Below are 144179 nucleotides of genomic sequence, written 5' to 3'. Positions count from 1 at the left end.
TAACAGTGCAACATATCATATTTAAGCAATAGAAGAAGGAGAAGTTTGTGTTATCGTGAAATAACATCACAGCTGTGATTTGGTCGTGAAAACACACAATCTCACGGTTTCTATTACTTTTATACTACAGTTAAATGAATAAAGTAATAAATTAAAAAATTGGCCTGTGACTGTGTCATTTAATATGGTTTAATGTTTGCAGTTCCTTCCGCCAAATTATAGTTCCTTAACAAGCAGCTTGTTGCTACGTCAGAGTAATGAACTCGCTCACAGCCGGCAGTTCGTTCTCCAGCTCCACACAGAACAACTAATAGTTTGGGAATTTAGTGTAGTCTCATCTTCAGAGTCTGACCAAATTGGCTGTCAGTCAGATGTGATCTTAAAAGTATACATTTTCTGTTTGTGCGCAAAGTGAGACGTAAAAATGGCTTGAGCGTCTCCTACAGCTGTCAAAGTCGTTGCTTAGCAACGGTGTCTCAGTGGAGTGATACAGTGCTTGTGAAAAACCTGTGATGTAATGGTGAAATATCAGGACAGTTAGAACACTTCTCAACCAGTCAGCTTGTGTGGCCGGAACTAACGGTTTTATAAAACATTATATCATTGTATCAGGGCTAACATATTAGCTTATTGACTAGTGCCTTATAAAGCAAATGCTGCTAAGAAACCAGCCTAAATGGGTCAAGCAAAATTCAATAGTGTCATTCGAAAGTCTCTATTATGTACTTTTGGGAGAATGAATGTTCTAATATTGAGTATGTTCTAGTAAGGTTGTAACTGAAAATGAGAACATTGACATTCACTCAGTGCATATTGTCAGGCACTCCTTATTTTTGCTGTATCAAAGAAAGTACTGAGTCGAGCCCTATCACATCAAATTATGAATTTTGTGAATTCTTCTATCTGTAATTTACAGTAGTGGAATATAGATAATAAAATCAATGATGTTTTGTAAAAACAAGATTTTTATATTTAAAAATACCTTGAAAAAGAAAAATATGGTCTAAAAGAATGTATAGTTTATTTATGTTTTTATAACTGATAAGAATTGATTCTAGTATTAGTAAATTAATGTAGTTTAATCAGAACATCTAGGTCCATTTTTACAACCAAACACAACACAATGTTTTCTGACAACGTGTTAAGAGTATCTGATGAAATGCAGGCCAGAAGAAAATTCTTACCTACAACAGGTGAGGTGATTTGAATGGAGTGTGTTGTTTGCTCTTTAGCCTGCTTGCTGGAGCTGAATCTTACTTTGTAAGGCGCTCTGCCCTCCCTCAGTTATTGTTAAATATGGTCTGTTGGTGGTCTTGTGGCTTGTGAGACATTTATGTAGCCCATATGCTGCCTCTGCTTCACATGGCCTACTTCCTTCTGTAGAAACTACACTTTGCCCTATTTCTTTAAAGAAAAAAACTTTACTGTGTCATTAGATGTCTCGAGACAATAAGTACCATAACTGTTCAAACAAAGTTTACCAGGCTAATTCGACCCCGTATAAACAGTATAAAACATCACTGCTGTCGGAAGAAAACCTCGCATCTCCGTTTTTGTTATTTTTCAGTTTTTGACATAATATGAAATCGCCTGTTGCTCTTTACATTGGGGGTAAATTTCATGAAAAATGGATCAAAAGAAATGGCCCAAAATGACTTGGAACAAATTCTGGTTCCTTTGACTTACATTAAAAGTAAAGCAGGTTTTTTTCTTCTCCTGTGAAGTTACCATTTTGGAGACACAAGGTTTTGTTCTGACAACAGCGGTATGCTAAACGTAGCACATTGTGGTGCCTTCTGCAGCTCATACAGTGACTATTGATTTATTTTGATTAAGGAATCAACATAGTTCAGCAAAAAAACCCAATTTCCATCCTTTGCCTCAGATCTAGCTGATCAGCCAAGACATGTTTGGTTTCTGAAGTTTACTTCTTTAGTTTGACGTTGGAGCTACAAGGCTAGCTAATGATGGAAGCTTGTTGCTAATTAGCATGATGCTAAACCATCACACTTGCCTCAAACCAAGTGGAGTCGTTCAGTAATCTTCTCTAATAGTTTTGATTATGTGGTTTCTGAAACTGTACGATTATTTATAAACATGGACTAAATCTAGGCTTCAAGGTTCTGTTTTTAGCAATGCTAATGTCAAATTAGGAACCACATAAACAAGACTGTCAGAGATAAATAACACCTTTCTCAGGCAAATTTGTATGATTTAGCACAATGCTAACTAGTGCTCGTCGATATGTTAGCTACATTCCAGTATACCAGGTAGCTGGCCACTGTTAGCCAGGCAAAGCAGCCGGCCCACTGGCTTTTTATTCAGTGTTTTACGGACAGCCAAAAGTGGTTAAGCAAAGTTTTACTTCTACTTTTACTTCCTACTTTACTGCCACTTTTAATCACACTTGATTTTCCTGATCACGTCAGCAGACCAATATATGCATGCTATCTGGGACTAGCCTCATAGTTGCGGTGCTGAAACTAAAAAAGCATTCTTTAGACCAGAGGTTACCAATAGGTGGACCGTGGTCTGAGTCTGGACCCAGATGCTGTCCTACGTGGACCTGGACCTATAATCGATAAACTATGGAGAACTATTTATTTTCGACGGGGTGGTCCTATTTTAATCGGTCTAACTTTTCTAGTCATTACAGTACAGCTATAGCGGCCTGGGAGACTCACAGACCAATCACATGCATTGTAAATATCACACATGATGCTACTCAGCCAATCAGACCTGTGCATTAGGATCAGCACTGAGACTGGAGTGGGTGACGCTCACACAGGGGAGGGACGGGGTGAGAAACAGCAGTCAGATAAGAAAATGAGTCAGAATGTTTTACATGTCGTGCTCTAACAAGAGAAAACTGACAATAAGTGTTATTGAAATATCTTTATTTGATTTGACATTCAGTTGTTGACTGTATATGATGTTGATATTCCTACTATGCTACTTCAGTAAACACTGAATCGTGATGCAAGTTAGACATTATGATGTTCTGGACGTTTGCTTGAGGAAGATTTCTCTAACTAGACCTTACTGAATTTTAATTAAAGACCCCTGCACATTCGATTTGTATCACTTTTTAATATTTTTGTAGTAAAGGGACTTAATAGACTATTCTAAATAGATTAAATAAACTAGAGACTTATGTGTCCTTAGGAGTACAGACGTGAAGCAGTTCAGAGCAGATTTGCCTTGGAATTAAAATAATACTGTATTGGCCTTGAGTAAATGGCTCTTTCTCTCCTGTTGACTTCAAAGCCTCATTTCTGCACAGGCCTTGAATTCATAATCACCTGGCTAGCGGCAGCTAGAGCTAGCCCGAGCCATTTGAGTTTCTTTCTGACTTGTGAAGATGGCACAAAGAAGTGATCACAGCCCTTTATTGCTGTTCTGGAGGCATTACGCTTTGAGGCTAATTCAACAGCCTCAGCTTTCGACATTAATGGTAAATGAAGTAGGACGTTTCTTTGAATTGTGCTGCTATTCTTGCACAATGAGAGCAATACTGTGAATATACAGTGTGCTGTCAGTGTCGGCACACTGACTAATGAGCTTGTTTTGACTTAATATATTTACATCTTTCATGGACTTTTAAGGTTGTCCTGAATTCAGTCTTTTTAAAAATAACTGTAAGGTACAGTTGGTGTTGTTTACACATGCCAACTTAACTTTTTAGAGCTAACACTAAAGTTTCTGCAAGTAAACCTGAACAGGTCAGGTTACAGAGGCATATTCACATAAAGACTTGCCTCAGAGATGATGTGGTAGGCATGTGGGACGTGTGGGCGTTGAGGGAGGCTGCAGCACCCCACACGTTTTAATTGTTTAAGTGCAACCACATAGTAAAGACTTATGTGCTTCTTTTAGGGTGGAATGTATTTATTATTTTTCTGTTATATTTATATGCAGTAACACTGTTAAGTTGTTAACGCTGTATTTTCATTACAACAAGCCAAACTGCTTTCCTCACCAAAAAGGAAAAAAGTATGAATTTAATTCCATAATGCCACACATGTCCATTCAATCAAATTGAGTAGAGTCAGTATACACATACTTTGTTACCTCAATTTATTTAAAAACCATGTATGTCTAATGTTAACACCAACTTTAATAATACTAATATGTGTATATCACTATTAATTATGTAATATTAATACCAATTTTATTAATTTTGATATCAATATTATGCAATGTGCTATACAGTTACAGTCAAAATGACCATAAGGTTTAACATATTTAACAAATAATTAAACAGAAGCCTCAACAACTAACTCTAATATCAGATGTTTGAGTGTTCAGTGTGTCACTCTTTACCTTTATTCCAGCTTCCATTCTTTTCAGGAGACTCACTTTCAGTTTCTCGAGTAAAGTCTGCAGACACGCCTCCAAAGTTCAGTCTTAGAAGTTGGTTGATCATTTTCTGAAGTAATCAAACACATTCAGTGATGTTGAGGTCTGGACTGGTGGTCAGTCCAATGTTCAGTTTCTTTATTTGATGTGTCCGTCTCCTTTTCTCAGTGAGGTTCTTCTTGAACAGCTGCACATCCTTTCAGACCCATAGTGCTGAGCCATCTTCTCACAGTGGAAGGATGGACAGAAACTCCTGTGGATGTTTTCAGATCTGAAGCAGCTTGACTTTCTCATCTCTCAAAGATGGAAGCATTAAGTGCTGTTCATCTGATGGGGACAGTTTTGGTGTTTTGTCACGTCTTCCAGGTGGTTGTTAGGAGCCCCAGTTTCTCTGTAGCTTTTGATCATTTCTTGTACTCCCATTTTGGAAACTCCTGTTTTTTCACTTATTTTCATTTGATTTCACTTTCCTTATGCAAGTGGATTATTTTATGTCTAATCTCTGCTGAAAAGTCTCCTGAAAAAGTAGCATTAGCATCACGACCTACATAATAACACAGGTGTGTATATGTTAATGCCCAATTCATTAATAGCAACACATGCAAAGTCAAAAAGCAATTATTTCCTGGATAGTAAGTCCATTTAGTTGCTGGTCAGTCTATTCACTGAGCCTCCACTATGACCTGCTATTTAACAGCTGCATGTTAAAATTTGTCCTTGTGTGCAGGATCATTGATGAATCACCTGTCTCTCTACATTAGATCATCCATTAAAGGGGAATTCTATCATTCTTTAAAAAAAAGATGTAAAAAAGATGTAAACCCAGTCATTCAGAGTGGTTTGGTGTGAAATGCTCCGTTCAATCGTGGTGATAGGAACCAGACGTCCACCTCTAAAAGCTCCCTCACAGGACATTATTACATGAAATGGTTATGAATTCACGGCCTGATGTCTGAGACACTGTTTTATGATAGTTTTGAGAAGATTTGTCCTTTCTAAGCGTTGAGAGACACCACTGTAAAGAAATCTGAACCATTTCACACAAATCAAATTCGAATCACTCTGTTTACATCTCAATGATTTAATTATGCAGAAATTTTGGTGTAATTGCCCTTTAATTGTGAAGTGAGGAGGTTTTCTGCAGAAGTAGTTGGAGACTGCACTGCTGCTAGTCTTCAGGCCAGGGGATTCATTTCCCTGTAATTGAATAAAGAAGCTCTTAGTGACTGTGATAGCAACTCGGTGACCTCAGAGAGGAAGTTTATTTAAAAAAAACACAGTGTGCGTCTAAAGGCCTGCTGCTGTTTTAATATGATGGACAAGCTGCTGTTCAGACTGAAAAGACTGCATTCTTACAGTTTTAACACATTTACAGCATTTATCCAGAGCGACTTACACAGGTAGGCGAAGGTGGTGTTAGGAGTCTTGCCCAAGGACTCTTATTGTTACAGTGTAGGGTGCTTGCAGGGATTGAACCACAGTCTACAGCATAGAAGGCAAAGGTGTTACCCACTACACTACACCAACCACCTTTAGGAACACCCCGTCCTCCCAAATTACATCTGTGTTGAGTGTAAATAAGTAAACACATCCTCTACAGAGAACACACTTCTGTACATTTTAATGCACAATTACTGTTTATTTACTGAATTTAACATACTGGACAGTGCATAACCTGTGCAAAAGTTTTGGCACGTTTTATTTTTCCCAGTGTGTTAAATTTAGGAAATAAACAGTAATTGTGCATGACTGTGCAGAAGTGTGTTCGCTGTAGAAGTGTTTACTTATTTTCATTTTAAAAAGTCAACAAAGCATCATTTGACCAAGGGTGTACAGACTTTTGCACAAAACTGTGTATGTAGTTCTTCAGCAATGTTTGGTCCAGTATCTCATTTTCTTTATAATGCACATCATCACTGATGCATATATCATCTCTAAATGTGTACCTCACAAGAGAAGGAAAAACACATTTTTAATGTAAATGTAATACAACCCCAATTCCAGTGAAGTTGGGACGTTGTGTAAAACATAAATAAAAACAGAAGACGATGATTTGCAAATCCTTTTCAATCTATATTCAGTTGAATACACTACAAAGACAAGATATTTAATGTTCAAACGGATAAACTTTATTGTTTTTTGCAAATATTCACTCATATTGAATTTGATACCTGCAACACGTTCCAAAGAAGTTTACCACTTTGTTACACCACCTTTCCTTTTAACAACACTCAATAAGTGTTTGGGAACTGAGGACACTAATTGTTGGAGCTTTGTAGGTGGAATTCTTTCCCATTCTTGCTTGATGTACAACTTCAGTTGCTCAACAGTCCGGGGTCTCCGTTGTCATATTTTGCGCTTCATAATGCGCCACACATTTTCAATGGGAGACAGGTCTGGACTGCAGGCAGGCCAGTCTAGTACCCGCACTCTTTTACTATGAAGCCACAATGTTGCAACACAATTGTCTTGCTGAAATAAACAGGACATCCCTGAAAAAGACGTTGCTTGGATGGCAGCAGATGTTGCTCCAAAACCTGTATGTACCTTTCAGCATTAATGGTGCCTTCACAGATGTGCAAGTTACCCATGCCATGGGCACTAACACCCCCCCACACCATCAGAGATGCTGGCTTTTGAACTTTGCGCTAATAACAATCCGGACAGTCCTTTTCCTCTTTGGCCCGGAGGACACGACGTCCATGATTTGCAAAATCAATTTGAAATGTGGACTCGTCAGACCACAGGACACTTTTCCACTTTGCGTCAGTCCATCTCAGATGAGCTCAGGCCCAGAGAAGCCGGCAGCGTTTCTGGGTGTTGTTGATATCTGGCTTTCGCTTTGCATGGCAGAGTTTTAACTTGCACTTGTAGATGGAGCGACGAACTGTGTTCACTGACAGTGGTTTTCTGAAGTGTCCCTGAGCCCATGTGGTAATATCCGTTACAGAATGATGTGGGTTTTTAATGCAGTGCCGCCTGAGGGATCAAAGGTCACGGGCATTCAATGTTGGTTTTCTGCCTTGCCGCTTACTTGCAGAGATTTCTCCATCCTTGCTTGTGAACGACTGAGCCTTTCAGGGATGCTCCCTTTATACCCAATCTCACTCACCTGTTTCCAAGTAACCTGTTCACCTATGGAATGTTCCAAACAGGTGTTTTTTGAGCATTCCTCAACTTTCCCAGTCTTTTGTTGCCCCTGTCCCAATTTCTTTGGAATGTGTTGCAGGCATCAAATTCAAAATGAAGTGAATTTTTTGCAAAAAAACAATAAAGTTTATCCAGTTGAACATTAAATATCTTGTCTTTTTAGTGCATTCAATTGAATATAGGTTGAAAAGGATTTGCAAATCATTGCATTCTGTTTTTATTTATGTTTCACACAACTTCCCAAATTCAGTCACTTCATTGGAATTGGGGTTGTACAAAGGGGAAGTCTTTCATAATATCTGCATAATAACTTTAAATTTGCCAGCATTCATACTTCATCACTTCTCAAAACATGTAAGATCTGAAAGTTTGACGGACGTCACAACAGAAACTAAGAGAGGCAGGAATTTCTCAGAATTTTACAGTCAATTAACAGGCTGCTCATTATTACTTTCTTAGCAACTCCTAGAGTGAATTAAGCAATTTCTAGAACACTTTTATTTGTGTGTTGTACAGCATCTTGTGCCCAACCCTTTGGGTTTATAATGTGTGTATTTTCTTTTGCTATTAATAACTCAATAACAATTCTATTTAAAAGGGGAATTCCGCTGATTTTCAAATTTCTGTATAATTACATGGTTAAAATGTGGAGAAAAGTCATTGAGTGGTTTGATGTGAAACATACAGAGTCAGAACTGTTAGAACGTTGTTTTTATGTTAGTTTTAAGAAGATTTTGGCCTAAAACACATTTTTTAAGCTAGTCAGGGTGGAGAGGTTCTTTACAGTGGTGGTGATAGGAACCAGGAGTTGCCATGACTACAACACAAATATGGACATTTGCTTTACTGTCCAAAATCACCAGTGAACCTACACAAATCTTCTGAAATGTTGATGGTGATAAAACTGTTGAAAATCTAAAAAAAAAAAAAAAAAAAACTAGACATAGACTATTTTGCCTATTAATTGTTTCTTATAATATTTGAGTATGTGGCCATAAAACCCACTAGACTTTAAAAATACATTTAAAACCTTTTCAAAACTTTAAAACATGCAAGAACTTTCTGTGAGGGAGCTTTTAGTGGTGGACGTATGGTTCCCATCAACACTACTGTGAACAATTCCGACTTGGTAAGCAAAATGATGATATATCTTAATCATTTAATTACACAGAAATGAGTGAAATTCACCTTTAAAATGATAAGTTTGTTTGTATTAAACAAGCTTGTTTTGTATTAAAAGCATGAGGAGCATAGGCATACTAAAACTTGCTCCACTGTGGAATAAATGCTTGAGTTTTTTCCTGGTCTTGTGGTTTCTCCTGATCAGACTGCGCAGTCTGCTCTTTCGTGCTGATCCGCAGGCTCTGGAAGAAAGGTCACTGTTTTCCTGCAGTCGCTGTATCGATCTCCAGACGGGCCGGGCCTTCCTGGAGCAGTGTAACTGGCTGTGTGCTGATGTCTCTGCTGAGCTGTGGACTCCACTGTAGTTACCGGGGGGTCAGGCTTTTGTTGGATGAGGTCGTCAGAAACAGCTGGCGCTAAAGACTTGAGTATTTTTGCGCCGTGCCGTGTGATAGCTAATACTTCTCTATTGTTACAGTGATTTGCAAGGCTAGTCGGATGATCTTGGAAGCTTAGAAAAGATACAAGCCCCTTCTACAAAGGCAGCGATGTTCTTCCAACAAAAGATGGCTTTAATTCCCGTCCTCTAACCCCCGAAACCCCAGCCATAAAAAACACAGCACAGCCGCTATGCTATCTTTAACCTGACCCGAAGTGGCTAAATATAAAAAAGCATCTCTTGCCTTCGGCAACTTCTGCTCCACTGAGTTTGTTCTCGCCGATTTGTCATGATTACCAAGAATCCATGACTCGCTGAACTTTAGTGCAGCTTTATGCTGATTTCTCCTGCTTCTCTCTGCTCCTCTTTTATAGAGCGCCTCGCAAGGCCTGAGTGATGATCATAATTATTAGGGATGCTCTGGGTCGATATTTTGCTGTACTTTAATCCGTTGATGGTGATACACACATATTCGTAAGCTGTAGAAATTGAGACTCTCCTAGATTACCATAATGGAGACATATGACATTTATTTCTGAGCTAAAAGTAATGAATAAAATGAAAACAAACATCAAACATCAAGTATCAGTCAAATCCAAACATGTTTAATGCCGATGCATTTCTTTAAAAAAACGGCTATCTGCTGGTACAGATTGTCTCTGTGTTATTGTCTCTGTTTATCTAGCCAACTTTGTTCAGTCTAACCCTGGATTTTCTTTTCCACATCAGTGGGCTATATCATCATGGCAGCTTCGCAAAGCTCAATGCCTTACCTTCTCTGGAGCCAGTTAGGTTTATGATTTCGTATCTTAAACAGCTGTTGAATCTGTCATGGTTGATCTTCAGACCAATTAGAGCTGAGAATCTGATGAGTCAGAGCTGATCTTCTGATGAGTCTGGGTTGACCTTCTGACCAGTCAGGGTTGACCTTCTGACCAGTCAGGGTTGAGCTTCTGATCAGTCAGGGCTGATCTTTAGACCAGTCAGAGTTGAACTTATGATCAGTCAGGATTGAGCACCTGATAAGTCAGGCTGAGCTTTTGACCATTCAGGGCTCGTCCTCTGACCAATCAGAGCTGAGCTTACCAAATCAGATCTTCTAAGCAGTCAAGGCTGATATTCTTAACAATCAGATTTGATCTTCTGACCAGTGGGTTGACCAGACTGGGTTGACTTCTGACCAATCAGTACGAACCTCTGACCAATCAGGGTTGATCATCTGCACATGCATTAGGATTAATGACAGTCTGAGTATCTAAACCTGATTAATTACAGCCTCAGTATTAAATCTAAAAAATAAGTTTTCTTTGGTCTGTTTTGCCTCATGATGACCTGCATTTAGACCAAAACCTTCTCAAAACTACCATAAAACAATGTCTCGGTCATCAGGCAGTGTTTTCATAACCATTTCACGTAAGAACTTTCTGTGAAGTATTTTTTATTTTTATTTTTAAGAGGCCCTTTTTCTAGAGAGCTTTCTTATTCCTGTCCCCACCATGATGAACTGACTGGGTAAATTACTTTAGAATTTTCCATCAAACCACTCTGAATAACTTTGTCTACATCTAAACCACTGAATTATACAGAAATTTTGAATTGATGGAATTCCCCTTTAAACAAGCTGACATAGTATTAGTGTAATCGTATATTGTGAAAAATATTTTGTCATAACGTTTTCAGTGTATCGTCCAGCCACACTCATTGTTTCTGTCCTGTAGGTCCAGCTGGGAGCTTCCTGACCTGCGAGATGGGAAGATTCAGGCCATCAGTGACTCAGATGGAGTTAATTACCCCTGGTACGGCAACACCACAGAAACGTGCACCATTGTGGGTCCAACAAAGAAGGACACCAAATTCACCGTCAGCATGAACGACAACTTCTACCCGAGCGTGACTTGGGGCGTCCCAGTTAGCGACAGCAATGCTCCGATGCTCAGCAGCATCTGGAGGGACCAGAGCTTCACCACGTGGCTGGTGGCCATCAACCAGGCGTCTGGAGAGACTCTGGTGCTGCAGACGGTGCGCTGGAGAATGCAGCTGCACATTGAGGTGGACCCGGAGAAGCCGCTGGGGAAAAGAGCCAGGCTGTGCGAGCCAGTCGCTCAGGAACAGCCACAAGTGCTGGTCAAAAATGAGCCCATCCCACCAAACGCCATGGTCAAGCCCAATGCCAACGACGCTCAAGTCCTAATGTGGAGGCCCAGGACTGGGGAGCCAGTGGTGGTCATCCCACCCAAGTACTGAGAGAGATTTTGAGATATTTTTTTTTGTTGTTGTTGCATTTTCTTAAGAAGTTAAAACCACAAGTAATAGTCTGGATTGTCTTGCTCCCCTGGAAATGTGAAAAAGGAGCTTAAGAAAAAAGTGCAACCTTTCTACCTTCAAAAATGACTCGGGAACCACTGTGCTAAATCATTGCAAAAAGAAAAAAAAATACACTGGCTATTTTCTTTCTTTTTTTTCCCCCCAATTTTTGATGATGACCGGGACTGGGTGTGCAAGTGTTTTTTGATAGCATTGCAGCCATATATGAGAATGTGGCATAATTAGTATGTGTGCGCTGGAAACAGCAGTTGTATTTATTTATTTGGGTGGGTTATGTATTGCTAAAGGCACCTTTTTGTGCTTATGAGTGAGGAAAAAAAATATGAGTGCAGAATGACACTTGTTTTTGTTTGTGGAATTTTTTAAAACATCCAAGACATTTGATCCATGCTGCCTTAAGTTTACATTGCTTTTCACAAACTTTGCAAACTGTTTAGCCTTAAAATGATGTGCAATGCAGTAAACTACAGAAGCCTGTTCCAGCCAGATACAGGAGAAAAATATCCTTTTCTGTTTCTGGCAGCAGTTTGTCAAAAATTTTAATCACTTACATTCTCAGAGTATTCGTGTAGTATCTCCAAACAATTGAACTTATTAACTTAATTAACTTATTCATTCAAAATTTGTACTTTTTATCTCAAATATTGACTGAAATACTTATAGTATCCTAAAATATGGAATGACTATGCTGAAACAATGAGTTATTATATTTTTTAAAAGTAATTATTTCGAGATACTGTAAATATTTCAAGAGAATAAATATTTATTTTGAGATATTGAGCCAATATTTCAAGAATTTTTTTTCCCAGATACAAAGTCATATTTAAAGACACAAACTCGATATTTCAAGATGTCACACATTTGGAATATTAAGTCAAAATTTTGAGACATGTCATTTGAAGAAAAGTAATTATTCTGAAACACAATTCAAGAGGAGTCAATATTATGAGATAATAAGTCCATATTTTGAGAAAGTAACATAGTTTGAAGAAAAGTCACTATTGTCATATCTTAAGTTGTTATTTTATGTCAAGTTGTTATTTTACGTAGTAAGTCAAAAATATTTGAGAAAATAAGTGATTATTTTGAGATATGTCAGTTTTAAAATTAAATCACTATTTCGAGACTAAATTTTGACAAACTACTACCAACAAACAGAAATGGAGAAAAAAAAAGGTGTTTTTTTTCTCATCTACCTGGATAGGAATGGGCTTCTATAGAAAACCCTCATCTACCCACTCATGATGTGTGGTAGTCTACTTGTGTGATGGGGCGAGTGTCCCTTTTTTTCCTTTTAATAGCTCCTTCCCCCATTCCCCTCTTCTTAAAGCAGAGATGATCTGTGGTTTTATAACTAGATAAATGAGTAAGAAGAGACATTGTTGGGGATAGGATTGGGATCCCATTTGGTACAAATGCCAAATTGTAGGCTTCAAAGATGAGGCAGCGTGAAGGAAACTTCATCAGCTTCATTAGTGCTTTCAAAATAAACACAATGTTCTCTTGAAATCAACAGAACAAGGCACATCGTCAGCGATTAACTATCAACTAGGAAGATAAAGAGAGATTTCAGCTGCGCTCTCATTCGGCTCAAACCAATTTAGACTACTGCTGTCAGCCAGACGTCGCACACTTCAGGAGGGACCCACGTGAATCACTCTGAGGACGTTGAAGAGAGTCTTCTGAAGCCACTCATCCAGAAACCTCAACCATCTTCCTCTTTCTCAGTCTTCAGAAGCAGCTGATCTGGTTGCACCTCACCAATATGGAGTAGAGCTTATATTTGACATAATGTGAAGATATTCAAGGTACAAAAGCAGTATTTAAAATGACATTAACAACAACAACAGCACAGCAACGGAACGCAGGCCACAAGTACATTTCTTTCAAGCTATTAGCAATGCAACGTCTGAACTGATGTATTTCTCAAACTTGGAAATGTGCAAAAATGATGAAAAATGTTGGAAAAAAAGAGTCTATTTTCAAATACACCCCGTCTGTCTTCTGTCTCGTTTTCCTTCCCCTCCATCACGCATTCGCTCCCCTCTGACACAAGTGTCCCACACTGAATCCTGAAGAGATAGTCAATCAATACGTTCATTAAAAATTGAGGCACAGTGGCAGACTAGGAGAGTCGAGATGTATTTAACAGCTGAGCGCTAAAACAGCACTCCCTTTAGAGGCTAGCTGTCGTTAGTCATTTTAGCCTAGGTGCTAAGAGAGGTTTCTGCTGAGAGACTTGTGATCTTGAGAAATATTTCACCCAAAAAATGTTAAAGTAATGCTTTTTGGCTATAAAATTAGTGAACACTTGCACAATTTTCCCCTATTATTCTAAATGTAGTCAAGGTTGTTTGGTTTGCTTTAGTTTTGCCCTGGGGCTGCAGGGCTAATGCTAGCTAATGCAACTAGTGCTGTTAGCAATTAGCATGCTGTGTGCAGGCCTGAGTGATGATACACTGCCCTCAAACCACACTAAATTGTTAAGTAATCTCTAAAAGACTTGTTTATGTGGTTTCTAACACTGAATGACATACTGTTATCTTTAGAAAAGAGCAAAAGTACATTAGCAGAGCTAAAGACAGGAACAGCAGCTCATAGGGAAATTAAAGCTGTACTTTTGTGTTACTGAGTGCTATTAACTTCAGCATGTTAGCATTTTTAAGTTCTCTTTGGTGGGCTCCCTGAGCCTTTCATTTTCTAATTGAAATTTTCAGTTTCAGGAAACATCCGTATTTTCGCTGGGCACTTTGTCCCCCAGGCCCTGGGCTCCCTTTCTTTGTAATTTTGGAAACAGCTATATGTTCCTAGGGTCCTATATTCCCAGAGGCATACATTCTCAAAGAACTATATTCTCAGAAGTCTATATTCCTAGGATCCAATATTACTGCGGTCCTATATTCTCAAAAGGTCTGTATTCCCATGGTCCTATATTCACAAAGGTATATATTCCCATGATCCTGTATTCTCAAATGCCTATATTCCTATGGTCCTATATTCTCAAAGACCTATACTCCCAGGGTCCTATTTTTCCCAAGGCCTATCCTATATTCCCATGGTTTTATATTCCCAAAGGTCTATATTCCTATGGTCTTAATTTCCCAAAGGCCTATATTCCCAAGGTCCTATTTTCCCTAAGAACTATATTCTCAGAGGTCTATATTCCTAGGGTCCTATATTCCTAGGATCCTATATTACTAGTTTTAACTTCCCAAATGCCTGTATTCTTAAGTTCATATTTTCCCTAAGGCCTATATTCCCAGTCCTACATTTCCAGGGTTCTATTTTCCCAAAGACCTATATTCCCAGAGTCCTATATTTCCAAAATCCTATTTTCACATGGTCCTACATTCCTTCATTGAAATTTCATGATAAACAGCTCTACGTTCCCATGCTGCTATGAATTGCTCAGGTTTGTGGGCTAAACATCACTTTCACCAAAATAAACATTCTTATCAGCACTAAAGCTCATCTTGAAAGACTTTGCCAAAGGTCCATTATGGTTTAATGAAGCAAATGAGCTTGTGTTTAGACACGGATTTAGTCGTAAACTAAAATGGATTTTTAATGGAGAATCCATTCTGCACTGCTTTGCATTTACACTCACTAGACTTAACCCATGCCTGGCTTTAAAGATGTCCATGCAAATCTTTTAACGGGATGGGGTGAATCTATTCAAAAGTATTTGAACAATGAAGCAATGAAATAGTGTGCAAATACAAAGACCAGCCTTCATTTAATTTCCAGTCAAAATGCCCATTAAGTACAAGTTTGCATAAAAGAAGTCAAAGGAAAATAAGTGGAGTTTTCTGTCAAAAAGTCCAGACCTCAACATCACTGAATGTGTTTGATTACTTCAGAAAATGATCAACCAGCTTCTAAGACTGAACTGTGGAGGTGTGTCTGCAGATTTACTTGAGAAGCTGAAAGTGAGTCTCCTGAAAAGAATGGAAGCTGTGATAAAGGTAGAGTGACACATTAAATACTGAAAAACTTGTTGAGGCTTTTGTGTAATTTTCTCTTAATTATGTGTTTTTTTCCCCTGAGGTTTGAAAAATTAGTAACTTTTTTAACTGGAAGGTCAATAAATAAAGGATGGTCTCTGACTTTTGCACACTATTGTAAGTAGCCCGAATATGGGGCGGAGGTAATGTTTCTGAATACACAGTAATGGTGTTGATAGAAAAATATACTGTAACTAAGAAACAAACAAAACAACAACAAAAAATGGCCCATCATGTGGTAATCTGATGAAATCACACATAGAGTTGGGGGGGACGGGTGGCTTGGATTTAGTATCAGGCTTTTTATCTCATGATTAAAGAACAGTAGCGTCATCAGGGCTGAAAAGGAATAAAGGAGGCACATTGTTTTTCTCTTCTCTCTCATCCTCATTTGGAGTGGCTCTCTGGAGAACCTTTGAATTCAGTTTAATTCACACAAGCTTTATTGCCATGACTGTATAAAGTTAAAGTGTTGCCACTGTCATACATCAGTGTATTAATCAGTCAACACCCACCGCTAACTGCACACAATGACAATTTTTATTATTTTGTATTAACCAGACAAAACAGAAACTGAAACCTCAGTGGTGAAGTGAGAGTGGTGTTAAGAAAAGAAGTATTATGGAGAGAAATTCCAATACCAAAACTTTAAACAATACCAAAACTTTATTAAATGTTTCAGTAGTGACTGTTTCAGTAGAGATACAGGTAGCTAATTTTGAGCAGAACTCAAAATATTAATCAGTAAATCAAATCATCAAAAATGAAAAAGTTACTTAAGTGCAGAAAATATGTTTCGATAATGACAACTCAAAGTTTCACATAGATTTTCAGACTTTGGAACACATTTACATTAAAACAAAGGGATCTAACTGCTCACCATGTGGCCATGAGGGACAGGGATGCAGTCTCCTGGTCTAAAATACAGGGGTGTGGCTAGAAGAAGGCTCCGCCTACAGACTAAAATTGTGTTTCAGTAGTGACGAAAACGTTGGGCAGCATTTTCTAAATAATGTTTTTTAATTAAAAAATTAAACGAATCTAAATCTTTCAGCTTCACTTCACCGTCAAAATATTTATATTATTTAAAAAGAAACCTTTAAATGTAAATATTATTTTCACAAGTGGGGGACAGATACAGTGCATCCGGAAAGTATTCACAGCGCTTCACTTTTTCCACATTTTGTTTTGTTACAGCCTTATTCCAAATTGAATTAAATTAATCTTTTTCCTCTAAATTCTACACAAAATACCCCATTGTGACCATGTGAAAAACGTTTTCTCGAGAGTTTTGAAAATTTATTAAAATTAAAAAACAAAGAAATCATATTTACATAAGTATTCACAGCCTTTGCTTAATACTTTGTAGAACCACCTTTGGCAGCAACTACAGCCTCAAGTCTTTTTGAATATGATGCCACAAGCTTGGCACACCTATCTTTAGGCAGTTTTGCCCATTCTTCTTTGCAGTACCTCTGAAGCTCCATCAGGTTGGATGGGAGACGTCTGTGCACAGCCATTTTCAGATCTCTCCAGAGATGTTCAATCGGATTCAAGTCTGGGCTCTGGCTGGGCCACTCCAGGACATTCACAGAGTGGTCCTGAAGCCACTGCTTTGAGATCTTGGCTGTGTGCTTCGGATCGTTGTCCTGCTGAAAAATGAACCGTCGCCCCAGTCTGAGGTCAAGAGCGCTCTGGAGCAGGTTTTTATCCAGGATGTCTCTGTACATTGCGGCATTCATCTTTCCCTCTATCCTGACTAGTCTGCCAGTTCCTGCTGCTGAGAAACATCCCCATAGCATGATACTGCCACCACCATGCTTGACTGTAGGGATGGTATTGGCCTCGTGATGAGCAGTGCCTGGTTTCCTCCAAACATGACGCCTGGCATTCACACCAAAGAGTTCAATCTTTGTCTCATCAGACCAGAGAATTTTGTTTCTCATGGTCTGAGAGTCCTTCAGGTGCCTTTTTGCAAATTCCAGACGGGCTGCCTTGTGCCTTTTACTAAGGAGTGGCTTTCGCCTGGCCACTCTGCCATACAGGCCTGATTGGTGGATTGCTGCAGAGATGGTTGTCCTTCTGCAAGGTTCTCCTCTCTCCACGGAGGAACGCTGGAGCTCTGACAGAGTGATCATTGGGTTCTTGGTCACCTCCCTGACCAAGGCCCTTCTCCCCCGATCGCTCAATTTAGACGGCCGGCCAGCTCTAGGAAGAGTCCTGGTGGTTCCGAACTTCTTCCATTTACGAATGATGGAGGCCACTGTGCTCATTGGGACCTTCAACGCAGCAGTAATTTTTCTGTATCCTTCCCCAGATTTGTGCCTCGAGACAATTTTGTCTCGGAGGTCTACAGACAATTCCTTTGACTTCATGCTTGGTGTTTGCGCTCTGACATGCAGTCAACTGTGGGACCTTATATAGACAGGTGTGTGCCTTTCCAAATCATGTCCAATCAACCACAGGTGGACTCCATTTAAGCTGTAGAAACATCTCAAGGATGATCAGTGGAAACAGGATGCACCTGAGCTCAATTTTGAGCTTCATGGCAAAGGCTGTGAATACTTATGTAAATATGATTTCTTTGTTTTTTAATTTTAATACATTTTCAAAACTCTCGAGAAAACTTTTTTCACATGGTCACAATGGGGTATTTTGTGTAGAATTTTGAGGAAAAAGATTAATATAATTAAATTTGGAATAAGGCTGTAACAAAACAAAATGTGGAAAAAGTGAAGCGCTGTGAATACTTTCCGGATGCACTGTACCTCCCAATAGAGAGTACCGTCATATACACCAATCAGGCATAACATTCTGACCACCTCCTTGTTTCTACACTCATTGCCCAGTTTATCAGCTCCACATACTGTATAGCTGCACTTTTTAGTTTCCATCTGTTTCTCTGATACTTTGTTATCCCCTTTTACCCTGTTCTTCAGTGGTCAGGACCCCCATGGACCCTCACAGAGCAAGTACTATTTGGGTGGTGGATCATTCTCAGCACTGCAGTAATACTGATGTGGTGGTGGTGGTGTTTTAGTGTGTGTTGCGCTGGTCTGAGTGGATCAGACACAGCAGTGCTCTGTGAGCATCAGTGTATATCTCCATATGCAACTGGCCTCAAGAGTTTACAGTGTTATTCTGATTGTTAACATACTTTAAACACGTGTTTGAGGCTCGATCTCCAACTAGCCGCTGTGTCTACTGCTATTATTAAGGAAAATCAACTACACGTGTTAACTGGCCGCTGTACGCTGCTCAAACTTCAGTAAATCAAGTGCAATATGTAATCAGCTGGATATATAACATCTCCACCCACATTTTTGCCTGATCCTCCCAAGTTTTCTGCAGCCCTCCCTCAAATACATATCGCTGCTGTCGGAACAAATGTCCATTTTTGATTTTTTGTAGTTTTTTTTTTTTTTAAGAATTTGAAAACGCCAACTACTCTTTACAACATGCTCAAATTTAACTGATGAACAGACCAACAGAATCACTACAAAATGACTGATTTCTAAAAATATCATTCAAAGTTCACATTTTTTCCCCCTTCTACTATAAAGTTACTTTTTAGAGATACAAGGTTTGCTCTGCCAGCAATGACTGTAATGGCTACTTTAAGACATCATTTACTCCCTTAAAACCTTAAAATCCCAGGCTTTCTCTCCTCAATTTGCTCCCTGACATATGCAATTTCACTCACTAGTTAGGACCCCCCCAATCACACTATACCACTAGAGCTTGGAGGGCAAAGGCTAGCACAGGCTTCCTCTGAGACCTGTGAAGCTCCACCGCATCTCTTCCAACTGCTGGACACTGGACAGTTGGATGCACTTGCAGGAGAACACTACCCATCAGATCTGTTGCATCAGCTAACTTATGCCTGCACTGGCTAGCATCGCGCCGAGTGACGGGGGGAGACGGGGGCCATCCTACCCACCCAGAGAGAGCGAGGCCAATTGTGCTTTCTTGGACTCCCAGCCACAGATGGCTGTAGCATCACCAGGGATTGAACTAATGATCTCCTGATGATAAAGCTAATCCCAGGCTTATTACATACTCAGCCTTATTAACCCTCCTGTCCTCTTCACCTCCCGCCCCTTACTTTAGTGTTCCTGGTCAAAATTGACTGGTCTGTTTTAACTGCTCTTAAATTAGCACAAAAAATATTTTCACCACCATATTTTTATTCAACATTCTTTAGTCTCAAAGTAGTGTTTAACCTGAATTTATAGAATTAGACATAAAATAACTGCAGTGCAAATACAAATAGAGTGAGTGAGTTGGGGGGAGGTGTGTATGAGGATGTTCTCTGTCTGATGGATGAATATAGTCTGGAATACCCATTCATTTCCTATGGCAGTCACTTTTGACCGGGAACCCCACAGGTGTAACAACTGATTGATTAAACACTCAAAATTCAATGATCAGGTGATCATCACTTTTATATGTTCAAGTGCATAGTGTGGAGGATATCATAAGGCATTGAGGTGATCAGATGTAAAACACAATATTTATGAGAGATTTGACCCGAACCCTACAGGAAGGTTAATAAGTAACTACAAGGGCTTCAATGCAGGACTTGTAAGGAGTTAATGTTCACATGATGCTGGATGTACAGGCGTCACTGAAGGCTTATAGATCTATTATAATAAGTGCCTCGTTATCGACAGGATCTAATGGGATGTTTGCACTAGATGGATCACTTTGCCAGTCTGGTGAGTCAGAGGAGAAATAATAATAATAATAATAAAAAAAAGAAGTCTAATGGATTGAGTGTTTGGAAGCACCGCAGCTGTGGCTGTGGGTAGCCAGCAATGCAATGCAGCCTGATATAAAAATTTGTGATTTGTCTTTGCTTTCAAAGGCTGTGGGGGTGTTATATATTCCTGAAGCCATACGGTGAAGTTATAGTGAACATAGAGCCGATGCTGATGTGGGAAATTCACTCTTGCTGATAAGAGTGAAGCAGGAGAGCCTGAGCAGTCCAGTGAAAGACCTAGAGCTGCCAGGCTGCAGAGGAACGGACTGTCAGACTGGTTTTAGATCCAGAGATGTTCCCCGAGCTGCCGCGTTAGCCAGCAGCTGCCACGACACATCAGATTTACAAGACAACTTTGGTCAGCCTTAACCAGAGCCTGCAGTGTTTGTGTCTGAGATATGACACGAGCTGCTGTGATGGCTTTGATTGCGCTGCTGGAGAGTGCTGGTCTCTTTCTGATGTGAGCTGTGCGAGTCAGTAAAGCACAGACAGTGCAGTACACAGCCAGACCCAGAGCCCAGGAGGGCAGATCCATACATTTTGCAAAATGTCTAATTCAATGTATAATTCAATGGTTAGGATGTACAAGTCAGAAATGTCTAATTGTAGAGACATTTATTTACTATCCAAGTGAACCTACATGTCTCTGAGTTTTCATATGGAATATTGATTATGGAAAAATAATGAATAATCTGAAAATAACACATTTTCTTCGGGGACTATTTTGCCTCACAACACCCTGCATGTATCCCTCCATCATGAATGGATTTTAAAAATATGTTTTAGGCCAATAGCCTCTCAAAACTATTGTAAAACAATATGTCAGGCATCCAGCAACGTAGGAAATAACCAGCTCATGTAATAACTTTCCATGAGGGAGATTTCAGAGGTGGACGTCTGGCTCCTATCACCACCACTGTGAGATTTAATTGAGTGTTCTATATAGAGCCATTTTCTTTACTAAAGAACCCTTGAAGAACCAAGTGTGTAGGCTATCTTGTCACTGTTTTATAAAAGCAATCATCCTCTTGAGGCCATGCATTACCGTGATTTTACTCCACTTCACATCATGCCTAACAACACCCCCTGACGTCCATAAAATCACTGTAATGTGTTGCCTCATTCACAGTTTACCAGGACAGTTTGGCGACCAGCTCAGACTGATGGTGTTTCAACAAAGCCTGAGATTCAGAATTCAGCTTATTAGCTATTCAATGACATGTAATTACGCCAAACATCACATGCTTCGTTCATCATCTTCGACTTTTGATCGATAATGCTTGCCAAGGTTAATAGTGCCCGTGACAGAAGAATACAGCAGGCCATGGGTGTCATCGCTTTGACTTTCTGGAACGCAGAGGACAAGAGGAAGCGAAAGAAGTGACAGAAAGAACGAAAAAAAAAGCCAGTCAAGCAAATGCACAAGAAGAAAGGAGGAAATGAAAGAGAGCAAAAAGGATGTGAGCATATCTGCGGTTGGGTGAGATCACGCAAGCGAGAAAGAGTGAAAGAGGCGGAAAAAGAAACTGCTGAGAAGGAAGAGAGAGCAAGAAACAGAGAGAAGGCAGAGAAAGCTGGCAGAAGTAAGCTTTGGTGGATTATTAATGATGGCGACTAGGGATTCAGTCTTGTATGCTTGCACTTTTCAGCCACTGGGGACTCATAAATCAATAGTCTGATGCACATTGCTCTCTAGAACACTGTTTTCTTCACAGATAATGATCAGCCCCTGCAGCCATGCATATAGAAAAATCCACACTGTCCACACTGATCTTGGCTGCTCTGATTTGATCCAGCTACAGCACTTATGTTATCAAAGATCACAGAGAAATTTGGCCAGAAATCCAATTTATACAGTTCCTCCCCCTTTAACCTCAAAGGTTATCAACGATCTAAGACGTCTTTTGTGCCTGAAAGTTTCTTCTTTGGTTTTCCATTGGAGCTCCGAGGCTAATGTAGCTAACAACCCTGCTGAAAAATGACCATTAGAAACCATAAGGATTAAAACCTAAAGGTTCTGCTTTCTAATGTGAATTGCTTTCTAGACCAGACCACTAGTTAGTTTCCTGTAAAACACCTTTAAACCCCATCAGGAAATAAACTCATTTCGAATCAGCCATTGGCCACCTGTTAAACCATTAGGATCCTTTACACTGTAATGTCATCCCATTAAAAAAGCCAACACACATTACAAAATCACCAGGAACCAACAGAAAGGAAGCAATGGAATTCCAGCAAAGAAGCAACGGAATTAGCAAGTAGCCTAACAGCTGGCCTAAATCATGTTCACCTCAAACTGTGTCAAGATTTGGGGATTTGGAGACCCTTCTGGTGGAAAAGTACAATTGCACACACCGTCATAAAGTGAACAGACGAATCGGTCAACTTGTTTACGTAGCAAAGTTCAGTCTTAGAAGATGAGGTCTGGACTCTGGGGTGGTCAGTCCATTGTTCAGGTTCGTTGTTTGATGTGTCCGACTCCTTTTCTCAGTGAGGAGCTGAGCGCTGAGTCGTCTTCTCACAGCGGAAGGATGGACAGAAGCACCTGTGGATGTTTTCAGATCTGAAGCAGCTTGATTTTCTCCTCTCTCTCAAAGACAAAAGCTTTATGTGCTGTTTATCTAATGGAGGCAGTTCTGGTGTCTCCTAGGTCTTCCAGGTGGTCTTTAGGGGTCCCTAACTTTAGGGGTTTTTACTTGTTTTCCTCTGAATTTCTCCTTCTCTTACAATTGCACAGTACTATATGTTGCATGGTTAAACAGTAGCGTGCCAACAGTTCATTATCCCTTTCAGGAAATCTTCAAACAGGCATGGATGTAACAAGCAGCGGCTAAGCTAAGCCAATCAAGAGGAAGTTCTGTAACAGAACTCTGCTGCTTCTGAAGGTCCAGAGATGAAAGAGATTTATTCATGCTTGCACTGCAAGTCCAAGGCAGAAGATGCTAGGAGTAAAAAAAAACAAAAAAACCCCATGATGCTGGGTTAACGGTTTGCTCCCTGAGTCGAGCTGGAACTTTCTCCTGTAATACTCTGCAAATACTGTCGGACCTTGATTGTTGAGCAATTTATATTTCACTCACATTGCTCAGAGATAAATAAAGTCTGCGACTTTGAACCTCGGGATACAGCGGTGCAGCATCATCGGCTGTGAGCAGCATATTAAATCCGCCAGAGCACTGTAAACAAGCTGAAGAGAGACTATTTGGGACGTGAAATGAGCCAAAGGCTTTGACAGTGATGGAGGGAAATGGCTCTTTTTTCCCTTCCCCCACACATAGGCTCCCTTTGAAGGTCCCTCTATTCTACTCTCTCTTACAGGCAGGGACAGTGCTGCTGTCATTTTGCTGCCAGCTAGGCTCAGTTTGAGCAGTGAATCGGAATGTGGTACCTAATGTGTGTCAAATAAACAACCCACGGCCCCTGTAGACCGTAACAGGTTCGCACTTAGTGAACTGTGACCATTAGAGTTAGATCTTCAGTTTCATGTTAAAGCGAGGGGGAAAAATCACCTCTACAACAATCCTAATTTCTGCTAGCACCCCTATGGGACTCTAGTAGCTTGTTAGTGCTAACAACTTCCTGAAGGACTACAACAAAATTAGTTGATTCCTCTATCTTTTGTTAATTATACTGGTAGTTAATCTGATGTGTAAGGCCTTCTGTCCAGCTCCTTAAGTCCTAACCAATGGGAGTGCTCACTTGGCTGGATGTACCTGGATACACGCGCCACAATATTACTGCCATTTCCCAACCACTTCTCTTCCCTTAGTATTAAAGAGATTCTTTTTGAATGTTTCTCCCAGACAAGTGTACAACCCCATTTCAAAAAAAGTTGGGATGCTGTGCAAAATGTAAATAAAAACAAAATGCAATGATGTGCAAATCATTAAAACCCTATATTTAACTGAAAATAGTACAAAGACAACAGCTTTGTGTCCCTGTGTCCCAATTCAGGGGCTGCCTCCTCTGAAGTACTTTTAAAGGTCTCTAAAGACGGAGCCAGAAACTTTGATTTTTATTTTTTCATTTATTAGACCTGGAGATGCTTCTCTCTGTCAGCTCCCTAAAGCAAAACGAAATGTTAACCTAAATTTTGCTTCAGGCCACGTTGGCTTTTTTAACATCGTTAGCTATTCGACTCAGTTTAAACCCAATATTTTCATTTAAACCGTCTCCCCCAGCCGCCATTTGCTCCTCTGCTGATGCCACGATATTCTTAAATTCTCGCCAGCAGTCAATGAACCTCGGGATATGTTTGTTGGCGAAGGATCCACCCATTGAATCCTTCGTTGCCATGGAAAAGAAGGACACATTTCTCAGCCGCATATGAAGGAGCCTTCGGAATGGGAAAGGCCTTAAAAATGCAGCCTCCAAAGGATGCAGTCCCTAAATTGGGACAAAGCCCGAGTATCAAAAGTTTAAAATTTGATGCCACACATCCCAAAAATGTTGAATTCTGTTTTTATTTTCATTTTGCACAGCATCCAAACTTTTTTGGAAACAATTGTATGTAATGAGCTCTGTTCTTGTTGGCAGCTCTGTATTGTGTCTCAAAGCAAAAGCAGTCCAGCTGAAACAGTCAGTATAAGTGGGCAGAGCTAAACTGCTGGGTGGACACATGAAAATGTACATCTCCAAAATACAATGGCTTTACATTGGACTGTTTTAGCACCTTAGTGTCCACATAGAAACTTGAGCGAGTTTTCCCTAATCCCAAATGCACTTGATTAGCCATGTTTAGTGTCCAAAATTTGCTGCTGCAGCTGTGAAGCTAATGTAGCAAACAAGTAACTGAATAACCAATTAGCACGGTGCAAGCAACATGCCTGAATTATCACACACCTGCCTTAAAGAGCCCCTTTCATGGAACACTGAATTTATGATGTAGCATGTAAGCACTATATCAACTGTACCAACTGTACCATTCACTCCCCAGTTCAAACACCCTGATTAGAAATTGTTCTGGTAATATCACATATACATTAAAACCACCTCCTTGTTTCTACACTCATTGTCCATTTTATCAGCTCCACTGACCATGCAGGAGAACTTGACTACAGTCTGTGACTGTAGAACTACAGTTTCTTCACATACTTTGTTACCCTGTTTTTTTAAAGGTCAGGACCACCACAGTGCAGGTGGTTCATTCTCTTCACTGCAGTGACACAGACGTAGTGGTGGCGTGTTAGTGTGTTGCGCTGGTCTGAGTGGATCAGACACAGCAGTTCTGCTTTTAAACACCTCAGTGTCACTGCTGGACTGAGAACCAGAAACATCCAGCCAAAAGCGTCCTGTGGGTAGCATCCTGTGACCACTGATGAAGGACTAGAGGATGACCAACGCAAACTGTGCAGCAGCAGATGAGCGATCGTCTCTGAATTTACATCTGCAAGGTGGACCGACAAGGTAGGACTGTCTAATAGAGTGGACAGTGAGTGGTCAAAAACTCCAGCAGCACTGCTGTGTCTGATCCACTTGTACCAGCTCAACACACACTACCACACCACCACCACGTCAGTGTTACTGAAGTGCTGAGAACGATCCACCACCCAACTGTGGTGGTCCTGAACAGCGTAACAAAGTATGCAGAGAAACAGATGGACTACAGCCTGTAATTATAGAACTACAAAGTCGACCTATATGGTAAGTGGAGCTTATAAAGTGGACAATTAGTGTAGAAACAAGCATTTGATTTTAATCTTACCGCTGATTGGTGTATATCCATCTGTTCAGCAGTTTAGCCCCGCCTATTCATGCTGAAGTTATAAGTAGTGTTTCAGCTCAGACTGATCAGAATAACGTGGCCAACTGGAACGGAGCTCATTTACATATATGAGTCTTAAAAGCACAGTCACTGAAACAGCTGGTTAAATTCTGAAGGATAAAAAATAAAATGCAAGAAAAATACAGGATATGGGTCCTTTCAACCAAGTTTACCACTGTTGTTGATGAAAGTGAACATAATTACAGACACATTACTTGTTTGCTCGCGAATACAAGTGGCTGAAATGAGTTTCCTCCGCAGGGTGTCTGGACTCTCCCTTAGAGATAGGGTGAGAAGTTTGGTCATCCCGGAGGGACTCGGAGTAGAGCCGCTGCCTCTCCACGTCGAGAGGAGTCAGCTGAGGTGGTTCGGGCATCTGGTTAGGATGCCTCAAATGGCACAAACAGAAAACAGCCCAAGCCTACAGTTTTGTATCTCTCTAGTACACTAATGGCCGTCCCAGCAGCTTGTTTCCATATTAAAGCAAATATTAAACTATGAAAACCTTCACTTTCCAAAGCACTCGCTCTCTGATGCAATTTAGCCCCAGTGGTTTCACCAACAGACCTCACTCCTACTAAATGCAGCTGATAATAGAGCATATTATCTCATTATTCATGGATGAAGAAGCTCAGTGAGCTTTCCATCATCCCGGCTGTGTTCTCCAATCCTCGCATGACTTCAGATCTCACTCTGGAGTTCCGCGGCTTCCTGCTCTCCACCAAAACCTTCATCTAACCAGCCTCAGTCCTGCAGAGTAAACTCACTTCTGCTCCACCAGTGTGAACTGAGCTGAACACAAGCGCAGCCTACAGTTCTCTCACAGCTAACACGGCACATTCTAATCTTCAGGAGAAGTTGGATGAATAATGCAGCAGCTTGTAGGTTCTGATAAATTCCTGAGACGCTGTGGTTCAGATGCAACACCTACAGATGTCTGAAACCATGTCGGCATCGTGCCCACATAAAAACTATTCAGAGCAGGAATTTCTACTCTATGGGCTTTCCGAAAATGGCGAGACTGTACACAAAAACATTTTGCCTTACTTACATTTTTTGTCCGAATGTTACCAGATTCTCTAAATCATGAGGTCATTAATAAATGCATTTACATGCACTTAATAATCTGATAACTGCAGAAAATCTGTGTCAGTAACTGGTTCAGTGTGTTTACATACTCTTAATAATCTGATAACTGCAGAAAATCAGACGGTGTCAGTAACCGGTTCAGTGTGTTTACACTTAATAACCTGATAACTACACAAAATCAGATTTGGTCAGTGTGAGAAATGTGGGTGGGAATGTGGACTTAGTGGGAGGAGGGAAGAAACTGAGTGGGAATGTAGGAACCAGGGGTCACTCCAAATTAAGACATTTATTTACCATCCAAAATCACCAGTGAACCCACACGTGTCTTCTGGGCTTTTAAATGGAATATTAATGATGATAAAATGTTGAAATCTGGAAAAAGTTTTCTTGAGGGACTATTTTGCTTCAACTACCTGCTTGAATAGCAGGAATTTTAAGATAAAGAAGTTAGACCAAACCTTTTAAAAACTAACATAAAGCTGTCTCAGTCATCAGGCAGTGTGTTCATAACCATTTCATGAAGTGAATCTCTGTGAGGGAGCTTTTAGAGGTGGATGTCTGGTTCCTATCACCACCACTTTGAACAGCTCTGACTTGGACCAGAGCATTTTACACCAAACCACTCAGAATGACTTTCTTTACACTCAAATTATGCAGAAAATGAGAAAATGTGACAAATGCAAATAACAACAGCTGGTCAGCAAGACTAGCCAATTTAGCAAGTTTATTCAACCTCTAGCTAACAAGACTATTTTGAAAAGCATGTCCTAAGAGCAAACTACGCTGATATGACGCCAGATTACTGCTACAGAAAGGGATCATAAACATATATATTCTGCACTTTGGTCACTATCGTTCTCCAGCGTTATTTGAAGCCTCTCTTTCTTGCTCTCCTCCAGTTATGCTGGATCCTGCTTGGCATTTAAAACAGATAGCTGGAACCTTGCTGTGTCACTATAAAACCACACTCTTTCGTTTCAGTGCATTTCAGGTCAAACAGTCTTTATTACCGCCATCATGACTGACAAAACCCTGTGGCATCAGAATACACGTCTCATCCGGGAGCCATTTCTTTCCAGGGTCATTTGGAAGTTTACGGCGGCTGCAGATGGCCATGACCTGCCTGAATAACCGCGCGTCCCTGGCATTCCCAGGCTGCTCGTTCAGGGCTAAATTTACAAGCTAAACTTATAGCCTTGCAGCCGCAGTCCACACCTGTCTCACTCTGTAACTTAATGCCAAGTAATCACAATGTGACCACACTGTACCCAAGACAGTGCATCTCCAACGCTAATATTAGCGCACACTAATATTACTTTCGGGGTCTCTGATCTTTAGACCACATTCAGTGGGTGTCTGGAGCTCTCAGAGGCCGAGGCATGCTAAGGCTGCAGTGATTTGGAGGAAGCATTAGCATGAGCATCCATTAGTGTTAGCATCTTCTGTCTGTAGTTGCTCATTAGCCTCCACTACACCACTATATGATGAGACTGATACAGGATTACAGAAGGTCTGTGATCTTATATCAGGCCTGGAACTATGTAACTGCTCAGTGCTCGTTGTAGGTAGTGATGTGTTTCTGTATAACACTGCTTTCCACTTTCCTCTCAGGCGGAGAAATACAAAAAACCGTTAGCATGGCCAAAACACTAGACATCATGCCAATAAAAATTTTGTGCTAAGCTCTTAAAAGGCAGAGAAGACAAGAAAAGAAAAGGAGATACAACGAGAGAGGAGGAAAGAAGAGAAAAGAGGAAAGGAGTAGAGAAGAGATGAGTAAAGGAGAGAAGATAAGAGGAAAGGAAAGGAGAAGAAAAGACAAGTAGAGAAAGAAGGAGAAGAGATGGGATGAGACGAGATAAGACAAGGTGGCTAGAGAAGGAATGGGACAGGTTGAGACGAGACAAGAATAAAGTGGATAAGAAAAGATGGGGCGGAAAGAGAGGAGACGATAGGAGAGGATGATGAGACAGGAGGAAAAATGAGAATAGAGGAGAATAGAAGAAATGGGAGAAAGAGAAGGTGAGGAGAAGGGAAGGGATGGGAAGAGAAGAGAAGAGAAAAACGACGAGACATGAATGGAGGTAAGTGAAAAGACGGCTGAGTGAGATGAGATTAGAGGAGAAGAAGAAAAAAGACGAGATGAGAACAGAGGAGAAGAGAAGTAATGGGGGAAAGTAGAGGAGGCAAGAGGAGAAGAGAGGGGACAGGTTGGAAAAGGACAGGACACATCGAGACGAGAAGAGAAGGGACAGGACCGGACAAGATTAGACGAGAAGAGTAGAACAGTACCCTGACGGAGAAGCGGCTTAGAAAATGGATGGATGGATGGATGGATGGAGTAGAACAGTAGAAAAGTAAGGAGAAGAGAAGACAGGACAAGACAAGAGAAGAGATGAAAAAATGAAAGGAGACAATTTGAGAAAAGAACAGAAGTGGAGAACAGAATCAGAAAAGAGGAGAAAAGAGGAATAGAGAGAAGAGTACGGAGGAAAAAAGAAGAGAAGAGCATGGAGGAGAAGACTGTAGAGGAGAAAAGAAGAGCAAGGAAAAGAAAATAGAAGAGTACGGAGAAGTTGGGAAGAGTACGGAGGAGAAAAGAAGAGTATGGAGGAGGAAAAAAGTCTGGAGGACAAAAGAAGAGTCTGGAGGAGAAAAGAAAAAGTATGGAGGAGAGAATAATGGAAGTGAAGAGAAGAAACAGGGGAGTGAGAGAGAAGAAGAGTATGGAGTAGAAATGAAGAAACCAGAAGAGAAGAGAAGAGAAGTCATGTGAAGGTCAGCTGAAGATCGTGGGGACGGCCATGTTCATGTTCACATGCAGCAGAAACGACCTTCTGCCCGGCGCTGGAGAAGATGGATGAGCGTGCGCTTCATTACGGCAGGAACGAGGCTACGGCCCAAATTTTTTGAGCTAAGGCTAAATCGAGACTTTGCACCACAGGGATCAAGGTTTTCAAAGGAGAATCACTTCCTTAAAGAGGTTTAAAGCTAGATTTTCATAAATAGGAGTGGAGATTTGAGGCAAACAGGGACAAGGACTCGAGAAGTGATCTGAAAGTGCTCCTCAGTGATTGCCTTCAAGTCTCCTCGAGATACAAAACCTACAGTATCTGAATTTCAATGTAATCAGGTACCGATGACTGTAATCAGTTTAAAAGTGCAGAGCTTGATGATACGACCCCTTCTGACCCCACAATGTCTTGTGATCGACATCTTTGGTGCCTGTAGTTCTTTAGTTTTGCGCTGAAGCTACATGGAAGCTTATACCCCACCGATTAGCTCAATTAGCATTGTGCTGTATTGCCTAAATCATCACACACTTGCCCTTCAGTAAAGTGTCCTGGCACAGAGCTGCTGCTGCCGTTTTCCATTCCTAACAACTAAAGGAAACCTGCCTAGACTATGACTTGTGTTCACAGTGACGTATCTATTCTTTTCTTGTTTTATTCTATATTTGGATCCCCATTAGGTTCCACAGAGTGGTTGCCACTATTCCTGGGTTCTACACAAGAGCAATTAAAATAAATAAATAAATAAATAAAACATCTTTAAAATCATCTTGTATAAACAAGACAAAAACAAACAAAACTCAAGAATAAATCTAATACTCAACAATAAAAGAATCAATAATTTAAGGCCAAAAAATTAACAATAGCCCAATAACATCTATATGAGGCTCACCAAATTTTGCTTTAATAACTTTTTAAAAGAAAATTTATTTATAATCTACTTATGTGTATAAAGTGGATTTGTCTTACCAGGATGCACCAGGAGTTAATGTTGGAGGTGTTGAAATCTGATCAGGCTGCTAAGTCCAAGGCCTATCCAGTCAGGCCTTTATGACTTAGTAGGCACAAAAATCCACCAGCCTGGACAAAAGCCACAAACTCAAAACGTCCATGCAAAGATGGACAATAATAAAGAGAACATACAGACCAAAGTCAGCTAGAAATGGGAAAAGCTGTATTTGAAACGACCAGACAGGATTGAAAAGGATTAAAGAGGATTCAAGAAGCAACCTACTGTATCTAGAACTTCCCAGAAGACCTAGAGCGAAAAATTTTCTTGCCAAATTGTAAATCAAAGTGAGATCCCCTGATTCCCCTGTCGCTTCTTGATAATGTTGGTATTTAATCTATCATGTAAGGCCTTCAGTGCAGCTCCTGAAGTCCTAACCAATAGGAGAGCTTGCAGACGCCGACAGACTCAACAAACTGATTCGCAAGGCCGGTGATTTTGTTGGTGTGGAGCTGGACTCGCTGACGGCAGTGTTAGAGAGGAGGACATTAAGCTGCAGGACATTATGCACAATGCCCCCCCCCCCTCTACAACACAGTGATGAGACACAGGAGCTCATTCAGTGCAAGACTCATTCTGCTGAAATGACCACAGAGAGCCACAGGAGGTCATTCTTACCTGTAGCCTTCAAACTCTATAATGTGTCATCCATCAATGTGTGATACTACGGTTCATCTGTGCAAAACTCAATACTAAACTGTGCTGTTCATATGTGTAATAATAATAATAATAATTTGTGCAAAAACTTAACTGCTTTATACAGTATGTTTCACATTTATTATCACACTCCCTGCCACTTTACTATATTTAAATCTCGTGTACATATTGCAAATTTCTCTTTGTTTTAAATGAGTGTTTAATTCTTTTATATATTCCCAACAAATTCAAAATGAGTTAATATTTGCAAAAAACAATAAAGTTTATCCGTTTGAACATTAAATATCTTGTCTTTGTAGTGTATTCAATTGAATATAGGTTGGAAAGGATTTGCAAATCATCGTATTCTGTTTTTATTTATGTTTTACACAACGTCCCAATAATTGCAGTAATAACTGCAATTTCCCTCTGGGATCAATACAGTATTCTGATTCTGATTGGCTGTATCTACCTAGATATCACACAGAAAACAATCCGGATTGGACAGTTTCCCCACTGTGTTCAAGAACTGAACCCTTTAGTTTCCAAACAAAACCTAACACTGAAATAAGAGAATTACTAAAGTAACAGTGAAAATACAAGCCTGATGATTATAAAGAATGAAAATGGCCATATGTGTAGTATCAAGAAGGATGCTACTACTGCTACGCTAATGCACTTAAATCCATGTCTATAGATAACAATGAATCGTACAGCATCAGAAAGCACATAATCGAGTCTGTTAGAGATACTGAACAACTCCAGACAGTTTGAGGCGAGTGTGTGTTGTTTTAGCTGTGATGCTAATTGGTGACATAAGCTTTTATTACTTGTTCGCTACATTAGCCTTGTGGCTCCAGTGCTAAAACTAAGGAAAGTAAACTTCAGACACCGAACACGTCTGGCCAGATCATCCACCACTGGCCCTCACAGCTTCACAGCCAGACTGTGAATCAGTTTCTTTCCATAAGACTGTCTGTGACACAGTACTTAAATATAATCATTGCACTTCAAATGCTTAATATAACTCATATCTGACATTTCTTTAGCAATATCAGCTGCTGGAATACTGTATCAACCAAATACTGCTCTCCATTGCTTTTGTTCTGCTACCTCAGTGACTGCTATGTTCATACATTCACTGGCCACTTTATTAGGTACCTTGCTAGTAAAAGGTTGGACCCCCATTTGCCTCCAGAACTGCTTTAATTCTTCGGGGCACACTTTCAACAGGGTGTTGGAAACGTTCCTCAGAGGTTCTGGTTGGTTATTTGAGTTCCTGTTGCCTTTCTATCATCTGGAACCAGTCTGCCCATTCTCCTCTGACCTCTCACATCAACAAGGCATTTTCGTCCACACAACTGACCGCTCACTGGATGTTTCCTCTTTTTCGGACCGTTCTCTGTAAACCCTAGAGATGGTTGCACGTGAAAATCCCAGCAGATCAGCAGTTTCTGAAATACTCAGACCAGCCAGTCTGGCACCAACAACCACGCCACGTTCAAAGTCACTTAAATCCCCTTTCTTCCCCGTTCTGATGCTCGGTCTGCACTTCAGCAGGTTGTCTTGACCACCTCTACATGCTTAAATGCACTGAGTTGTGGCCGTGTGATTTGCTGATTAGCTATTTGTGTTAACAAGCAATTGAACAGGTGTACCTAATAAAGTGGTGGGTGAGTGTATATGCTAGGCTAGCTGCTAGTCTGCTAATCTGTCACAGTATGTTACATCTTGCTTTACACAATCTACATCTTCTCTGTACCATGTACTGCCTGTGTGTTTGTATTTATTGTAAGTCTTTTCTATTTATTGTACTGTATTGTCTGCACTGCGTTTATTGTATTGTTTTACACTTGTGTCTCAGAAAGAGGAAGTTGTGTTAAGAGACACATAAGATGGACATTCATCCTACCACCATCTTTTAAAGTGAAAACACAAACTTCGTCTCCTCTGCAGAAGAGTTTCTGCTCCCACCATGTTGAACGTTGTAAACTTTCACTATGAAGCGACGCACATGCAGAATGTACTTACACATTCTGATTGGGAATGTAATCAGATACAGGCGTTTACATGGTTATTATTCTGCTATTTAATGGATCATTTAAGGATTACCCACCTCATTCAATCAGACAGAAATTGTATTCTAAATGGTCTCAACCAGACTAGTCCATTCTAATTAAGGTGTACACATGGACGTATTCTATTCTGATTATAGTTATCTAGTCGGATTATTAACAGATTATTAGGCTTCATGTAAACGCGGCTACTCTGTACTTGTATATAGCTGAAATGACAAAGTCTCGAACACATTTGGAGGGGAATTTTTTTTGTTAAACTAACACCAACACAAACACACACACGCCTTCTAAACCGCTTATCCTTCTGGGTCACGAGGGGAGCTGGAGCCTGTCACAGCAGTCACTGGATGGAAGGCAGGATACACCCTGGACAGGTCACCAGTCCATCGTAGGGCAGAGAGACAGGCATATACATTCACACACACACCCACACACCAAGGGCAATTTAGCACGTCCAATTAGTCTGACTGCATGTCTTTGGACTGTGGGAGGAAACCGGAGGAAACCCACGCAGACATGTGGAGAACATGCAAACTATAGAAAGGACCCTGGTCGCCCGGCCGGTATATCGAACCCAGGCCCTTCTTGCTGTGAGGTGACAGCGTTTTGATTTATAAAGCCATCCTTGCTCACTTCAGAGTCATTTCTGTTCGGCATTTCCAAAAGTTGAACCCTGTTGTAAACAACAACGTCAATATATTTACTATATGAACATTTTTCTGCTCAACGTCACTGAACTCTCTTAATTAGAAGGTCAAAATATGAATATTGCTACATGCAAGCTAAAACTGTGTTTTTCAAAAATTTCAGACTTCCCTTCACACTGACTTCAATGTTAGAAGTTCAGATGCTATAAATTTGCGTGTCAAAGCTAAACATGCGCATCACTCCTGTCTACTGATCTTACACAGTTAGAATGTCTAACAATTTTACACGTAATTATAATGTATAAATAAAACTCGAGACCGAGACCAGGAGAGACTCGCTGTGGCAACATCTGGCACGTGTTGCAAATCCCTTCCAGCTTGATAAAAAATTCAGTAAAAGGCATAGCCACGTCTGCTCAAGGCCGCTGGAACATCCTGGCCGACAGAAGCGGCCCTGACCTCCATTAATAAAACATCACTGACGCTTTATCTCATTTTACTGAAACCTTCCAGCTTCGGACAGATTATCATCCGGGAGGGATTTGCGGAGATGTGGAGGGAGGTGAAGGATGGAGGGATTAAGGGAGGTGGGTCAGCAGTAGCGAGCTCCTGTCACAGACTGTGTGTGTCAAACACAGGAAAGGTTTCCTGCCCAAAGGCTCTGCAGTCCACATTTACAGCAGATTACCATCCATGCAAACCAGTGTCCAGGCATATCGGTCTGGTGTTAAAGGGAAACTTCAGTGGTTTTTAACCTGACTTAGATACCTCGAAATTTGCCCATTTTAACACACTTACTGTTTTCTTCCTGAATTTAACACATTGAGAAAAAACGAAACACAAAAACGTGGCCTGTCCAAAAATTATGGAGCCCCTGAAGGGACGTGGTGTATTTTCAGGTAAAAATCTGGTGCGCACAAGGTTCTACACACAATACTATGTGATGTGCACCAGATGCTATCAGATACTATGTGGTGAGCCCCAGGTACTATGTGGTGACACAATACTATGTGGTGAGCACCAGATACTACCATATACTATTACCAGATACTATGTGGTGAGCATCCATTAATATCTGATACTATGTGGTGAGCACCCACTACTATTAATTGAGCACCCAATACTATCAGTTGAGCACTAGATAACATCAGGTGAGCACCCGATACTCTGTAGTGAGCACCCGATACTATGAGGTGAGCAGTGAGCACCAGATACTATAATAATAATAATAATAATTAATAATTCTTTATTTTTATATAGCGCTTTATCAAGCACCCAAAGAGGCTTACAATTCAAAGTACATAGATAACACACTTAACACAGACAACAAGAGCACAATAATACAAACAAAAACACAAGGCAGTATATGGGAGGTCATATAAAAGAGCATAGCAGACTGAGGGCAGGTTATAAGTTTGGTGAGGCAGACCAGATACCATGTGGTGAGCACCCGATCCTATAAAGTGAGCATCAGATACTATCAGGTTAGCACCAGATACTATGTGGTGAGCATCCATTAATATCTGATACTATGTAGTGAGCACCCACTACTATTAATTGAGCACCCAATACTATGTGGTGAGCACTAGATACCATCAGGTGAGCACTAGATACCATCAGGTGAGCACCAGATACTATGTAGAGAGCACCAGATACTATGTAGAGAGCACCAGATACTCTGTGGTGAGCAGTGAGCACCAGATACTCTGTAGTGAGCATCAGATACTATGTGGTGTGCACCAGATACTATGTGGTGAGAAAAAAAATATATATATACACATTGTGGTTTTGATAGTATCTGGGGTGCACCAGATTTTTACCAAAAAAAAAAAAACCCCACCACATCAGGGGCTCCATAGTAAATTAATAAATATTATGCACTATAATTGGCAGAAATAATCTCATATTTTAGTCTGTTCTCTGTAGAGGGTCTGCAACAACACGTCACTTAACCAGGGGTGTGCAAACTATTGCACACAACTGTATGTGTTTCACAGTAATGTTTAATAAAAGAATTCAGCATCTGGCCACACTAAAAGCAGAACCGTGCAAACAGTTCACTGCAAAGCTGTCACTACAACTTGTGCTCAGTAGAAAATACAGATGCTGTGAAAAACTATTTCTAGAAAGTTTCTCAACCAAGCAGATCATCCTATTGAAATTAACTGTTCCATAACTGCCAATGTTTACCATTACAGTGTACTACTGTTCATACCACTAACTAAAACTAAGCTGGAAACCAAAATAAAAACAAAACACAAAACAAACCTGTCAAAACTGTAACAACCCCATTGTACAGTATGCTAACAAAAACAATGAACTCTAAAGTCACTTAGAAGCTAATTGGGCAGCTGATAAAGCAGCTGTCCACTGACATCTAATATAAGCCAGTGGCTTTTCTGTTCTTATACTAAGTTCAGGGAACCGTGCTGACTTTATTTTTCCATGGTAATCAATCACACGGTATGGATGCATCAGATAGAGATTAGTTTGAAGACAGTGAAGTTCACCTTTAACTCCCTTTCATCCAATGTGTGGCAGTTCAAAGCCATAAAAACTATCACGTTGCATCCAATTACATACAGACTGCACCGTATAGCACACTGCAGCGTACTTTTTCACTGGGCATGCATCTGAAACAAAAATGGCTTTTAACTGTGTGCTTTGAAGCAGATAAGACTGTGGATGTATGCAGCCGTAGGCTTCAGCAATCTAAATCAGCAAACTGATATACATCAAAGCCTAGATAGGCTTATCTTCACAGCATGCAGCCCAAAAAAGGGACTCAAACTCAGAGATCAGAGAATGAAACTGAAAAGGTCTCCTTTGACACTAATGATAACTCATTCACTTCAGCAGCTTGTGATATATATATCTCACACCTCCTAATTATTGAATTCTGGTGTTTGGCAGTTTGCTGGATGAGCCTGGGTTTGGTAAATGCCAGGAAAACATTCCCAATCTGACTGCATTGTGCCAACTGGAAAGTTTGGTGGAGGAAGGATAATACTATGGAGTTATTTTTTCAGGGGTTGGTCTATAGGCCCCTTAGTTGTAGTGAAGGGAAATCTTAATAGCTCAGCAGACCAAGACTTTTTGGACAATTCTGTGCTTCCAACTTTGTGTGAACAGTTTGGGGAAGACCCTTTTCTCTTCCAGCACGACTGAGCCTCAGTGCATAAAGCAAGGTCCATAAAGGCCTGGCTGGGTGAGTTTGGTGTGGAAAAACTTAACCGGTCCACACAGAACCCTGACCTCAACCCCATCAAACACCTTTGGTATGAACTAGAACAGAGACTGTGAGCCAGGCCCTCTCAAATGCTGTTCTGGATGAATGGGCAAAAATCCCAATACACACTCTCCAAAATCTTGCAGAAAGATTCCCAGAAGAGTGGAAGCTGTTATAGCTGCAAAGCGGGACCAACTCCATATTAATGCCTAAGGGTTTAGGACGGGATTCAAAAAAGCTCCAGTAGGTTTAATGTGTCATTGTCACAATATATCTGCTTTAATATCTCCTGTCCAGTGGCGGCGTGTTTTACACCACTCCATCTAATGCTTGGTAACGTAAGGCTTGTGTGCAGCTGCTCGGCCATGGAAACCCATGCTATGAAGCTCCTGGTGCACTACGCGCCTCAGCACTCAGCAAGCCGCTCTGTAACTTTACGTGGTCGGACACTTTGTGGCTGAGTTGCTGTGGTTCCTAAAACATTCAGTACTCACAGTTGATCACGGAAAATGGAGAAGTGAATAAATTTCGCAAACTGACGTGTTGCAGCGGTGGCATCCTATTACAGCACCACACTCCAATTCAGTGAGCTCTCCTTCACAAATGTTTGTAAAGACAGTCTGCATAGTTAGGTGCTTGTTTTTCATACACTTGGGGCAACGAGACTGAATGAAACACCTGAATTCAGTGATTAAGAGGTGTGTCCCAATGCTTTGGTCCATATAAAGTGTCCACTCTTTACTCTCCAGCCCTTTGGACAGTGTTTTAAGCCTGGAGTATATGTGACCAGGCTAATACATTCATCTGAGCGAGATCTTATATAGAAAGTTTAGATGTAATAACACTAAAACCCTCGCTGATCTGACCTTCTCATCACACTCAACATACAGTGTGTCAAAAGTGAGAGTTAATCAAGGCAATCCTGCAAAAACATCTGTACTGTGATAAAGGAAAGGCCTTAGAATGAGTGAAAACCAGCAGCGAAGAAGAAAAACATCAAAACACAAAAGCACTCACACAAAGCTCTGCTGGAAAGCTGTTGGAGGGTCTGTGCTGGATTTGATGGAGCTCTGTCTGAAAAGGACATCCTGAAGGACACAACCTCAGAAGGTCAAACAACATCCTTCAGATTCATCTGAATAAAACTGAATGATGCGTGGAGTGCTCCACATCACTGCTCCAGTGGGTCTGTTCAGTAGCTAAAGCCAAAGTCAAAACACGTTAGCGCATCTTCTACAGAGAATTCACTTAGTTAGCATTTTCTGCACATTTTTGTGCACAGTTTAAAACATACACTATAAAATGTGCCATAACCTTTACAACAGCCTAATTGTGTGCTTCTATCCCCCTTAATATGTAAAACAGAGGATAAGCAGAATATGTTAACTTATTTACACTTAGATCAACCAACTACAACATGGAATTGGACCAGGAGCGCACACACTTACACATACAACTGTATTAAATCATGTTTGAGTGTTCAGCAACCCAGTTGTTAAGAAGAGCCAAATTTTGTCCTTTCAACAAAATCAAACAACCTTGAGAGCCACATTTCATGTCCATTTTACCATCTTGGCTGTGAATATGTCTCAGTGTGTGCTAATGAGCTAATACAGGCTAAAAATACTATATAAACGAAAACGCCAACTTACTTTGCTCGCCGTAGCCTCTTATCTCGAATCCCCAGTAGGGGACGTTTTTTCGCAAAAGTAGAAGTTTCTTGTAAAATATCTCAATTTTCGACTGAAGTCAGCTTCTTGTTCAATTTTGCCGTTCCACCTTAAACGGTGCCTGAGGAGCCAGAATGTAGTTAACTGCTTCATCATTTAAGGTGGAACGGGAGAATTCAAACGAGAAGCTGACCTCAGCCTCGCGACTTTTTAGTGTTTCACAGTTTCTCGTTGCAGATTAAACGTATCGGGAAACCAAATGGAGCGATTACAAACGCAAATATGTTCATTCGTCTCCAAAATATCGATGTTCGCCTCTCTTTGTCGGTTCGTTAGCTACTAGCTAGGCGAGACTTGACTCTGTTGCTATGGTGACCAGCAGACAGCGCGCCAATCTTCAGGCTCAGCAGTTATGCATTAACTCCAGTGTTAAAGGCCATTTATTGTTAAAACTGTGTTTGAACGATCAGCAGAGCTTTATTTTACTGCAAAGGAGAATCATTTTATTTTTACCTAAAAGTCTGATTCGGCTGTGGAGCCACAACAGGGCAGTAAAAGAGCCGCTGACCGCTAGTTCAGTGTGTCACTCTTTACCTTTATTGCAGCGTCCGTTATTTTCAGGGGACTTACTTTCAGTTTCTCAACGAAATCTGCAGACACACCTGCACAGTTCAGTCTTAGGAGATGGTTGAACATTCAGAAAAAAACTTTACATGTTCTTTCCGTTGCTGTTTTGTTGCATTTCTTAATTGTATGGCTGTATTTTGTGTAGTAAGCGTGCAGAGACACAACACCGAGAAACACAACGACCCGATATCGAAGCCTCTGTGTTCAGCTGTGCACTGCTACCCGCTGCTCCTTCCCTGTTTTCTACGTTAGCTGCCAGAGAACTTGTAGAGAGGAGAACTCCTACTCTGCAATGTCTTCCACTTTTCTCAAACGCTAGAGGGCGCTCCCGAGTGAGCCCAAAACGAATGGGTTGATATTAAACATTTTTAATGTAAATTAATGCAATAATTTCCTGAACACAGAACAGAATGAAACATTTTAACACCACTGTTATATTTTTAAAAGCTTTTAAACTCGAGTTATTGGAGTTTAAAACGGCGCCTCGTGTTGGCCCATGACGTCGGTGAGCATGAACAGCCAATGAGCTGTTCCGCTTGCCAATCAATCATCCCGCTCTAGCAGTAAAGCCCCGCCTCCTGCTGCCCAAAAAACCCGTTTGCTGTAGAAAATAAGGAAATACACTCACCGGCCACTTTATTAGGTACATTGCTAGTAAAAGGTTGGACGCCCTTTTGCCTTCAGAACTGCCTTAATTCTTCGTGTCATACTTTCAACAAGGTGTTGGAAACGTTCCTCAGAGATTTTGGTTGGTTATTTGAGTTCCTGTTGCCTTTCTATCATCTGGAACCAGTCTGCCCATTCTCCTCTGACCTCTCACATCAACAAGGCATTTTCCTCTACACAACTGACCGCTCACTGGATGTTTCCTTTTTTGGACCATTCTCTGTAAACCCTAGAGATGGTTGTGCGTGAAAATCCCAGTAGATCAGCAGTTTCTGAAATACTCAGACCAGCCCGTCTGGCATCAACAACCACGCCACATTCAAAGTCCCTTAAATCCCATTTCTTCCCCGTTCTGATGCTCGGTCTGCACTTCAGCAAGTTGTCTGGACCACCTCTACATGCCTACATGCATTGAGTTGTGTCCGTGTGATTGGCTGATTAGCTATTTGTGTTAACAAGCAACAACAAGTGGCCGGTGAGTGTATATTGGTGATATTTCTTCGTTTTTTAGTGAAATACATCCTTCTACTTTATAAAATTAAAGAAACGTTCTGGGCGAGTGATTAGAAACTATTTTAACTTTTCTTTTTTAGCCTTTGAGCTCCATTCACTCCCATTCATTGAGGCCTCACTCGCAGGCACCCTCTGCTGGTTAGCCATCCTGGTTTTGATATAACGGGAGGAATAGGAAGCGGCCAGGCTCCTCATAAACCGGCTCTGTTACAACTCTGCAATGTCTTCAGAGTTTCTCAAACGCTAGACGGCGTTCCCGAGCAAGTCCAAAATGAATGGGTTAAGATAGAGCATTTGAGCAAAATCATAGTTTATAAATGCTTTAACATGTTTAATGTAAATGAGTACAATAAATTCATGAACATTGAAATACCAGAAAACATTTTAACATCGCTGTTATATTCTTAAGAGCTTTTAAACTCGAGCTATAGGAGTTTAAAATAGAGCCTTATGTATGTCAATGACAACAGTGAATGCGAACAGCCAATGAGCTGCTCCGCTCGCCAATCAATCAGCACTCGGTAGCAATAATGCCAGCGTTCTGGTGCCCAAAGCACCTTTTCTGTAGAAAAAAGGAAATATATAGATGTTTTTTTTAGCTTTTCAGTAAAATACATCTTTCTACTTTCTTAAATTAAAGAAACATTCTGGGCAAGTGATTTGAAACTATTTTAACTTCCTGTTTTTAGCCATTGAGCTCCTTTTACACCCATTCATTGAGGACTCGTATGGGGGTGCCCTCTGCTGATTAGCAGTCCAGTTTTTAACATAATGGGGGAAATAGGAAGTGGCCAAGCTCCTCATAAACAGGATCTGGCAGCTTCAACCATAAAATGGAAATACCTAAAGACTTTTTTTTTTTCGTATTTGTTCTCATGTTAAATGCACTTCCATCGTAATCTTTTTATTGTGTTATCTTTTTACCAGCAAAAAATTTATCCATTACATCTTTCTTGCAGTGTTTGACTATTTTCTTCAAACTTCTTGGTTTCTGTCAAGTCCTTTTTATTCAATATGACAAAATATGTATAAGAATTTGCAGATGTGAACCTAGCTCGTGATAATGAACGACAAAAACAACAAACCAGCCACAGTATTAGCTGTATAAAGTGCAGAAGGTGGTGCAGTCCAGACAGAGAATGAAGTGGAGATATGAAGTCTCTGCGGGTCACATGGAGTGACCGGAACATTCCTGTTAGCGCTGTTTGCCAGCAGCTCCCCATTCCACTGCAGTAAGAAGAGCGAGATAAGGACCTGGGTGACAATGACATACTCCATCACAGCCTGGCTGGCATTTGGAAAATAAATGGCTCAGAGAACGCAAGCGTTCCTCACAGGCACTGATATTAAAGTAGCCCATAATAAGCATTCATAAAATTTAATATCTATACAACAGAGCTTAGAGTCATTTCTGCTTATCTTGTTGCCTACATCTGTTATGTTGACTACAGTTAATATAATATTAGACTTACAGTTCCAAATTCATTTGTTAAAAAACAAAAAAGGAAAAAGAGAAACATGAGAAGTCATTAATAAACAAATAATCAAAACTGCAAAGCGAGACTGATATCAGCCAAGTTTATTTGCTTGTATTTTCATGTTTAAAATATATTTCCCAATGAAAAAAAAAACTGAGCTCATCTATTTTGTTATATTGAAGCAGAAAACTGTAAACATTTGGAACAGAAAGAATCTCCAATTATTTCTTCACGCTGGACATATTTACTGAAAAAGACTTTCACGGAACCCTCATTATTTTTCTGTGAAATGCTTTGGGATTTAATGTATTCAAAAAGACAAAAAGAAAAGATGAATCCCAGAGAGAAAAGAGGAATCTGACTCCTTTACTATGTTATATCTTGAAGCAGAAGCATCGACAGCTTGACCAAAACCAACTACTGACCACCAAAACTGCAGAAGGGAATGTTTATTCTCTGGATAATACAGCAAACATAACATGCTAATCAGTGCCTATTCACTCACTGCAAAATGATACAACGGAGAGAGAAATGATCAAATATCTTTTAAATATATTTCTCATCACAAGTTTAAGAATATTATAGTTTATTTTTAATTTTAAGAATATTCTAAAAAATTATATAAGCTATTTCTTGCCATTTTACTTTTTAAGTATTTTCATCTGGTGAAATTCTTGTTCCATTGGCCTATAATTTTGCTTGCTTCCCCAAAGACTGCTTAAAATAAGCATCTGCCAATGCAATAATTTCACCAGATGAAATTTCTTAAAACATGAAAAATCTCTTTTAATAAAAGTTGAATAATTGTAATATACATAGTATTATCACAATATAATATTCACTTCCAATGAGAAATGTAAGATATATAAAGTGATTTGAGATGACTTCACTTGCCACGATATCATTTTGCAGTGCTTTCATAAAATGTGAGCAGTATTAGCTGTTCCTTTAATCTTTAAGCAGTCCCGCACACCGTCATTCTGATTAAACACGCTGTCAGTTCACGCCAACCTTCCCTTTCCTATAAGCCAAAGAGGTGTGATGATCGAGGGTGAGAACACTGGCAGGTTGTCCAATCGCTAACCTCTCCAGCCACCAAAGGTTTGATTACTAGACCTGGAAGAAAAAATAGGAAAAAATATAAAAGTTTGAATCAAATGCATTTACAAATATAATTTTTTTCTGCTTTCTATTTTAGTAGAGGTAGTAATTCAATGTCCGTGTCATTGTTTTTTTGGCATTACTGACGGACTGTTATCCCACACATGCTCCACCCACAAACGCATTCTTTCACAGCAACTGTTGCTAGGATGGGCAGGCTGTCAAAAATCCTATTCAATCAAATGGACGTAACATGGAGTTTCCAGTTTAAAATGCTACACTAGTGAGCTGGACTGAGAACAGATTGAAACAGATTATAAAAGACTGGGCGTCTCACACTATCAGAACAGCTTTTATGCACTTTTAGGGCAGCTGAAATATTGAGGATCACACACTACTCAACTTTTAAGCAGGTGCTGAACCAAACTCACAAACTCACTGAACTTGAGTGAACCCTTGCAAACAAAGGAGGAACGGCCGCTGCCGTTTTGTCAGCCGTTTGCACTGACACAGTAAAGAAGCTGCAGGTAAACATATTTAAGCGGAGATCATGGAGTTAAAGATGTGATCAGTGTGGTATTTTTTTTAGAGTTTTAAATGTACATAAACTTGACTGAGTTTGTACCTTAAATTAAGCTCATTAAAAAGCTTCGCTCCATATGTGAGTGACTTTTTTCACCATTTTTCTATGTTTACTTGCTGTATTTTCTTCTTTAGCCCTCTCAGCTTTCAGTGGCTCTTGCCGGAGTCTGTTCAGACTGAGTCACTGACCAGTTCACACGAGATTTCGCTCAGTTGGGTTGATAAAATCAAACGTGTTTGATAAACTCAGACTGGTCTGAAACGCGATCAGGAGGCCAAAAATCAGAGTCTGCGTCCCCTCATACTACTCGACTCTGTCAACTCTGACTGACCCAAGAACTGAGTCTGGCTGAGTCTGTAACTAGTTTAAGAATCTGCAGACTAGTTGGCTCTAGTACAGACTCAGTCAGCCAAAATGGGGCTAAAATCAGTGTGAAAGTCAGGTAGTGTAACTCTGCCTCAAGGCAGATCGGAAACAACAAAGAATGAGCCACTACGAAGAAATGAATCATAAAAATATAGCTATTTTGGCTAAAAATGAGCTGAATGGGATTTTATCAGCATTCAGTAAAGCTTCAACACAGTACACTCTTAAGAAAAGATGATTTTTCAAGCATTCTTCAGTATTGTCAATAGTTTTATATAGAACAATCAAATAGCAATCAAATGAAATGGTTCTTCAGACTGTATATGGATATATATAGAACCCTTTTTAAAAAATGGTTCTAGAAAGCACCAATAAGGGTTACAAGTGTGACACTAACAACAGGAGAACCCTTTTTGGTGCTGCATAGAACCATATACAACACATTCTCTGTTGATCTGAAGAATTGTTTCACAATGCAAAAAAACATTTAGGCACACAAATAGTTCTTTGAGTGTTCATGGTTCAATATAGAACCACCGTCTTTCCTAAAGAACCCTTGAAGAACCATCTTTGTGTAGAACATTGATGGTCAATTATGCTGGCATAACAGTGTTCTTTGTAATCTTCTAATTAGTACCGCACGAATTCAGCATAAGTAAACACATTTCCCACGCTGAATGGAAGAGTGCTCAGTAGAGAACAGTGAGATTAAGGTAATACTGATAACAGCAACTGTTCAACAGTCTACATATTTCTAGTCTGCTCAGATAAACAACAATGCGCCAGGCCATGTCAAAGGGTCCTCTGTGTGAGATATAGTAAGCGGGACTTACTGATTGGTGCTTGGGCTCCCGAAGCCTCCGAAACCTTCAAACAAACAAATAAGGAACATGCTTTAAAAAAACGAAAAACAATATATCAAGAATTTTTCCTGCTTTAACTAAAAACATTTTGCCTATGCCTCTTTAACTTAAACCAGAATAGATTTTAAAGATATCTCTGCCATGACCGTCTGAAGTGTTGCAGTAATTAATTACAGCGTGTAGAGCAAAATTACCAGTGTGCAGATTTACCACGACAGCGGCTGACATTCAGCAACATCTACAGCATTGCAGAGGCGCAAAGCCTGCCAGCCCACTGTACCATACCTGTGTTTGGCTGTGGGACATCTATAATTAACTCACTCATTTGGGTTGTGCGCTTCTGTGGAATAAACTAAAGCTGCCAATGTTGGAATACTAGTATGTGCTGGTGTGATGAGGAGCATTCTGATGTTTGCTGGACAATGCTGGCATCTGGAAGACAATGTTGATGTTTGCTGGAGAATACTGGTGTTTGTAGGACAATGCTGGCGTTTGATGGGGAATGCTAGTGTTTGGAGGACACTGATGGTGTTTGCTGGGGAGTACTGGTATTTGGAGGACAATGTTGGGGTTTGTTGGAGAATACTGGTGTTTGGAGGACACTGATGGTGTTTGCTGGGGAGTACTGGTATTTGGAGGACAATGTTAGTGTCTGTTGGAGAATAGTGGCGTTTGAAGGACAATATTAGTGTCTGTTGGAGAATAGTGGCGTTTGAAGGACAATATTACTGTCTGTTGGAGAATAGTGGCGTTTGAAGGACAATATTACTGTCTGTTGGAGAATAGTGGCGTTTGAAGGACAATGTTAGTGTCTGTTGGAGAATAGTGGCGTTTGAAGGACAATATTACTGTCTGTTGGAGAATAGTGGCGTTTGAAGGACAATGTTAGTGTCTGTTGGAGAATAGTGGCGTTTGAAGGACAATATTAGTGTCTGTTGGAGAATAGTGGCGTTTGAAGGACAATATTACTGTCTGTTGGAGAATAGTGGCGTTTGAAGGACAATGTTAGTGTCTGTTGGAGAATAGTGGCGTTTGAAGGACAATGTTAGTGTCTGTTGGAGAATAGTGGCGTTTGAAGGACAATGTTAGTGTCTGTTGGAGAATAGTGGCGTTTGAAGGACAATATTAGTGTCTGTTGGAGAATAGTGGCGTTTGAAGGACAATGTTAGTGTCTGTTGGAGAATAGTGGCGTTTGAAGGACAATATTAGTGTCTGTTGGAGAATAGTGGCGTTTGAAGGACAATATTAGTGTCTGTTGGAGAATAGTGGCGTTTGAAGGACAATATTACTGTCTGTTGGAGAATAGTGGCGTTTGAAGGACAATATTACTGTCTGTTGGAGAATAGTGGAATTTGACGGACAATGTTAGTGTCTGTTGGAGAATAGTGGCGTTTGAAGGACAATGTTAGTGTCTGTTGGAGAATAGTGGCGTTTGAAGGACAATGTTAGTGTCTGTTGGAGAATAGTGGCGTTTGAAGGACAATATTACTGTCTGTTGGAGAATAGTGGCGTTTGAAGGACAATATTACTGTCTGTTGGAGAATAGTGGCGTTTGAAGGACAATGTTAGTGTCTGTTGGAGAATAGTGGCGTTTGAAGGACAATGTTAGTGTCTGTTGGAGAATAGTGGCGTTTGAAGGACCATGTTGGTGGAGAATGCCTGCGTTTGATGGGGAATGCTGGTGCATGGCTGTCACTACTGGTATCTGGTTGTCAAATTTGGTGTTTTCATGACAATGCTAATGTTCGGTGAACAGAGTTGGTCTTTGGTAGACAGGAATGGTGTTTGGTTAGAACATTTTGGCGTGTGGTGGACAATGCTGGGGTTATTACTGATGGTGTTTGGTGGGCAATATTTTTTGTAGTGAACGTCTGTGTCTGGCGGACCAAACACTAAACACAGGCAACAATGACACATTTGGATTAAATGAGGCAAAAGTGGGAGATGTGGATTTTCAGGTTTGTTCTCCACACATCGTTTAAAAATGGGCCATCCAGCTGATTTATTCTGGGCGCTGAGCACAGGGCCAGCGCTGAATGTGGGTTAATAAAGAAACCCAGCACTTAGTGCACTTCAAACGCACGGCCATGCCAGAACACAGCACAGAGAAGAGGCAGACAGAGAGCGTGTGCTGTAATTGATATTTACTTCAGGCTAATGGGAAGAGCACTGAAGCTTGCTAAGCGTTTCCTTGAGGGACTGGGCAATTCCTCTGGCAGCACTTCAGACATGCTTATTTGTTTCCCTTTCATTCGCTCATTATTACATGGCACAATGGGAGGCGTGAAAGTTGAGGCTTAAGCAAAGTAATCCACACAATATTCTGGTTGTTTCCATTAATCTCTCAACTGTGTTTTGGCACATTTTATTAAAAGAAGAGATAATCAAAAACAAATGAAATTTCATCTTCTCTATGAAGCAGCAGTGATTGTTTTGCATGATGTTTATTATCATTTTAAATTCATAGGGCGTTTTCAAACTTTCAATGTCTCAAGTGGTCTCAAAGTTCCAAGTCACAGTTTTCTGCGCATATACAAACACTTGTTTTGTAGTGCAATAAATTCTTGCATTGTGAAAACAAAACTGTTCCAGTGTGCTTCACCTTTGGTTTTATGGTTAAAGTTACTCTTCCAGCACTTGGAGGGTAAAAATAATATTCAGGAGAGCAGCTGACTGTAGGTTTGTGTGACCTGCTGAAGAGGTAGCACCTCTAACATACTAAAGGAATAAGCCATGAGAGCCCATGCGTTAATCTTATGGTTAAAATGTGTTGAATGTTAAAATGTTAATCGGTGCAAAAATCACTGTAATGCACACCCTCAAGTGGCTCACTCGTTTCATAAAACTGAGTAGCAATATAATTAACTATTATAAAATAATAGAATATAACAACACACACTCTTCAATAAAAATGATTTTAATCAAAGATTACATGAGCAATGGCAACCGTTTAAAGGTTTTTAATAGCTAGGCACCATTACAGTATTCCACCACTGCTCTGAACGTGGCTCAGCCAATCAGATCTGTTAATCTGACAAATTTCCTCTATGAGAAATATTAACAGCATTTTTGAAAATCCGCCTTCTCACCCTTTGGTAAACCAGTTCTGAACCAGATGTGTGCTGTCTTGAGTTCATTCTCCACCCAAGTACCTTTGAGTCCTCTCAATTATAGGGTGTTTAGCCGCCAAATGCTACAAGCAAGCTAACGCTCCCGTGCAAAGCAAAAGACAAAGTAAATCTATGAACTTTGACTGCCAAAGCAACTTAACTATCACATCTGACAACTATTTTGGGGAGGTTGCCAGGTGTATGATGTTGATTCAGTGCGCAGCAGTGTTAGCTTGCATGTAGCAACAGTCATATTTTGACTCTTTAATTACCTTGTAATTGAGGATCATGAGTCACTTGAAAAACGTTTACACCAAAAAGTATTGGCTTTTTTCAATATTTTTTTCAAATTTTCAAAATATTTTTGCCAAAGAGGAAAAAAAGCCTAGACCCGGAGTTCCCAATATGGGCATGACTCAGACTACAGAATAATGCATGACTTCATTCTCTATTGTCTGTTGTGAAAACAAAGCACCAAGTTCATCTGAAGCTGGTTGCCTTGTATGACAATCTCACAGTTAATTTAAAGAGAACTATGTGTGAAAACCCCCTTACAGTAATCACTTGGGGCTGTTTGGGGGTTGGGTTTGTTTGTGGGTCTGTTTAGAGGTGTCTAAGTCTGTCTGGTCCCATCACATATGCCCAGAAATCCATGACTGTGTGATCTCAGATTGAAAAGCTGAAACTGCCAAAATGAACCAAAACAAGATCTGAACAGCCATTTATTGACATTTTTGCTGCAAAACATTTTTATTTATTTATTGTAAGTCTTATTAGAGGCTTCCTCGCTATTCGTTTTCCAGTATGCTCTGCAATCTTTGAAAGGCCATTTATTGTTTAGTAGTTTTCAATAATCTTCAATAATTCTAAAAAGATTATTTGATAAAGCGTCAAAATTATGCAAGCCTGATGATTTCATAATTATACTGCCACCAAACATGGTGGATGGATCTGGCCTATATTTCATGTTATTATTACAAGGAATTTATTGAACTCTGAATACATATAATACTGGCTTTGGTATCAGCAGATATGTACCTAAAAAATACACTGGATATCATCAAAATAATAGACAGACAAAGGAACTCTAATATAATCAATAAAGACTGCGGGCTTTATACAATTTATCAAAACAATCACAATCTAGAAGTTACAAAGTTCTAAAAGCACCATTTTTGCCAAATACTGAGACTGAGAAAGGATTTAGTGCATGGAAACAGTCCAGAGGTGTTAAATCTTTTAGACGGTCCATTACTTGCTGCTCAGACAAACCCTATAAACTTTACCATGGCTGTTGAGAGTGAAAACAGAGCAATCACTCAGGCAGACGGCGATGTGGCATTTCAGTGTGAAACTCACCTCCGGAAGAGCCAAAGGCCGAGAAGCCGGTGCTCTGGGCTCCGAACCCTGGGTTCTGTTGAGCCAGGTTGCCGAAAGACGGGGCGTTGCTCTGATTAGCCAGAGCACCGAAGGTGGGGCCACTGGATGGGGAGACAAACCTGCAAGAGAAGACAAAGATATGCTTTTTTTTTTTTAAAGTACAGGGTGGGCCATTTATATGGATACACCCAAATAAAATGGGAATGGTTGGTGATATTAACTTCCTGTTTGTGGCACATTAGTATATGGGAGGGGGAAAACTTTTCAAGATGGGTGGCGACCATGGCGGCCATTTTAAAGTCGGCTATTTTGGATCCAACTTTAGTTTTTTCAGTGGGAAGAGGGTCGTGTGACACATCAGACTTACTGAGAATTTCACAAGAAAAAAAATGGTGTGCTTGGTTTTAACGTAACTTTATGCTTTCATGAGTTATTTACAAGTTTCTGACCACTTATAAAATGTGTTCAAAGTGCTGCCCATTGTGTTGGATTGTCAACGCAGCCCTCTTCTCCCGCTCTTCACACACTGATAGCAAGAAATGCTAGCGCAGGCTTCCAGTATCCGTAGTTTCAAGTGCTGCACATCTCGTATCTTCACAGCATAGACAGTTGCCTTCAGATGACCCTTCAGATGACCTCTGAAGTTCAGTTTCAGAAGTTGCGTTTTCTGTTTTTCACCATTCAAGAAATTCCAACTACATATGTGAAACTGTGCTCAACAACATTTTTCTATTTCCTTTTCTCAGTAAAGCTACATGTCCTTTCAGACTCATAGCGCTGAGTTGTCTTCTCACAGTGGAAGGATGGACAAAAACACCTGTGGATGTTTTCAGATCTGAAGCAGCTTGATTTCTGAAAGATGTAAGTGCTGCTGAGACAGTTTTGGTGCCTACCAGGTCATTATACCCATATTCCTTTGTCTTTCTTCTTCCTTACCCAAGTGGTTTAACTTATATCTCCTCATAAATATTTTCTGAAAACTGATTAACTTGTATTTAATACTTTTGCATAGTACCTTTCATATAAATGTATGTATTAAAATGTATAAGCCAAAGAAATACTCCTGAATAATAGTCTGAACAATGTTTTTAATCATTTAAAAACTTACAACAAAGACATCAAGAGAATAGAAGGAGACAGAAGAGAGCCAGAGAAGCCAGAGAGCCAGAGAGAGAGAGAGAGCGAGCCAGAGAGAGAGAGAGAGAGAGACAGAGAGAGAGAGAGCCAGAGAGAGAGAGAGAGAGAGAGAGAGAGAGAGAGAGAGAGAGAGAGAGCGAGAGAGAGCCAGAGAGAGAGAGAGAGAGAGAGCCAGAGAGAAAGAGAGAGAGCCAGAGAGAAAGAGAGAGAGCCAGAGAGAAAGAGAGAGCGACAGAGAGAAAGAGAGAGCGACAGAGAGAGAGAGAGCCAGAGAGAAAGAGAGAGCGACAGAGAGAAAGAGAGAGCGACAGAGAGAGAGAGAGAGCCAGAGAGAAAGAGAGAGCCAGAGAGAGAGAGAGAGAGACAGAGAGAAAGAGAGAGCGACAGAGAGATAGAGAGAGCGACAGAGAGAAAGAGAGAGCGACAGAGAGAAAGAGAGAGCGACAGAGAGAAAGAGAGAGCGACAGAGAGAGAGAGAGAGAGCCAGAGAGAGAGAGAGAGCCAGAGAGAGAGAGCCAGAGAGAGAGAGAAAGAGAGAGAGAGAAAGCCAGAGAGAGAGCCAGAGAGAAAGCCAGAGAGCCAGAGAGAGAGAGAGCCAGAGAGACATCAGCCCCTCCCCCTTTATCAAATACAGGTGTCAGGCGGAAAGGCCGGACAAAAATACCATTCACCTCCAACCCCAATATGGGAGCCAATATTTGGCACTGACCTTCCTGTCAACTAATAGGTCAAACTGGACGATTGCTGGTGCTAAACAAGGACAGTGCTAAATCGAGGCTGTGCTGCTGTTATCGGGGATGACGCGGCTGTTCAGAAGGGGCTAATTTTCCACACGATAATAGTTCGATACAAATCTGAGCTGCTCTAATGCATAGAAACGTCCTCTTAATCTACACTAAGATATCTTTTAGCTTAAAAACAAACATTTCAATTATACAAAAGTATGGCTGTTCTGATAAAAACACGTCTAACTGACAAAACCATTTAAAAACCAACACCAGTGAAGTGAGAAGTTTCAAACCAAGGGGAAAGTTTGACGAAGGTGTTGCCATGTTATCTTATTCGGTTGCTAAGGTGTTGCTATGTTATCCCAGGTGGTCAGTAAGATGTTGCTTGGCCACTGCTATGGAAAACCAGGAGGTGGCTAAGGTGTGTTAGGCTGTTGCTATGGTATCCCAGGTGGTCACTAATTTGTCGTTAGTTCGTTGATGTCAGCCCAGATGGTTTTTTAAAGATGTTGCCAGGCTGCTGATATGGAATCCTAGGAGGTTGCTAAGGTGTTTGGCTGTTGCTATGGTACCCCAGGTGTTTGCTAAGTTGTTGCCAGTCCGTTGATGTTAGCCCAAGTGGTCACTAAGATGGTGCTCGGGCAACAAATAATGTCTGATTCCCTGGATATAATCCCTTTAACCTCTTCAACTCCTTGAGAACACTGGTGGTTCCAAAACATCATATTCTTCATAAATTTCATATTTCATAAGCTACATTCAGAAGGTGGGCTGAGAGATTTAACGGTCTTCTTTCCAGTCAAACAGATGGGTGATGTAATTTTAAACCTTTATAATAAAAGCAGCTGAATTTTTTTTTCTACTAAAAGTAGAACGGCATCTCTTCAGTGATCTGCTCTATTTGTATAAAATAATACAAAGCACGTCCAAGTTTTCTGGCTTTCAACAGTAAATTGTAAGTATATAGCAACATGTGTACGATCATGAAACACCTTTTCTTTACCTTGCAATTTGGTTAACGTAAATTCAGATGGAAAAACCAAAACATACCCTGGCAAGTAAGAGGGTGAAAGAAAAGAAGGGTGGAAGCTTCTTCCCCCTGAGGCTAAGACTTTTGGGCTTTTACGTGAGCTGAAGTGTAAATTCACACAAATAACAAGCGCCTGAAGCCGCACTAAGTCAGGAAAAATGCCCTAAGCCCTGTGGGCCTGCTGCCCCTTTATAGCCTCATCACCACATGAAAGCCTCAGGCAAGCCAGATTACAACACAGGAGAGATTGAGGGAAGAAAAAGTGGCGGTTTTCGGTGGTGCCCAACAAAGCGCAGACGTACATGGGCCGTTTCTTATCTCCCCGAGGCTGAGGTGTTTGTGTGTGTCTGGGTTGTAATATGGGTGCCAGCGTAATCTGCATCACAGCCAGGCACATGACCCCAGGATTATCTTCCTATAATCTAGCCTCTGCACCCATGGCGTCGCTGTGGGCTTGGCATCGCCTGGCCTGAACGCCTTCACGTGGCTCTCCAGGATGCCAGAGAGGGAGAATACAGGAGAATAAGCCAATCGTGAAGAATGCCAAAGCATTAGAATCGTCTTAGATTAAAAGGTCACGCAGCTGAGCTCTATAGAGGAATCTGGTGGAGAATTTCCACCAGATGTGATATTAAAGGGCTGGTGGACTGATTTTGTTCATCATTTAATCTCACTCATCTTTCTCTCACTCATTTTTGCATGATTTGTGTAGGTTTATGTACCAAAAAAAGAATGATTTTTTCTGACCTTTTTTTAACCTCTTTATATTCTAGAATTAAGCTGTTTTTGCTGATGTGCCTTTGAGACTGATATAAATGTATCAGTCTCAAAGGCACATGTAACAAATGGCCTCTGTTTCGACTGGCTGTGCCTCATTCATGAAGCAACCTGGGCTGAAACACTCCTTATAACTTCAGTGTGGATGGGCAGGGCTGAACTGCCGTACACTGAAAAGGGGTGTATATGTAAATGCAATGATTTTATGACATCACAGAAAGCATCTGAAATGTATTGTTTTTGTAGCTCCGGTTCCATATATGGTTTAACCATGTTTGGAAGATGCAACAAATTCAGTTTTCTATAGTAGGGGCCTCTAAATGTTTACAAAAATGTAAAAATAACATTAAAAATGGAAATATTACAAACAAAAAGTGGTTGTAGTATTGGCACTGCTACTATTTGCTTCACTATTCAATTCTAATTCACTATATTCAATTCTCTGGCAGGTGAATTATGCAAATGCCTGTTTTCTAAATGACAGGAGCAAAGAATCAAGGTTTCATCATTCGTTAAACAGTGAACACATTGGTCTTCGAGGAGGTGTTTTTTTGTTGTTTTTATGTGACTCACATGGATTTAGCTTTCCCACCATAAGAGGATGAACGCCCTTCCTAATACATTTGATTTACCTCGCCATTTGGCATGGTTTGAAAAATTTAATAGGCTTAAATTCTTAAATTCTGTGTAGGGAACAAAAAAGAAAAAAAACCAAACAAACAAAACAAAACAAAAAACAAAACAAACAAACAAAAAAACGACCTAAAACCCAACTCTGAGCAACAGTCATGAATTAAAGAGCACATCTCACATTTTCCTTGATGTCCTTGAGAAGACATTTGTGCACATTAATCTTTCAAAAATAGTTTGATTTATTTCAATATCTCCAACTCTTAGAATTAAACAGATTGTTTTCATTACTTTGCCTTGACTGATGTATGTAAATGAGCTCTGCTCTGATTGCCTGCCCTGTATTGTATCTCATTCAAACAGCAAAAACACTCCTTATCATTTCATTCATAACTTGAACAGGTGGAACAAAACAGCCTTTTTGCGGCTTAGTTTTCATATATGGACTCCTGTGTAAATATAAATACAAAGATGGCAGCTGCAGTATCTGCCTTTATATTTAATACTGCTGTGTGACACAGGCTAAAATGTTGCGGCATGATGTGTTAGATATGTCGGACTGTGTGAATTACTGTGATTCATCAGAACTCTCACAGGCAAGCCGAGACTGAGTGGAGCGTATACGAACAGCACGCATTTGAAATTTCTGCTGTTTATCAGACACTCATTTGCATAGCGCAATATTTCGTGCAGAGGCTAATATCACAATAATGATTCACAATGTATTATGCAGCCCTGAATACAATAACAATGCATCTACTTGGCAGGTTGGGTGTCTATCTAATCGAATAATCCTCTGGGTTATTTCTCTCTTCTAAAGGGCCCATTTCCTCCGACATTTTTCTTGTGATTTTTGTCATAACTCACTTTTACATGAACATTTCCCAACCTCTTTTCATCCATTTGAGACTGATATATGTAATTCAGCTCTGTTCTGATTGGCTGTCATCTTAAGGTACACGTTTACAAGACAAGCAATCCTATCTAAGATTTATTTTATCTTAAAAACTGAAATATTAGCTGTTCTGACAAAAATACATCTTACCTACAAATACATCTAAAGAGCAACACCAACGAAGCTAGAAGAAGAAAGTTTGTGAATAAATTAACTCAGCCTGATGAATCTGTTACTATAACATCCCATTTGGTTTCTAAGGCACTGTTGTTATCCCATGTGGTTGCTAAGGTGTTTGGCTGTGCCTTTAAAACTGATATATGTAAATGAGCTCTGTTCTGATTGGCAGGCCTGTCTAAGTTGAAAATCTCCTTATAACTTCAGTGTGAATTGCCGGGCTTAAGGTCCATAACTTAAGTCCATAACTTTTCATGATATTACAAAACAATGAATTTAAAACTGCATGCATCTCTGAGGTGATACCAGATTACCTGCCACCCTAAAACACACTGCACAAAACCTCACAAGAGATGGCTGGTCTAATGGCCAGAGGAGACGTGCTCAAGAGTTCAAACTGTGCTCCCAGAGTAAAACATTTTTAAGAAGTGCTCAGAACTGAGATATTTATAAGGATTATGTGATAATCCACTTGAATCCAAGGCATTAATAGAGACAGTAATAAGCTTAATATACACAATGTCATCATTAAAGGGAATTTCCTACTGGGAGGTGTCCATCTCAAAACCTAGGGTCAGATTCAAGAACGCATTCTTAGGAAAAAAAACTTGAAGACAAACACTTAAGAACATTCTCATGAACTTAAGTGCAATTCTCAGAAAGAAAAACTTAAGAATTTCTCAAATATTCTCTTTAGATCTTATTTTCTTAAGAAATCGTCATTCAATCTTCATACCATGAATGACAAGATACATTTTGAAGTTGTATTAACTGTTATTTCTGTTATTTAGTTGTACAATACATTTTTATGAGTAGGTTTCAATGTTTAAGATGTTTTTGGTTCATTTAAAGTCATTGAAAGACTTTGTTTTATTAAACAAAACAAAACAAAAAAAAACCAGAATTTTAAGTCGGTGGCCATGCCCCTGCATTTTAAAGTTGGAAGTGCACATGGTGAGCAGGTAGATCCCACTGCAAATGTTTCCCAAAGTCTGAAAATCAGTATTTAATACTAAGAATTGTCACTACTGAATCTGAAATCATGTATATTAGATAATGTTTTTTGGTTTTGATAAAAATACTATGGTGTGTGTACAGCTGGTTAAAGCTGTGTTTGCTTGTCATGTAGTGTGTAGCATTTCTGCTCCACAAAACAGTCATGAGTGAAACATTTGGGAAAATCTCTCTAAAATCTAAAGTGGCATGACTATTTTAGTAGTGACAAAACAGAAAGTTCAATCCTTTCTTTTAATAACAGAAAAATAATCAAGGTATAGGGTCACTCAAAGCAAAAGATGCTTGGTCTAAAGTTTGTCGGTTTGAAGTCTGACGTTCAACCAATTGGTAATTTATTTTACAGAACTGGTTTTCCAACCTCTCTTTATCCTATTTCGAAACATATAACTTCAAACTTATTCCACAAAGCACAGGAACATGACTCTCCATAATATGGGCCTTAATATTTATAATTTTTATATAAACAATTTAATATAAATCAATAATAAAGTTCATTTCCGACCTGTTTCTTTACGTATGACTGGCATCTCCGCAAGTTGTGGAAACTCTTACCCAAATCCTCCAACGCTGGCCGCAGCTGTTCCCTCTCCAAACACTTTTCCTGGTGAGGAGCCCATCGGGTTGCTGAAAGCAGGGTTGGCGCCGAAAGTGGCCGAGCCTCCAAACGCAGGAGGACTCCCAAAAGCAGGGGGGCTGCCGAAAACTGGAGCACTCCCAAAACCAACTGCGGGAACAACAACAACAGAGCATTAATTAACCGGTGAATTTATAAAATTACGTAGTTCTAATTTTTTTTTTTTAAACAATTTTCCATACCATTATTTTAGAGTGTTTTCACATAAGTCTTTGTAAATGACCCAAGCTTAGTCCTGCTAAAGTGAACCTGAAAGAGAATCTGCTGTAGATGATCTCAGCTTTTTTGTGTTCACAGTGTAACACAGACCTTTAAAGGGGTTTTCTTTCTGGTGCTCTTCAGCAATGATGGGATCTCAACCACTAGTTCTTCATACTGAAACTCCTTTAGAACTTAGAGCCCACCAGGGTAACACAGAACTATGGGCAGTGTTGTTCAAGATGAGCCACGTTCAAAGCTGCAGTAAAACGGCACCAAGCTATTAAAAACATTAAGCGGTTTCTATTTGTCATGGAGGTGGCATGGTCGCAAGGTTGCCTTGAGGTTCTTTATCTACACAGCAAAATGCAAAGCACAAAAAAGGCTGAGCTGTGTTGATTTGTGGGACTGTTTAGAAGGGTAGAGGTTGTTTGTCATGTCCACATATGTACAGCAAAGCATGACTTCACACTTGGAGTGACAACAGGGACAATTATTAATCTTCCACACTGATTTTAAGACTTTGGGACAAATTTTCTTCAAAACAAGAGTGAAAACACTAAGAATAATAACACATGCAAGACCTGCTTTAAAAAATAAGCAAGTTTTAAGCATTTTCAGTGACACAGCAGGTTTGGCTAATCAATGCTTCATTAAATTATGTGTATTCATATATAGAGTGCAAGTGTCAGAGATCGTTTATTTACAGAAATAATTTATTTCATTTCCAGTTTAGACAACCATTAAGAAGACTGCATCAGGAAGGAGAAAGTCCAAGGAAAATGAGCAGAGTTTACAAAACTGGAACTTAATTATCCAAATTATCCAAAGCATGAGTAAAAACGGGACTTCTAACAACCACCTGGAAGACCTGGTAGACAAAAGTGCCCCCATCAGATAAGCAGCACTTAAAGCTTTCATCTTTGAGAGAGAGGAGAGAATCAAGCTGCTTCAGATCTGAAAACGTCCACAGGTGTTTCTGTCCATCCTTCCACTGCGAGAAGACTCAGCGCTACGGGTCTGAAAGGATGTGTAGCTGACAAAAAGAACCTCACTGAGAAAAGGAGACGGACACATCAAACAAAGAAGCTGAACAATGGACTGACCACCCCAGAGTCCAGACCTCAACATCTCTGAATGTGTTTGATTACTTCAGAAAATGATCAACCAACTTCTAAGACTGAACTTCGGAGGTGTGTCTGCAGATTTGAGAAACTGAGTCTCTTGAAAAGAACAGAAGCTGTAATAAAGGGGAAGACACACACACTGAACACTCAAAACAGCTGATACTGAATTTAATTTCGAAAGCTTCTGTGTAAGTTTATGTTAAATGTTTTCTTTTTGTCTGAGCCTAAAAAATGAATAGCTTGTACTTAATGGCCATTTTGACTAGACATTAAATAAACAAACGTAGTCTGTTGACTTTACTGTACTGTATGTTATGTAATCTCTTTCTCCCCATCAGCTGAGTCATGGCGGCTGAGTGTCCTTGCTGGTTCAGTGTTACTCCTGGCCCTGGGCTCTAGCACTGATCTCTCTGAAGCTTTAGAGACAGCGAGACTGAATGAATGCTGGAGGCTCTGTTGTACAGAAGGTTTTCCTGTCGCTCTGTATTGATTGCTAACCCCATTCATGCCGGTCCCAGAAGGGAGGGGTGTGTTCAGAGCCACTCTGAAATTACAGCCAGGCTCTGCGCACACCCCAGTGAATAATTGATTGAGCTAATGTAATTGGATTACATTCTCTGGATCACTGCCATTAATGGTCAGAAATGAGACTGTGAAAGGATCAGCTGGGATAGATGTGAATTTATAGCAGGCAGAGTGTGAGAGAACAGAGCTAGAAAAACTTTCCATCTGTGAAATAAATAAGTTAATAAATAAAAATATACAAAACATGTTGGTACAATAATGGAGAAGTTCGTTTTCCTCCTTTCACCCACAAGCTTAAACTCCACCAGTTAGCATGGTGCTAACCACATACCCATGTTGCTCATCTGTCTCAAACCATGAGTTGTTCAGAGACTTCCTACACTAGAGACTTCCAATCTCCTGCTCAAATGATTAAGATTAAGTGACTGTTATTAGGCCCACGATGGGGAAATTCACCTCCGCAATGTAACCCATCCGTGCAGTGAAACACCACATACACATTCATGAAGACACACACTAGGGGGCAGTGAGCACGCTTGCCCGGAGCAGTGGGCGGCCATATCTGCAGCACCCAGGGATCAGTTGGGGGTTAGGCGCCTTACTCAGGGGCACCTCGGTCACATACTGTCAGCTCAGGGGATCGAACTGGCAACCTCCCGGTTGCAAGGCTGGCTCCCTAACCTCCAGCCCACGAATGCTTTGTTGCTGAGTGAATGGATGCCAACACATCATGTAAATTTTACTACACACTTTACTTTCTATTTACTTACATAATTAAAAACATAATAAATAAACAAAAATAAATGAAAATGTGCTAGAATTTTTGCACAGGTCAAATTTCACGTTACCGTTTTCCCTCAATATGTAAAATTCATTATATTATATGAATAATGTGATTGGCTGAGAGTTATTCCATGAGTACCAATATACCCTGATAACAAATCTATGAAGACAGTGAGCAACACAAGCACACAACGCTCCCTGGACCCATGACCTACCCGTAGATGACTCGGGTCTGGACTGGGATCTGATTTGGAAAAATATATTCTTTTCATCTAAAAAATGTTGCTCATCAGCGGAATCACTAAAAATTTGCACACAAATTTCAACTCCTTACCGGATCTTCCAAATGAGACTTGTACTGGAGACTTTACTCCACTGGTAAACTTTGCTCTTCAGACGCTCTCGAAACATTTACTCATGTCTTCTGGCAGTGCCCTCCAGTGAAGTATCTCTGGGAAACGACAGCTTCCCTGCTTGCTTCTCTTTTAGAAGTAGATCTGCCCTTATATTCAGCTTTGTTTCTGCTTGGAGATGATTCAGTACTTAACTTGAAACCCAGTCAAAAGAAAATATGGCTTCTCTGTCAGCAGTGAAGAGAGCAATTAGGAAATTTAGTGCAGAAACGAGCGTGCACTTAAGATCCACATTCTTGTTAGAGTAGTATGTTAGCGCTTATGTTATGTTATACATCAGTGCCGTCAGTGTGTAAACTAGAAAATGATGGCTGTAGCACTGCTGCTGTATCACCACCAGGGCAGCACGCTGTCAGAGTCAGCTAAGGTTCTGTTGCTGCTGAAACACACACAGATGTTTAATCCTTCAGCATCTGATCTTTACCCTTCACCCCAATACTATGATTCTCATCTCCACTGTGCACAAATCCCACAGTACCTCATCAAGGCTTGCTGAATCACCAGCATCATTCATATCATTACACCAATTATGGTTCGAGAAATCTTGAATATGCAGATTCAGTTGATGACAAAAGGTAAAACACTAAACTGCAATGATTGGTTGATTCATTCCGTAATGACTAATTATGGAAAAAGTTTTGACTTCCTCTTTTTGGAAGTTTACTGTCTATTTTTTTTTTTAAACATTTTCTTACTTAAATGTATTTATCATTTATTTCTCTTTATCGTCATGTTCTTTATTTTTCAGTAACACTTTACTGTCCAAGTCTTTGGTGTTCAAAGCACTTTGTGAATTTGTGTAAAATAGGGGACGATACGGCTTTTATCGTTTCAAATAAACACTGTCATGCTCTATAATGTTCATATGATCCACAGTGTCATTCTGACAGACTGTAATACACTACAGGAAGTGTAGGGGGCAATATGGTGTTTATTGTTTCATTTAAAAAGCCTCTATAACATGTTTGATAATATCAGAGGGTTGGACAGGAGGGTTAAAGATTCACTCATTTCTCTTCTCACGCAACCAGTTCATCTGCAGCGTCGGATCGCGTCAGATTGTGAAAATTGTCACAAGGGGCAAATCGGGGTTAAAATCGGGCAAAAACAGTGTAGCGTAGGCCCGGCTTAATAGAATCGTCAGACTCGTCAGAAGAATACACTGTGGTGTCGAGAGCAGCACCCTTTGTTGTAACTGATCTCTGAGAATGGACTATACCTGTTTTTGCTGGAGTAGAGAAGGAGCCGAAGCCCTGAGCTGCTACAGAGCCTCCTCCAGCACTGAATGTTCCTGCAGACTTCTGCTCTCCAAACGCAGTCGTCCCAAAGCCAAACGCCTTCGCGCCACTGTTTCCAAACAGACTTGTGGATCCTGCAAGATTCAAAAAGCAGTGTTGACTGTGTTCACTTTCTTTTTACCTTTTACTTTTTATTACAAGCTGAAATATGTAAATGAAAATATAATTAAACAGTAAATAACAAGCTCGCTATGAGTGCTGAGAATGTCCAATCTCCAATTCTACAAAACGGATATTTTTTCAGACTTTAACGCTGTATGCTGCTCATCTGAGTCTAGGAAAGAACTGTTGGCCATGACTCTAGTGCAGGGGTCGGCAACATGTGACTCTTTTACTGCCCTGTTGCGGCTCCACAGCAGAATTAGATTTTTAGGAAAAATATTGTTTAAACAGAGTTTAAGACAATGAATGGTCTTGAATGCTGGAGTTCATGCAGAACTGAACTTATTCACTCTATAACCCTGAAGGTTGGCACTATAGCAATGCAGATCACAATCTTGCCTAGCTAACAGCTAACGAAAAGGCAAAGAGAAAGATTTAAAATTAATATCCATAATTCAGAGACAAATGGACTTATTTGCATTCATAATCACTCCAACTGACACGTTTAATCTGCAACAAGAAACTGACTACTGCAACAAGAAAGACTAAAAAGGCAAAAAGATTCAATTTTTCCTTTCCACCTTAAAAGGTGCAGCAGATACATTATGGCACCTCAGGCACCGTTTAATGTGGAAATGAAGAATTCAAACAAGAAGCTAGAAAATGAGAAGATGACTTCAGCCTCAGAAAAGCACAATGTTTCTCAATGTTTGACAAAATAAACATTCCACTTTTGCAGAAAAGTGTCCTGCCGGAGATGCGAGAACAGCAGCTATAGCTGAACTAAAGCATAAAAGCCCAGCAAAGCGAGTCTGCGTTTTCATTTATATTATATTTTTAGTTTATACTAGTACTTTAGCACATACTGAGACATTATTACAGCCACGATTTAAAAAATTACATAAAACATTGTGGCTCCCAAGGTGGCTTGATTTTTGTTGAAGAGACAAAATGACTCTTCTTAACATTTGGGCTGCAGACCTCTGCTTTAGGGAGTTTCCTGACAAGTCATACGATATCCCAAATGACCTGGATTCACTCAACGAATTAAAAAAGGAACTCATCACACATAAATGCACTTGAAACTCAAGTTCAGTTCATCCCACCTTCCGAAAATAAACATATTACCTCTACCTTTTGATGAATATCCTGTTTTCCCACAATACTCACTCGTGATGCTGAAATATACTTGTACTTGTACAAAGTGTTTTGGATTCTGGTGTTACCACAGCAAACAAGACTGCGGATGGTTAAAAGCAAAGTAAACAAGGCCTCTAATTGAATGAACAGGTGAGAGAGCACAGAGAAACAGCAGTGAGGACACCGTTAATGTATACGTAGCAGTTCACTGAACGGTTTGAGATTAGCTGGTTACTGTTCGCTGCACAGGCACAAAGTGTGCAGCAGACGTGCTGCGGCTTGATATGAGAATGGATGATAGTGGAGGATTAATAGAGAATGAGATCCTGTGGAAAAAGCTTGTATTCATAAATTACAAGATTTCTTTGCTGAAATTACAGCACCTACAGCAACTGCTTTCACAGTTCATGTCAGAACTATTTATGCCATAACACTGTGATTAGATTGTAGTTTAACAAAATGGGTCAAATGTAGGTGACAGAGGAACAAAAGAAAGTGGATTTTGTATATGACACAACAGACCTTTGATTGAAAACTACTCGTGTTGAACACAATCATAGGTAACTGCATTTCATTTATGAAGTATTTGTATGTAAAAGGTATCACAATATAACAACATACAGCCTTAAATGTACTTAAAAGATATTACAGAGTATATAAAATTTGATATAGCTATGTATTTGACACTAAGGCCTATTCAAGTGCACATTAAAGGTTATGATAATATATATGCTTCATGTTAGGGGTATCACCACTGCCCAAAGAAAAACATGTATCTCAATTTTTGTTCGTTTTTATTTTTCTACATTATTTGAATGGACCAATACAGTGTTTCCAGTGGATTAAGAGGTTTGGCAATGTGAAAAGGGTGGGGGGGGGTGGACACATCAGATCACTGCTGTAGATATGTTTTTTTTGTCCACCCCTCCAGGGGAAGTGGTTATGATTCAGTTTGTGTGTGTTTAAAAACAAGGTAAAAACACTATTCACTACTCAAAACACTAGCAGGAACTTACCAAGGCAGAATGTTTAAACTGACCAGTGACTGTGACCAAACTAAGTTCCTTGACTGAAATGTATGAATGTTAGAATTCATGTTAGATGTGAACTTTTGAAGGCCAAGCACGCAGACACAAACTGTTTGGATTTCTTGCCGTTTTTGTAGAAATTGTATATTTCTTGAGCTTTCTCCATTGTTTCCAGATGAAACAGAGCCCAATGCTGGCAGGACTGGCTGGAGCATTTCACTCTTCAGGTCGTCTGGTAGAACACTTAATAATTATATGAACTAATAGAGACTAGCTATTTTTCAGTTACAACCATGTTGCTAAATGAGGTCCTCTGCAGTTCACCAAACACCTGCACTTCATTCAAAAGCATAACAGCAGCCTAACAGCACCTGTGCATGTGACTCAGTCTAACTTGGCAGGTTTGTTGTGGGATGTGAGTATCTCTCTAATGTGTGTGGCATTAGCAGCAGTGACGTTACTTTTGTCAGCCATAAAGCGTGGACATTAGCTCAGTTTGCAGTATAGCAGTTACTGAAATGGAAGAGCCGGGGTAAGAGCTAAGCTAACCCAGCCTGGACCTAACAGAACTCTGTTTACCTACCTTGCCTATTTTTCTATTCCTTGGAAAATACCTAAGTAAGCTCATTTTTAGAGCGTCATAAGATAGGCTGTAAAATGACTATGTAATATTGCTTATTAGTGCTGTTAACTAACTGAATTCTGTAATATAGGCATGGCAGAAATCTGGCCTCCAGGGCGAGTCACCAAGACACTGATAATGGATTGGTTGGACGGTCACACTTTATTTGGATTGTCCCCTATAGATGCTCTACAGATACTTAAATCATTAACAAACTTTCTGGTGATGTTCAGTTGATTATTAACAACATTATGGTTAAGGTACTTAAGATACTTAAATCATTAACAAACTTTCTGGTGATGTTCAGTTGATTATTAACAACATTATGGTTAAGGTCAGGATTAGGGAGACATTCAATAAATCCTTTCACACTGCACTTGAAGTTGAGTAGCATTTACAGGATATTTAGTTGTTATTTATAGACAAACTGAGAATTAAAAAAGCATCTACAGTGGACCACCCAAATAAAGTGGTAACATTAAAAGTTAAATATTTTTTGCCTTGTCCAGTAAAGTTATTATTGGAGATACATGTTTTTCTTTGCACAGTAACGATTTAGTGGTTTGGATAAAAGGCCCCTCACCTGTTTGATTGGCTTGACCAAATCCGCTTGTCGTGGTGGTTCCGAATGGGTTTTTGTTAGCAGCGTCTTCACTGGGTTTTCCTCCTAAACCAGTGAAAAAGCCACTACCAGAAGAGGAGGTGTTACCAGCCACTGAGCCAAACAGACCACCACCAGACGAGGGCTGATGGAAGAACAGAAAGAGGAAAGAAATCAGATAAGTGTGGTATGGTCATCTCAAAGACCATGGTCTAACTGATATGACAACAGTCTCTGAAACCAATATTGAGCACTGCAGAGTAGGGCTGAACAATACTGAGGTCATTTTTAAGGGTTTTTTGCTGTGAGAATTTAAATTTTTTGGGAAAAACAAGAGAAGTCAAACATTTACTCAGATAAAGTATTCTCAGAGCTAATTATCACCTCATTACTGGAACAAGTTGGTAAATTTCAGTAAAATATGGACAAAATACCGTATTGCAATTATGACATGCTGGGCAATTTGGGTCGTCGTGATACCAGACTTTCGACTTTGACAGTGATACCAGTCGTATTAGGGATGTACCACAATAACACTTTACAATCATTTCAATGGCACTGAAAATTAAAATTTCGCTTTTCTGCAGGGGTCAACAGTTCAAACTGTCTGAGCTGCAGATCAACTGTGAAAATATTACCTGTTTCCTGTTATTACATTTCTCTGCTACAGGTTTAATACCCGAAAACAACAACAACAACAACAACTCGCCCAATAAGTACACAGAAAACAGCAAAACAACAGAAGCAGAAGGGAAAGTCTCTGAGAACATGCTGAAGCCATCTGTACCCTCAGCTCATGAAACAATGAAAACATCCACAAACCACAGACGAAGAGCAAAGAATAACAAGAAATAACAAAATAGAGTGTTAAATTTTGTGGCCCATACCGTTATGATTATGTAAACAGTTTTTATCTGTCAGCTCAGTTTTTCTCTATTAAAAGCGGATTTTTAAATCAATAATAGTATAATGTATTTTATAGTTGTTATACTTTATCGTTGTATGTTTTGCAAGTTTATTCAAAAGCATAAATAAAACAACAACAACAAAATATTAGCTTTAGTTATAAATTTCCATTTCATGCCTCACTAAAGTGTGAAGTACTTATTTGACTGAACCAGGTGCTACCATTTTAAAAGGAAAAATGCAGCACTTTCAGAATGTTGTGCAACCCTACCTGCAATACAATAAAAGACAATAAAGAATCTCTGATGACGATTAAAGATTGGTATGAATGTAAAACATCAATGTATCAACAATCATCAACAAACAGTCCTAATACAGTTATGACAGGATTAACACAGATATCTGACTTACAAGCGATCTCTCTCTATTCAGCTGATTTTAAGTGCTTTTTGAAGAGTCACACCCCTCTGGTGAACAAAGTAAAATAGACTTCTTGACAGTGACTAACAGTATCAGCTGAGTGAAACAGTGATCATTTGTGTACATTAACATATTACCTGACCAAAAACACTTCCGCTGCTGGGCTGCTGACCAAACACTGAGGATGTGGGGGTGCTGCCAAACGCTGTAGGGGGGAAAAAAGAAACAAGAAACACAAAGTGATATAAGAAACTGAGTCTGCTCTTCAGGTTAACCTATTTTAAATAAGCGCATTAAGGAGACATTCACACAGGAGGTAAAAGCCGCCCAAATCAGATTTTCTCACCATTTTTTTTTGTTAGGCTGTTCACAACATATTTAAATGTGATCTTTATGCAGCATTAGTCTGAAAAGGTCCCACTCCTAAACTGGCCCACGCGTGTTATGTACCTTATTGATCCTACACCTATGCCCAATCACAGCACAGTGTCTCCAGAACAGCATCGCCACCTGGGGCAGTGGGTTGGCTTGAGTGCCTTGTCCATGGGCTCAACCAGGTATACCTAATCAGTTGTGGGATTTGAACCTGCAACCTTCTGGTTGGTGGCTCACTTCTTTTAACACTAAGCTACTGGCCACCCAGTGTACAAAAGAACAATGCATCATGCCAATGAACGTTTCAGTGAATGTTTCAGCGTGGCCAATAGGAGAGCAGCAGGCAAGTCTGGAGGTTCTTCTCACCAACTGAAAGGTTAGATTTATCAGAGAACGCTGCCCATTTTGCAAGCGCTGTGTACACCATATGTGGTGTGAAAGGGATTTGGGTTCTAATGGAGTTGTAGTCAGAACAAGAAGTGATTTGAGATCACAAAAGACTAGAAAGAAAACTGAGTCCTCTTTACAGTTCACTTATATTGTGAACACAAAAAGAACTGAGGTCAGTTGGTTCCCTTTAAGGTTCACTTTAACAGAACTCTGCTCGGATCTTTTAAAAAGAACTATATGCCTATTAATGCTTCCCACCAGCAGCCAGGCTTCATTTGGAAGCAAATAGAGACCCACGTTTTTGCCGGACCACAGTTTCACAAACGTCAAAACAGAGTGAACTAAAGAAAAAGTTCAAGATGTCGACACTAAACAAGGCAGATGTGAAAGCGCCCTGAGAAACCCGGCCAGCTCAGCCAGAAGAGGCAACATTGGGAGACCGTGTGGGCCCACCACCCGCAAGGTCCAGCATGGGGGAGCGGTACAGTGCTGCACAGGCAGCGGGAGATTGCAAGGGGGCCCTTGGCACCCTAGGCACATGCGGCAGAAACTGGCTCTTGGCACGTGGAATGTAACCTCAGTGGAGGGGAAGGAGCCGGAGCTTGTGCAGGATGTTGAGAGGTACGAACTAGATATAGTTGGGCTCACCTCCACCCACAGTGTCGGCTCTGGAACCAGACTCCTGGATAGGGGTTGGTCCCTCACCTACTCAGGGGTTGCACAAGGTGAGAGGTGCCGGGTGGGAGTGGGGATACTCACGAGTCCCCGGCTGGCAGCCGTGCAGTTGGAGTTTGTCCCAGTGGACGAGAGGGTTGCCTCAATGTGAATTGAAATCACAGAGAGGAGAACTCTGACTGTTGTGTGTGCTTATGTATTTGTACTTAAGTATTTGGCCTTCTTGGAGTCAGAGGGGGGGGTTCTGGAAAGGGTCTTACTGGGGGACTAATAGTCTTACTGGGGGACTTGTTGCTCATGATGGAAATGAATGGGAGACCTGGAGAGGCGTGATTGGGAACAACAGCCAGCCCGATCTAAAGGCGAATGGTGAATTGGTATTGGACTTCTGTGCCAGGCATGGATTGTCCATAACAAACACCAAGTTCTAACGCAAGGGTGTTCATAGGTGTACATGGCAGCAGAGCTCCTTGGGTCAGAGGTCAATGATCGACTTTGTTGTCTTTTCATCTGACTTGGGACCATATGTTCTGGACACTTGGGTAAAGAAAGGTGCTGAGCTGTCAACTGATCAACATCTGGTGGTGAGTTGGACCAGATGGCAAGGAAAACTGATGGTCAGACCCGGTATGCCCAAGCGAATAGTGAGAATGTCCTGGGAACGACTTTAGGGACTGGATGGCCCGAAGGACTCCCGATAGGTACCGACAGGCGAAAAAGGTGGCAGCCGCAACAGTGGCAGAAGCAAAATCCAGGGTGTGGGAGGAGTTTGGTGAAGCCATGGAAAAAGACTTTTGGTCGGCTTCAAGGAGGTTCTGGACAACTGTCCGGTGACTCGGGAGTGGTCGGGGTGGCTGCGCCTAAGCTGTAATCGGCAAGGAAGGAGAAACTCTGACTTAAAATGAGGATATTGTCGGTCAGTGGAAGGAGCACTTTGAAGAACTCCTTAATCCGAGAGACATGCCTCACTCACGGGAGTCAGGGCTGGAGGCCTCTGGCGTGTCAAGCTCCATATCCCTGGTGGAGGTCACTGAGGTAGTTGGCAAGCTCTTCAGTGGCAAGGCACCGGGGGTGGATGAGATTCGTCCGGAGATGCTTAAGGCTCTGGATATTGTCAGGCTGTCATGGCTGCAATATTGAATGGACCTCAGGAACAGTTCCCTTGGACTGGCAGACCGGGTTGGTGGTGTCCATTTTTAAAAGAGGGGACCGGAGGGTGTGTGCGCCAACTATCGGAGGAGTATTACAATGCTCAGCCTCCCTGAGAAAGTCTATGTCAAGGTGCTGGAAGGGAGACTCCGAACCGATAGTTCAACCTCAGATTGAGGAGGAACGATGCGGATTCCGTCCCGGCCGTGGAACAATGGATCAGCTTTTCACCCTCTCGCGGATTGTTGTGGGGGCATGGGAGTTTGCCAACCCAGTCTACATGTGTTTTGTGGATTTGGAGAAGGCTTACGACAGTGTTCCCCGAGATATCTTGTGGGAGGTCCTCCGGGAGTATGGGGTATCGGGGCTACTATTCTGGGCCATTCGATCTCTGTACTCTCAGAGTGAGAGCTGTGTTTGTATACTCAGCATTAAGTCGGACTCTTTTAGTGTTAGCGCTGGGCTTCGGCAGGGTTATGCCTTGTCTCCACTCCTGTTCGTGATATTCATGGTCAGGGTGTCACGGCGTAGCCAAGGTCAGGACGGCATTATATATGGAGGGTGGCGTCTCTAATATTTGCAGACAATGTTGTTCTTTTGGCTGAATCACATGGATGACTCCAGCTCTCACTGGAGCGGCCTGCAGCTGAGTGTGAAGCAGTTGGTATGCACATCAACACCTCCAAGTCTGAGTCCATGGTCTTAGCCCGGAAAAAGATAGCATGCCCACTCTAGGTAAGGGGAAAGGACATGCCCCAGGTGGAGGAGTTTAAGTATCTCGGGGTCTCGTTCACGAGTCATGGGAAGAGGCATCATGAGATCAGCCGAAGGCTAGGACAGACGGCAGCAGTAATGCGGTCAATGTACCGGACTGTAGTGGTATAGAGGGAGCTGAGCCATAAGGCAAAGCTCTCTGTTTACTGGTCGGTCTACATCCCGACCCTCACCTATGGTCATAAGCTGTGGGTAATGACCGAAAGAATGAGATTGCGAATACAAGTGGCGGAAATGAGCTTTCTTCGCAGGGTGGTGGGCTACACTCTATTCGATAGGGTGAACTTGGCCATCCAGGAGGAGCGGATTAGAGCCGCTATTCCTCTGCATTGAGAAGAGCCAGCTGAGGTGGTTCGGACATCTAATTCGGATGCCCCCTGGACGCCTCCTGGTGGGGGTGTACCAGGCACGGCCTACCGGGATGAGTAGCGCTGATTTGCAGTCTGCGCCATCTAATCACCTCTTAAGTGTTGTCTATCTTTGAGCTCAACATTATCTATTCCCAGGACAACACTGAAGTGAATGAGTTTATGATTCATCTTCTGTCTTTGTGGATATACTTGTGTTTCACTTCCATCTGTCATCTGACATTACCAACACCCTGCATGGTGTCTAGAGCATAACAGATAATAAGAAAACAGCCAAATGAAATTCTTTTAACATTAATGTCAATGGGTGCACAGAAAGTGCTTTAAATGGCTAGCAGTGAATCTTTTTCAGCAGCACTCAGATATTTGCACTGTGCTAGGACTGCATTCACTCAACGTATTTGCTCCTTCCTTGAAATGTCATTACAGAGTTGCGGAGGGTTACTACTGAGCATTTTGGTTCATAAAATAAACAGCAGGTTACTGGCTTTAAATAACTGTGCAATTGCCTTCAGAATGAAATGAGGAAAAACGAATGATCCTCAGAATAATGAAAGAGTGTGAATACTGTTCACTCAATGCCTAAATATAACATTATAAACCTACAAATTATAAATTAGACATACAATTAGCCATCAGTAACATTGAGTTTGTGATAATTAAAAAAAAGAAAAAGCAATTTATAATGCTCTGTAACGTTCATATGATCCACACAGTCACTACGACAGACTGTAATACACTACAGGAAGTGTAGGGATGTGATGTTTTAATTAGCTGACTTGAATGATAATCAATAAATGAATTTACACTCAACGAAAATGGTGCTTTAACAGAACTATAAACACTCAAAGAACCCACTTCATGATTAAAATGTTCTTTGCCTCATAAATTCATGGAAAATGTGCATGAATGCGCTACAGAAGGTCCTGAATAGAACCTTTTTGAAAAGCGTTCTTCTGTTGTTACGGTGTCAAGCTTGTATCAATAGAACCGTTTTGAGTGCTATTTAAAACTTATTCTTGAAAAGGTTCTATATAAAACCATCTACAGCACATTCTCCATCAATCTAAAGAACCCTTTCATGATGCAAAGAACCCTTTAATCATGCAAAGGGTTCTTTAAGTGTTCATAGTTCTAGACAGAACCATTTTCTTCTCTAAAAAACCCTTTGAAGCACCTTTTTAAAAAGTGTATTATAAAGAAAATGCTTAAACTGAATCATGCCTTATCCAGTATAAGATGTGATGTTTTTAAGCTTCCTATCTGGGCGTGCCGAGGCTATTTGGTTAAATAAACAAGTGACTGAGTCTCATTAGTATGTGACTGGGTCAATGTTTTACTAGAGAACAGGAGTAATTTAATAAATGCTGACCCACCCAGGAATCTACTAGCCAGCTAGAGGGTGTTTCTCCAAGCCTTGTCCATTCTGATCAGATTTGAGTGCTCTGATTATTTTGGCCTGATTAAGTACCACAGTACAGGCCAAATGTGTTTAGGCTGTAATATATGGAACCAAAACTAATTCTGTAACTAATCTGATCCGAAATATCACAGATGTCCTTGTAACACAACACAATCTATGGCAAAGTGTCTGTGACCTAACATACAAGTAGTTGGCCAAGAGTAAGTCCTATTTTAAGTAGTCTAAAGCTTTTTTTGAGTGGGATTAGTATCACCTGGGAACGTGCTGCAATTTGAGTGATTACTGATGAGCTCGTGATTTTAATCTAGTATGAATCTGCCATGTCCGTTGTTTTTACAAATCTGTAATAATGACCTCATATAATTCTCCAAACTCTGAGCTCCTTAGTAATAGTAATCCTGCTTGAATCAATCTCAGTAATGTAATAACAAAACCAGGTAAGCTGAAGTCAGCTTTCTATTCACCAGCTTCTTGTTAGAATTTTCCTGTTCCCCCTTAAATGGTGCAGCAGCTACTGAATTGTAGTGACTTCACCATTAATGGGAAAATTCGAGCAAGACGCTGAAGAGTAAGAAGTCGTCTTCAGGTTTGAAGAAAACATCTTTTATTTCCTTTGTGAGGACGAGGCTATCAGCTAAAATGCAGCTCTGTTTGACCCTTAATCAGTTATCAATTAATCAATAAAGTTCATGACAAAAATACAGTTTCGGGTGAGGGCTGAATGGCAAGGTAAAGGATCTGAAATATAGAAGTTCCTCTCAAAAGGCAGTGCATTGTCTGTCTTGCTGGGCGGCATTTGTTAAGTTGAATGAACCCACTCTACTAGCTTAATAACAGTTTATAAGTCAATCAGCTTCACAACGTGTTGTTACTGTTCTGAAGTGTGGCACTGTCTCATAATGCTGACATAAATGTAGGCACGATGATGTTTCGTTGTTTTGTTGTGTGAGAAAAAATAAAACAATTAAAAATAAAGCTGCTGGCTAGATTTTCATTATATAGGATAGTACAATAATAATTATTGTTTTCATTAAGTGATTAAAATGAAAACATTTTATTCAGAGTGGTTTAGAGTGAAATGCTCTGTTCTACAGAAACTTAAGGAGTTAGAATTATTCACAGTGGTGGTGATAGGAACCAGACGTCCACCACTAAAAGCTCTCTCATAGAAAGGTATTCCATGAAATGGTAATGAACACTGCCTGATGTCAGAGGAATTGTTTTAATGAGTTTTATGAAACATTTTTGACCTAAAACTTATCTTTAAAGACACATTCAATGTGGAAGCATACCTGCAGGATATTAGGAGGCAAAATAGAGAGAAAATGTATTATTTCAGATTTCCCACTATGCTACCATAAACAACATTCCATATAAAACTCAGAAGACATGTGTAGGTTCACTGGTGGCTTTGGACAGTAAATAAAATGGTTACAGTCATGGCGACCACTGGTTCCCATCACCACCAATGTAAAGAAATCTGAGTCAGATGCAAATTTGCACCGGAAATAAATACATGGCATCTTTATGGTCAGTGAATTAATATTACAAATCTGAAAGCTAACACATGCTTCCTCTTCAGATCTGCATAATATTTCAATTAGCGAAATTCTTCAGAGGGCAGAATGTGACCTACGAGCTGAAAACAAACAGGTGGAAAGTAAAGGTCCATTCCACAGTCTCAGTGAGAGCCCAGATCGGAAGCTGATCAGGCTCCGAGTCTGTTGGGCACAGATCAGCTGTTTCGTTGGGTGACCCACCCAGCAGCCTAATGCTGCCCAGAGAATTCTGGGAATTTGTGGGAATGGTAGAGCTTGTCAGAACACAGCCCACGCCCTCAGATTAAACACCCGCTGGTGCCCCTGAGATAATGTCCCCAGCTGCCACCCAGTGAGAAGACCCTGGCACCTGCTGACCTCATATAGCCTGGATTCCAAGGCATTCACTTTCTGTTTAGCATGTAAATAACTTTCCGTCTTGAATTTGGCATATTTAAAATCATAAAATTAATGAAAAGAACTCTGGACAACTACCTATATAGCCACAAATAATATCTACTATGCTGTGTCCTAACACTTATATAACACTTGTTATATTTTGCTTATAACATTTTCTGATTAAAAAATTAATTTATTGCAGGATAAATTATATAACATATCGTGATTCGTTTTAACCAAAAATTACAATGAAATTTTACTTTGCTATTACTCATACACCTCAATGCACATTTAATTGTATGATTAATGCACTGGTACTGTTCTGTTTATTAAATAAAAAGTGGCCTTTGCAAAAGTTATGGCAAACTCATTATTTTATGTTTTATTTTGATCAATATGTTAATATAATATTAATATAATAGCAACAGTAAACAGAAACTGTATAACAAAATTTCTCTGTAGAGAAATCAAAATACTAAACTAAACTCAAACACTACTACCCTACAGGAAGAAATATAGTCATATCAAAAATCTCATTGCCTTTTTTTGTTTCATTTTTCATACAATCGGAAATCACCAGCATCTCTGCACATTGTATGAACATTTCACAATGAATGAACCAACAGAAATGGTCTACAATTATTTCCAATAAAATCTTTTTTCTGCATTACTAAAGATGTTTCACAGCATTAATGCATTTTCCTAGTTTAATCTGTCAAACCACTTGTAGTAGTGCAGGCCGAAGCCCAACTGCAGCGCGCAGTATGTTGCCATTAAGGTAGGATTTTATCGTTACTTATTACTTATCGATACCCTTATTGATACTACTATGCATAATTTGGTAAATTAAAATATAGACACGACATGAAAAGATGTAAAAAAATTAAATAAATAAATATTAAAAATTAGAAAATGAAAAACCATGAAATGGCTCTATCCATCTCATTACAGTTGAAAAATATAAAAAAGTAATTAGATGTTACTGATTTCTGCTATGCTTGCTATCGATTTTGAATTCAGTATAGACTTAGTTTAATATTACTACTTTCCCCGATAAGCTGATTTAAGCTTTCAAAATACTCTTTTAATGCTAAAAACGTTATCTGTTACGGACATTTAGACTAAACTACCAGCAGTTTTAGCATAAGGTTGAAGATGGCTTCCTATTTGCCAGCGTCTTGTTAGAAATTTCCTGTTTTACCTTAAGTGGTGCAGCATTTATTATAATGTGTCCAACCAGCAGATTCAAAGTAGTGCCATTTGACGGAACAGCCATTTGAGAATGCCAGCTATGCAGAAAATTAACATTACATAAATACTGACAGTAGCACTGTTTGTCCAGGAGCTTACCAAAGTTTTGGCACTGACCAAGGTACCAATTTAATACTGGTTCTCAATGACTACGCCTACCTATGTCTCAATTTATTTAACACCAATGTACAGAGTCCTGAAATATAATTTACAAGCACAAAACATTGCGCTGATGACAGCAGTCTCAGTAACATCAGCACTGAACCAGCAGACTATACTAGTCAGTGCAGAGGCAGAACTACAGATAAATAAACGAGTAGCAAACTAACAAAAGCAACAGCTTGGTGGAGCTCCAGTTCCCCTTGAGTGCCTCCACTGTCACAAGAATCAACAAATGGAAACAGTGTTCACCCTGTGGAAATGACATGATTTTCATGTTCTGCGATCATGTGATGAAAATAATGCTGTTGAATTACTGAAAACAATAAGTACTTTCTGATGAAGCTTATTTTGTCCAATCTTATAGCTACAACAAAATGCACTGCTTTATAAAAGAAAAGAAAATCTTCTTTTAGGATACAATTTGAGCAAATAAGACAATTAATTGCAAATAACTGCTCAAAATAATGTGACTGTGATTTTTCTGCTTGACAACCCTATTCAACATATAAGTTGACTTTTTTCCTACTTTCAGATGATAATTTCAGAGATTTTGCTATGACAGTGAGAATTTATAGATATACAGTTAAACAATGTCCTTACCGGCTGGTTGTCCAAACCCAAACCCAGATGACGTGGTAGTGGTGGTGCTGCCACCAAATAACGACCCCTGTCCGAATCCGCTGCTTTGCTGCCCGAATGCTGGAGCACTGCTCTGCCCAAAGAGGTTTGTCCCAGCGCTGGTTCCAGAGCTGGTGCTGCTGGCTCCAAAAGAGAAGGAGCTAGCACTGCTGGTATTGGAAGATCCAAACAGTCCTCCTCCTCCAGCACTGGAGGCTGGTGTGTTAGCTGCTGCGTTCGCTGTCTGTCCAAACCCTGAACCAGTCCCGAAAGTTGACTGGCCGAAAGTGAAGCCAGAGGCCGAGCCAGCAGCCGCTGCAGGCTGTCCAAAACCACCAGTGGCGATCTGCCCGAAAGCGGGCTTTCCGAAACCAGAAGTTGTAGAGGCTGCTCCGAAGGTAGAGGAACCAAATGTTAGGGTAGAAGTAGCGGTGGTAGGTTGCCCGAAAATTGAAGCAGGGGCTTGAGCAGTGGTGCTTGGTGCTAACGGAGTGACTGTAGTGGAAGATGGTACAGCTATTACAGCTGTGCTAATCACTGGGGTGAAGCTAGTGACGGACAGAGTTGTACCAGTGGTAGTAGCAACTGGTGGGGCAAAGATGGAGCCTGGTGTTGTTGAAGGTGCAGCTGTGGTTGTCACTGCTGTTGGGGCTGGTGGAGCCTGTTCAAGACTAACACTAGCTGTTGGTGTAGGTGTGGGTTTAGCCTCTGGTACAGACGGTTCCACTGAAGCTGTTGGTTCTGTAGGTGGCGTAGCAGAAGACGGAGGTATTGGTGTTACACTGAAAGTTGCCGTAACTTGGGTTAACAATTTTTCTCCGGTTGATGCTGGAATCTCTGGTTGAGCAGGTGCAGGCACAGGTACTTCACTGACGGACACTGGGGATGGTGTGGATTCAGCCGGAGGTTCAAGGCTTGGTTCTGATGGACGTTCTACAGGGGTTACGACTGGGGCTGTCACTGGTTCTGGTGGAGGTGGAGGCGCCCGAGGTTGATCAGCTGAAGCGGGAAGCGGAGCAGCTAGGAGGCTGCTGAAGGAGGCAACAACAGAAGAAGGTGTAGCTGGCTTGGCGATTGAAGGTGCTGCACATTCAGGTGGTTTACAAACGCTACTTGTGGCAGGAACTCCAAGCGGTGTGGAGACATCTGCTGACGTACCATCTGGATCTGAACCATTGCTGGAAGCTGTTAGTTTTGGCAGGGAGATAAATGTGAATGGAGCAGATCCATTGCCAGGCACTCCAAAGGTAAAACTTTTTGGAGGTTCCTTAACCTCCTCACCCAGTCCAACTCTCAGGTCAGAAAAGGGGCCCAGGGTTTCTAAGGGGCTGCGCTGAGCTTTAGGGAGCTGGAAGGAAGGTGCCGGTTTGACTGGTTCACTCATGCTAGGTGGCTGAACAGATGCAGAAGGGGCTGGTTTTTGGGTGAGGGGGAAAGCAGTCTCTGGGGGAGCAAATGTCATTTTCCCTGTGTTGCTGCTGAAGGGGAACTTGTTTGCTTGGTTTGGATCTTTACCTATAAAATAATGGAGACCGAGATAAATGGCAGCAAAGACACACACTAATAATACTTACACACTCCAGGATTCAAATAATGACATCTAACTGTCTGCTGCACAGTTATCACAGCATCACAACAGGCAGTTCATGCTCAAACACCCTCCAAGAAAGCAAAGTTAAAATAATTCGACAAAGCAGAGTTTACTAAAATTCCACCACAGCAATATAAAAGACTCATCGCAACTTATCGCAGACTTTATACTGTAATTTAGTTTTAAATGACAGAATTTTTCAATACTCGTAGTAGTGTTGAAGTAATTAAAATAAATCATTAAAGCACCAAATTCTGATAGCATTGTTCAGTGCTGCTTATTAGACTTTTGCTTATTTAGATTTTTGTTTGAATGGTCATATTTTGAACAACAGAATGGAAAAACTTACCAAACACAAAAGTCTGTGGGGACGCCGCGCTCTCTGAGACCGGCAGAGGGACCTTTACTGCAGTCTGAGTGGAATTCTGGGGTGAAAAGTAGTAACATTAATTTAAAATATATAAAAATAATAATAATAATAATAATAGCAACAACAACAACACAAATAGATAAACACATAGCTAAATATATAATTTGCTTATACACTGATATATGAGATAATTTAGGTAATAAAAAATAAAATATTAATAATAATAATAGACAGTCAGAAGGGTACATAGATGGATCGATATACAGTCATATGCAAAGGTTTGGGTGCCCCTGGTCAAACTCTTTAATTAATAAAAAACTATTCTAAATTAAAACAAGTTAACACATCCTCTACAGAAACCACACTTCTGCACAATTCAATGTATAATTACTGTTTAATTGGTGAATTTCTTTTACATATATATTTATTTTATATTCATATACAAAAAAATATGGCCTAGGCAAAAGTTACAGTAAAATAAGCAAAAAAATTCTCTGCAGAAAATGTCTAAACAACAACAATAATCATAACAATAATAATAGTAACAATAATAACAGTATGAAGAAACTAACAGATATTGATAAATTCTTACACTAACAAAAAAGTTTGCTACATATTATAACCTATCAACATATATATTGTATTCAATATAAGAAAAAAAATCAAACAAAATAATAAACAACAACAATAATAATACATAATAAATAATTAATTTTTTTTTTAAAACCTTCCTCTTCAAACCTTCCTCTTTCAACCACCCAGTGGGCTCTCTGGACACAAATGTTGCATGAGAGGACAAAGACGGGGAAAAAAAAATCCCTCTCTTTATTAACAAACAATTATATAAATGATATATTAACGCATATACAGGCTATTTAATGCTGCCAGCGCTGATGTTACAAAAAAACCCACAGAACAACAAACAAACAAAGCAAATGCATAAAACCTTTTGGGGAAAGAAATCAGGAGTGTAACAAGGCATTGCGATATTGTGTGCACTGTGGAGAACAGACACTTACTATTTTAACTATTTAATTATTTTTACTGAATTTAGTTTTACAAGCTTATACAACGGCACTGTTCGAGCATCAAGTTTGCAGATGAACAGCCCTAAACAGCATCCAGTGAACTGTAGAATTTTGCTTCATTCCAATGTTCCTCAAAACATTGTGAGAACAATAACTGAGAACAGAGTTTAGAGAATCGAATCCAACTGTGGGCTGAAAGTACCGTTACAGGCCTGGTAGAAAACCACCCACTGGATGTTTTGGATACAAATTTCTCAGGGGCAGGGGTGTTGGAGGACCCAGCCCTCTCTCTTTATTAAGCTTTGTGCGGTGGGCGAAGTTGTCGGATGTTTGACTCTGCTGCTGGAATTTCAGATGGCTCTGGGGCATTTCACAGTATTGTACCGGTGTCTCCTTACGCTCCATATGACAGATGCCACCTCTGCAGCTTTCTGTTCCACAGACGCAGCTTTTAAAATGAGCACTACTCAACTATGCATGAAGAAAAACATGCATGTGGCCATTTGGTCTCTGATACGACTTATATGAACTGTTTGTGGCCGATACCTAGACCAGTTTTGAGGGGCTAAACATTCTGATAATGAATCATTTTATTTGGAACTACACCAATTTTATTTTTATCATAACATTCTACCAAAACAAGGTACTAAACTCTCAGTGGGCCAGTCCTCCTCTTGTCACTGGGGTGGTTCCCTCAAGGGTACATCTCAGTACCTTTAGTCAGGGAACATAACTGAACCATAATCCACTGAAATTATATTTTCCAAGTTATAATGTACTTTTCACCTGGACATACCGATTTAAGGTCCATATTTGGACCACTGTTGTACTTCTGAGGGCACGTTTACATTGTGTATACCTTGATGAACAACAAAAAAAATGTACCTGCACAAAACTTTTATTTCTAACACTCATCATGAGAGGAGGACGCCCAACAAAGCTACGATAAACTCAATGGAAAGACACCCCCAGGGGTTCCAGAGAGGTGGGGAGGATGAGCGCCCCAGTCTGACGGACACAATGGCAACAGGTAATGGACAAACAACTATGAGCAAGCAGTGTACATGTGGTAAAGTCTGCAAGAATATCCACGGCTTGAAAATCTACCAAGCGAAGATGATGTGTTTGTTGGGAGCAGGAGCAACACAGTGTACAGGTGTTCAACCTGGTGAGACGCAGGAGGAGCCTGGCCCAGAGTCACCCCATAGTGCCCGGAACCTCCATGTGCTGTCGACTAATCCCCCAAGCATCAAGTCAGCCCGGAGGCGGATTAAATGGCCTGCAGCTACCATGACTTCACTGTGGAAGCCGTTTGACCACGATGTCGACCAAATTCTGGAGGCAATAGCGAAGGGATAGGCTGACCGGAAACTTCAAGCCATGATGACGATCATTGACAGCATTGCAGCTGAACGGTTTGGCAAGCAGGAGGAGAAAAGCTTCAGAACATCTCACACAAAGAACCAGAGAGCTGTGAAGATCCACAACATCAGGAAGGAGATGAAAGCTCTGAAGTCCCAGCACAAGGGGGCGGGAGAAGAGGAATGCATTGGCCTAGCCCAGTTAATGAGGCATCTTACGGAAGAAGATCAGGGTTCTCCGCCATGCAGAGTGGCATCGGAGGTGGCAAAGTGAATGTAGCACAAAGAGCTTCGTTGCTTCATTTGAAAGCTGAAACCTTGAGTGCTGAGCCCCATTTTATCCACTTCTAGAGATTCTGGTCCTTTTGATATTTGTGAAGACATTATAGTGGCTGAGACAATGCCAATTCATCATCATGGCTGTAGTCATGCAAGACATATATCGAACAGTGTGAATAAAGTAACGCTGCATCATCATATTCTGGAAATAATGTTTGGTGTGCAAGACATCGCCAGTCACACATGTGAGTTAATATACTGTCACACAAATAAACTGCACAAATAAAACACACTTGGTGTGTAAAGGCCTCTAGAAGACCAACAAGTGCTTTCCAGTGCTGGGCATGAACCCACATGGAGAACAAGTAACTTAACCATGTATTTAAACAGCCCACTGCAAACGAAGAAAAGCACGGCTCAAAAACTTCGCTATCCTGAACTGCTCGTCTGTAATACTGTTCAAAACCTGACTATTCTCACTCTGTGTTGCGTGTAAAATGCAGAGGCTGTACAATAAACTGTCTGGATCAGTATTGGCTACTGTCAAAACAAACCTGCATCAAGGAGGTTTATAAGGGCTTCAATATATTTTTTATTTTTGTATGCCTACATTAACAATAAAAACAAACATATTCATTCATGTTTGTAGCCTTACTGAACAGTCAAACCTGTTCAGGGAATCCTGACTGTTCATAGACTGAAGCACCTCATGGACCTTACTCATATTTTGCAGGCTATAAATTCTCCACAAGGGGGCGCCATCAGTAGCCAAACTGTTTTTGATGCTTCATAAAAGCACATCAGCCTTAATTTTATTTACAATGTGCTGCATTAGTTGTAAAGTTATGTTTAATGGTAATTTGTTATTTAACCACGGTAAAGTTTTGTTTTAGATCCATCAGATCTGCCGGTCATAGTTAATCAGGGTGTGCCTCATACTGAGTTTCCCAGTGGCAAAACTATCCAAGGTTTCGCTCAGAAAGACTGCAAGCTTCAGTCAAAAAAAAGTCAGTAATTATAAGGAACTTCACTGATACTAATAAAACCCATCAAATGATATTAACACATTGGTTGGTCTTCTCTCTAAACGATGAAAGTTGAGCAACAAGAGTTCCCAATAAAATATCAACGCCAGTCTTGTACGCAGAAAAACAGCAGGTAAGTTTACATGCAAAGATTTTTGCAGAACTGATTGAATACATTCTGATTATATATTAAGACCAGTGGCGGACGAAGTACACAAGTCATGTACTTGAGTTAAAGTAGAGATACCCAAGGTCAAATATTACTCTAGTAAAAGTAGAAGTTCCTCCCTTTAGATCTCCACTAGAGTACAAGTACAAAAGTATTTGCCTTCAAATGTACAAGTATTGAAAGTAAAAGTACTAATAGATTAATTATGACTCTGATGTCCTATTACTGTTTTTATAACAAGACTCTTGCTTTATTAAATCATTTTATGTGAAAGTACTCCAGTGTCACTCTTCGTAAACCAATCTTTTAATAGGATATCACTAATTAAGCACAAAACACTGAAGGCAAATAGTTTCCATTAGATAGAACCAATTGGCTCTGAAATAACTTTTTATGAACAAGCAAAGTTTCTGTTTAAGATTTATTTGCAAATTCGTTACAAGTTTAATAAAAACTTGTTTTAAACTCAGGATCACAAATGAGTTTTCTTTACTATATTGAATATGAAGGCCTCTGTTCATAAACATAAACTAGCCAAAACTACTATAAAATGAAAAAAGACGCGTCAGTCACGACTACATATGTTCATATTTCTATATTGTGCTCTATTTATACAAAGTTAGGTTAGTTCATCATTTATGTTGAACAGACTCTCCCAAAGTTTTACGCTGCTGCGCTGACGTTGAACCGTGTGCTGCACTGTATTGATATGACCAACAGGTCAAAACAAGCTTAAAACAAAGTGACCTCTGTGCCCTGATTGGTGCTCTTACTTTGTGTTTCTTTTGTTTTGATGTGTTATGTTTTTACACACACACAGAAACCAAAAGGAACAATAGATTTTGCAAAATGTAGTGGAGTAAAAAGTCAGATATTTGACTTTGAAATGTAGTGGAGTGAAAGTAAAGTTGTTACAAGTTGTTACAAAAATTACATTTACTTAGTTACTGTTCACCACTGATTAAGACTGAGGTGTTTGTGCTCACTCTACTCAACAACTTAATGTACACGTCACCATGGCGACGAGCATCAAGACAGTCCATTCGGAATGGTCTCAATCAGACCAGACCATTCCCACTGAGGCGTATACACGGACGTTTTCTATTCCGACTGAGCCATTAGTTGGATTATTAACACATTATTAGGTTGCGTTTATATGCGACTGCTGCTACTCTACAAAACAAGGAGAGATCTCTTTGCAAAAGCACCTCTAATGGCAAATCATAAGACTGCTTCAGAAAACAGATTAATTCTACACTTCATTTTGTTTTTAATTTACTGCTAGGGATGACAAACACTGCAACATGAAGACATTATTTGAAGCCTGATGTAAAAGGTTCAGTTAGAACCTCTGCTGAACACAGTATTCATCAGAATCAGATGTTTGTCATTACTGGCTAACAGTAGTACTCACCTTTTTGGCCTCCACGGTGGCCAGAACCTGCTGGACAACCTGAGCCGCAGGAGCAGGAACAGACGAGCTGCAGGAGAGACAGACAATACAGTTCAGTGTAATTAGCAGAACAGGTTAAATGTTTGAAGGTGAGATTCTGCAGAACATTAAAAGGGAACAAACTAGCTCAAAGCATGATATCCTTTGGTATTAAGTGATGCACGCAATCAAAGTCATTACATTTTGATGGAAGAGCACGTGAAAACATTTCTGGTTGAATGAATAATTAAAGCCACACACTAGTTTTTTTTTTTTTTTTGCTGGACTGGTCATCCAAGAATAGTCACTGTCCCTAACTGACTCACTGACTCTCCACGGTTGGAACAGTGTAGGCGATGGCATTTTGTTTTCTGTGGCTGCAACAACGTTAAAGGACAAAGTGGACTAATATTTCAGTAATGCAACACCGAATGCAGTGATGAACCACTCTTTGCACAGCAGTCATAAAATACGAGTTCCTTCTGTTCTAAAGATCGCTTAGCTGAGCAACACTTTTTTTTCAGTAATATTGATGGAAAATAGTTTCAATATGTTCATACGGCCACATCTGAATACTTATGGCAATTATGTTTACCAGAAAAGGCAGGAACAATACTGATAGATGAAGGTGGAGCGCACAAACTGTCATCTTGTGTGAATGAAGCCGAGGGAGGCCACACTGTTTCCACTAGGGCTCGAACCCATTTTCAACTATTGCCATACTAATACAAAAAAAGTCTGTTTTTATATGAATGTTCTGAACACTGATTTGAAACTCCAGCCACTCCTGCTTTTAGCCCAGGAATTAAGTACCTTGTGAGCGCCCAAAGGGTAACAGCCCATTCTACTAAAAAAGCTAACAAGCAGGTAGTTAAGAAGCACGTTGTGAAACAGCTGGAACTCTTTGTCGCTCTGTCTGGCACAAACAGAGACTGTCCAGGAGATATACTGAAAATACACCTGGAAAATACCTGTGGTTAAAAATAATGAAAAATGTCTACATTTGTCAATAATTCAGTCTCAAGTTTTTTTTTTCATGTACACGGACAGCATCCAGATGTTTTCCAAAAGCAGCTGAACTACAATTACTTTTTTCTTTCTTTCTTTTTTTTTTTTTATATAGCTCTTTGAATTTACACATAAAAATGAACTGCCCTTTTATGACTGACAGTAAGCCTGAAGCGTGTAATTTCTGCATGAGGCAAAGTATTAACTGTCACACCGGAAGAAGAAGGGGAAAAAAATGATGTGTTCTGAGGCATCTCCACTCTCGCTTAATATCTGGATGTTTAATGTAACGTATATAAAAAATATAATTTCTGTAAATGGAAAACACTCAAAAAAGAAACCACAGCCTTATTACAACAGAGAGGTTTTCAATAAACATACAAATCTCAATAGCACCTCCCACGGGCGTTACTGTTTGCATTCTACAGTCAGAAACCGTATAAATAGGGCAATAATGCATGAGCACATGTGCGCGCGCACACACACACACACACACACACACACACACACACACACACACACACACACACACACACACACACACACACAACAGATAAAAAAACAACAAAAAAAAAACCCCAAAACAAAACAAAAAAAAAAGCGACGCTACAAAACAGGGCCATGGTCCTTCGCGCTTTTGTACATATTGTGAGTAAAGCTAATTTGGAAACTGGCCCGGGGGGTGTTCCATCCAAATATTCACCACAACAGGGCCGGTCAGGAGTACAAAGCGTAATGAAGAGAGGAAGAAAACAGAGAGAGACAATAATGTAGCGCTGTATCACAGTACAAATGCCAATTTAATGGTAATATATTGTAAATAACACTGAGTTCTGACCCTACACACAAGTATATCAAAACAATTACTTCTGGGTCATTTTACATCAAATTTCCCTCGTTTCTTTGCTTTTATTTGATATTTGTCTTATACGTTGTAGACAGAAGGACCTCTACAGACATATATAGTGAAGTCAGGTACTGATGTTGGATGATGAGTTCTGGATCAACTGATCCCAAAGCTATTGGGCAAAGCTCTATATTTCAGTTTCCAAAACTGGAGTTCAAAAAAAAAGAATTAAAAGCTACAGAGAAAATAACAACCACAACCACTAACAACCACCTGGAAGACCTGGTAGACACCAAAACTGCCCCGATCAGATAAACAGCACTGAAATCTTTCATCTTTGAGAGAGGAGAAAATCAAGCTGCTTCAGATCTGAAAACATCCACAGGTGATTCTGTCCATCCTTCCGCTGTGAGAAGACCACTCAGTACCATCGGTCTGAAAGGATGTGTAGCTGTCAAGAACCTCACTGAACAATGGACTGACCACACCAGAGTCCAGACCTCAACATCACTGAATGTGTTTGATTACTTCAGAAAATGATCAGCTGGCTTCTAAGACTGAATTTTGGAGGTGTATCTGCAGATTCTTTGAGAAACTGAAAGTGAGTCTCCTGAATAGAATGGAAGCTGGAATAAGGTGGTGCCTGACTTTTGCACAGAACTGTTAAGAAGCAAAGTTCAGACACCAAATATATCTTGGCTGATCGGCCAGTTTCTCTTTAACAATCCTCATCAGTCTGTCCGTATGTGCTGCAATGCACAGCTTACTGAAACTAAATCTGTATGGGTAACACATCACTCCACTGATCAATACAGACGGGTAGAGGACATTAGGGGACAGCAGAGACTCAGACTGCACACATATAACATAAAACTACTTCTACTTTTATCATACGAAGCCTTAGCATTTCTCCTATTGCTTTTCTAAACCTCATGCACACCCCTCCTGCACACACACACACACACACACACACACACACACACACACACACACACAAAAAAGGGCAAATGACCCCAATTCTCCGTTCTTGACCTCAGAATAACTAGCATGCGGCTGGCTCATATCCAAAACAGCAAGGACACCACCGAATAGAACACTGCAGAGGTGACAGAAACTGTGAGGTGAAACAAACAAACAAATAAATAAAAAACAGGCTGCAACAGTCACTTCTCACTTATTGATCATGTGAACAAACAAGCCAGGATTCCAGTTAAACAGGACTAATCATCCAGACACATGCAGCTGATCAGTGCATCTTTAAGTACCTACGATATCCATGAAATGCTCAGGAACTCATATCGTTCAACACAATAGTAAAATGACTCATATGACAACAATAAAATATCATCAGAACGGCCACTTCCATCTGTGATACGCACATTTCCGACACTGTTTGGACAACTAGAAGCACTTTATCAGCTTCAGGGTTCAACGTTAATGGCTGACTGGCTCAGACTAACTTTTGATGTTTTTAGGGACAAACGATTCACAATTCACGAACAACATACTTAATATTGTCTTCAGGAGCTTTCACATTCAAACGCCACCTCGCTGTGGGAAAACGGCCCAATCCAGCTGTACTTGAAGATAGATTTAGCCAATCATGCTGCGTGTTGGTACTCAAGAGCCGCACAACCTACCAGGAATGATACCAATTTATTTCTTTAAAGCTACACTAAGCACATTTCGAGGATTTGGAGACCTCTCTGGTGGAAATGTGTAATTGCATGCAGTGAGTGGAAGAATATTTTTTTAACATGGGCTGTGCTCCAGATCCATTCCCAGAGCAGACGAATCTCACGATTCAAGAACAATTGAAACTCAGTACGGACCTTTGTGAAGGACGCATCTTCCCAGGATGTGAGTGAATTAACTTATTTTTTTCTCAAATATTCATCAATATGAATGTTGATTTTCAGATCATTTCAGGCCTAAACATCCTTTTTTGAGTCTGTGCGTGTGACGTTAATACCCAAAGACGTACAACGTAAGGTGAAAAACTCCCAACCAGATTCCTCTGACTTTTAAATGATCATTTCAGGCTTTACACGGCGACTCACAGCAGTTCACACTCACCATATTATAGCCTGTTTTATTCTCCTCACTCAGTTATGATACTTTCAGTTTTGACACAAAAACTTTGGAGGGAAAAGTTAATGCTGTACTCTGATCTCTTCATGAGCTCTAAATTGGGAATTACAAATCATTTCAGTTTTAAAATGATTATGACAAGGCCTTTATAACAAATGCATACTTGAAGCTGCTGTAAAATATTCAGTATTTATATGTAAATGACTGCACACATCAATTATACATACTGTTTGTGCCAGGTTTTGGTGGTAAGCTGTAAGCTGCTCAAGGACAAAGATTAAGACGATGGTTAAATTGATGCTCTTAATTCTGCTTTTATGCACCACTCACAGCTGTACAATCAGAGCCAGCCAACTACTCAGGGTTGCCAGATTGGACAAGATCCCCAGTTTACCACATTAATGCAACCTGAAATTATCACAGACATTTCTTCATTACCTTAGTAATTTAATTAAGTTTAATTAGGAAGCAAAATAAACATCATTTATGGAATAGAGGTAAATAGTAATAATAAAGCAAGAGGCCATGGATTACTGTAATTTTATCGCGGGAAAGGAGTTCTACTTCCTACCCCGTGATAAAATCGCAGTAACCCACAATCTCAAGAGGTTTATTGCTTTGATAAAATGGTGGAAAACATGAAATATGATTAAAAACACCTTTTGTTTTCTGAAAAGAGTTTATTATAATATGTATGTAATTTATAAAATTACACTTTATTATTAATAATAATCAACATAAACAAGTATTCCACCAAGAAATGTAGTTCCCTTAGAGTATGGTATCGTTGCCAAGCAACATTGGACCAATGAATAAGGAGAACATTCATTCCCCCATCACTGTACACTGTGGTCATTTCATGAATTTTTTAAAAACCTTTTGTTGTATAACAATGAACATATGACAACACAGCACTACTTAATGAAAACTGTTCGCTTTATAAGTACTTTCTGGTTGTCATATTACTACCATGAGTCTTATTTAGCATTAACCCAGCTGCGCCCTCTTGTGTTGGGGCTGAATCTCAAACAGCTCCCTACACAGTGCACTACGTTGGAATTTAAATACTGGATCCTGCAGCCTAACGGTGCAAAATGCAGCTAAGAAATACTCATTTGGGACTCGGTAAGTGATGCACTATTTGACGGTAAATTTTAGGACAGGTACTATCCGTTTGATAAAATCAATACTTTCATTCTTAACAACAACAACAACAACAATAACAATAATAGTAGTAATAATAATAATAATAATAATAATAATAATAATAATAATGTTAGCATTAGCAACAATAACAAGAATAAAAGCAAAAATAAGATAAAAGCTTTTTCCATTCAGTTACTAAAGTGAAACAGGACTTGTGCTCCTCTTTTTCTTATCCAATATTCTAATATTAGAAAATGCAAAAATACTATTTTGCAGATTGCAGCTCTATTATTTTTTTTACAATATATAAAAATCATTTTGCCCTTAAAGCTTTTTGTTTACATTGTGTGTGGGGGTTAGTTGTACTGTTCTTAGTGTTGTTGTCTAAATAACCATATATATGTTTTTGCATTGCTGACTTATTGAATTTCCTACAAAAACAATTGGCTTGATTGGAAAGCAGTTTAAATCAGCTCACCGACGCCTCCCTGTGGCCTACAGAGGCACTAAGATGCACCTGCGGGTGTCCTGCAGCACGAGTTTATCAGCTGGACTATGAATAATTGAAGAGTCTGCATTAAAAGTGCATGTGCGTCAATGGAGACTGCATTAAGCAAACAGAGAGCATCTCACTGACTCACTTCCAGCAGCTCACAGCAGCCATTTGTGTGTAATACAACTCCTACAAGCACACAGTTATGTCACTCAGCCTGTTCACAATCTGTTACACTCTAAAATAAGAGATCCGCTTCAAAATAAAAGCCTACATCAGGAATGAAGTCCAGCTCCTAAATGACAACAACTAACACAATGGCAAAACGCCTTTTCATCTGATCTCTTAACAATGACAGGCATTTATTTTCATTAAAGTTGCAACTAAAAGGGTTTTTTTTACCCACTAAAGTACATTATCTGTCCAAAAGTATTCAGACACACTTTCTAATGAGTGAATGATATTTTAAGGTGTACCTATTGCTGAAACAGGTGATTATAGCTTGTATAATACCTATAGAAAAGTACTGACCAATAGGATGAGACACTCTGGAAGAACCATGTCCAATACCAAGTATGAGCTAGAGAGGTATAAAGCTCCACAGCCCCCCAGCCCAAAAACCTGCGTCATCTGAAGTGATGGAAATCCATCCAGTACCTTTAGGATGAGCTGAGAGTCATATAGAAGTAATCATTCAACATCAGTGCCTGACCTCACTTATGCTTTTGTGCAATCAAATCCTCACAGCAAATATTCCAACAATTTAGTTCAATGTGTTCTACTCTCAAAAAATAAAAGTGTTTCTTATGCCGCAGTTTTCAGGCTAGAACAACAAAACTTTGCAATTTCATAGGAACTTTACCCGATTCGTTTGCTTGTGCTTTTCTAGGCAGTCCAATGTACAGTTTCATAAAAAACGTCAATGTCAACGATTAAGAATCATTTAATATTTTTTCCATAAGAAATGAATGGCAGAATGTTTGGGACATTCAAGTCTGCCACAAGTGATGCCAAAATGCACATCTCTCAAACAGACACGCATATGCAGCAAACAAAGCCTCATATACTTACAGCCTAATGCAGAGCAATAACACTAAAAGCAACGGATTTAAGGAATCAAAGCATTTAAGGTAGCAGTGGATTTAAGATAGCAATTATTGTAAGGTAATGTGGAGTTTTAACATTTAAGGTACTAATGGATTTAAAGTGACAGTGTATTTAAAGCGTCAGTGGATTTGAGATAGCAGTGGTGTTAAGTGAAATTAAGATACCAGCGGACTTACAATTGCAATAGATTTAATGTACCAGTAGCAGTGAATTTAAGGAAGCCATGTATTTAAGGCACCGGTGTATTTACTAGCACTGCAACCACCTGGCAATAACCTGGGACACCATAGCAACCGTCTAGCACCATCTAAGCAAAACGTTTGCAAACATCAACAGCCTTCCATCATTTTTATGCATTAATGTAATTAGCTGGCTTTTTCAAGTTCGTTCATGAACTTTCCCTTTCTAGTTTTAGAAGTGTGGTTCTGGGAAAATCCTTCATTGGTGGAGGACCTTTACATGAGGCAGTTCTTTAAATGTCAAAAAGTTCTTCACAGTCAGACGTTTCATTTACAAAAAATGGTTCTTTAAAGAACCTTGAGAGGTTCTTCTAGGAAACAAAAGAGGTTCTTCTATGGCAGGGGTATATAATTCAATACAGTCCAGTTAAAGAAAATTTCCTCAACCAAAGGTCTGATTTAGTGCCATTTACCGTTTTTTATCATATACAGTAAACAACTGAATGCCAAATCAAATAAAGTACAATTCAGTAACATTTCAACAACATTTATGGTCAGTCTTCTCTTTTTGGAGCACGTCATGTGAGATAATCTGACTCACTTTCTTCTCCGACTGCTTGGTTCTCACCTCGTCCCTCCCCTGTGCGTCACTCACTCGAGTCTCAGTGCTCATCGTAATGCACAGATCTGATTGGCTGAGTAGCGTGACACTGAGTAGTGTGATATTTACAACGTATGCGATTGGTCTGTGAGCTTCCCAGGCTGCTAAATCGGTACCGTAATGATTAGAAAAGCCACGGCGATTAAAATAGGACCACCCCATCAAAATCAAATAATTCTCCGATTTATAGGTCATGGGCCCGGGTCCGCATAGGACAGCGTCTGAGTCCGGACTCGGACTGTAGCCCGCCTATTAGTGACCTCTGTTCTATGGCATCACATGAACAAACGTTTGGTTCCATTCAAAACCTCTTATTTTTGAAAGCACTATAAACCTAAGCTTAATCTAAAATGTGAACCCACCCTCTCCACTGTCTTTACTTTGCGGCAAACATCTGGATCATTATTCCTGCTGCGCGACGGCGTCGATGGAGTATTTTTCTTCATAACTGACAGCCAGAAGGAGTCTGCATGTAATAACCTGGAGAGTCAGCTTTAAGAGGGAAAGATAGCACATCCAGTCAACTCTGAATTAAAATTCATTTATCATCTACAGTATTTTCAGCCGCTCCTGAAAAACAACTTGTCTCACAAATCAAACAAGCAAGGGGGAGAAAGGTAACGCTTTCTTGTCACGATGGCTGTCAAACGCTCAGGTGCCTTTAAACTGCAGCAGCTCCTTTTAGCTTTTTTTTCTCCTCATAATAAGCCCATTTACATGCAGATTCATCTCCTAGAGGCTCCTAGTACAAATGAACGCTCTTCTACAGTTACAGCACTTTCATTTCAGCTCTAGATGAAAAGGAAAAAAAATGCTTTATTTTGGAATATTAGAATCAATTATCATTAATTATAAGGATATATGGATTATTCTGCTCAACTACTTCAACGTCAGAGTTGATAACACATTTCAGACTTTAGACTGACTTTAGTCTAAAATCTCTGTCTTGGCTGACTTAATATGTTCATTTTATTAAAACAAATAAATTAAACATTCCATTTTGCCACTAACAAAGCAATCATAAAACTACCAAAACTTCACCAAATGTTACAGCAGTGACTGCTTCAGAAGAGACCATTTTAGCTCATTCAAACACAGCTTTGAACAGCTGTGCGCACATAAAAGCATAATACTCTTCATTAAAAACAATGGCTAAAAACATGGCTAAAATAAGGCTCCGTCTACAGACCAAAATTCTGTTTGTATAGTGACATGAAAACACATCTTTTTTCTTTTTTTAAATGAAGTATTTTATCTAAACGTTTGTTTGATTTATTTTATCACTTTAAACTCATCATAAATCTAAATCTTTCAAGTTTACTTTTAAAGAAATCAAAAAGATCTTAAAAAAATTACAAAAAAAGTAAGTATTATTTTCAGAAGTGTAAATTTAGGGTTTTTGGGACAGACACCTCCCAAAAGAAAGCAGCCTATGATGACTTTGTATACATTTAGCTTATTACCATCTCCATGGTTTAAATAGATCAGAACATAATCCTCTGAATACTTTGAATACTTATGAATTCTTAAATTTTAAAATATATATTCCGCCTAGGCAACAGCAGTTTAAACTAGATGTGCATTTCCTGAAGGAACTGCAAGAGTGCTTGAAAAGAGCTGCAACTGTGTGTGTGTGTGTGTGTGTTTCTGTGTAGGTGAACAACACCTCCTTAGGTGTGTGTGTGTGTGTGTGTGTGTGTGTGTGTGTGTGTGTGAGGTGTGTGTGTGTGTGAGGTGTGTGTGAGAGGGAGAGATGTATGTGTTGGGGGTGGGGTGGGGGGGTCATTCAAATGAACGGTCACTCTTATTATGCAGCTCTTAGTGGAGAAGCCTTGTTTGAGTCCGATTTGCACCCTCTGAACAAACAGCCATAACTTGGGAAATGTTTACTCTATCGCTTATGGGGTGAGAAAAGACCCCATGAGGATTATTTTGGTGCAATGTCGTGTGTATTGAGAAGAAAATGTCTGCGTTATGACGAGTTAAACACAAAGAAAATCTTGAAATAAACAGATTTTGATTTTGAGAAATTTACACGGGAGTGAATGGGGACGTTTTCTGTGCCTAGTGCCAAACAAATGCTCATAACTCTAAAGCTAACTGATAAAATGATGAGATATTTTGAGGTTTCAGGAAGGACAAGTTTCTCTACCATTTAAAACTGAAATGGAGTTTCTAGGTGAAAGTTTAAGGATTTTAAAGCAGATTCCCTGAGTGATCAGCTGCGTCTGTGAGACTGAGTGGCCTGCTATGACATCATCGATGTCAGTTAGAATTTGAAGTTCTGAACACTCATTCTTACGGGAGGTTTTTAATTTTAAACTTATTTTTATGAAAAACTACCAATCCCATCAACTCCAAAAATACACAGCACAAGTCACAGCGCTGAGACCTTCGAAACGCAGTTTGAACGGAGTCTGTACGTTAAGCGGTTCGGGCTGTATTAATCGCAGAAAAGTGTGAAAGAAGAATAAGAAGTATGAGAGATAACAACAGAGCGCTTCCTCAAGCACTCTAATTATATACAGACCACGTTCCTTATATTGTAAATCAATTTGGATAAAAGTGTCAAACAAATAAAGGTAAATAATGCACTGAATAATTTCCTACGGAGCTGTAGTAGAACTGAATGGCTGAGATGTGCATGTAGATGTCAGATGTACATGGGTGGTGATGATGGTGATGTGGACTACAGAACGGCTGCACAGCTCCAGGCGCTGGATAAGAAGCACTGAAGTATCCAGCTGTGATGGGAAACTCCCCTCGTTATCCTCCCCTCAACCCCCCCGGACCACGATGCTATCCTGCATGCTCCAGTGACCACAAGCTTGCCCCATTTATTCACACACCGAGAGCAGTACGACTTCAGTTAATCACTAACCATATTTTAAAGAGCCCATATCAATGGTTTGCTTATTTTACTTTTGCCTCTTGAGGTTCATTAATATTCTATTCTAAAAATAGTTAGGATTCATTTATTAATTAGAATTAATTAAGAAGTATTCTATTTAGAATTAAACAGACTGTACCTTTAAAATGCATGCAAATGAGCAAATTTGTATGAGTCTGCAAAAATGGACTATTTAAATGAAATGATAGAGGCCACATTAGCCCCTACACTTCCTGTACTATATTATAGTCTATATGAACTATTATGCTAACTATTATTATGTGAATAATACAAACACTACAGAGCAGTTTTACATACAGGCTATTCTAAGTTAGTCTATTTTAAGTTAGTGCTGTTCTACAGAATAAATTTAAAAAATTAAATTAATTAAAAAATTAATAAGTAAAAAAAACACTATTTGTATAACTATACTATATGTATTCTATAGGAATCAAGTGTTCAGACCTGGTAAAAGATTTAGATTTGTCATTAGTCTTTTTTTTTTTTTTTACACTAAAATAAATACTGTCCAACATTTTCATGTCACTACCGAAACACAGATAGCCGGAGTTTATGGGCAGAGCCTTATTTTACCCACACCCTGCATTTCAGAGCAGAAAGTGAGACTGCATCCATGTCCCTCATGGCCACATGGTAAGCAGTTAAATCTCATTGTATTAAAGTAAATGTGTCCCAAACTCTGAAAATCAGTGTAAAACATTAAAAATTGTCATTACCCAAACATTACCCAAAATATTTTCTATAGTTGGGTCAAATTAGGTTGGGTGTTTTAGTACAAACATGATTTATGTCTGCTAGTCATTTCCGAAACAGTCATTACTAAGCATTTGGTAAAGTTTCACTAGTGTCATGATTGTTCTGGAAGTGAATACAAAATAAACCTAATAAAGCTAAACGGTCCTTAAAAGCATTTGATGTGTGTGTATGTATGCAATAGTGTATGTAGATATACAGACAGAAAATATGATAATGATGCCATGTTTAGATAAATATATATAAAATCATGACTTATAAACAGCACTTTTCTACATCCTCTTACACGCAGCATTGAAAAGGAAACCCAATATGAGCAATTTGCTTCAGAGACGAATACAGGCAACATCTCTGCTCCTCTCCTCTCTACCCATCATCCCCCTCTCTGGAGACTAATCCGACCCTCAACATGACCTCATTTTGAAGCCCTGTGTAGGGGAGAAATCCTCCCATAGTGTTAAACCAATATGTGGAATAGTTCGATAAAACAGCAGGCTAACACACGAGGGAAAATGCCTAAAGTAAGATACAGCGTTCAATGTTCTGACAGAAAAAAAATGATATAATGATGCCATGCTTAGATAAAAAATTACCAGTGTAGTTTCAGTAATGACAGAGATCCGCTATGCACACAAACAATATACACTCCAGAGAATGAGGTGCAGCAGAAAACAACACTTAAAAAAAAAATAAAGGATCAGTCTGGACATTGGAGTGGTTACACATTTCATTTAAAAAGAACCTGAAAAAACCAAAAACTATTTTCACCATGATAGTTTGTTTTTGCTCATACTGAGCACATCTTTTAAAACATTCTTTCTTTCTTTCCTCTGACATTTCAGCCACTGAAATGAAAATAAATAGTGAAAAAAACTGTCTTCTGCTGGATTTCATACATTAGCCTGCACACTGCGATAAGTCTGTGCAAGCTGTTTATTATTATTTATCAAACTTTTTTTGCATTCATTGTTGTGTGTCCAGAATGTCTGTTTTGGCCAAGAATTTTCATTCTGGTGTACCACTATTTGTGCCATAGGCATGACATTTTTACCCTATCGCACACCTCTAGGTCATAAGAAGGGGGGGGTGTATTGTACTATGACCGAGACACATGAGACATGTACTCTCTGTAGAGCATGTATCAAGCTCCAGTCTTTGTGAGTCAAAACACTGCAGACTTCAGCACACAGCCTCACTAAACACACCTGATTCAGCTCATCAGCTAATTAGCAAAGCCTTCTTAAAATGAATTCAGAGTGGTAGATGTAAACGCTAATCTTTACAGCATTTTGGCCTGAAAGGTCCCCCCATCTTTACAGCATTTTGGCCTGAAAGGTCACATCCTCTTCCCTGCCTGCTGTAGAGGACGTGTTAACTTTAAATCAGCAAAACTCAATCTGACTAGGGGTGCTGAAACTTCTGCATACGACTATAAACACGCCTATGAGCACAAAATGCGCTGTGAGTCAGCAGCTGCACTGATACTCAGCATAATAAGAATTCCCTGCTTCAGTCCATGTTACATTAAGGGCAGCACAGCTTTAGAAGACTGTAGAGCACAAACTTTGCTCAGGGGAAAGGCAACCACCTATTACTCAATGTGCTTAGGGCCCGCTTAACTCCACCGTCTCAACATGCGACATAAGAGAGGGAAGCAACCTGACAATTATGCCTGTGCCAGTAACGGGGTCCTCTTATCCGGATAAGCGTGTGGGAAATAACGATTATTCTGTAATTTTGCGACGTGCCTTAACACTGAAGCTGTTGTGGGTGACAGCAGTGATAAAGTGAGAATCTCCGTCAAATAACAGAAAATAAAACTGCAGTTCAGTAAAAGATGTGGTTATCGTTTATTGTCATCTTTAATGTGGCCAAAAACTACCCAGTGGACAAAAGATACCCGTATAAGAAAGATCAGAACTGTGAATGTCACTCTAACTTTATCTTCTTGCAGTTTGTGGCCGTTCCGCACTTTGCCTTTTTCTCTGAAGCCATTTTGGCTAAAGCTGTGGTATGAGGATCCTTAAATATACGCAATAACATACAGGTGGCTTTTTGTACAGGCCTGACACCTGCCTGCAGCACAGAGCATGTTCACAACAATCTCATCTATGCTGGTATTAATGTAGGATTGTAGGATAAACCCAGCATGTTTAAAAAGTTGCTGTGGTTCAAAAAAATGAAAAACAAATAAAGAACACACACACACACACATATATATATATATATATATATATATATATATATATATATATATATATATAGATATATAGATATATATACACACATACATACACACACACACACACACAGACATATTCTATTTTCATATATATATATATATATATATATATATATATATATATATATATATATATGTGTATATATATGTGTGTATATATATATATATATATATATATATATATATATATATATATATATATATATATATATATATATATATATATATATATACACACATACACTGCTCAATAAAAATAAAGGGAACACTCAAATAACACATCCTAGATCTGAATGAATGAAATATTCATAACATTGAATGTGTAGACAATAAAATCACACAAAAATCATCAATGGAAATCAAATTTATTAACTAGTGGAGGCCTGGATTTGGAGTCACACACAAAATGAAAGTGGAAAAACACACGACAGGCTGATCCAACTTTGATGTAATGTCCTTAAAACAAGTCAAAATGAGGCTCAGTATTGTGTGTGGCCGCCACGTGCCTGTATGACCTCCCTACAACGCCTGGGCATGCTCCTGATGAGGTGGCAGATGGTCTCCTGAGGGATCTCCTCCCAGATCTGGACTAAAGCATCCGCCAACTCCTGGACAGTCTGTGGTGCAACATGGCGTTGGTGGATAGAGCGAGACATGATGTCCCAGATGTGCTCAATCGGATTCAGGTCTGGGGAACGGGCGGGCCAGTCCATAGCTTCAGTGCCTTCATCTTGCAGGAACTGCTGACACACCTCAGCCACATGAGGTCTAGCATTGTCTTGCATTAGAAGGAACCCAGGGCCAACTGCACCAGCATATGGTCTCACAAGGGGTCTGAGGATCTCATCTCGGTACCTAATGGCAGTCAGGTTACCTCTGGCGAGCACGTGGAGGGCTGTGGGGCCCTCCAAAGAAATGCCACCCCACACCATTACTGACCCACTGCCAAACTGGTCATGCTGAAGGATGTTGCAGGCAGCAGATTGCTCTCCACAGCGTCTCCAGACTCTGTCACGTCTGTCACATGTGCTCAGTGTGAACCTGCTTTCATCTGTGAAGAGCTCAGGGCGTCAGTGGCGAATTTGCCAATCCTGGTGTTCTCTGGCAAATGCCAAGCGTCCTGCACGGTGTTGGGCTGTGAGCACAACCCCCATCTGTGGACAGCGGGCCCTCATACCATCCTCATGGAGTCGGTTTCTAACCGTTTGTGCAGACACATGCACATTTGTGGCCTACTGGAGGTCATTTTGCAGGGCTCTGGCAGTGCTCCTCCTGTTCCTCCTTGCACAAAGGCAGAGGTAACAGTCCTGCTGCTGGGTTGTTGCCCTCCTACGGCCTCCTCCACGTCTCCTGGTGTACTGGCCTGTCTCCTGGTAGCGCCTCCAGGCTCTGGACACTACGCTGACAGACACAGCAAACCTTCTTGCCACAGCTCACATTGATGTGCCATCCTGGATGAGCTGCACTACCTGAGCCACTTGTGTGGGTTGTAGAGTACGTCTCATGCTACCACGAGTGTGAAAGAACCACCACCATTCAAAAGTGACCAAAACATCAGCCAGAAAGCAGAAAGGTACTGAGAAGTGGTCTGTGGTCCCCACCTGCAGAACCACTCCTTTATTGAGTGAGTCTTGCTAATTGCCAATAATTTCCACCTGTTGTCTGTTCCATTTGCACAACAGCTGTGAAACTGATTGTCAATCAGTGTTGCTTCCTGCGGACAGTGGACAGTTTGATTTCACAGAAGTTTGATTTACTTGGAGTTATATTGTGTTGTTTAAGTGTTCCCTTTATTTTTTTGAGCAGTGTATATACACATCTGTGTGTGTGTCTGTGTAATTTTCTACTTTTTCCTATAAAAACATGCTAAGAGCATTTTAAAACAGTTATATAACTTTCATTTCAAGGTAGTTTTTTTCTTTAAAATGAAAATGGCACAGAAGAAAAGCACTGACCTGATCACCGTAGAAACGGGCATTGCAGGCCCTTTATCCTTCAGCTCCTGCACATTCACCACCTGAGGGACAGTCTTTAGAGTGGACTCGGTCAGAGAGGTAGGTGCTGCAATGAAATTCAGATGTATTAATGACCACTTTGGGCGAGAGAAAACTACTGCACTGATCTCATGGTGGTGACTAAATTACACTGTTTTTGAAACTCCTAACAAATAATGTTCAATTAAAAATAAATAGAATCCAGTAGAATAAAATTCAACATGCACACATTTCTTGGCCCAAATGATTCTCAGTTATTTTAAATCCCAGCATAAACATTTTCTCCAGTCACTTTTTATCAGCGTATATTGAGAAGTTCTGAATTTCACGCAAAATATCAAATGGCAGTGAAATTTGAGATTTCACGCCAGCTGACAAAGATAAATTTCTTTGTGGATTCTCACTGCTGACATGGTGTTTATATAAAAAGTGCTCTATAATGTTCATATGATCCACACAGTCACTCTGACAGACTGTAATACACTACAGGAAGCGTAGGGGGCGATATGGCTTCTACCGTTTCATTTAAAAAGCTCTATAATGTTCATATGATCCACACAGTCACTCTGACAGACTGTAATACACTACAGGAAGCGTAGGGGGGCCATATGGGTTCTACTGTTTCATATATAAAGCACTCTATAACGTTCTGCAATGTTCATATGATCCATTCAGTCAAAATATTGCTTCATGCTTCTTGATGGAACTTTCAATGATAGTTATGGCAAAGTGAGAGGAAGTGAAAAAGCTTTCCAGTTGAAATAGTTAATTCATCAAATAACAAGAAATCATTGCTTGCAGCACTGATGTATACTATATTAAGTATGAGTACATTTTTAAAAAAAATCAAACAGTAAATTAGTCTTCTTACTTGGCTTCTGACTGATCATCTGTCTGTTCAGAGCAGCTCTGGCTGCGGCCTGTGGGGCTGGTAGAGTTGTGGGCGTGGTCTTCTCTGTGGGTGGGGGTCCATGCTTCACTGTCTTGGTGGCCAGAGCGGTGCTGTCTGCACTGTCCATATTTATCTTGGGAAGTACTTTGGAATTGAAAGACACAACCCTCAATCATGGAAAAACGTTTTGTTACTGTGCAGAATTTATGCAATAGGGTCTAAATTCAAAGTCATACACAACTAATCTTGGACTAAACTGCAAAACCCAGAGTGCTTCATTTAAAGGGCCCATATCCTATATTTTTCTCCCATTTTGTTTTGTACCCCAAAGGATAAAATTACTGTTACTATGTCTTTACAACTGATTTATGTAAATGACCTCTGCTTTGACTGGCTGCCCTGTATTGTGCCTCATGTAGGCTGAACAGGTGAGTTTACGTTAAAGCACTGACTTTCAAGAAATCAGAGAAAGTCAATATGTTTTGGAATGTTCTGAAACGATTTTACATACTTTGTCCAACTAACATTTTTCCTGTATTTTATTCTAGGATCTTTCAGGACATTTGTGTGGATGTATGGACCAAAAACTGCTTGAATAGGCACAGCTAACCTGCTGTAAGATGAAAAGGTGGATTTATGCAACTCTGCTGAAGCAGGGACTAAATGTCACCAAACTTTTGACACACATTCTCAATTCGCACCTGGGCTGCTGATGGGCCCGGGGCCAGTCTGTACTCTGCTGAATGGAGTGGACTGCAACGGAAATCCTGGCTGGATAGATGCAGTGCGAACCACTGCGGGGTGCCGTGGGGTCATCACGGGGAGGGCCGGTGGCTCTTCCTCTTCCTCAGCCAGGGCTAGCGGCTCCTCGGGCTCCAGATGTTGTGAAAGAGATGAGGTGGAGCTCACGTCGTCCAGATCCTCGTAGTATTTGGGTGAGAGGAACGCAGAGCGGGACAGATTGGCTGAAATGGAGACATGTTAAAGGAAACCCATTTAAACTTGACTGAAAATCTCAAACTAGAACCTCAACAAGCATGCCAGATGACAACATACTGACATAATTTTACCCCAATACTGACACCAAAATGTGCAGAACTGTGTCAACTTCATGCAAAACATGCAATATGTCTGGATGTGTTTCAACTGTGCAGACGACTGCAGCTTTCTCTAAATGAAAATGTTCTAATGCTCACAGATGTATGTTTTCTGTGATTATGCAATAATAGCATTTTATAGAACAGTTAGTTGCTATTTCGGCATAACAGCACGCCTTTTCCCCACAAACACCATCACTCCTCTCAGTCACCGTTGCTAAGCAATGACTGACAGCTGTAGGAAACGCTCAAGCCATTTGAACATTTTTACTTCTTACTTTCCTACAAACAGAAAATAGACACTTATGATCACATTTGACTGACAGCCGATTTGGTCAGACTCTGAAGATAAGACTACACTAAGTTCCCAAACTGTCATTTCCACTGAGCAACTTTTCAGTCAGCAGCTGTGGCAGAAGTACAGCTAAATAACCTGGACTTAGCCAACCTGGACTTGAACTGATCACCATTCACTAACAAAATGGGATGTAAGATGCTTTACAGACTGACTCTAACAAAACAACATTAATATTGATTTAGCAAGACTTGACAAAACTGAGATAAACTTGATATTGCTGCAGTTTTATGGCTCGGTCTGATTTGGTCAGATGATGAATATTAAACTACACGTTTAGCGAATGGTGTTCGGTTTCATTTCTGACTGATTCCAGGTTGTTTAGGCTCTTCTGTCACAGCTGCCGACTGATAGGCTTGCTCAGCGGTAATGACAGTTTGGGAATTTAGTGTAGCGAGCTGGAGAACGAACTGTCCAGCGAGCGAGTAGAGCTTGTTACCGTCACGTAGCAAGCAAAGCTGCTTGTTAAGGAACTATAATTTGGTGGGAGGAACTGAACATTAAAACATATTAAATGCCACGTTCACAGCCCAATTTATTTATTACTTACTTTTTTATTTAACTGTTGTATAAAAGCAACAGAATAACTCAAGGTTATGTGTTCTCCCTCTTGTGTTCTATTGCTAAAATAACAAATCTAACATTTTGACTCTTTAATAAGAGTAAAGGGCTCCTTTATTCGCCATTGCCATACAATTCTTTCCTACTGCACTGATTTACATTGTCTTAAATGGTTTTTGAAATGGAGTGAAAATACCATGCAGTTAGCCCAGCATGAATTACAAGGGGAAGAGCCACTGCATGTATTTGAAAAAATATAATTTTGAGCCAAAGTTGGCATATTTAAGTGGATAATTTAAATGTGAACACACAGAAATAGACTGAGATTTTACATATTTTCATTCAAAGTGTGACAATGATGTTAATCCCTACAGATGCTTCCAAAGAAGCTATTTAAATAATATTAAAGTGTGTGGTTTACTGTACCTGGAGCAGTGGACCGGACAGGTGGAGTTTGCCGCTTAGATAGGAAGTTCCTCAGCTGAGACTGCTTCACTGGAGTCATCTTAGCTGGAGAAGAACGTTCAGAGCGGCAGAGGCAAAGTGAATGTAATGTAATGTTACTTTGGCGCCCCCTTGTGCATGCTACTGTAATATTAATACTGTGATGAGCTTACATGGAGATTTTGAAGGGCCTTTGGATGTGGTCTCCAGATTGGTCTTTAGCAGTGTGTTTCTTAGGCTCTCCAACTCATTATCCAAACTACAAAACAGATAGAAATTCATATTAAACCACATATACCTTTAACTATCATCCATTGGTAGCTTGCCTATATTTCCAAAACTGTTAACTCATTCAAAACAAGACCTGTGGCCACTTGCATAAACTGACATGACGAGTTTTACCTTTACCTAAAGTGAGCTGTACAAAATCACTACAAGGAAGTGTTTAAGAGTAGATCAAAAGAAATCCAGCTTTCAGTACCTCCGTTTTAGACAATTACCAGGTTTAAATTTAAATTTACAGCTTAAAATGAATTCCTCAGGCATCCAACTTAAGATGTTTTATTCAAGCATCTACTAACATGTAATATATACTATACTGGAATATTTATTTATTTATGACCTGATTGCAATATTCGGTTTACTTTGTAAGAAAACCTGTAAATAGGTAATTAAAAACTGTACAAACAAAAGAGTAATTGTCAGTCATTTCACTTTATGAACGGTAAGGTAAACTTGTTTTTTCATATATTTACATTTATTTTTTTGTTTTTGTTCTGGCTGGTTCGTTTCTCAAACAAGAGAATCAGTTAATAACAACCTCGCTTACGTTATGTACCTTAATATTAAACTAAACTGTTTTTAATTGCTTTTGTTTCAGTGTTTTTGTCTGACTTGTGAAAAAACAAATAAATAACTGAACATTATGGTTGAATAGTTTGTGTGCGTCCTGTGTCCTCACCTCTGTGATGAAGGAGTGGATGCTGGCTGGCTCGGTGTGCTCCAAGTGGAGGTTTTGTTGTAAAGCCTCAGGCTCTGCAGGTCCCTCACCAGCTGGTCCAGTTTCTGTTTCTGCTGGTTGATGATGTCCATGTTGTTGGCCAAAGAAGTATAAAGAGCCTCTCTCTCAGGGACGATCATGTGTCTGGAAAGATAAAAACACCATATAGGGAGAGTCACTATTACTTACTGGAATTATTCATAGCAGTACATGGAATATGGAGTTGCTGGAGAACTCCATACAAATTAATGTTCATATTATAAGCCTAATGTGGTTAATTAGAGCCAACCAAACACTTTAAATCACTTGTAATCTCCATCCATCCATCCAACCATCCATCTTCCGCTTCTCCGGGGTTCAGGTCGCGGGGGCAGCATCCTAAGCAATGAGGCCCAGACCTCTCTTTCCCCAGCCACTTCCACTAGCTCCCCGGGGGGATTCCAAGGCGCTCCCAGGCCAACTGGGCGATATAGTCATGCCACTGTCTCCTGGGTCTTGCCCAGGGTCTCCTCCCGGTTGAACCTGCCTGTGACACCTCCCAAGGGAGGCGTCCAGGAGGCATCCTAACCAGATGCCCGAACCACCTCAGCTGGCTCCTCTCGACGTGGAGAAGCAGCGGCTCTACTCCGAGTCCCTCCCGGATGACCTAACTTCTCACCCTATCTCTAAGGGAGAGTCCAGACACACTCATTTTGCCCGCTTGTATTCGCGATCTCATTCTTTCGGTCATTACCCAAAGCTCATGACCATAGGTGAGGGTGGGAACGTTGATTGACCGGTAAATTCGATAGCTTTGCCTTATGGCTCAGCTCTTTCTTTACAACAGACCAGTAAAGAGCCCGCATCACTGCTGACCCAGCACCAATCCGCCTGTCAATCTCCCGCTCCCTTTTACCATCACTTGTGAACAATACCCCAAGATACTTAAACTCCTCCATTTGAGCCAAGAGCTTATCCCCGACCCAGAGAGGGCTCTATGTCCTTTTCCGCCTGAGAACCATGGCCTCAGATTTGGAGGTACTGATTCTCATCCCGGCTGCTTCACACTCAGCTCCATTCTGGGCACCTCCCACAGAATACCCCGGGGAACACAGTCAAATGCCTTCTCCAAATCCACAAAGCACATGTGGACTGGTTGGGCAAGCTCCCATGAACCCTCCAGAATCCTGTTCCACGATCCGGACGGAACCCGCACTGCATTGCTCTCCATGGATCACCACCGTATCGTGGTGGAGGGGTTTGCGTGCTTGAATGATCCTAGGAGCTATGCTGTCTGGAGTAAAAGCTCCTGGTAGGGCCTCCCAAGACAAACTGGTCCTAGGTGACAGGTCAGACAAAGTGTGATCCAAAAATACCCTTATGGGGGGAGGGATAACAGGCCTGGGGGAGGGAAGCGCCAGCGAGCGTCTGGTGGCCGGGCATTTACTCCAGGTGCCCGGTCGAGCCCAGCCCGAAGGAGCTACATGAGTCCCCCCTTCCATCGACCCACCACTGGATCGGGCAGTGGCCGAAGGCGCAGGCCTTGGTGTTCTGATACTCGGTTGCTGAAATTGTCTTTTGGAACTTGGAATTGTAATCACATTTGTCTTTTTTGCTCATTTATAAAGTAGTGCACTGTGTTACTGCTATATATGTGGACAAAGATAATTCAATAACGTTTATGTCCAAAGAAGAAAAAGACCACTCAGATTGTTATGAGCGTAAAGCTGAAAAGCCAGGGTGTGTCATGGTGTGAGATGTATTAGGCTACGTTCACTGAGCAGGTAAAAGTGGGTCAAATTGGAGTTTCTCATCAAATCTGATTTTTCTGCCTGGCTGTTCACATTAACGTTTAGATGTGATCTGTATACGACATAAGCCAGAACAGATCCGCTCCTAAACTGACCCAAGCGAGGAAAGAGCAATGCTTCACGTTGCTCATCCAGAGGTAAACAATCACGATAGCCAATGAAAGCCAGTCGCTTTCATCTTCAGCATCACTGGAGCCACTGACTGACAGCTGGGCTCATCACTCAGCTTATGTTCAAGCTCACTGTAAAAAGGGCTCAGTCACTTCTTTGGTTCGTGCCCTCAGATTATTTAAACTTTGCTTTTTCTATCACCATTTTCAGTGTAGAATGTAACATCATTATGTTACAGTGAACTTGTTACAGCGAACTGTGCTGCCTGTCACTGCATAAAACAACAGAACCAGACAGTTAAAACAGAACTTAAGACCCTCTGGGATTTACCTTAAAAGTTAGGACAGTGTTTAGGAAATTTAGTCCAGTTAGGGTGTTTCTGTAATACTGTTTTCATATCTGGAGTTAATGAGTAAAATGTTGAACTTAAGAACCAAGGTTCTGTAATAGCTTCTGTCCTAAATACAGTCCTAACTGAAGTCATGGTGACTGAGCAGATAAGATTTCAGACTTAAGAAGTTTCTGTAATACAGCTCCGGGTTCTAGACTGGCCTGCCTGCTGTCCAAAACTGTTTCCCATTGAAAATGTATTTTGTTAAGCTCAAAATACAACAACGGTTGCACAGCAGAAAACTTTAGACAGAAGAACGGAAAAATTCCTCTTTCAAAACTGAATCAGTTTGGGTCTTCGATTAAAAGGTCTTAAAAGGAAAGGTGATGTGATAGCGGTAAACATGCTCCTGTCCCTGCTTTTCTGGAACGTCACATCTGACCGACATTTCTTCTTGGATGGCAGCTCACCGCCTGAAGCTCAATTCTAGCAAGACTGAGCCGCTATTCATCCCTCCAACTACAGGTCCTCATCATGATCTTGCCATAAAGAGGATTTGATTCTTTCTCCCTCTTGGAAGAGCACCCAGGTGCTCGTTCAGTCTCCTGTCATCTCAAAGCTTGAATACTGCAACTCGCTCTTAGCTGTTCTTCCTATGCAAGTTAAAAGTCCCTTCAACTGATCCAGAATGCAGCAGCACGGCTCTTCCCCCATCTTTCCTAAGTTCACTCATGCCACCCCACTGCTGCGCTCCTTTCACTGACTTCCTGTAGCGCACATTAGATTTAAAACCCTGAAAAAACAGACCAGCCCCTCCATACCTCAAAACTCGAACTGTACCTCGAGCCCTTCGAGCTGCAAGTACAGCTTGGCTTGTACCGCCATCCTTCAAGATACATGGAAGACAAGCATCTAGACTTTTCTCTGTCCTGACACCCATGTGGTGGAACGAACTCCCACTGGCTGTCCGAACAGCAGAGTCCCTCGCGGCGTTCAAACGCGTGTTTTACTCTGCTTCTTTTTCTCTAAGTATCAACATAAACTTTTATTTTTTAGCAATATCTGGGCTCAGGAGTAGCTCTTTCTCTAATCTACTACTAAATGTCCTAGCTAAGATGCATTCTGAGTGGACAACAGCTGTTTTGAAAGGCACCTGGAACACTCACTTCTGTTTTTTCTTTTTCTCCAAGTGCTTTTCCCATTCCAGATCCAACACATCATTCACGTCCTCCACAGCAAACTTCACATACTGGTACAGCCTGCGGATCTCCTATTTCAGATCAAAAGAAAAAAAAATAAAAAATTGCACTTCAAAACCGTAATATAGAGTTACGCTACTGTATCAGTGCTATTATTTCCTTTTCCCTGCAGTAGGTCTGACCTTCAGCTGTTGCTCACTACGAGGGTCCAGGGGTTTCTTGTAGAGAAGCTGCAGATAGTCCTTATCTTGGTTCAGTTCTCTCTGAGCCCGGGCCTCCTCCACTCCTGCAAAGCCCTCCAGCAAGGTGGTCTTCAAAGTGCTGATGTCTCCATGCAAAGACTGCAGTAAAAACACTGAGGTAATCAGTAACTGAACTATTTATCTAAAGTCTACTAGACCTTACAAAGGCTAACCTTACAGGGCAACACTTTCATGCAACTTTAGTTGCACGAAACAGTCATGAAACAAAATTGTACTGGAGCTGCATAATGTAAATCATCCTGCAACTCACTTGAAACTAAGCTGCAACAGCTGCAAACGTGTTAGCTTCATGAAAAAGGCTATCTAAATGCAGACAGCGCATTACGCTGAGAAACATACTTTCAAATTTGAGTCCACTGGATCAATGGACAAGGCAATAAAACAGACGGTTTAGTCAGCAGTTGAAACTGACTCAAGGATGGTAGTTTTTCTTTTTTGTCAGTTTCCTGAGTCACAACAACCAACAAGTTTCTCAAACTAAAATCTTTCACAACTAGCTGCCGTAACCGGCAACCTGACACTAGCATGAGTGAGACATCAAGCAGGCTTAAGATTTACATAACAGATTATACAATGCAAACATCTATTGAAGAACTGGAGATAAAAGAGAGAGAAAAATAAAAAGATATATAAGGACATATGTACATTTAGAAAAAAGAATGGCAATGATAGGTAGAAAAAGTATATGAAGATGATATAAAGGCAGCAATTATGTAAGCTACACCTTACAGATGATGTAGCGATGACGTAACTGCACGGTGTACCAAAAAAAAAAAAAACCCTGCTAGTTTGGCTAACTAATGGTGTTACATGTGTTGCGTGCAACTTTAATTGCTTTTAGGTTGCTTAGTGTAATTGTAAAGTAGAGCTGGACAATATGACAACATTATCATGATGGACTGCATCAAAATACGTCACAATACGCTTTTCTGGGCATATCGTAGATGTCGGTAGTACTAAAAAAAACACTTCACAATTGCAAGTTTGTCTAAGTTAAGTGATGCTTTTTAAACACCACATACACACTAGTGAATACACACACACTAGGGGGCAGTGAGCACACTTACGGGCAGCCCTATCCACGGCGCCCGGGGAGCAATTGAATTATTGTGATGTAACATTTTGCCATATCACCCACCTCTAATGCAAAGTTGCATGGATTATGTTGCAGGCAACTTACACCTTGCAGCCAGTCACATTAAAGTTTGTGTGTAAAGCCAGCCTAAAGAAGCAAACCTCAGAAACCAAGCTTGTCTTAGCTGATCGATGGTACTGAAGGGAACAGATCAAGCTGTGGAATGTTTGATTTTCTGCTGTTCTTTTAAATTTGAAGGTTTTAATGAATCCATTTTATTCTGACGAAACACCACCTTAACGATTTAAGAGCAAGTATACCTATTCTCCCTCACCACCTCATTCAAATCAACTACAGTAGTACTCTGTTATTGGACTCTCATTAAAATCCACAGTGAGATAATATACTGCACCTCTGTGGTCTCTTTAATCTCCAGAGAGAAGCCATGAAGGTCCTCGCTTTCTTTGCGCAGGTCCCTCATCTCCTCAGTGGCGCCCACACGGAAATCTGCCCGGTTAGTGCGTGCCTTCAGCTCATCCATTTCCTTCTGGAAATGAGCAATCTAGAAAGAAAGCAACAGCAAGTTAAATTACACTATCACAGAGTTAAAGAGCAACACCTACAATCTTCTGACATGCAGCCTTTTTTTACTGTCCCTCAGAAATCGGTTAACGACCGTAGCCCAGCATGACGTAATCATGTGTGGATAAACAACAGAAAGATTCTATCCAAGCAACCTAAAGTAATATTAGTCAGGTTAAAACTAACTCAACAGTAGAAAAGAAATAATAACTAGTTAGCTTAGCCATTTTAATCAGACAATTGGATCACTTAATGCTTAGATGGAGTTAGATGGATAATGGGCCAAACTAGCAACATTATTTGCTAGAACAAAAAAAGTGGTGCATCATAGTTAGGACAGACACTCAGTACATAATAAAAATATCGCTGCTGTCGGAACAAAAACTTGTATCTCCAAATTGGTAACCTTACAGGGGAATGAAAAAAAAGTACTTTACTTTTTATGCAAATCATTGGGACCAGAACCTTTTCCCAGTCATTTTGGTCCACCTGTTTTGATCCATTCATCATGTAATGTACACACAATGTAAAGAGAGACAGGCATTTTCAAATTGTGTCAAAAAAAGAAAAATTATACAAAATGAGTTTTTGATTTCCGACAGCAGCAACATGGTACTGTGCACTGTGCACACCATCTTTAGCTAAATGATGGAGAGCATTAAGCCTGGTTAACAGGGTGAATGAATCAGATATCGTTGATGATGGACAAGTAACCTGATGGTGATGTGTAAAAGGCAATAACTGCTGTTTTGGCAAAAGAACAGAGAGAATATGAGACGACTAATTTACCATTATAAAACAGATAATTCCCGTCCTGAAATCTGACTGGATGAGCCGAATTTGAAGCTGTTGTAAAACCCACAATATACCGCAGCTATAACCACCTAATAAAAACTGAACTCTGTATTACTGCGCCACGACACGAAATACCAAAGAAGTGCACCAAAGAAGTAAGAACCTGTTTTTTGTTTTAACTGAGGGGCTTATCAGCTAGACAACAGGCTAAAATATAGCAAACATGCTAACAACTCCAACATTAACATCTCAGGCTTGAATTAAAGTCCTCATGATATGATTCACTGTAAAACAGCAGTATAAAAGTCTAAAGAGGGTCACCTGAATAGCTCACAGGCTTCAAATGTCCGTGTTTGAGTCAGAAGTAACGCCAAACCCAGGCTGAATCCCAAATGGCTCCATACATCTTAAAAACGTGTTCTGTGTACTAAACATTAAGTTTAGAAATTCTAGCTTCTGCTGTGACTGTCGATGTGAATGTGGATGAATCCCAAATGACCATTTCTAGGGATATTTTGCATTGTTGGAAAGCAGGAGTATTTGAAATGCGTGTGAAGAGGAGCATCGTCTGATAGACAGAAGAAGTGATGGTGACCAAAAAGTACTTATAAACTGAATGTATTAGTATTAAACAGTGCTGTGTTATCATATGTTCACTTTTATACAAAAAAAAAAAAAAAAAAAAAAAATAATAATAATAATGAAATCTCTGCAGTATAACAGTTATACTGGATGGGTGACCAAACTTTTTTCTCCTCATTCAGTGGTCAAGGGCTGCTAAGCAACGATACTGTATACTAAAGGAACTACATTTCTTGGTGGAATACTTACTTATAAAACCAATAAACCACTTGAGGCAGTGCAGTACTGCAATTTTATCACAGGGAAGGGAGTTTTAGGAACACCCAAAGAACACTTTTCCAGTTTTTCCAGTTTAAAAGTGCCTGATTAGCAATAATCAATAGTCGCAAATTTTTTAATTAGAAAATATTGTGCTAATTATTTTTAGACATCACCCCGGCCTACAGAGCATGACATGAAATAACTAACATTAGCTATGTTACCAACAGCACAGTACACATAATACCAAGTCAGCTAATTAGCAAGGGAAGCACAGTTAAATTATTACTAAATAATAAATAAAAATAAAAATAAATAAATTTAAAAAACCCACAAATAACTAGTACATTAGCAAGACAGCTAACATTAACTAGAAAATATAAGCCGTTCACCCAGTTTATGCTAACATCACAGCTAATTAAGTCAGCAAGAGCATAACAGAAAGTGGAGAAGTGCATGTCTTGAAGAAAATGCTGGAATTACGCAGCTTCAACAGTTGCCACGTGGTTGGTTGTAACAATAATATACCGTCAGATTGCAACAGTGTTGTGCATTAATCACTAATAATAGCTAACTAGTGAAACTAGCAATAGTGCTAGCTGTGCTATCAAAAGTACAGCAGAAATAATTCATATAGCTAACTTGTATAGTTAACTTGTGCATCAGCGTGATATCTAACTTTACCTAATTAAAATACAACATTTAAGCTGCGCACCTAGTTCACGCCAACATTGTGGCATTAAAGTTTTTTAAAGATGCGAGTCTCGTGATCAAAAACAGATCAAAACAGCATGTGATGAGGTACCAGCCTGAGTTCTCATGTTATTTCATTAGCGCTTCTCTTTAAAGCACAAAATAAATATATTAAAAATATTTTTCCTTTAGCGTATCACACGGACAGAAAAATCAGTAGGAAGAAACTGTGTGGATGAAAGGATAACTCACCTCCTCTAATATTCCAGTCAATACAGGATCAAAATCTTTCTTCTGCTGCATTTGTTTCTCCACAGTTTTTACTGAGAGGACCTTTAAACAAAATTTGAAATAAATAATTAAATATCTCACAACAAGTACAACAGAAATAAGGACAGCATCAATTCGCATAATCTATAGCGGTAGCCTTTATACGTAACCTGTGTTGCCGTGGCAGCAGATGGAGCTATGGGAGCAGCCGGTTTCTGCACTGCGGCGGACGGAGCGCTGGTCTGAGCAGGACGGGTCACTGTAAAAACAGATAAAACGGACTTCAAATCTCTGATTCAAATTCTTACTAAATCAAGACAGCGAAGACTTTCAACCTCCCAAACTGCAAGTGCACCATTTGATAACCATTCAATATTATTCAGTAGCCGCTATGAATTGTTTACTATTAACGAAATACTAAGTATTTAAATTAACTGGTAAATAATATTGATTTAATAGCCAACATGAATTATACAGTAACTACAATGAATATCAGTTTATTCAGAATTACTCAATATCCAATATGAATTACACAGCAACTACTGTAAATTATTCAGTGTTTAATAAGCAATTCAGTATCTGCTATAAATTATTCATTTTCTATGAATAATTCCATATTTGACATGAATTATTCAGTATCTATTATGAATTATTCAGTTTCCAATATTATTATTATCTACCATAAATTTGATAGATTCTATTATAAATTATTATGCAGTCTCTAGTATGAATTATTCAGTATCTACTATGAATTATGCAGTTTCTTACTATGAACTATGCAGTTTCTACTATAAATTATGCAGTTCCTCTTATGATTTATGCAGTTTCTACAATGAATTATTCAGTAGCTACTATTATTCAGTATCTACTATGAAGTACAGAGTTTCTACTATGAATTATTCAGTTTTCATTTTTTTATATTTGTGAAATTCGACCAAGGGTATAAACTGTAACTCATCTACTCACCTGCAACCGCAGCTGGTTTGCTGATGCTGAACTGGGGGGTCGGCTGAGTGCTGGTGGTCTGAGCTGCTGGTTTAGGAGTGGAAGTGAGAGAGAAAAGCTGCATGGACGATGCTGGAGGGGCCGGGGTCTCCACAGCCAGAAACCTACAAGATATAAACACATTTTTTTGTTTTGGAAATAAATTCTTTTACAGGCACTAACTCATTATTTATTTATTTATTTATTAAGCATTTAAAAACGAAAATTTCTGAAGTTCAGAAAACTATCAGTACCATTTCTTGTTATTTTGCATTATTTATTTAAAATATAGTACATTTAAGATATCGCAAGATATAAGATAATATAAAATGTGACTAAAAATGAATAATTGTTAAGCTGTTTTATGCTCAAATAACTGCAACCTTTGCAATTTTCAGCGCTATATTAACAGTGAACAGCCATAGCTTACATACATTTTTTTAATGGAAAGAAGCAATAACCAATTTTAATTTAATTGTAAATATTTTTGAAGAGCTTTTTATATGCACACTGTAGCCAAACAAGCACTAGCTTACTGCAAGTGTCCGTCCCCATTTTTTTCATTTTTTTCCCCCAATTATGTTTAATTTAGCAAACTTTTTTTTTCTCCTGAGAACTCAATGAATGATATATCATTGCTGTTCAAAGACAAACATGTTTCTTACATTTTAAAATTTTTTTCAGTTTTACAATTTTTTTTTCTGCTTTTTAAAATTTATTTCTTTGTTTACTTTTTAATTTTTTTTTAAATAAATGGACCATAAGAAATGCTGTAAAATTACTTGGAATAAAATTTCTTCATATTAATTTCTTTTAATTTATTATATAAGTTTTTGCCTTTTGTAAAGTTACTATTTTGGAAAAAAAGTTTGTGCACAACGATGAAGTATTGATTAGAAGCACCACACTGTGTGCCAATACCATCCCATTGTGGAGAATCCTTAGCCTGCTAAATGTGGGAAATGATCTCACCTGTCATTGAGGTTCATCCTAACACTAGAAGAGACTTGTTCTGCTGGAGGTTTCAACACAGTGATGGGTGAAGCTGTAGCCACTCTCTGAGGAGCAGGTGCCGGAGCAGCGGAGCTCTCTGTGGGGGGCTTGATTGGGGGAGCAGTGAACGAGAAAGAGGAAGCGGTCGGGACGTCGGTGGAGGGTTTGGGCGCAGCGAAAGAGAAACTGGAAGAAGAAGGAAATGCAGAGGCAGAGGAGGAAGAGGGAAAGGCTGAGGTGGAGGAGGAAAAGGCTGAGGTGGTGGAGGAGGAGAAGGAAAAGCTTCCGGTAGAGGAAGAAGGAAAGGCTGCTGTGGTGGCTGAGGAGCTAAAAGAGAAAATGGGAGGAGCAGTGGAGGCTGTAGGAGGCAAAGTAAAGGACAGGCCAAATGAGGATGAGGATGAGGAGCCAGGAGCTGCACTGGGGGCTAAGTGGGGGGCTGCAGAGGCAGCGGTGGTGGGCATTTGAAAAGATGGGAAAACAGAAGGAGGATTGGACACAGCAGGTGCTTGGACTGGTGGAGCGACAGAAGACTCTGAAAAGGCAATACATGAGACACAGAGTTACAGAAATGCAGTGATAAAAACATTAAATAACAGAATAAATGCTAGTGAACAAACATTTGAGTTCCAGGTGGTTGCTAAGGTGTTATTAGGCCAATGCTATGGTATTCCAGGTGGTTACTAAGATGTAGCTAGACTGTTGCTATGGTATTCCAGGTGGTTACTAAGATGTAGCTAGGCTGTTGCAATGGTATCCCAGGTGGTTGCTATGATGTTACTAGCCTGGTGCTTTAGTATCCCAAGTGGTTGCTAAGGTGTTACTAGGCCAGTGTTGCAGTATTTGAGGTGGTTACTAAGATGTAACTAGACTGTTGCTATGATACTACAGGTGTTGCTAAGGTGTTGCTAGACCATTGTTATGATATCCCATGTGGTCGCCAAGTTGTTGCTATGCCGGTGCTACAGTATTTGAAGCGGACACTAAAGTGTAGCTAGGTGTCCAAAGTGGTTGCTAAGCTGTTGCTAGGCCGGTAGAGCAACAACCAACACCCGTTGTTTCAGATGAAGTGTAAACAAACTTGGCTGCCTCTTACTGGCTAATGGTTGTCTTTCTCCATCAAGTGTGAGGCTGCTGGCAGCGGTGACCAGCTGTTTAACTCCGGGGTTCAGGTTGAGCAGAGAGAATGGACACAGCACTCCGTCAGTAGAGAGGATCAGCAGTGTTGGAGCCGGTGGCAACTTTTTCTCATCCGCTAAGAATAAGAAACGATGAGCTAAGTGACAGTCCAAACAAAATTCTAGTTTTCACAGTTTTCTTTCTCATCCCAAGCAACAGGCAATCAGTCGAGACATGGTGCATAGTAATTTCTACACATGGACATTATGGACTAGTGAGTGAACAGTACTTTTTAAAAATGTCTTTTAAGTTTTTAGTCTTCCATGATATAAGCCCTTTTAAAGCAAAGAGATCACTGGAGATTTGGCTTAATCAGAACAGACTGCTCTCTGAGAAATTTTACTTAACACGACTGTCAAATTATCATATTGGGTAGATTTATTAGCTGTTTACACCAAATTTAATGGGAAAATCAATTTACAAAAGCACCACACTGCTAAAAATAGCTCTAGCAGGTGTCTTACAGGCTTAAATATTGTCTGTTCAGTCCACAATTACATATAACGGTGTCATACAGTGTCAGTACCCACAAAATCAAGTCGATTACAGATTGCTGAACAACTCCACACGGTTTAAGGGAAACAATTTAGGCATACATTTAGTACTGAACTAACTGGCAGGGTATAATCTGTTATTTTAACTACTTTAAAAGCAACTTCTGACACCAAATGTCATGAGTATACTTGAAGAGGCAAACATTTCTGACAGCCTTTTTGTAATCACAGTAAACCACACATACTACTGAACTGAGATGCTCACATAAGTGAATTTCTTCTTGGCTGGTGTAGTCGATGCCCACTCCCACAGGCAGCGTGTCATCGTTATTTAGGGTAACAGGTAGTTCCCCTCGGCTTGCATCCTCCAGCACCCATAGCTCCCAGTTTGTCTAAAAGCAACACGTTAGTTTTGGAAGATTGTTCCCCTTTTTGTTGTTAGGGCATTTTTTTAAACAGAAAATCAGAAAATCATTAACCTGAAAATGATTCCCTGAAACATTTCACAGTTTTAGATTTTATTTGCTATTACTGCTGAAAGCCATATATTAGCAGAAGACAGGGTCTGTGATGGCAATTAAACATCATTATAGCCGTCAAGCCAGTAACAAACAAAACATCCATAAACCAGTTCAGTTACCTTGTCATCTTGTTTGGCAATAATGCTGACTTCAATGGAGGCAGCTGATGCAGCCAGGACGAGATCCCTACGGGACGAAAGTGGAGAAATCAGACCTGGAGACTCACGAGCAGTTAAACGGTGTTCAGAAACCAATACCCTGTAGCCAGTGGCATCATTCCATGGAGAACACATCATTCAGAGAACAAGGTCAGCATGTTTAAAATGTCCTTTTGAGGCTTCACATCTCCTACAAATAAAGGCGTCTGTAAAAACCCATCTGTTTTTGTTTTTCTGGCTTCATAAGTTCATGAAGACTGATTGCCACGTGGAATAAAGACTGCTGTTTAGCTCTTACAGCAGTTAGTCTGCAGAAATAAGTGTTCATCATTTTCAGATACAAACTGAGAGGTAGCTCGTTGTCTTGGTTGTGAACATTGATAATTTACACATATTAACCATTGTCGCCCACTGTTCTACCGAAAGCTACTGAAGAAATTCGAATGGCTCTCTTTTCATCAAAGCACATTATGCTTGCACAGAGAGAAATGGATTAGACCATGTTCTGCTGTTACAGTCAGAAAAAAAAACCAAAAACAAAACAGGAACAACAGGCATAGGGCCAAAAAAACCCCAAAAAACCCAAACCTTTATATTTATATAGATTGATTTTAGATTTATTCAACATGGTGTCCTGCAGCGCCCACTAAAAATCCTGTATGCTCATGTCCTACATTGTTTTATTTTTCTCTGAGGTGCACTTCTGAGGTCTGTGAGGTTTAGTTTACCAACAAGAGTTCGAAATTTAATCGAACATTGCCATCCCTCTTAGAATGAACCGGGCCGTTTCATAATCACCGTCGGCTCGTGCCTGCGACCAAATCACAGCCGTGATGTTATAGCGATAACACCCAACCTCGAGTGTTCTACTGCTTTCACACAACAGTTAAATAAATAACGTAAGAAATTAATCAACTGGGCTGTGAACATGGCATGTAATGTTTTAATGCTCGCAGTTCCTTCCGTCAAATTATAGCTCCTTAACAAGCAGCTTGTCTTGAGCAAATCAGCTGTCGGTCAAATGTGATCCTAAAAGTACCCATTTTCGGGTGGTGCAAGTAAAAAAACTTAAATGGCTTCAAATTTCTTAGCAACGGCATCTCAGTGGAGTGATACAGTGTTTGTGAAAAACCTGTGATGTTAAGGCGAAATAACAGCAAGGTTAGAATGCTTCTCAACCAATCAGCTGGCGTGGCTGGAATGAACTGTTTTATAATGTGTCTTTAAGACTGATTTATGTAAATGAGCTCTGTTCTGATTGGCTGTTCCGTAGTGTGGCTCATTCAAAAAGCAATATGGGCAGAAACTTCAGTGTGAATGGGCAGGGCTGAACTGCTGTAGGCTGAATATCACAAAAACAGCCTCACTTCCATATTTGGACTGTATGGACCAGGGAGTAAATGTTACATCTGGAAACTCGTGTTAAAAGAAAGAAAAGAAAATGTGTTTAATATATATGGGCCCTTTAAGGATGTTGAAAAACTTATACCACTGCGCAAAAACTAACCATGACTGTGTTTCCATCTCAAACTCTCATGGTTGTATTTGGTGATTTTTGCAGAAGCTCTGATTTCTATGCTCTTAAAAACACACTCCCAATTAAGAAGCGAAGTTGCCTAAACCAACAGTGAAGTGGTCTTACCAGTCTTCAACGTGGCAAAGGAAGTAGTGGTGCTGTCTCTCTGTGCAGGTGCCATAGACGAGATCGCTGAAGTTCAGGTATTTCTCCTCCCTCTTCTCGTCCTTCTTCTGCACCAACAGAGCAGAAGATGAAACATGTTCAGAATGCGGATTTGAACTCACTGTCAGTGTTAATTCTTAGTTTGAGAGAAGCTGAAAGACTCACAGGAAGTGACACCACCACCAGCTCAGGTGGCGTCTCTGGAGAGCCGTCAGCGGCTGCATACGCCACCGCAAAGTTAAAGGTGCTCAGCCACAACACGTCCAACACTGCCAAACAAATACATGAATACTCAAGTCAAAATCCAGTACAGACACAAATGATTACAAGCACAGAACAGCAATTAATATCAATACCACTAACATTAATACTACTACTACTGATAATAATAATAATGATGATAATAATAATAATACGTAGAGAGGCCAAATCTCTGACCTCACAATAATTACAGTCAATTATGATTTTTCAGGGAATAATTCAGTGCATTTGCTTGCCAACATTTGGTTTATTTTGGCTTTGTTCACATTTCCAGGATGAAGCTGCACAAATACGATTTTTTGTGGATCTGGTGTTTTCAGGGCTTTGTGGAAACGCAAATCGGATTTTTTCAAACCCGACCGGAGCCACTTTCATATGCGGTCCTAGATCAGATACGTATCCGATTTGTGGCCATGCGACCTTAATGTGACACTCAGATCGGAATTCATGTTTTACCATGGCAGCAGCGCTGAACAGAAGTTAAAGCCTGGAAACGGCGGAAAAGGAGCTCATCTCCCCCTTTTCTCTTTCGTCTGGCTCTAATAATGAAGCTGAGAGCTGATCAGTTTATTATCTTCACAGCAAAGCTCGTTCTGCTCATTAGTTTGTGCTGATGATGCATGGGATTCATTCATGTGAGTTACTGAGTAGGATGTGCGCATGTGTGTCATTTCAGGATGCCGGTTTGTTCACATTAATGACGGATCTGAATCACCTGAATGATTGTGAACCATCATGTAAGAGATCGGATTTGAGCAATGTGGTTTGTAATGTAAACGTAGCCCTTAGTACAAGAAGAATTATTTAGTGGTGCGAGAACAATAAAAAAAAAGAAGCTTTTTTTTATAATTGAAAATATAAATTTTTACATTTTTGAAAAGAATGAGAACTTATATATATATATATATATATATATATATATATATATATATATATATATATATATATATATATATACACATACATATACATACACACACACACACATCTTTATATCTTTATAGAAATACAAATAACAATAAAAATGTTTTTTGTTGGACTTTACAGAAATAAATGCATATAAATGAAAATAAACATATATTCATTTGTCTTCGTACATCTATGTAAATAATAAAACATGTGTTTTATAGGTCTACAGAGAAAAAGCTATCTAGGAAATACTGAATGCATGTTTGATAATTGCCTTATAGTCCTGATATAAGTAGCTGCTACTATTTTATTATTTTTTATTTTGCAGGGTGCTTTTGTCATTTTGCATTATTTGTTACTGGCTTAAACTAGCTGTTCTCAGTTCTGGGCCTGGCCCAGTGTTTTTACCGCTCTCCATTCACAGACTAGTTTTCCTGGATTACCTTTGACAGGGTTTTCAGAGCTGTAGAAGTTTGGACATGGAATCACTTTCTTCTCCTGTAGAGTCTGCGTGTAAAAAAATAAACATTATAGATAATAACTAAATCAATAAATACTTTGAAAATGACTGAAATCAGACAGAGAAGTAATAATGTGATGGGCTGCTTTTTTATGTAATGGGCTGTCAGTAAACAGTTTTAGGCTTGATGACTTTCAGTCAGACTTACAGGTGTGTACTGAACGACCGTTGCGTTCTGTTTGCCTGCAGCGACTTGCTTTCCTTTCGGACTCCAGCAAACTGCAGAAGAGAACACAAACACACTCACCAACAGGAATTCATAACGTGTTTCTTTAAAACATTAACCACGTTACCAATTACATAAGATAACACAAACTTCACACCCTTTAACCATTTAACATCCACTCCAGTCTCTTTCTGTGCACTTTTGTTTTCTGTTTTTCAGTCTAAGTAGTCTTAGTAAGTCTGGAGAACTGCACAAGGCCTCAGACATTATGCAGAGTGATTCAAAAAGATTCATCTGATTTCAAAGCGTCATATTTTTACAACCGTGAGGCACCTTGGACCCAATCACATACCATTTGAAAGATGGGGTCAGAGTTTCTGACTGGCTCCCTTCAGTCTGTGAGGAGATGGAGACCCCTGAGCAGAAAGTGTTTAGTGTTCTCCACTTCAATAAGAGTGAATCTGTGAAATTGTGCAACATGACTTTTGTCGGCCACAAACCTCCATCAGCTCAGAGCGTCCGAAATTGGTTCCACAACACTGGATGATCTCCGAAATCGCATTGAAAGAGCCGTGACCTGACATGCTCAATCGAGTATGAGATGAATATGACTATGGCGTTGATGTTGTCCGTACAGCTGGAGGTGGTTCATATTAAGCACTTGTAAAATTACATAAACTTTATGCTCAATTAAACAATTTACAGTTTACTCCGATGTTCTGTAATGATTTACAAGTAAAATAAATTGTTTTTAAATTTGATGAATCTTTTTGAATCAGCTGCATTAAATCTTTAATACTGACTGAACTCTTACTAATACTAAAAATTATTTTAATATTTATATAAATTTCATATTTTAGCCACTACCTAACCAATCTGATTACTGATTATATGCCCAATCTATTTGATTATTGATTAAGGGTGTATTTATTCAAATTCTCCCATCAGAACACTGAAGTCACTCACCACATGTGATGCCCACAGAGACTGGAAGTTGTGCCACCAGGGTAACGCTGTCCGTCACATCCAGAACCATCATACTGCCATCAGAGAGACAGGCGGCCAATCGGAATGCTTCTACTGGACTCCATTTCAGGTCCTGCACCGAAGTGTCCAGTGCAGCGTTCGGTTTATAGGAAGCAAAAGGCCTTTTCTCTTGTCTGGCCTGCAGCAAAAATGTGTTACATATACAAGAAAAGGTTTAAACACTGTTGGTCAATGTTTTGTTGATTTGAATAAGTGAATAAGTGAACACGTCCTCTACATTAAACACATTTTTTAGTTAATTTTCTGTCTATTTATTTTAAACATTTTGGGGGGAAAAAATGATAAAATTTTAAATGTGCCATAAATTTTGCACAGGCCATGTTTTCCCACCAAATCAGTTCAATTCAACAAGGAAGCAGTAATTATGGACTAAACTGTGCAGAATTGTGTTCTCTGGAAAGGTTGTTTTTACTTATTTTCAATTCAACATGCAACTACAGCAGGGGTACACAAACCTTTGCACAAGACTATATACAAACAACAAATTTGCATTCTCCAAAATATACTTGCACAGAACGTTGCCCCCCAATGTTCTGTGCAAGTATATTTTGGAGAATGCAAATTTGTTGCTGACTTGCATTCCTCAAGAGGTGCTGTAAGGGCGGGCAATATATTGTCCGGTTATTTATATATATATATATATATACACACATATATATACATACATACATATATATACACACACACACACACACACACACTCACACACTCACACATATACACACACACACACACACACACACACACAGCAGGTCATGTAGGAGAAGAACAGAGTGAAGGGACACAGCACCTCCACACTTTTATTCCCTGTTGAAATAATGAGAAATGGTATAATTTCTTCTTTTGGTAAACAATGAAAATGGGTCCCACAGACCCCAACACCACACAAGGGTAAAGGAAAAGGAATAAAAATCACTATGATATGCGATTATGGGCCGGTGCTGATCTTAATATATGGATCTGTCGTTTGAGATACTTTAATATTTATAAAGTGTAAAAATCTACATTTAACTGCATTAACATTACAGAAAGATATTAAATTTACTTATCAAAGGTTTCAATTCCAGTAAAATCAACAAAATGTAGATATCTTAGCAAAGTAACCCAGTATGAATTAAAAGTTCTGCTCTTCTGAAAAAAAAAAATGTCATCAAATTACCAGTAAAATCTAAACATTTGATTTTACAAAAATATTGACCGATACTGATGTGCTGCGAACTTCAATGTGCATCCCTGGGAAAAAAAAAAACATTGTAGTAGGCTGCCATCCAATCACCTACTTAGGAACCATATTGTTTATACAGTTACTCTACAGTCTTCACAGACTTTATATAATTGGTCTAAATATAAGTCTAAATCTTTTATGGTGCATGTAACTGTTCACTTGCACACAACTGTAGAAGAGCAGATCACCAGAATCATATGGTCAGAAAACAGCATCATTATCACAGCATTAGATTGCTCTAGCCTACTATACTGTGATTTCAAAACAGAGTCAGCTCCTATGTCATTCAGAGCCTCAGTCCAGTTACCTTGTTGAAGAACGTGCGAACGTCATAGAAGTCCAGAGCGAGAGGGGCTTCCTCACTCGCTCCACACACAGACAGCGTGAGCTCATCACTGCTCAGGGCGAGGTGGTGCATGGGCAGATCCAAACACACGGCTTGGCAGTCCACATCCTCCACTGAAGAGCAGAAACAGTGTGAGAGCAGGTCAACACTCAGGAGCTACATAAAGCTTTGAAACTGCATTGAAACTACTTCAAGAATTCAAGAAAATAAAAATGTCAATGGTTTATTTTGAAAAAATGTGTAGCTATTGTGAGAGTAAAAAAAAACAAAAAACAAACAAAAAAACCAAAAACAACAACAAAAAAACACTATCAGATAGTCAAGTGATAGGATTTCAATTTTGAAAATACTAAATTTGATTAAAAATATTAATCTACTATAAGAAAATAAATATCCAAAAAAGTGTTTTTACTTTTATTTTGGAAGAGTGTGGCATTTTTGCTTTTTTGTTTTACACATCAGAATACGTGAAGTTTGCATCTTAAACAGCTCACATGTACATTATATGCACATATCTTTTTAAATTTTATATATTAAGTATATATTTTTTAATTATTTTTTTTTGTGTGTGTTTTTTTTAATGTGAGAAATAGAATTGTTGATCTCCACAAAGCTGGCCTAGGGTATAAAAAGTCTGCTAACACTACGAAAGTGGCCTCGCCAGGGTCGACCAAAGAAATTGAGTCCATGTGTTCAGCGTCATATCCAGAAGTTGGCTTCAAAAAATAGATGCATGAGTACTGCGCGCAATGCTACAGAGGTTGAAGAAATGGGAGATCAGCCTGTCAGTGCTCAGATCATATGCCGCACAATGCATCTGTATGGCCGTCGTCCCAGAAGGAAACCTCTTCTGAAGCTGATGCACAAAAAAAAAAAAAAGATGGTGTCCAGCATGTGTGGTGGCGCCCTGGTGAGGAGTGCCAAGACAACTGTCTCTTGCCTACAGTCAAGGATGGTGGTGGTAGCATCATGGTCTGGAGCTGCATGAGTGCTGCCGGCACTGGGGAGCTGAGGTTCATTGAGGGAAACATGAATTCCAACATGTACTGCGACATTCCGAATCACAGCATGATCCACTCCCTTCAGAAACTGCACCACATGGCAGTTTTCCAACTTGATAACGACCCCAAACACACCTTCAAGATGACAACTGCCTTGCTGAAGGTAAAGGTGATTGACTGGCCAAGTATGTCTGCAGACCTAAACCCAATTGAGCATCTGTGGGGCATCCTCAAGCAGAAGGAGGAGGAGCACAAGGTGTCTAACATCCGCCAGCTCTGTGATGTCATCATGGAGGAGTGGAAGAGGATTCCAGTATCAACCTGTGCAGCTCTGGTGAATTCCATGCCCAAGAGGGTGAAGGCAGTGCTAGATAATAATGGTGGTCACACTAAATATTGACACTTTGAGCACAATTTGGACATGTTCACTGTGAGGTGGACTCATTTGTGTTGCCAGTTATTTAGACATTAATGGCTGTGTGTTGAGTTTTCAGAGGACAGTAAATCTGTACTGGTATACACGCTGTACTCTGACTACTGTAAGTTATATCCAAGGTTCATTTATATAATGTTGTCCAATGAAAAGATATAATAAAATATTTGCAAAAATGAGAGGGGTGTACTCATTTTTGTGAGATACTGTATATACATAAATCGTAAACCTAAATAACTACTTATTCTCTTTGGTGGGACTGGGCTTAAAAAGCACTCTCCAACCAGCATGTTTGACTACAAAGAAAGCGTTACAAGTCATGTTTAGCTGGATTTTAGGCAGCACAGTTTAAAAATACACTGCATTCATAATTTTGGTCCATTTTTTAAAATGTGGCACTACTCTATTCTAACTTAAATCATGAAATATGATAAAGTTAATTAAGTATTCCTGATATTAAATTTCCGTCTCCACTCTGTGGTTCCTAAATTAGTTTGATATAGTTTCTGTTTTTCTTAATTTTTTTAACAAACAACATAGAACATCCCACCAGCAGTGAGCAGAGGGATCTGGCATAGCGGTGAGAAAAAGTGCAAGGGGATGCGCACCATTAGCTGCTAACAGATCACTAAAAGGTCTTACCTATTTCATTGGTATTTCCTTCCACTCTTGCAGCAGAGATGATGTCTTGGGTGTAAAACACCTTCAGCATTCTGTCCTGGCCGACAAACGTCAGGCCAAACTTGTTTGAGATGGCAAGAAGGCTTGAGCGCTCCTTGGGTAAATCATCAGGAGAGTCAAAGACACGGATTTTCTTCATCTGACGAAACTGAAAATCCTGTCGGAAAGACAACATCATAACTGTTTATTGTGGAGACTTTGATGTAGCATATAAACATTCACAATTTCTATGCAGTCCACATACGGAAACTGAGCCGTTTTGATATTAGTGTATCTGTAACATGACACCAACACTACTCACAAAAAGTCCAGGATATTTGGCTTTCGGGTGAAATTTCAGGATGAACCTAAAATGCACTCTAACCTCTACAGGGGAACTTAATGTGACCTTCTCTAAACTTTTGAATGTCCAACTATTCAATGTTTCAGTATTTTTTGCAACGTTTGCTGTTCTCTAACAAGGAGCTTAACGGCAAGGTGGTGGTGGTGGTGGTGGTGGTGATGTTACAGCGTGGGCAGATGTCTCTAGTCAGTACAGAACTGCCCTACGCTTTGTGAATGGTACAGTGACCCAGTGGCCCAAACTACTGAATAACATCATTAATCCAGTCATTGTGCCTCTGCATGAACAACACAGGCCTCATGGATGACGATGCTCCAGCTCATCGAGGTCGCATCATTAGGGAACGGCTGCTGGAGACTGGGGTACCTCAAATGGAGTGGCCTGCACTTTCTCCAGACCTGAATCCCATAGGTTTTCTCAGCCGAGTCGCTGTGCAGAGGTCCGTAACTCTGTACCCCAGAACCTCAATGACCTGAGGGCCGCCTTTCAAGAAGAGTGGGATGCCATGCCTCAGCAGACAACGAGTCGACTTGTGAACAGCATGAGACGTTGTTGTCAAGCTGTAACTGATGATCAAGGGCACATGACGAGTTATTGAGACATTTGTAGGGGTAAGTTGTACCCACCATTGCTGTTGGCTTTTGTTTCAATAAATCGTTTGAGCTGAGGAAATCCCCACTGCATGCTTCTACTTAAATGCCCTACTTTCGTGATATAAAATCACTGTAGCCTGAACTTTATGTTTTCCATAAATTTCACACAAAAGCCAAATATCCCTAACTTTTTGTGAGTAGTGTAATACATCTATAAGTACTAATATATGCACATATTTATTCAGCATTGTCATTATATGCTGTTACTGCACTGCCCTTTTCATCTCAGGCTATAATCTTATCGCAGATTTTTGTATATTTGTCCTGTGTTGTGTGACCGAAATTCCTTCGGGATCAATAAAGTATCTATCCATCCATCCATCCATCCATCTATAATTAACTATTCAGTCTACAGCAGTTAGCCCCGCCCATTCTGTGATGTTACAAGAAGAGTTTCAGCCCAGACTGAATGGGCGGGGCTAAAGTGCTGCAGACTGAACAGGCAGATATATGCAAATGCACTGGTTGTCATCACATCATTAAAACAATTAATGTGGGTTTTTTTTCCGCAGATTATGATGTTTTCCCTCTAAACGGTGTTCGGTACGTCACAAATCTGTCATTACTTGTCATTTCCAAGCCAGAATGGGTCAGAATCGCTGACTGTGACTAAGACAAAACCAAACGCAAAAAACAATAAAACTTGAAGCTTCTCCACTGCTGCTGTTGTTTATGTTTAATGTGACCACAAAACCTCAAGAGAACCTGCCCACTTTATCCAGTGGGAAACAGACACAGGCACTCGAGCGGGGTACAGACAGCTGTAGGATCAGAAATAACCGCAAGCGTAAAAATCTAAATGCTTCAAGCTTTCTTTAGTAAGCAAATGGTTGATAAATCATCAATGAACCATTTGCATGATTAAATGGTTATTTGCATGATGAAATGGTTCTTCAGATTGACGGAGAATACGCTGTAAATGGTTCTATATAGCACCAAAAAGGGCTCTTCTATCATGTCAAGCTTGACATGATGCTTTTCAAAAATTCTGCACAATTAGCTGGTTGAGATGTAAACAATGTAAACAGAGTCATTCAGAGCGGTTCGGCGTGAAATGCTCTGTTCTACTCGCAGTGGTGGTAATAGGAACCAGACGTCCACCTTTAAAGCCGTTATGAATACACTGCTTGGTGCCACTGATTAGTGATAGATTTGTGATGAAGTTCTGGCTTAAAATGTACTTTAATCCATTCATGGCGGAGGGGTACATGCAGGAGGCAAGAGAGTCCCCAAAGAAAACGTATTTTCCCAGACTTACGCCTACTTTACCAACATCAACGTCCCTTATAAAACTCTGAAGACGTGTAGGTTCACTGGTGGTTTTGGACGGTAAATAAAATGTCTATATTTGTGCTGTAGTCATGGCGACCCCTGGTTCCTATCGCCACCACTGTAAAGCAATCTGAGTCCCTATGATCAACCATTTCACACCAAACTACTGTTTACATCTGAATTATGCAGAGAAAAAAGTTAGCCAACGTTATGTTTTCATGCGGACACGCAAAAACAGAGTAGCGTCGACAAACGTTGATAAGTATTGTTTTTAGTAACTGTTAATAAAGCCTGGTTTTTAACCTAACGCTACAAATTCTGACCAAAATCTTATTCATCTTCGGAAATTCTTGGGCGCTGCTAACAGGCTAGCTTGGGTTAGCTTCAAAATCGGCCACCAAAGAGCGCCCAAAAGACTCTCAATGGCCTTTTTTTCAACGTTTTGCAACATTTAATTATTATTTTTTCAGTTTTCAGATTGTGTTCAGGCGCTATTACATCAGTTAGCCGCACCAGGCTAACAATCATCAGCTTCTTGTTCGAATCGTCCCGTTCCACCTTAAATGATATTGCTTGGCAGTTACATTCTAGAATAACACGTGAGTGCCAGTCACGTTATAGAACGGAACTGGAGCGCCATTTAAGGTGGAACGGAGAAGTTCTACCAAGAAGCTGACGAAAGAGCTAACAGGCTAAACACGCTTTACCTTCATTTCCCTCTCGGGGATGGAGTACGGGTCGTCTCCCATTTTCAGCTTTCCTTAAAGTCTAAACGCGAGTCTAAGAGAAGAGTTGAAGGGAGAAAAATTCCCACAGTTTTCAGAAACTCCGGACAATCAGACTCAGTGACATTTTCCAAGAACAGAAACTAAGATGACAAACTCGCGCCACGCGAAACTGTTTTTCCTGCTAAAGCGTCGCGAATTTCCAAAATAAAAGTCACAGCTCAAGCTTTTTTTGTTTTATTTTATTGATTTATTGATTAAATGTAAACAAAAACAGCAATAGGTCAATTTCACGATTCATACATCCAGCAAAATAATAATAAACTAAAACAAAACAAAAAGCAAACAACGACAACAACAAAAGGAAAAGAAAAAAATATACATAGTGGGATTCAAATAAAATCGAAAAGCTTCAAAGTATCAATGGATTTATGACATTTCTTATTTTTCATCTGTCGAAAATTCACCAAGTTGTGTATATAAGTGTACAGGTCTGAATAAATAAATGGTCGCAACTGAAGCTCGTTGGTGCGTTTGGACACCCCCCCCCCCCCCAACTATTTTCAAAATAAAAGCTTCATCATGAACGCGTTTAGCACCTGTTTTGAAACTGTCCTCATTCTGAGAAAATGTTTTAAGTCTCTTTCTGGCATCACATCTATCAACAGCCCTCACAGAACCCCGCTTTTATTTTTTAAATTCCATAACAAATTACTGATAAATGGCAATGTATGGATTTCAAATGTATGACATTCACTAACATGTATAAACTGCCCTGATATCCAACTTGTATTAGTCACATATGGACATATATGTGACATATATGCTTACTTATTTGAAACTGGCTAGGACATCTATTTCAGCCTTAAATTAACTTATGCAAAAATATATGTGTAACATGTCTATTTAAAAAGATAAAACAGAAAATATTACTCATATATAGACAGAATGTATTACTCATAAGTGCTTCATGTTATATGTTTTAATTTTTAGGTATTTAATTTAAATTCGGTTGTTGTATCAGACATACATTGGACATACAGGTGATCCATATTTAATGCATGTATGTTTTCACTCACATATCAGACCTACATATAAAGATGTATATCAGATTTACATGTTGGGCTCTATAAGTATCTGCAAACAGAATTTCTTTTATTCTTATGAGTAATAAAATAGCTATTTTGTGCCATTTTTCCTTTTTTTGTTAATATGCTGCATTCTTCAAGTTGTCTCAGTAAAACATTTATGTTTATAATAAATAAATTTATTTTATTCTCCCCTACATCAACTAGACACTTTTCACAATAACATAACCAACACTAAGATCCTCCTAAACCTTTATTTGATTCCCCCACACCAATCAATAGCTATGCATATTTCAAAATAAAAGCCTTAGCACTGCACCTGTCAGAAGCTTTTTGAGGCTTGCGATTCTTAACAGTAGCTGTTTTTTTTCCAAAATAAAAGTCTCAGCACAGTTTGTCAGGTGCCTTCAAATAATACATTATCTTCATGTATCTTGTTTAGTGAAACTGCACACTTATACACAGATTAGGCACAATATTATGACCACCTCCTTGTTTCTACGCTTATTGTCCATTTTATCAGATATACTTACCATATAGGTGCACCTTTGGGTGGTGGATCATTCTCAGCACTGCAGTGACACTGACATGCTGGTGGGATAGTGTGTGTTGCGCTGGTCTGAGTGGATCAGCTAGAGCAGTGCTGCTGGAGTTTTAAGACACTGTGTCCACTCACTGTCCACTCTATTAGACACTCCTACCTTGTCAGTCTACCTTGTAGATGCAAAGTCAGAGACAACAGCTCATCTGCTGCTGCACAGTTTGTGTTGGTCATCCTCTAGTCCTTCATCAGTGGTCACAGGACGCTGCCCACAGGACACTGTTGGCTGGATATTTTTGGTTGATGGACTATTCTCAGTCCAGCAGTGACACTGAAGTGTTTAAAAACTCCAGCAGCACTGCTGTGTCTGATCCACTCAGATCAGCGCAACACACACTAACACACCACCATGTCAGTGTCACTGCAGTGCTGAGAATGATCCACCACCCAAATAGTACCTGCTCTGTGAGGGCCCATGGGAGTACTGACCACTGAAGAACAGGATAAAAGGGGGTAACAAAGTATCAGAGAAACAGATGGACTACAGTCTGTAACTGTAGAGCTACAAAGTGCAGCTATACAGTAAGTGGAGCTGATAAAATGGACAATGAGCGTAGAAACAAGGAGGTGGTCACAACATTATGCCTGATCGGTGTAGCTGCAGTTGTTCCATGAAACAACAATGAAATCAGCCACTACAAACAACAACACACTGTCAAACATATTTTCTTGTGAATAAGGAGCGCAGCAATGGTTTTGGTGAAATAAGGAATTTTATTAGAAAGCAGACTTTTTCAGTATTGCATTGGAAAAAGAATCAGTCACTTGAACTACACAATGTCAAACCAAATTTTGGTGGTGGAGAAATCCAGAAGAAAGGTCATGGAAATGATTTATTGATTATAACATAGTTTGTGGCATTTTGCTTTAGAATAAAGTGTCATTTAAAGGCGTAAACAACTGTTTTAACAGGACTTTCATTTTTCTCACTTTAGAACACAGAAGCACAATTATTTTTCTCATTCGCATTGTATTGCCATACTGAACAAAGCTTGGCTGCTTTAAGCGTTCTGGGTCTTATGGTAAGCAGTTAGCCCAAAAGGCGTAGTCAGCCTGTCAGGTACAGCTGTTTTACAGCCTGAGACCAGAGTTGGCATTACTTTTACAACAGTCAGTTGTTGGTATGGCAAGCTGGTCATACAGCAAAAGAGAAGGCCAACTACTGCCCGCCTAGTGGACACTGAATCCCCATTCAGCTGAACTGCTCAATGAGAGAGACCCTAATAGAACCTGGAGTAGCTCAGGCACGCGGAGGCCAAGCAAAGCTGGAAACACAGCAGAAGCTTAGCTAATAAGTGCTAAAACTTCTCCCAGAAAATTAGTGCACGTTCTTTCTTTGATTGTCTGCGCTCTGAGCACATGAAGGTTGCTTGCTTAAAACCCTACTGGTAGGTTTGGCTCACCTTCCCCCAAATGGTAAAGTCTATAAAGTGCTGGCATTATTTTTCAAAGACAAAGACACACAGCTGGGCACAAATACAGACATCCAAATACACAGTTCAATCCTCCTGACTTCATATTGGCTTATGCTGAGGGGTCTGTGGGGTCTTTAGTTCAGATTAAAGAGTAATTTAAAAGAGCGGTGAATGAAAGCGATTAGCCATCAGTTAGCATTATGATAACAGAGCTGTACCTTTTAAAAAGTGGTCCTTTAAGGGCTCTTTAGCAAAGGAAAAGGGTACAAACAGAACCATGCCAACTATACCTGGATAAATGGTTCCTTAATTGCTCTAAATGGCACCAAAACAAGTCAAAGAACCTGTTTTGTACTATTATACAGAAGCACACTTGCTAACAGTGCATGCTACTGGCTTCCATTTGTTGTTAGCCATATGAGCGTACTTGGTTGAGCTAATCTTCTAATATTTACTGTATTTTTATCAGGTGATTATATTGTAAAGGCTGATTTATACTTCGGCAAGAACGATAACTTGCAGACGCAAATAAAGGGTTTATGGGTAAGCAGATATGAGCAAATCTCAACTCAAGTGTTAGCTGTCTGGTAGCGTCAGAGCAGCACTAGACCCCAAACCAGAACTAGCTTGAGGATCGGTTTCAGCATAATACTGCCACAAGTGATCCTCAATTATAGTGCAAAAATTGCTTTCCCTTGCATAAACCCTTACATATTTTCCCTTTCAATAGCCATGTATTTCAAAATAAAAGCCCCAACCTATCTTGTCAGAAACTTTTGTGTTTTTGTTTTTTTTTTAAATTTCAACATTAAATTTGCTGTACATTCTGCTTTGGACACGCCCATTCGTACTCATATTCATGCTATGTGCGGGTCTTCTGGTAGACACCTATTCAAAGGCATGCACACATTTGCAAACGCAGAAGTATAATTCAGCCTTAAGAAGAATTGATTTGTTTCCACAGTGTATTCTGTAAGAAGTACCTGCTTTCGGACTAATCGGACTACGTTAGTGTCATGGATGCATTTTTGTCTGAATTTCAATAACTGAAACCAATCAAACTTATAAACGGAATTATTAAAACAAAACAAAACAAAAAAACCAGCAAAAAGCAAAATTACACAAATGTGACTGGAGGAAGTATGTACACAATTAGAAATACAGTTGATTAAAAGTAGGGATGCACCGATATGGGAATTTTGGGCCGATGTTGATACACAATATTTTTCCGGTGCTTTTGCATCACACAGAAATACAGCATTTATTTTTGCAGTGGATACAAATTCAGTAAAATGAATAAAATGCAGACATTTTAGTGCCGTGTCACCTAAAAACATTCAACAGTATGATAAACACATCATCAAATATCAGTTTGAAACAATGATCGAATCTAAAATTCTCTTTTTTAAAGCAATTATTTGGAGATTTTTCTGTGCATCCCTAATAAAAACAATATACCAAGCTTTTCTCGGGGACTTCAAATGTGAAAATAGTCTTGAAATTGTGGTTTCCCCAAAAAAGTGTGCATACTAATATTATAAAAACTGATTCTAACATCTCAAAATGGAAAACTTTCTCCACTCTAACTGACCCTCAGCCAAAAACCAATGATGAAACCAGAGGACCTCCTGAATGGCGTCCTCCAGAGCCGCCAAACAAACCAGTCAGCGATTCACATTCACAGCTCTGCTCATTTTTGACAGGGTGTCATTTGGTTCTGTGCCATTAGAGAACAGACAGTGGAATACAAAGACAAAAGGAGCCCGGAACTGATTGTAAACAGGCTCCGAAAAACTCAACCCTTCTTTCACATACCTCACGAGTGCACGCTTTCGAGGAAGATACAACCAGCGTTGCGCGGTTGTGCAAAAGCAATCACGTAAGCGATTAGTGCCAAATATTTAGAGACCATAAAGGTCTTACTGAAGGAGTAGCATCTACAACGTACAACATAAACATATAAATTAGCCTGTCTTGCACTCCGGACAGCATTATGCTACCACAAAACAGAGCGTTCCACTCTAACAGGTTAGCAATCAACATTCTCTGAGGTTCTCCTCAGCATCTAGTGCAACATTTGAACATTTTATAGTGCTGTGCAAACCGTTCGTGCATTTAATTTCCACACAAATGGTCATTAAGTACAAGTTACTCATTTTTCAGGAGATCAGATAAAAGATAATCCACTTGCATAAGGAAAATATGTGGTGAGTTCAAACACAATGATTAAAAAGTCAAAACGGGGCTCCTAACAACCACCTGGAAGACCTGGTAGACACCAAAACTGTCTCCATCAGATAAACTGACCACCCCAGAGTCCAGACCTCAACATCACTGAATGTGTTTGGATTACTTCGGGAAATTTCTAAGACAACTAACTTCTAAGACTGAACTTTGGAGGTGTGTCTGCAGACTTGTACTTAAAGGCAGTTTTGACTTGTAATTAAATACATGAAGGGTGGTCTTTGACTTTTGCACAGTACTTTACATCAATTTAGAGCCTGATGGTGCTTAAGAAATAAAAAGAGAAATGTGGTAAAGGAAGATAAATCACAGAGCGGTTTTGGAAAAGGCAGATACTGCAAGTTCACAGAGTCTATGCAAAGAAGATGAAAGTGTGAGGGAGGGAAATAGAACATATTCAAATCATTTGATCATGGATTCAATGACTGACAAAGCAGACTGAAAAAAAAGGGAACTCCACAGATTTGTCAAAAATTCTACATTATTAAATTATTAAAGTGTAAACAGAGTCATTCAGAGTGGTTTGGGGTGAAATGCCCTGTTCTAGAGAAACTCACAGAGTCAGAGCTGTTCACAGTGGTGGTGATAGGAACCAGACGTCCACCTCTAAATGCTCCCTCACAGACAGTTACTACATGAAATGGATATGAATTCACTCTCACCATTCAGTAGTAGGTTTGGAAGATTTTGACCTAAAAGGATTTTTTAAAGACATTTTCATGGTGGAAGGATACATACAGGGTGTTGTGAGGCAAAATAGTCCCAAAAGAAAACATATGTTTACATTCATCACTATTTTACCATCATCAACATTCTATATATAAACACTCGGAAGACACGTGTAAGTTCACTGGTGGTTTTGATAGTAAATAAAATGTCTATGTATTGTAGTCATGGCGACTCCTGGTTCCTATCACCACCACTGTAAAGAAATCTGAACATTTTCACACCAAACCAAACAGTGTAATGACTCTTACTTGGTGTTAATTTACTGGAAGTACTGGTCGACTGTTTTCAGACTCTGAAGCAGACAAAATTCATTTATATATCTTTCAAATAGGCTCAGACTGAAAGACATGGAGTAAATAAGCCCATTATATCTGTTCTGATCAGATCAATACTGTACATAAACCAGACATTCTTTACGATCTACATGTGGTTTTGGTCAGTTTTTGTCAGAATCCTCAGGTATGTTCAAGCTTACAGTAGCTACAATTCTTAGAAGAAAAAAAATAGAAAAAAATATAATTGGCTATATATATATATATATATATATATATATATAATTCAGTAGGCGAACGTATAAGACTGTTGCCCATTTGTTTCTTAAGTCTGTCACACATCATTGTGTAAGGTGCTTTATAAGTACAATTTATTATTATTATTCTTATTAATATTATTATTATTATGACACATTCCATCAGATTTGCTCAGGTAGATCAAACATTCAGCTACTTACTCTACAGGCCAAAACTTTTGAAACAGCACTAATTTTGTAAAAATGAAAATGTAGATTTTTCTCAGTTGATATCCTACAGTAATGTGCTCATTCACTTGTTCTAGTTGAGTTACATCCTAAATATGCACAGAAATACAAACCACAGCAATAACATTGTTAATGACTTAATCATAGAAGTCAGCAAAGCACTCTTGACTAAAATTGGAACGTGCCCAAAATCAGATCCACCTGATTCCTCCATTTAGACGCAGAACACTTAAACTGGGAGCCATCATAAATATCACACCCTGAACACAGTTTTTTAAGCAGTTTTTACAGCACAATTTCTATTTATTTGCTTTAAAAGCACTGGGGATAAAAGGAAAACATACAATATAAAATGAGCTGTAAGTTTAGCACAGGCCACATTTTGTATTAATTTTCTTCCCCAATTATGTTAAATTGAAATTTTGCAAATAAACAGTAATTGTGCATTTAATTGTGCCAAAGTGTGTTCCCTGTAGACGATGTGTTCACTTATTTATACTTATTAAAACATGGAATTTGACTGCCCAAACTTTTGCACACGACACAGACCAGCTCGTTGGCATAGCATTTCAAACTGGAAACTCAACGGTGAGTTTCATAAAGGTGGAATGGGACTTTTGCTCTAAAGCTTGACCAACCTAGCAACAGGGCCGAGCCTAAACAGGTCAATAAACTGAAATATTTCTGAAACTTTAATCAATGCCTTGCTTCCACGCTTTTGGCCTGCGATGTACTTCATGCTATCCAGCAGCTGAATAGTGAAGGTGCTGTTAGCCGTTAGCCAGTCCCATCAGTAGTCCTTTTAAGGCACTTAGACTTGTCCTCAAATATACAGAATGTTCATTAGACATCATTGCGACTGAGTCACGATTCGCCAGAACTCCACAGTGTTACTCTTTACCGCATTTCACTAAACAGCGAATGATAAGGAAGCTCAGCAGTGACTTTAAGACACGGCAGCTGGAAGAAACGATAAAATGTTGGACTGGAGATAAGCGCGATAAAGAGGAGATGTCTAGTCTGGTGAAGCTGAATCACAGTCAGAAATAAAGGGAGTTTTGAGAGTCAGCTATGGCCTTGTTTGACAGCAGCATTCATTAGCACAGGAAGCTGCATTCTGGGCCCTCCATAAGAATAAGAAGGATCTGAGAGAGAAACATCCGCTCGAAAAATGCATAATTTGACCTTTAGTAGGACTGCACAATATATCGCTTTATCGCCAAGGCCTGAAATATGGGTGCAAAGACTTTAATTCGGTCTCAAGTCAGCATCTAATTAATGGAAAACATGTTTATGATAAAACTAAGCTTCTGGAAACAGCCTATCAGATTACAGGGGCGGTTGGGGGCGGGGCTTAAGATGTATTGATTATATTTTATTATTAATTTGTTGGCATAAATTCCACTAATATGTGTAATATTATCAAAGCGCTGAAAAATTCTAAATGGATTATATTATTTTAAAAAAAGTAAAAATATCAGTAATCAAATTATTAGTAAACAAACGCTTATCGCTCGCTGTGAACACCTTGGTCATCTCCTGATGAAAGTTAATGTGGATTGTTATCATTCTTAGCATCACTGCCATTATTATTATATTGGTTGATTCACCACATCCAACAAATGACAATCACTTCGGTCAAAATTAAGCAAGCCATGTCACGTGAATGGTGCACCAAGGTGGTATGTTATGATGAGACAAACCACCACGATGAACAAAACCTCCTTTTAGTTGACAAGCACTTGCTAACTTTAACAGATTGTACGAATTATATTACAAGGCATATCGCAATATGCAATTTTCGACCATATCGTGCAGCCCTACCCTTCAGTGCTAAAGCGGAGAGCATGCTAACACATGCTAACACATGCTAACATAACGTTCACAAGCCCTTCCGTTTCACTCGCTAAATTGCTAATGCTAAAAACACCAAGCTCTCACGAATAAGCTTGAACGCTAGCTCAATTCAAGGCCCACTGCTTCAATCATAAAGCCTCTCACATGAATAGATGAGTCCAATAGCACACAAAATATATCAGCTACGTTTAAAAACCCTTCTCTGAAGAGACCCTAGATCTAAATTATCTATTACCTCTATTGCAAAAATGATATGTTCCTTTATATAGAAGCTAGTTCTGACCGCGCGAGAAGGTTCTACTCGGGCTTTGTTATTCCACTGAACAACAGCTGCTAACAATGGCTGCTTTACTCTAAAACCTTCTGGAAATACTTTTTGGAGGAAGCTGCTAATATTTAAAGCAACATCTTTCTTTTTTTGTCTTCTTTGCTTTGTAAAACGGGTGACTAAAAGCAACAGAACACTCAAGGTGGTATGCTATGATGAGACATATCACCACGATGAACAAAACCTCCTTCTAGTACTTTTGTTGACGAGCACTTGCTAACTTTGAGCTAATCTGCTAGCCAGGCATACTTTGTTTCGTCAAGCATAATGTGTTTTGAAGTTTGTGACATACACTGGATCTGTGAAACGTACTTTGTCTGGCTTTGAGCTTTGCTATAGAGCCGCTCGTGTCACATTTATTTTTTTGCTGTTGTTAGCCAAGTAAGCTGTAGCTTGCTAACTAGCACGCTGGCAGAGTAATGAAGCTGTATCAGCAGTCGTAACAGCTGGAGTCGTCTGGTACAGTAACCCCAGTGTGAACATAGTGAATTATAGGCTCTGCTTTTGAAATATTAAGCATTATCAAGGACTCTATTAGTTATAAAAAGCATTTCATGAGGTTTGAAAAGAGAAAGGTTTCACAGCGCTAGTGAAGCAAGTGGCAAATTCACAGCCAACACGTTATTCATCATAAAACACCACCTCTAGTGTCCTACAGCTACACTGCTAAGCTAAAATTCTCTTAGTTCTTTCATTTGAAACACATTCTGAGTAAGGGCGGAAACTTAGATGAGTATTTTTAAAGGCAAATCAGAAAACGAGCTGAGAAAAAGTGAAAAATGACACGATTTTAACAAACCTGAAGATTCTGACATCCAGGAAAACACAGTATTTTAGATGGGATTCGAATGCATTGCCCTCCCCGTTCCTTATTTCTGACAGTGTGTAGTTAATGATGCTAATTTTTGTTCTAATATGTCCTTGCAAACTGCAGCAAACTTATATGCAGGTAGGAAATACATAACCTCTTAATTTTGCCACATAAGTCAGTGTCCACGACAGTCTTGTAGCAGTGTAGCAGTGTATAGAGGAAATAAGAGTATCATACTGTACACTGGTGAGTAAAATATGCTGAGGAAAGAGGGAGCGCACTGCATTTGCTCTGGGTGATGTCGAACGACAACAACAACAAAGAATGGTGGCAAATCAGCCAAAAAAAAAACACGAAGCGATTGGTGTCAAAGCTCGTAGTGTTGCTGTGCAATTTCTCATCTGTACAGCTTCTGTAGAGCAGCCCTTGCTAACGTGACGCCGGTGGGTCCAAATCTGTTCAAATTCAACTCCAATATCCAGCAAAAGGAGGGAGAAAAGGGGGAGAGATTGAGTTTTATTTAAAAAAAAACAAAAAAATAAAATGAAAACTGGGCTCTCTCCATCACCCTCCATCACCTCTTCAAGTGCAAATGCAATAAAGCCAGCAAAAAAAAAAAAAAAAATATATATATACTAGTTTAGTTTCATTAAATAATTTACAGTAGAGAACCATAACCAAAAATGCATGGATCTTTCTTCTGTCGCTCACACTGAAAGATAGTTCCCCTGCGTGTTGCTCTTGGCAGGTTTACTTTTTTATTTCTTCAACTGCAGCCAAACTCAGCAGAAAATCAGGCCATGTAGGTTTCGGAGGAAAGAAAAAAAAATGAAAAAGTGTCTCTCCTTGGACGATAAACAATAGATCTTCAGGGAAACGGTAGCGCTTTTTGGGGATGCGGATTACAGTGTGGCCGTGGGGACTGTATTTTGCATGCAAGCGTTTTTGTGTTAGTGCATTAAAATGTTTCAGCACGTACGTACTCCACTCTCTGAAAGACGTTTGCTTATGGGAAATGTTGTCAAATGCTTGCTTATGTATGTATCAGTGGGTTCAAATGGAAGTCAGGGTGGTACTGTGAGAGTCTGTTATCTAAACAAGCACAGGCATTCTGTGAGGTACTGCAAGTTACACTTAATCCAAACAATCTAAACCTGACAGTTTCAGTGTGGGTACTAGTTTGCATGTTAAATACAGAACTTACAACGTAAAAGGGAGGATGAGTAAATTAAAAAATGTAACATCTTCCCAGTAAATGGTGAGTAAATGTATAATTTTCCTTCTGTTCTGTGACTGTGTCAAGGTAATCCTACAAAGTACAGCATATTCAGTGTGTTGTAATATCTTGCCTAACGTCTCCAAATGAAGGTCACTCTTTCCACTGTATCCAACATCAGGCCACAGAAAAGAGATAAGAACTGCAAACTGCCTTGTGTTCTACAGTAACTTGCAAAAATGTGCAAGATTTGCTGCATTGAGGTGACACAATATATTGTTTGTTAATTGTTATTGCGACATTTGCTGTAGCAATACCGATATCGCAGTGCTGTTATACTGTGTGCTGTGAACCACAAATGTGTATGTATATATATGTATGTATGTATGTATGTATGTATACACTATCTCTGCTGTCGGGACAAATCCTCTTATCCCAATTTTTGCCATTTCTCAGTTCTTGATATAATGCCTATTGCCCTTTTCATTGTGTACTTAAGTCATAATAAATGAGAAAAAAAGAAACGGCCTAAAATGACTTGGAAAAAATTGTGGTTCCATTGACTTACATCAAAAGTAAAGTATGTGTTTTCCTTCTCCTGTAAAGTTACCATTTTGGAGACATAAGGTTTTGTTTTGACAGGAGAGATATGTATAGTTATGAGTTCCTTATTGAATAAAATGGTTTAGAAAAGTGTGCACAACTGCGAATCTCTGTTTTCTCAATGGAATAGAACAATGCCTGTGTTTGTTTATCTATCAAACTCATCCTGCATTACCCAACACACACTGCTGAACGTGTTAGTGCAGTAGATCCCAGCTCTGGTCCTGGTGCACCCCTGCCCTGTTATGTTTTGGTGTGTTTTCAGCATTTTCCTTGCTCTAACACACCTGATTCAACTAATTAGCTAATTAACATGCCCTTGCTAAGTTGAAGTGGGTGTGTTAAGCCCTATAGGAGCTGGATTAGTTCCAAGGCCTGATAAACTGCAGGTGTAATGAAAAATTCATTATCAATTAATGTAATAATTTCTAGCTGAAAGCTCATTGAAGACCGGACTAAATAGTTTTCTCCACTGCAGCTTCAAAATCATCTCGACAAAGTGCCCTGCAATAAACCTTATCTTTCTGATTGGCCTCAAGCTGGCAAAATGTGACAAAAAAGAAAATACTCAATTTTTTTGCTGTCTGCATCTTCTCTGCTGTACTGACGCCTGTGTCCATAGAAATCAATAAAATATGAAAAATGCTTTGCTCCACCATAACGTAAATTAGTGTCAAATTACACATACTGGACAAAAATCACAAGTTTTGTTGTTAATCATATAAAGTATAGTACCCTTTCAAATGAAACTAATCCAGACTTTAAAACAGGGCTTTAAAGCAAAGAAAATACTAAAATAGAGGAAAAGGTGTATCTCTTGGGTCAGTCCTGGGGCCAATTATGTTAGCGTGGTGGCATCATGTACTGCGAGTGTGGCTTGTTTATTCAAGAAGAGCAGCACTATAGAGACAAGTGCAGGTGAGTTGCTTGGACTTCACTGCCCGTTTATCCTCAGACTTTCAACAAATTCCTCCTCCTGCTGTCCCTCGAGGATCCGTGGGCCACGGACTGCCCCATCAGCGCCCAGGATTAATGGAGTGGCCTCCAACGTCCCTTCCACACCTTCAGCGGACACTCCGTCCTCCTCTTCCTCATCCTCGGGTCCCTCCTGGCCCCGGACCCCCGAAAGCTCGGGCTCAGGACCCTCCTGGTGCTCTGGGCTGTCCCTATCCAGCTGCAGCGTTCTTTCTGGATCCTTCCGCTCTCCAAACAGCCGCTGGTCCAAAACCAGACCCGACGGAGTCAAAGGCTTAAATTCAGGATCAAAGGTCAGCGGAACGCCTGCCAGGCCTGACCCCAGGCCTAAATTCGCAGCCCCCCGGTACACTTCCATCCCATCAGGCAGCATGGATTTGATCTTGGGTAGCCAGCGCTTCCGCACGCGTCGTGCATTAGTGCACATGTCGGCAGCAATTACGTTCATTTCGCTCTCCTTGAAGTTGGGAGCGAAATTTTGACAGTAAACTGGAGGGAAAAGAAGGGAAGCACATTATTGTTATATGTTCTATATAGTTTAGCAAAATAAAACATTACAGCAGACATAAAAAGAGTTATAAAGGGGTATGTGCCATGCACCCCTCCCCTGGGCCCTGATGACAGCCGTGAGAACCAGCAGAAAGGCAGAGCCTGAACCCCGAACACTGTTAAGGGGACGCGAGTGATGGCAGGATAAGGACGTCAGCTGCCAGAGAGCAGACAGCCACGATGGCCCCTCCTCCTGTTTCGCATTCGCATTATTTCGCCACTTCAATACACTTCACATTCGACCCCGGTGGCCTCACTGCAGAACAGGATGCGGGTCCATCATCGTTGTCTGCTCTCTGGCAGCCGACATCCCCATCCTGCCATCACTCGCGTCCCTTAGCGGTGTTTGGGATTCGAAAAAGCTCGATGTGAATAAATTTCACCGTCACCCCAAATGTAGTCAGTCAGCCACTACATATTTAGCATCATGCAAACTACACGCATACACACTTAAAAAAGAAGGTTCTGCAAGGGTTCTTTAATAAAGAAAATGATTATATACAGAACCATTAACACTCAAAGACGCCTTGACATGATGAAAGGGTTCTTTGTATCTTCAAAAGGTTCTTCAAACTGATAAAGAATGTGCTTAAGATGGTTCTATATATAACCGTTTTGTAAAGGGTTCTATATGGCACGAAAAAGGGTTCTTCTATTGTTATAAGCTTGTCATTGTAACAATACAGGAACCATATTTGGGTCTTAAATAGAACCCTTTTCAAAAAGATTCAGTATAGAACCACCTAAAGCACATTCTGAAGATCCCTTTCAAGATGCAAAGAACCCTTTAATCATGCAAAGTTTGTGTTTGTGGTTCTATACAGAACCATTCCCTTTATTAAAGACCTTTGAAGAACCACCTTTTTTTAAGAGTGCATATCATCTCGATGAGACTTGCTTATTAAGTTGCTGACACTGTAAACATCATTGAAAGTCTGGATAAAACATTTAGCAATAAGTCTATCACTGTGGCACCGTTATAACACATAACAGTAAGTCATATAGTATTAGAACCCACATAAGCAAGTCTGTTAGATTATTGAACGGTTTCAGACCACTGTGTGATGACACAGGCAGGCAGTTAGCAACACGCTAACGTGGTGGGGTATAAGCTTTCACTACTTGTTAGCAACATTAGCCTCGTAGCACCAGAGTAAATCCAAAGTAGCAAACTTTACACTAAACATGTCTTAGCTGAGCAACGTGATGTTTGACGTGAGGGGGGTTATTGTATTCTATGCTGTTCTTTATAAAAAGTTATATCTCACAAAATGTTACATACGTTTGACAGCGTTTAGCACTCGGCTATCTAGAGGTTTCCGGCTGGGGTCACTGGTTGAGGAGCGGATGCCAGTTCCACAGCTGTTAGCCAGAGTGTTCCTGCAGGAGAACCGAGCAGCCACCAGAGGGCACAGAGGAGAGAAACTCATGAGTAAATAAAACACCTTACCAATGCATTCAACCCTGCTGATGGACATCTACCCTCCAGCACAACTGACCTCCAAGTGTACACTCTTAAAATAGTGGTGCTGAAATGGATTCTTAGGAGTGATGCCATTGACCAGGGGTGGTCCTGGTGATCGGCTCACCACTCCCAATGTAACACCCCTGATTTACCTAATTAAGGTCAGGAACATGTGGACATTAAGAGGAAGATGTGTTAAGATGCTAAACTACTACACTATGCTCTATTATACTATGCTGCACCAGACTATGCTACACTACACTATACTATAATACTCTATACTATACCAAAATCAATTCACTATGATGCTCCATACTACACTGTACTAATGATGCTGCCATTGGTTGGATGCAGCCACAGGTCTGATTAATAAAAGATTAAACTAAATTCCAGTTTTACAGTAGTATTAAATTGTAAACATGGTCTATCTTTCAACCCACAATTCAGTTCAGTTCAGTTCAGTGCACTTTAGCTCAGTTCAACTGATATTAAGTTAATTGCATTTATTCTGTTCAGCTTGTTTCAGCTCAATTTAATTCAGTTAGTCTTAATTCAGTTCAGCCCTGTCCAATTTAATTCAAGTGAATTACATTTAGTGCAGTTCAGCTTGGTTCAGTTCAATTTCATTCAGTTAGATTTAATTCAGTTCAGCTCAGTTCAATTCAATTAGATTTAATTCAGTTCAGTTAGATTCAATTCAGTTTAATTCAGTTAGATTTACTACAGCCCAGCTCGTCTCAATTCAGTTTAATTCAATTTAATTCAATTCAATTGAATTCAGTTCAGTTCAATTCAATTCAAATATATTTACTTCAGTTCAGCTTGGTTCAATTTAATTTAATTCAGTTAAATTTAATTCAGTTCGATTCAATTCAAAGTAATTCAACTAGATTTGATTCAGTTCAGTTCAGCTTGGTTCAATTCAATTTAATTTGATTCATTTCAGTTCCTCGTGGTTCAATTTGATTAATTCAAACAGATTTAATTCAGTTCAGCTCAGCTTGATTCAGTGCACATTTGCACTGCCACGATTTGTGAATATTAAAGAATGATCCAATAAGAAAGGAAACATCCTAGAGAGTGTACAGGAAAAAGAGTACAGTCAGCTCTGCAAATTACATAAACAAGTAAAAAGAAACTAAGACAAAAATATGCATATGCAAATATAAAGTAAGAGTATGGTGTGTGTAGTCAATTATTTATGGATGACATAAATGTTGTATATTCACTATTGTATATGAATTGTATTTATAACATGGTCTACTGTTTATGTAAAGTCATATCTGATTATTATGAATTTGCGAACACAGGATAATAACTCTTGGGCATGCAAACTGACAATGGACAAACCAGCCTTGACCTACATAAACAGCACACACACACACACACACACACACACACACACACACACACACACACATATATATATATATATATATATATATACACACACACACACACACATATATTTGTTGTATGTGTGTGTGTGTGTGTGTGTGTGTGTGTGTGTGTGTGTGTGCGTGTGTGTATATAAAGTTGTGTGGTCACAAACCTGTCGAAGAAGGTTGCGAGCAGTCTCCTCAGTAGCACCTTGTGTTTAATGCCAGCACACAAATGGCAGTTCATCAGCTGTCCTCTGGTCATGAACACCCCTGTACCTGCAGCACAGACAACACTGTGTCCTTCAATACTGCTCTGTTGTCCCTCTGCAGCCTGTTTGGAGCTGTAATTAGCTCTGGTGGTGCAAAATTGCCAAAACATGTAAATGCAACGGCTTACGCATCTACGGAATGACATGGGTTATGGTCCATTACATCAGCCCAAATGCTTTAGGATCTTTAGCTCCTCGGCCAAGTAAATAGCTGCCTTGGCAGCATCAGGACTTTAGCAATATTTACTTGTGGGGAAAACTACGCCCATGAAGTAAATGTAACATAAATTGAATAAGAAAGGTTCAGGACAGGGTTGCCAAGTCTCACCCTCATCTGCAGTCACCCTCGCAGGCAGGACTGCTGCATTTTTAGAACACAGTTGAACATGTTTGACTGATGGGCACATTAACTTGCCTTTCACGCTCTTCATCAAAGTTTGTAGATGTTTGTAACTAGAAGGCAAGTGTGATGGGAATCAGAAGCTGAGAGCAGATTAGTAGCTTTGTAACAGGACATTTTTCCTACCAAGAGTCAAATTTTTAACAATATTTGAACAACGTCAAATTAAGATATTCTTACAAGCTGTTCCAAATTTTTTCCCAGGATGTCCTGGTACTGTTTTTATATAAAATTTGTATGTAAACATTTTATTCATTTATAGATTTCTATATACATTTTTTATAGGCTACAAATCTGTAAAAATAAAAGTTTGACATTCTGTGAAAATGTCCCAGTTACAACCTGTTTTACATAATGTTCATAATTACATTTTACAGATTTTCTACAAATTTCTATAAATTTTCTGACTTCTGTCTTTTATTACTTACTTACTTACTTATATAAATTTACTGACCTTACTGGCTTTCTTACTTTATGACTTTAATTACTGACATATTTACATACTTATTGACTTACATACTGGCTTACTTCATCATGTACTGACTACTTAATTACTGACTTAATAAATTAATTATTGACTTAATGACTTACTGACTTACTTACATAATTAGTTACTGACTTACTTATGTACTTATTAACCAATATACTAACTTACTGAACTGCTGACTTAATTATGTACTTACTAACTTACTGACTTACATACTGGCTTGCTAACTTACTTGATACCTTACTGACGTCTATACTGACTTACTTATGTACTTACTAACTTACTGACTTACTTACTTACTGACTATGCACTTATTGAATTACTAACTTATGCTGACTTACTATCTTGCTGACGTATATACTGACTTATTGGCTGTACTTACTAACTTACTGATTTGCTACTGACTTTATGTACTTACTAACTTACTGATTTGCTACTGACTTTATGTACTTACTAACTTACTGACTTACATACTGGTTTATTGACTTGCCAACTTAATTACTTACTTAATTAAAAGTCCCTGTGTACTTAAGTCCATATAACATTTGTGTGGCTATATGCACCATGGGCAGTCATGGGCATGGACCTCTCTTTATCCGTTTGTGTTTGTTTTGTGTTTCTAAGTTTGTGACATCACAACCATGATGAACTGAGAATGAACTGCTTTTGTAGTTTAGTTTTGCAGCATATCCAGACTGTATGTACTGGGATTTCTGTGTCATTTCACAAGAGCGAAGTTATTCAGTGAAGGAAATTCACCTGCCACCAGCTCCAGCTTCTCTCCGGGGTCTCCCTCTGTGTACAGTTTGGGGTGGCAGCGGTAGCCGATCTGGCTGATTAAACTTGCCGGGAGAGCCACCAGGTCTCGCCGCAGCAGGACGCAGGGGCGGCTCTCCTGTGGCAGTGGAACGGCCGCCATCTCCGGCTTATCTGTCGCTGCAGATAAAAAACAGAATGCGATCAAGCGCATTATTAAACATCAGGCCAATGAATAAAATTAGGTGACGATTAAAGTGCTCCAGGTTTGAAAAACCAGAACTGTTTTTCTGATATTTGTTTCAATATTATTACCATTAACTATTGGTATCCCAATAGTGATTATATATATATATATATATGCATATACAGTACATCTGAAAAATGTTCTCTTTCAGGACGGGAAAAAAGAACTTGTCCATTAATGTAGCAAGACTTTACTCAAAGTCAATTTGGATCATTTCTATTGGTCATTTCATCAAGTACTACACAATGTTTATACACTGGGGCAGCTGATACTTTCAATTTGTTTAAAAAAAGATAAGATTTTCACATTCACATGTCATTCGCATTAAAATAAACCAATATTCATAGTTAA

General features: G+C 39.8%; 3 protein-coding genes across 5 annotated transcripts in view; 1 reads left to right on the top strand and 2 right to left on the bottom strand.

Annotated features, from left to right (window-relative positions):
* fam78ab (family with sequence similarity 78 member Ab) overlaps positions 1 to 13402 on the top strand; it is an 18627-nt gene extending 5225 nt beyond the window's left edge. The window contains exon 2 of the mRNA XM_017702904.2: positions 10789 to 13402. Coding sequence (XP_017558393.1) covers positions 10789 to 11314 — 526 coding nt within the window. The 3' untranslated portion in view covers positions 11315 to 13402. The remainder of the gene's footprint in view (positions 1 to 10788) is intronic.
* Positions 13403 to 42445: 29043 nt separating this feature from the next.
* Positions 42446 to 125824, bottom strand: nup214 (nucleoporin 214). The gene is made up of 34 exons (XM_017702901.2): positions 125632 to 125824; positions 122618 to 122813; positions 120503 to 120654; positions 118890 to 119088; positions 117906 to 117976; positions 117681 to 117744; positions 116233 to 116336; positions 116029 to 116135; positions 114348 to 114414; positions 113973 to 114099; positions 113131 to 113289; positions 112014 to 112569; positions 111024 to 111166; positions 110228 to 110316; positions 110040 to 110120; positions 107290 to 107439; positions 105722 to 105880; positions 105507 to 105610; positions 102070 to 102252; positions 101282 to 101367; positions 101091 to 101174; positions 99353 to 99616; positions 98631 to 98795; positions 97721 to 97826; positions 82310 to 82376; positions 77013 to 77088; positions 75055 to 76587; positions 66088 to 66155; positions 64607 to 64769; positions 61053 to 61205; positions 56706 to 56877; positions 49742 to 49881; positions 45243 to 45276; positions 42446 to 43475 (listed from the first exon to the last, which is right to left on the bottom strand). Exons 1-34 carry the CDS (start codon positions 125671 to 125673, stop codon positions 43439 to 43441), a joined length of 5901 nt encoding a protein of 1966 aa, XP_017558390.2. The 5' UTR covers positions 125674 to 125824; the 3' UTR covers positions 42446 to 43438.
* A 6458-nt stretch (positions 125825 to 132282) lies between these two features.
* LOC108430423 (nucleus accumbens-associated protein 2) overlaps positions 132283 to 144179 on the bottom strand; it is a 79058-nt gene continuing 67161 nt past the window's right edge. For all 3 annotated transcript variants that reach the window (XM_017702898.2, XM_017702900.2, XM_017702897.2), the window contains exons 3-6: positions 143585 to 143761; positions 141840 to 141945; positions 140105 to 140202; positions 132283 to 138762 (exon numbers count right to left, since the gene is read on the bottom strand). In XM_017702898.2, the coding sequence (XP_017558387.1) occupies positions 138233 to 138762; positions 140105 to 140202; positions 141840 to 141945; positions 143585 to 143761 (911 nt within the window). In that variant the 3' untranslated portion in view covers positions 132283 to 138232. The remainder of the gene's footprint in view (positions 138763 to 140104; positions 140203 to 141839; positions 141946 to 143584; positions 143762 to 144179) is intronic.

Source organism: Pygocentrus nattereri, chromosome 23 (assembly GCF_015220715.1).
Source record: "Pygocentrus nattereri isolate fPygNat1 chromosome 23, fPygNat1.pri, whole genome shotgun sequence".
Classification (NCBI taxonomy): domain Eukaryota; kingdom Metazoa; phylum Chordata; class Actinopteri; order Characiformes; family Serrasalmidae; genus Pygocentrus; species Pygocentrus nattereri.
Note: the sequence above shows the minus strand (reverse complement) of the source record. Positions and strands in the feature narration are given on the sequence as shown.

Excerpts from the sequence above, each read along its gene's own strand:
- nup214 (XM_017702901.2), bottom strand. The coding sequence starts at position 125,673 with ATGGGAGACGACCCGTACTCCATCCCCGAGAGGGAAATGAAG. Across the intron at positions 98,796-99,352 it reads CGGGCCCATCAGCAGCCCAG|TACTTCCCAAGATAAATATG; the intron begins GTGCGAATTGAG and ends TCAATTCCAAAG. Across the intron at positions 77,089-82,309 it reads CCACCGTGGAGGCCAAAAAG|AATTCCACTCAGACTGCAGT; the intron begins GTGAGTACTACT and ends TTTTCACCCCAG.